The following is a 123,949-nucleotide window of genomic DNA, read 5'->3' on the forward strand; positions in this document are numbered from 1 at the left end:
GGTGCCACCGCACTTGGAGTAGAGCCCGTGAGACTGTTCTTCAAGTGGGGGCGCGCACCAAGGCTAAGACTGATCGCCACCGGTCGAAGCCTCCCGTATACGTCGTGGGTCAAAAAGTGTGGCTTTCTACTAAGAACATTCCGCTCCGCTCCGTGTCTAATAAGTTAGCTCCTAAATTTATCGGCCCGTTCCCTGTCACCAAGATCATTAGTCCGGTGGCAGTCCGACTCAAACTTCCTCCAGCGTACAGGAGAATTCATCCCGCCTTTCATGTGTAGAATTAAACCTGTGTTTCGTTCACACATTAATCCGCCGACCCCGGTTCCCCCACCGCTGCGACTCATAGACGGGGAACCCACATATTCGGTAAATTGTATTCTGGACTCGAGACGGAGGGGACGCGGATTCCAGTACTTGGTGGACTGGGAAGGTTACGGTCCGGAGGAGAGAAGTTGGGTACCTGCTAGGGACATCCTGGATCACTCCCTTATCGATGATTACAATCGACATGTAGGTGCTTCTGGGAACGCCAGGAGGCATTCCTAGGAGGGAGGGTACTGTCACGGTTGGTGATCCGCTGTCTCATTCTGGTGTTTGTGTGTGTGTGTGTGTGTGTGTTTCGTCACGTTAATTGTTTCATGTGGGCATCGCTGCTGATTGTCTATGATCAGCGGCAGCTGTATGTCATCTACCAGCCTATTTATTGCCCTGTCTTTCGTCTCATGTTTGTCAGATCGTTGTTTGGAGTTCCCTTGTGCTGTTCCCTGTTTTTTCCTTGTGTGTTCTTCAGCTGGAGTTGTGGTCTTCGTGGCGTTCTGTTCCTGTACCTGTTCTTCGTTGGATTCTTCACCTGGTCACCTGCATTCACTTGGGCTTCCCTCCTCGATCTGCACCCATCTGTTCCTGGCAACCCGTCGAAGTCCCTGCATCACCACTCACCTGCTGCTGCTACGTGTCCCTGGAATAATCTGTGTGTGAAGCTCATTAATGAGAACTTTTTACTTGCACTTGCATCTGCTTGTATTTCCGTGACACTTATTGTAAAGTGTACACTATTTCAACATTAACTGATGTGTTACTAACATTTGTAGATCCTTTATTAACATGACTTACCATTAACTTACCATTAGCCTGGAGTCAGTTTTGTCTAGCATCTTGTCTGGGTGCTGCTTCTTCTCCTGGTTCTGTGTGTCCTGTTTTTCAGGTGGAGGCAGCAGATCTGACCATTGGGTCATTGGGTCTTCAGCAAGTCCTGAGCCATGTCCCGACCTCCCCACCGGCCGTATGACTGTGCTATTGACCTCCTCCCAGGCACTTCTCCGCCCAAGGGTTGGTTATATTCCCTTTCTGGTCCTGAACGAGAGGCCATGGACAGGTATATTCAAGAATCTCTCAATGCTGGCCTCATCCGCCCCTCTTCCTCACCCGCTGGGGCAGGGTTCTTCTTTGTTGAGATGCAATGCCCCTGCATTGACTACAGAGGGTTAAACGACATTACAGTCAGGGCTGGGGAGTAACGAAATACATGTAACAACGTTATGTATTTAAAATACAAAACTTGAGTAACTGTATTTCATTACAGTTACATTTTAAATAGATGGTAATCAAATTACAGTTACATTCAAAAAGTATTTTAGATTACCAAAGTGATTACTTTGAATTTTAATGTCATTTATTGCATTTAATAAGATATTAACGTAATCTGTTTGAGGATTTTTAACCAACGAGCCAATGTTGATGATTCTCCAACTCTGTCTGTTTAAAAAAAAAAACGCGCGCAGCCTGTTCAGATATTAGCCAACCTGCAGAGTGCAGACATGAGATTGCACGCAAAAAATGGATGGGAAAACAGGACATAACGCATTTTCTCTAGTGGAAATTCAAAGACAGTTTTACTTATGAACATGAAAAAGGACGTACAGTAACATGCAATGCAAGCTATGTCTACCTGCAACAAAACTTCTATCGGCTTCAGGATTCAACATCTAATCTGAAAAAGCATCTTGAGGTAGGCCTAAGCTGTTCTTGGTTTTTGAAAATGTTATTTTCCTTATTTACTCCTTATTTTCCTATTTACTCGTACGTTGAGCTGTTGTATGTTATCATTAGGCTAGCCGTTTAATATTTATAAGAATTTATTAGGTCTTTGAAAAATAAATCCTCATAGAATTAACATCCACTTAATCATGTGTTAAATGATGTGTTATAAAGCCAATTTCTTGGTGTACTTTACAGACAAACTTTAAATCTTAATAATTCATTATGTTTATTTAATGTATGTTAGGCGCACGCGAATTCATGATCAAAAATAGAGATGCAGTAGTCAACTGGTCATAAATCCAATGGTTTTTTAGTTTTATTTTGGTCTGTCTTTATTCCGGGCTTGCAAACAAACTGCTTTGTAATAATTTCCCAAATTTTCGGGAAACATTTACTAAGCCTGTAAACAGGACGTTAACACAGGTACACGCTGAATACGGACACAAAGAGGAGAACAGATGCGTTAGCAGAGAAAATACTGCACCATGCACAAGCTCACTGTTCGCAAAATATAGGATGAATAACATAAATATTAAATTGTGGTTGATAATGTATCTCTGAAGGGAACTGTCTTCAGACATGTTTTGATGGCTTTTCCTCTTATCTCCAGCGCAGCGCTGCTGTGTGTGTGTGTGTGTGTGTGTATAGTGGTAACCATGGAAACGCTATATCACTGCTATTCCATAAGCGCCACCTACTGTCAGAGAGTGAAATTTACATTTCATTCAGTCCGTCTGCTGATTTTGTTTTGTGCAGGTGTCTTATAACAAAGTTAAAGTAAGACCATGCTATTTTTGCTGTTAATCTTGAAATTATACATTAATTTAAATGAAAAACAACTGATAATGTTCATAACATCTTTGTTGGGATTGTGATAAAAATGCAGTGTTTGCCTCTAATATCAAAGAGCTACACATATTTTTTGAACAAATAAACAACCAAATAAATTTGCTTTTAAAAAAATTTGCAACCAGTATCAGAATCTGCCAATTTGCTTCTATTGGCCATGAAAAATCAAAATAGGTGCATCACTAATAATAATAAAAAAAAAAAATTAGTAAAGGATTATTTAAAAAAATCAAATAGTTTTTTTTTTCCACTGTTTGTTGTTCATATGGTTAATATTAATGCAGCTATCAGTGCACTAAGGTTAAATAAAAGTATAAACATATTTATACTAGGGATAGTTCACACAAAGTGATCACATTTTTTTCCAAACCTGTAAAATGGAGAGATGCAAAAAACTGTTGAGAAACCTTGAGTCAGCTCTGAATATATGCCTTCTCTCAAGATTATTGGGTAGATCATTTCATTTCATTTTCTTTATAAACATTCTAAATGTTACAAACAAACTTTGTTTATAAAACAATTTAAACCACTGTGCCAATTCGACTCTACACCTATAAAACAACCTATATTATTAACAATATTTTATTGTTGTTATTTAATATTTTGTTATCCCTCTGATGCACATCTTTACAAATATAAAAATATAATTTAGGAATGATATATCAATATTAATTATATATAGATGTGATGTTAAAAGAAACAAATATTTTCTTTATTTGTTTATCAATATTTTAAATTCTTTACCAATACATAGGTTATGTCTAATAAATTGCAGATATATATTTTGTAACTGATGTTAAAAATAGAGGATAGAAGTCATTTGAATTTACAGGTTGTAAACTTGTAAACAGAACATCAAGTTAATATGGTCCTTTAAGTATTTCAAAGTATTCCAAAGTATTTAGATTAAGTTACTAAACTTGAGTAATGTAACGAAATACGTTACAGATTACTTTTTAAAGCATGTATTTTGTAATCTATAGTGAAATACATTCTAAAATTAACCTTCCCAACCCTGATTACAGTTAAGAACAGGTACCCACTACCTCTCATGTCGTCTGCTTTTGAGTTATTGCAGGGAGCCCAGGTCTTCACCAAGCTAGACCTCTGCAACACTTACCACCTGGTGCGGATTCGTGAGGGGGATGAGTGGAAGACAGCATTTAATACCCCTTTGACCAACACTTTGAATACTTGGTCCTACCTTTTGGTCTGACTAACGCTCCAGCTGTCTTCCAGGCCTTGGTTAATGACGTGCTGAGGGACATGGCAAACAATTTTGTCTTTGTGTACCTTGATGACATTCTCATCTTTTCCCCTTCTTTACAGGTGCACACTCAGCACGTTCGCAAGGTCCTTCAATGGCTGTTAGAGAATCAGCTCTTTGTAAAGGCGGAGAAGTGCGAATTCCACTCCAAGTCGGTTACATTCCTGGGGTATGTCATCTCAGCTGATGGGATCAGGGCTGATCTTGCCAAGGTAAGGGCCGTAGCCGAGTGGCCTGTCCCCAACACCCGTAAGGCTCTGCAGTGGTTCCTGGGCTTCGCCAATTTTTATAGGCACTTCATCAGGAACTTCAGTCAGGTAGCTGCACCCTTAACAGCTCTCACCTCCACCAAAGTACCTTTCAGATGGAGCAGTCAGGCTCAGGAGTCCTTTGATGTTCTTAAGTCCAGTTTCATCTCTGCTCCTGTTCTCTCTATTTCAGATCCTGATCGGCAATTCATTGTCGAGGTGGATGCCTCCGATGTTGGGTAGGCGCAGTCCTGTCTCAGCGGTAGGGTTGTCACGATACCATAAAAATGTCTTACGATACTATACCAGCTGAAGTATCACGATACCAAGTAGTATCACGATACCAAGTAGTATCGCGATACCATTCAGGTTACAAAATGAACCAAACTTTCATAAAAACATGAAAACAGACCAGATTTTTCTTTGAATACTTCATTAATGAGAATGAATAACAGGCTTTTATTACCAATCAAATTAATCATTGTAAACAAAATTCATCTTAGCACTGCACAGAAGCTGTATGAACTGACATTATGATGTAGCATTTACACTTCAATTACAATTCCATAAATAATGTTATGATATTAATGTTTCAAATATAAAAATTTGAATATAGAAATAAAAATGTTGGCGGAAAAAAATGATAGAATAGGCCTACTTTTAGATGGGAGACTAAAGTCACCAGTAGGTGGCAGCAAGTGTTAATGATTAAGTCAATGAATCATTCAACCGATACGTTCAAAACGGCTGATTCATTCAGGAATGAAGCAAATGACTTTTGTCTTAATGAATGGATTAGTGAGTCAGTGACTCGCCCAATTTGTTCAAAAACAGATTCATTTAGAAACAAAACAAAAACAGCGCTCTTGCTCATGTCACGGACTATCAGGAGCATTTTTGCCAGCCTATCTTGAAATATCTAACCCTGACTGGAGAGCAGTATGTATATTAAAACATATAATACATTTATAATTATAAAATCACGATTGATATGGTTGATAAGAACCGAGTGCAAGCCCGCTATAGCTTATTGATGAATGGAATTGCATTTGTCTGAATCGTGTTTGCAAAGATGTTTCTAGAAACAAACTATTTCAATCTTTTCCAGAAGTGGTCAAATGAACAACGGAAAAACTGTGAGAGTTCATTCTTATATAAAGATTTTATGATGATAATTAAGTGAATTTCAGACCCTTTCTCCAGATAAAATGCACTGCGAACAACAACGTGCAAGTGCAACTTTATCTCATTGCAAAATTAACTGAAGCATCAGGAAACAATAAGGCGCTAATTCTACAGAGCATTTACTACACAGGGCACAGTAGACAGTCAACGGCAGTCTCTTGTAATGTTTTTGCAGGCACGCACGTTCAATTGAAGTGTACCTGCCGCACATACAACATTCCTTATGGTACTGACGATACTACCGTTTAAAAAATACAATGGCATCGCCAGTATTTTGAAGCAATACTACCGTAATACCGGTACACCATGCAACCCTACTCAGCGGAGCCCTAAAGATGGGAAGGTGCACCCTTGCACCTTCTTCTCCCATTGGCTGAGCCCAGCCGAGCACAACTATGACATTGGAAACAGGGAGCTACTGGCAGTCAGGTTGGCCTTGGTTGAGTGGCGTCACTGGCCGGAGGGGTCAGCACAGCCCTTCCTGGTTTGGACGGATCATAAGAACCTTAAGTATGTCCGTTCGGCCAGGAGGTTGAGATCACAGCAGGCTCGATGGGCACTCTTCTTTGGCCGTTTTAACTTCACCCTCTCGTACCGACCTGGTTCCAAGAATGTCAAGCCTGATGCTCTCTCTCGTCTGTTCCAGGCTCCTGGGGAGGAGGCGCCGGCCAAGGCCATCCTTCTCAAGGGGGTGGTGGTAGGGTCCCTCTACTGGTACGTCGAGAGGCGTGTGGAGGAGGCCGGTCGAGGAGTGGAAGTGCCAGAGGAGTGCCCGGAGGGTCGGCTGTTTGTGCCGGTTGTGTTGCACCCTGAAGTCCTCTGGGGGGCCACGAATCCAGGTTGGTCTGTCACCCAGGAATTCGGAGATCGCTGGCCGCCATCCGCCAGCGGTTTTGGTGGCCCTCCATGGCCCCGGATGTCAGGCAGTTTGTGTTGGCATGCTCGACTTGTGCTCAGAACAAGAATTCTAACCACTCGCCTGTTGGTCTGCTCCAGCCCTTGCCCATTCCCTCTCGTCCCTGGTCACACCTGGCCCTTAACTTCATCACTGGTCTGCCACCTTTTGAGAGGCAACACCATCATCCTGATGGTAGTGGATCGTTTCTCCACTTCTTCTTTTACTTCTTTCTTTCTCTTCTTTCACATTCATGCCCAAACTCCCCACTGCCAAGGAAACTGCTCAGACTATGGTGGACCACGTGTTCTGGATTCATGGCCTTCCGGTTGATGTGGTTTCTGATAGGGGCCACAGTTTGTTTCTCAGTTTTGGAAAGAGTTCTGTTGACAGATCGGGGCCTCTACGAGTCTGTCCTCAGGGTTTCACCCCCAGACCAACGGGCAGTGTGAGCGAGCCAATCAGGACCTCACAAGAGCTCTCCGCTGCCTGACCTCCCAGAATCCTAGTTCCTGGAGTCAACAGTTGTCATGGGTTGAATACGCCCACAACTCCCTGCCTGTAGCGTCGACAGGTATGTCCCCATTTCTGTGTTCTATTGGTTACCAACCTCCTCTGTTTCCCTCACAGGAAGCCGATGCTGTGGTCCCGTCTGCCTTGGCCTTCATCCAGCGTTGCCGCCGCACATGGAGGAGGGCTGAGGGGGTCTTGGCCCAGACTTCCAGACGGACCAAGGCAGCAGCCGATCGACATCTGGATTCCCTCACCTCCTTATGTGTGTGGTCAAAGAGTATGGCTATCCACCAAGGACCTGCCTCTCAGGCTTGCCTCTTGTAAATTGGCTCCCAGGTTCATTGGGCCATACTGTATCACCAAGGTTCTGAGTCCAGTGGCGATTAGGCTCAAGCTTCCCCCTTCACTTGGTCGGGTTCACCCTGTTTTTCATGTATCCAGGGTCAAACCTGTGTTTAGGTCCCATCTTAACCCTGTTATTTCTTCCCCTGCCCCACCTCCCCCTCGCTTGGCAGATGGCTCTCCTGTTTACACTGTCAGGAGACTGTTGGATGTCAGACGCTGGGGCAGGGGCTTCCAGTATCTGGTGGACTGGGAGGGCTACGGTCCGGAGGAGAGGAGCTGGGTTCCGGCTCAGGACATCTTGGACCAGACGTTGGTCGAGGACTTCCGCGGGTGACGAGGTGAGCCTAATATTTGGTCCTACCTATTGGTCTGACTAACCAAATGGCGCACCTGGGGGGTGTCTGTGTCTGAGACTGTCATGTCTTCGATCTGATCTGTCCTATGCTGTCGTCTCTCGTGCCCTTTTGTCTGTGTGTCTCGTTGTTTTTATCCACATGGTTTTGTTTTGACAGTTCGCAATGTGCTCCGCTGTCATTGTGGTGTTTTCCCCACCCCCTTGTTGTTCCATCAGCATTATCACTCACCGCTCTCACCTGTCATCAATCAGACTTCCTTAATTATTCCCCTATTTAATCCCCTTGTGTTCGCTGTCTTGTGCCAGATTGTTTGTGTTTGTTACCTTGCGCTCCGGCCAGCCATTCTCTTGTCTTGTCAACGTTATATTGTGTTTTGTGTCCCGTTTTGAGGCTCCAGTGCCTGTTTGGGTTTCTTTTAGTTTTTCTCGCTCTCCTTCTGCCGCCCAGACTTTGTTCTCTAGCTGTTCCTGCCCGTTCCCCGGATCTGGTTTGCCTCGCACCAGTCCCTCATTCCTCGCCCACCAGCGATCTCTCTCTGCTGGACGTGTCGCCCTGCCCACCCGGGCACTGCAATCTTCATAACGGTCCGCTTCTACAGTCACTCTGAAGGCCGCACGGGACCGAAGCTGCCAGCGCCCCCTGCTGGATTTAATTAATACTTTTGTTGACTGTTTTGCCCAGTTGTGTGCAAAGAACAATTAATAAATTAAGTTTTGTTGTGCCTGCAACTGAATCTCATCCTGATTCCTGACAGAAACAAAGCATTCATTAATGGAATTTGTGAACCTTATTGTAAAGTGTACACTATTTCATCATTAACTGATGTGTAACCAACACTTTGTAGATCCTTTATTAACTTGACTTACCATTAACAAAGCATTCATTAAAGGAATTAAACGATATTTTGAGCCACTAATCCACACCTACCCCTAAACCTACCCATAACAATTTCTTAAAACTCTGTACAGTTATAAATAAAAGAATAAGAGACAAGCGTAATCACAATAATTTATTTTTTGCGAAAATGTCAAAAGTGGTACCGAAAGTACGTTAGTTCAAATGATGATGAGTTGCAGTCGCAGTCCTCTCTGGCTGTAATAGTTTTTTATAGGGTACAGAGCAGAATTTAAGATATTAATCCATGAAAATATGATGAATCCGGCTTCTCTCCGTGAAGGCACGCACTCAAATGTGGTCCCACTTTATATTAAGTGGCCTTAACTACTATGTACTTACATCACAAAATAAGTACAATTTACTTCTTGGGTTCATATTGAATTGCAAAACACTTTTGCTGCTATTGAGGTGGGATATGGGATATGGGTAAGGTTAGGGGAAGCTTTGGTGGTATGGTTAGGTTTAAGGGTGGGGTTAAGGTGTAAGGGATGGGTCAACAGTGTAATTATAAATGTAATTACAGAAATGAATTACAGATGTAATTACATGCTGTTACGGTTGCTGGTATACTAATCACACGACGAGGAGATAAGAGTCACAATAAGTCTTTACTAGGAGATAAACAGGAATCCACAGGAGCATACACCAACATAGTACGAACAATACCGGACAACACAAGGCTAGAAACACAGGGTATATATACAAGGGACTAACAAAGGAACTAAACTAGGTGACAGGATAATAAACAAGGCACAGGTGAATCAAATGAACTAATTAACAGAACAGGGAAACTAGGTCACAGGGGCAGACAGAGACATGACATGTAACATTTCGCCCCGGATAGGCGCGTCCTCGCGCCGTAAGAGTCCAGAGGAGGGAGGGAGGGGGTTCTGGAGGAGGGCGGAGAAGACACAAAACAAAAGAAAAGAGTCCATAGAAAACAACAAAGAAAGTCCAAGGGGAAGTGGAGGGTGGGAGGAGCCAGGGGAAAGCCAGGAGCAGGAAGAGCCAGATGGTACCCCAGAAGCCAGCCAGGACGAGGCCCAGGGTAGAGTCGCAGGTGGGAGGAGCCATGGTGGAGTCGGCTTGGGGGCAGACGACACCCTGGGGACGACCAACGGAGATGCAACTGGAGACCCAGGTGTAACTGTAGAGCCGATGAGCCCACGCGCAGCCGATGGTCCTGGAGACCAAGGAGGAGCCGTGGTGACGAGCGTCCGAGGAGGAGGCGGACAACCAGAGGGCAGAGGCTGAGCCGGTGGGACAGAGGATGTAGGCGGAGCTGGAGGGAAGGAGGAGCCAGACGGAGCCGTAGGTGCAGACGGGTGGACGACTGACCAAGGAGCCGGAAAGACGAGGGAGCCCGGAGAAGCCGTATGGATGATGGTGTCCGGTGGAGCCGAGGGAGGGAGGAGCCAGGGTGACGCCGAAGTGTCGACGGGCCGAGGTGGAGCAGGGGGCATGGAGGCTGGAAGTGGAGGCAGGGGATCCTCTTGAGTGGATGGAGTGGAGGACCTGAAGATGCTCGAACATCTCCCACCTGGCATGTGGGAGATGTCGAGCAGCTGAAGGGTAGAGGTGATGGTGGGGCTGAGGAACTGGCTGAGAAGCTGGGTGATGGAGGAGGCGGGAGAGGGAGGCTGGGTGGGCAGACGGGGAACTCAGGAGACGTAGGAGAACTGGAGAACACGGGAGAATGGTCCTCAGGGAGCTCAGGAGATTCATTAAAAACAGGGAAGTCAGGGGAATGGGAAATCACCTCTCCGGAAAAATCAATTAGATCAGCTAAAAAAATGTTTTTCAGTTCCTCAGCATATTTGCCAGTGTTAGTCATTGTTTTCGTCGTGGTGGTGTTGTGGGCGGAGCTTTCCTCCCAGCCCTCGAGCTCCACAAGCACTCCCACGATGTCAGATGATGTTACCGGCTCGCGCACCTGGTCAGAACCTTGCTGTGAGGTTGGCTCCGGGGCAATGGTACTGTCCGATCCTTTCCTCTGTCCTGGCTCATCCATCGAGGTGGGCTGGCCTCCTCGGTCTGCGGTGGGCACGTGAAACATCTCCGTTGTGACGTTCGTCGATGGTGGCTGACTGACTTCTGGCAGTGGAGTGGGGCTGGCGGCGAAGTCATCCTCCGCGGGGCCGACGGTGACAGGTGAGTCGTTACTCACCAGCACCCACTCCACGAGTGCGGCGAAGTTCTTCCGAGGACTGCTCCCTGGGAGGCGTGCTCGGGACCGCTCACTTAGGCTGTAGAGATAAAGTACATGGAGCGTGCAGTCAGGATAGTGTGTACGGCACGCCAGCTCCAAAAACTCCAGGGTGTGAGCCTCCAGGGAGCGGTCCCTCTGCTCCAGGCGAAGAATGGCGACATCAGGGTCCATGACGAAAAACAAAGGGGAAAAACAAACAAAAAGAAAATCACCGCAAAAAACCTGTTTTGGTCCGGTATTCTGTTACGGTTGCTGGTATACTAATCACATGACGAGGAGATAGAGTCACAATAAGTCTTTACTAGGAGATAAACAGGAAATCCACAGGAGCATACACCAACATAGTACGAACAATACCGGACAACACAAGGCTAAAAACACAGGGTATATATACAAGGGACTAACAAAGGAACTAAACTAGGTGACAGGATAATTAACAAGGCACAGGTGAATCAAATGAACTAATTAACAGAACGGGGAAACTAGGTCACAGGGGCAGACAGAGACATGACATGTAACACATGCAGGTGTTTTTAAAATATAAGTACAATGTAAAAACATGTATGAACACAATAAGTGCATTGTAACAAATGATTAATTTAATTGTAAGTACATAGTAGTTAAGGCCACTTAATATAAAGTGGGTCCTCAAATGTCAATCCACCTGAAACACGGCATGTCGCAATCTGTGACAAAGCAGGTGAGAACCAATGAGCGTTTGATATCAGTGTCGTAAACCATGCCGTAAAGGTTCTCGTGGGCGCGACTTTCAAATTTGAATCATAGTGAGCACAAGACTTTGACTATGACGGTTGCTGCTGAGAATGAAGATGAAGATCGCTGGAAAAAACACAGAATTTGGATATGTTCCTTACAAACATATGGATTATAATGATTTAGAGTACAGCGAACAAATAAAGTTGATGTGATTTGTGAATTTATGTTGTGCTTTGGTGTATCTTATGCATTGTCAGTCACTGCATAGGAGAAAACGCCTCACAGCAAACAAACTAAATATTACAAAAATGGGTAAACAATTACAGACATTTTTTTTTTTTCATTTAAATGCTTTGTTAATGGTAAGTCATGTTAATAAACGGTCTACAAATGTTAGTAACACATCAGTTAATGATGAAATAGTGTACACTTTACAATAAAGTTCAGAAATTCCATTAATAAATGCTTTGTTAATGGTAAGTCATGTTAATAAAGGGTCTACGAATGTTAGTAACACACCAGTTAATGTTGAAATAGTGTACACTTTACAATAAGGTTCACAAATTCCATTAATTAATGCTTTGTTGAATGTAAGTAATGATAGTAAAATGCATATAAACATGAACAACATATCTGTTAATGTTCAGATGGTTTGCACTTCAGAATTATGTTTACAGCCCAAATGCCTTGTTAATAAATAATGCTGATAAGGTACACAATGGTATTTTTACTTTTAGGGTAGATGAGTTAGAAATGTTCACTCTTAGTGTGTCAACCGCTACACGTTAGCTGTGTCCCAATTCAGGGTCTACACACTTCGGAGTGCATGATAGGGGTGGGGTTTTGGAGTGGAGGGTTGCCAGGTCTGCGCAACAAAACCATCCCAAAATTAGTGTAATCACAGCACAAGTGTAAAAGTATGCCAATCCCAGACTTGGCAACAATGAGCCGAGCGTCGTTACATGGCTAGCGGCTGTGTGACAGACAGCTGACAGTTGACATTTGTGTGTGCATTTTAAAGTTTTATTACTTTCTATTGGGTTTTGACATGCTTCACTGCCGACGACGATGGGACACTGGACCAAAATATGTAAGGTTAAACTATGTAATGTTAGTTTTATATCGTTAGCAAGTTAACCTTGTTTTTATTTTATGTTAAATTAAATGTTAATTTGGAAAATATATTCATTCATATTTATACATTTACTCTGTATTTAAGTCTAAATTTAAAGTACAGAACTTTAGGATTTTATTCAACTGCACTCCATCTCAGAGACAAATATTGCATTTATGAAAAACTGACGATTTGGACATCACGGATATTACAGTTTGATTGGTGAAATCGGGACATTGCTACATTATTTGAATTCACACCTGAACTCCTGTCGTCACTGGCGCGCAATGAACTGTGGGATATTGTAGACCGCGAAGTGTCTTGAGATCGATGCTCCACTCCACTGGGAAACGGAGCGTGCACTTGAAGTCGCTCTCGAATTACGTCAGCCCTCCTCGCGCCGCGGTGAATCGCACTTCAAAGGCAGCTTTTTCCCCCGTTTTCGCAAGAACCGAATCCAGTCCATTAAAATGGGTTGATATAAATATTATTTAAATGTCATTTTGTCATTTACAGTTTTTTTTTTTTATTTAAGTTAGCAAATGCATAAGTTGTATACATATATTTGTAATGTAATTTATTTGTAAATGAGCCGGAGTAATTCTGTTAAACATTTTTTTTTTTTTAATACATATGTTCACGTGTAAATAAAAGAGAATTGTTCTGTTCATTGTTTATTTCTTTTATGCAACTTGTAATTTTACATGTAAAATTACGTAGGCCTATATATTTTTTTCATCATGTAAATTAAATGTTTTTACATTAAATACATCGTTCTAAAGCTACATTAAAGTACCTTTTACAACTATATACAACAGAACTTAGATTTAACATCAGAAAAATAGCATAACATTTTAAATTATCAGTATATAAAACAACAAAACATATTTGTGTACACTTTCATTCGACTGAGAAGGGAGATGCTGGTGGAGCGCATTATATAAATATATAAAAATCTGAAATATTTGAACATACAAAACAGATCTATGGTCCATTCAAATTTCTTGGTCATCATAGCTTTAAAATTCTTGCCTGTTACAAATAGTCATTCTCAGCAGGTATATTTTCAAATGTCAGTGCAATTTCTTTTAGTTAAAACAACTGACACAGTTAACATTTCATTTAACATAAAATAAAAACAAGGTTAACTTGCTAACGATATAAAACTAACATTACACAGTTTAACCATACATATTTTGGTCCAGTGTCCCATCGTCGTCGGCAGTGAACGTGTCAAAACCCAATAGAAAGTCATAAAACTTTAAAATGCAACACAAACATCAACTGTCTCTGTCTGTCACACAGCCGCTAGCCATGTAACGACGCTCGGCTCATTGTTGCCACGTCTGGGATTGGCATACTTTTACACTTGTGCTGTGATTACACTACTTTTGGATGGTTTTGTTGCGCAGACCTGGCAACCCTTCACTCCAAAACCCCACCCCTTTCATGCACTTCGAACTGCGCAGCCCCTGAATTGGGACACAGCTGTTGACTTGCACTGTCAACATGAATACATGCATTAATATATGCGTTAACGTTAACAAAGTTTAACTAATGTTGAACAGAGGTGTTGTTCATGGTTAGTTAATGTTAACTAATGCATTAACTAATGTTAACTAATTGCGCTGTTAATGTTAATAGATGCATTAATACATGCGTAAGTTAACGTTAACAAACATTAACTAATGCTGAACAGAGGTTTTGTTCATGGTTAGTTAATGTTAACTAATGCATTAACTAATGTTAACTAATACAACCTTATTGTAAAGTGTTACCAGTGAATTTTGCATAAATAGGTCCCCTTTAATATGTTGTGGCCATGACAAAACTAAGTGATCCGAATATGTCCACTCCCTGTTATTGTTCAGTTGATCCCAAGCCTCCATTAATAATTCGACAGACCTGCAAACTCACAAGTAGTTTAAAAAGGTGCCATGTTTACAAAGTAAATTGCTGTTGGGGGGTCTGGCCCTAGGAGAACATTCTGATTTTAACATGTAAGCGAATTCTGCTGCACTCTGACAAGAAAATAAAGGGGAAAAAACATTTGCTTCAAGTTAAAACAAACAAACAAACAAAAAATTGACACTAGGGCTGGGCATTGACACATATTTCACAATTGGAATTCGATTTCGATTCACAAGCTTGCCATTCGATTTCGATTCGATTAAATTTGATTCAGTACTAATTAATTTGGGGCCTAGGCACAACATTCTTTTAAACAGCCTGTAGTCACTAAAGATATGAGTCTTCATTCTACAAGTAGCGTCTCAAAGTTGATGAACACGTTTGTTTTCCCAGTTGTCACCTTTATTTATATAGTGTTTTTTACAATGCAGATTGTGTCAAAGCAGCTTTACAGTGAAAATAATTTGGCTGCACAGCAGCTCTAGAAGAAAATAGTGTCATTGTCTAGCTTAAGTAAGTTCAGTGTTGATTCATATCCGTTGTAAAAATCATTAGTTATTAATTTAATTCAATTTATCTATACAGGAGCAAAGAGTGATGTCATCGTCCAGCTCAGTTCTCAGTTCAGTTCTTGCATACAATGGTGTCAATGCAGGCAGATCAAAAACATTGTTGAATATCAAGTGTCCCCAGTTAAGCAAGCCAGAGGTGACAGCGGCAAGGAACCCAAACTCCCATCAGGTGAGAAAAATGGAGGAAAAAAAAAACCTTGGGAGAAACCAGTCTCAGTCGGGGAGCCAGTTCTTCTCTGGCCAACAACAAACAGTGCATGATTATGTTGCAGGCAGCGTTATGGGTTACAAGACCTTGAACAAACTCATCATGTGGTTTACTCCAAACTCAATGGCTACAACTGTGCAGGTTTTAGCAGTCTCCTTTCTGCTTTGGTTTTATAACCAGCAACAGCACCAACTTGGGTAGGAGAAGCACAAAGATCCATCTGCACGCTGGTAATCTCACACACACCTGGTTCTATGTGACATGCAGTTTTAATGGTCTCTATTGTCTCCATTCATTTTGATCTCAAATTTAAACTCATTTTATCTGATAGATTTTTTTTCTTTATTGAACAATGATGATTTTTTTATTTTTTTCAATTTCAAGTTTAGCTTAACAATCACTAACACACATACCATTTCTCAATACCAAATACTATTATTAAATACTAACTATTATTTATATAAATTATAATTTTTTGAACAATATTTAATAAACAACATAGCTATTATAAAAGTTGCTAAGCAATTCAGTCAAAAGCAATTCAGTACAAAGATAGCACTCTGAGACAGCAATAAAGTTATATAAAGATATAAAGTTATGAAACTTTGGCCCTTAGCCAAAACTGTTTGCTCTGGAACAAAATAATAGATTAATGAGACCAAAGATTGTCCTTTAGCTATACCCAAAATGAATTATATCTGATGTTTAACCACTATAGACATCAGAATCAATGGCAGAAGAACTGCCTTAGGCTGTTCTCAGTGGTGTACATGAGTGCTGAACAGCCGCTGGTGGCCTGGAGCTCACGTCCGAAAACGTTGAAGCAAATTTTCAAACAGGTGCCATCTTTATAAATAAACTGCATATTTGAAGTTTAAACAAATACATTTTCACCAAAAGAGTCTCTTAAAACTACATTCCATGACACAACAACAGTAGCATTTGTATTATGGTGGGTTTGCTCCTGCGCCATGACACTCACTGTGAGAAATGCTGCAAGCGGAGTGATACAAACAGTGAAAAGTTCCCGTGGTGATACTGGTAGAATATGGCATGACAGGAAAGACCACTCACCCAATCATAATCAAGGACCAGAAGTAACTGTTGTATTAAACTCAACAAGGCTGTGAAAGCGGACTAGTGAGTAAATTAGTTTTCCTGTTCAGCTTGTGAGTTTAATGTCCTCTACAACCTGTAGTCATAATTAGCCACTTGTTAGCAACCGCCTTTTTCAAGACAAGTAAAAGCTTTAATAAAATCAGAAGTGGGTATTACTGATGTATTTTATGTCCTAGAATAAAACGAAGATATCTTGCATTTGTGTTCACCACAGACCTTATTTCAGGCATTTAACCAAAAACCCATTGACTTCAGGACAATGGAACCATAAGTGCTAAAATGCCAACTCGTTTCCAGGGTTTAGACCTACAAAAATCCATAATCTCCGCAGCACTCTATTCGCACTTCTCTTGATTTGATTGGCCATCGTGATCATGTGACACTGATGAGCACTCTGCTGAGGCAGAGCAGCCTAAAAATGTAATTTTTAAAACTTTTTGTCATCCTAACAACAAACAGAGCTGTGCGTAAGGGGGTGCAGCAGAGCAGCCTAAATTTCTACACATCACATTTTATTAGACACTGAAATCATCAGCAGTATATTAGAAATACATCCAAGTGAAAGTGAAATTCTTTGTACAATCAGTAACAAAGATGAGATAGTTTGCTGATAGTTTGCCCTTCCATTCTTGACTGAACCCCCCCCCCCCCCCATCATGACCACATTTTATCAGGATAGAGTGACTGTGATGGACTATCCCATACTCAAAGGGGAACATGCTGTCCTGTTCTCCTGCTATAAAGCTCTGTGTCCTGCTCTAGCGGCACTTCATCTGATCTCCTCATATCTCCTCACAATGAACGATATCTACAAAGCAGCGGTGAGTCTATGCACTTTTCCATAGAACTTTCTTGAACTGAGTTTAAAACAAAGTCTTCCAACACTAACACTATAGGAAGCTTAGATATAACACATTAAGCATTCATACTACTTATACTTTTTCATGAATAGTTTTAACTACAGTTTCAGTAAATGATACATCTTAATACTTAGCTATTCATGTTTGCACTTTTAAAGAGTAGGGTATTCTTAAATTATTTCTCTTGACACTAATATGTTGAATATTTAACTTTTCTGTGTCCATTTGTTTATTTAAGGATTTGTGGACACATTATTTATTTATTTATTTATTTTATTTTTATTTGTGGAGTAAAAAATATTGCTTTTATTTTATTGTAAAAAGGATAAAGTTAGACCCTTGGGGTAAGATGACCCTCCCAGGATTGGCACAGAGGGCCCCAATTAATTTAATATTTATTGTAATTCACTGGGTTATTATTCAATACTTCCATGATTTATATGTACATTTCAGACATCTCCACTATACATTAATTGAGTGAAATCAGAGTTATTTTATTTTTGAACTAATTTGTCAGAACACAATTTTAAATAGAATAGTTTATTTAATATTTTACATTTATGACAATTAGAAAAGTGTATGATCATCTTAACATGCTAAACTTAAATCTAAATATGTTACAATTTAAAAGTAAAGGCACATTGCTGCACTTAAGAGGGTCATCTTCCCATATCTTGCCCTATAATGCATTACTGTAACACATGACATTTGGCATTTGGTGTTGATCATGTGTTGTAATCCACTGTACCATTTAGAGGTAACCATGCATAACCACAAATATTTATGTTTATTACAGCTATGATTAAAAAATATTTATGTGAAAATACTCATTATAAGGCTTCATAAACACATTATTAATTCATAGAAAAGTGACTCAATAATATCTGAGGCTATTATACAAGGATTTATACAACTACATATTAATGTTCAAAATCAAATACAACATTATTATATTCTCTATTGCAACCATGACTGGAAATCATATTATATGTGCATAAATGATGCATCACTCAAGTGCCAACATAATGGCATAAGCCTAAAAAAGACAGCTCAAAATACCTTGACTCTTGAGCATTATCAGAGTTAGATAGGAGCCACTCGAGAGGGCAGAGACACTATCATTCATGACTACAGATGGAGCACCGCCTACCTCCCATGGCTAATTTTGGCATGCTTTGCTCAGCCGTGCAAGTGTGTCTGCATTCTGGAAAACCAGGCGCTTAAGATAAAACACTCAAAGTCAGATTCCAGTATTGTGTGTGTGTGTGTGTGTGTGTGTGTGTGTGTGTGTGTGTGTGTGTGTGTGTGTGTGTGTGTGTGTGTGCATGTGAGTGGCACTAGGTTATCTGCACTGATCTCTATCTGAGATATACATGAGACTGTGAGTCTGGGAAGAACATCCTGATACATGTTTATGTGTCACATCAGTCTGGTGGTTTGTGTTGGATCCGGCATGGAACTATAGACAGTAACTCTTACTTAAGCAGCTGTCTCATGAGTTAGCTTTGCTGGATTACCCATCCATTGTTGGGCCACCTCATATTATGTCCTTTATCTTAGTTTGTTATTTTTAACTCTGATGTAGCTTTATCTGTAATGTGTAACTCAGATCAAACCTCAGTCTGTGTCTTTGAATAAAATATGAGTTTGGACTAAAGGAAACATGTTGTTATGGGGACACAACTTTGAAATATGTTTTGGCAATTTACACAAATAGGGTACACATTTATTCCAAACATTTCTCTGGCTGGGATGTAGGGGCAATTTGTGAAGCAAGTGTGAAGCATTTTAGTCCTGGGGCATTCTCTCTTGTGGGTTTTTTAATTTTTATTTACTTATTCATTTCAAAATGGTTTTTTTTTTTTGCTTAAAAAAATTACTTATAACCACACATGCAAAGTTATTATTATTATTATTATTATTATAAGTTTTATTTATATAGTGCCTTTCCAGAGCTCAAGGACGCTTTACAATGTACATAACAAGGAAGAGATAATACGAGTAGACAATGATGAGAAACAATAATGGACATGGAAGTACAGAAAAATAGAGTCAAGTACAAAATTACAAAACAGGACTTAAGAGACATAACACAACATTCAGAGAAATATTAGTAATAATGCAGAGTAATAAATGAATCAAATCATAAGGTATAACATTCAGAAAATGTAGTGAAAACGTAGTGATTTAAAGTAGTGATTTAAATTCAGAGATATTATTAGCACAACAGAGTGGTGGGAGAGAGCGGGGGAGAGAATTTCAGAGTTTGGGTGCGATAGTACTGAATGATTTGCCCCCCATTGAAGAGAAGCGATGCCGAGGGACAACGAGAAGGCCAGAGTCGGAGAAACATTGTGAGCAAGTCGGAGTGTAGGGGACGAGCATATTACAGAGATAAGGGGGAGCCGAAGCCATGCAAAGATTTAAAAGTGAGCAGGAGAATTTTTAATTTAATACGGTAGGCAACTGGAAGCCAGTGGAGATCATACAAAATTGGGGTGATGTGAGCAGAACGCTTGGTATGGGTGAGTATTCTAGCAGCAGAGTTTTGTATTGTAATCTGGAAATGGAGCTGGCAGGTAGACCAATGAAAGGTAATTAGATAGGACGGTAATTAGATAGAACTGAGAGGTCGAGGTTGGGTTTCTTGAGAACGGGGTAACTGCAGCAGTTTTGAGTGGCAGAGGAAATGAAGCAGAGGTAAGAGATTGTATTGATGAAGTGAGAGATATAGTGCAGAGATGGAAGAATGGCAAAGTTTCAGGAGAGAAGTAGGAGCAGGATCAAGTTGACAGGAAGAAGAGTTGGATTTCCAGATTAACTTAGACACAAGATGGGGTTGTCAAAGAAAAACAAGATAGAGTTTGACTGGATAGATTTGGTGGATAGTTGAGCTTTGTATCAGTGGAGAAGCATTGGTGGACGGCATCGGCCTTTTCAAGCAAATAATCCCTAAAAGAACAGCAAAGCTCATTATAAGCTAGGGCATCTTGAGGTGGAGGTTTAGTAAGCTTATTTATTGTATTGAATAATGCTTTTGGCCTGTTTCTTGATTTATTAATTGTGGCAGAGACAAAACTAGAGCGAGCTGAGATGAGAGCGGATTTGTATATTTTGAGATGATCAAGAAATGCTAAATAATGTACAGTAAGACCGGTTTTTCTATAGAGATGCTCAAGCCGTCTACCAGTAGCCTTGAGAATACGGAGCTCAGGGGTATACCAAGGAGAAGAATGGGAAGAAGGGACACATCTGGCCTTAATAGGAGCATGCTGCTGTAAGATTTCAGAAATTATGGAGCGATAGTTAGATAATATCATGGAGGGAGAAGAAATATCAAAGACATCTGAAAGGTTCGAAGAAACAATAGAGCTACAGAATGATGCAGTGTCAATAGCTTTCAGATTGCGGTATGAAATAACAGTTTTAAGGCATTTCTTATGCATAGGCAGACTTAAGCTAAAATCAAGACGTTTGTGATCAGAGATACCAGTGTCAGAAGAAGAAATGGAACAGATATCAACCCTTGATGTACAAATCAGATCGAGGATATGACCACGAGTATGGGTAGGAAAATGAACATGCTGAGTCAGATTAAAACATTCAAAGAAATTAATTGATTAGTGTTAGAGCAAACAGTATCGACATGAATATTGAAGTCACCAAGCAGGATAATGGGAAATGACAATAAACAGGCAAGGGTTAACAATTCACTGAGTTCAGAAAAAAGTTGGACAGGGCTTTACGAGGACGATATAGCAAGATAATTATAAGAGAGTCAGCCTTCAATACCATATATTCAAATGAATTGGTATCATGAAAATGAAGTTGCGCGAGTCAGAGATTGTCCCGGTAAATGACAGTGAGACCACCCCCTTTACCATGCAGACGAGGTCTGGACAGATACATATATCCCTCAGGTGCAAGAAGATTCAACTGCAGAAAATCATCTGGAACTTGCCAAGTTTCAGTGAGAAGAAAAATGTCAAGCTTATTGTCAGTCATAATTTCATTGAGATAAGGGGCTTTGTCCGATATTGATCGACAGTTCAGAAGCGCAAAATGACGATGCAGGTAATTCAAGTTAGCGGTACGTTGCTGGGCATCAGTGAGATAAATGATTCTCAGTGGGGTGAGTCACTGAGAACCTGTTTAATATTTTGATCAGAATGGAACATCGGTGTTTTGTCCCACAACAAACTACTTCAATACATTGAAGTGGCAGTTTCAGAGGAATTTCAGAATCCACCCCTTTCATCCTACTGTATGATGCAGCCCTGTTCAATTAAATTCAAACACTTTATTTGTCCCTGAATGGCAATTCACAAGGTTACGTAGAGTAACATAAACAATGTTAAAAGCACCACACATTAGATAAATAAATGCAATGTGCACAATATACATATAATCTACATCAAGCGGGTATCTAAAAAGCAAGTCCAAAATCATATATATATATATACAGTGCTCAGCGTAAATGAGTACACCCCCTTTGAAAAGTAACATTTTAAACAATCTCAATGAACACAAAAACAATTTCCAAAATGTTGACAAGACTAAGTTTAATATAACAACTGTTTAACTTATAACATGAAAGTAAGGTTAATAATCTAACTTAGATTACACATTTTTCAGTTTTACTCAAATTAGGGTGATGCAAACATGAGTACACCCCACAACAAAAACTACTACATCTAGTAGTTTGTATGGCCTCCATGATTTTTAATGACAGCACCAAGTTTTCTTGGCATGCAATGAACAAGTTGGCGACATTTTGCAAAATCTATCTTTTTCCATTCTTCAAGAATTACCTCTTTTAGAGAGGATGGAGAGTCTTGTCTCTTCAGAATTCCCCATAGGTGTTTGATTGGGTTCAGATCAGGAGACATATTTGGCCACTAAATCACTTTCGCACTGTTCTTCTTCAGAAATGTGTTTAGGATGATTGTCATGTTGGAAAAGTGCACAACGACCAAGGGCACAGGGTGATGGTAGCATCTTCTCTTTCAGTATAGAGCAGTATATCTGTGAATTCATGATGCCATCAATGAAATGCAGCTCCCCGACACCAGCAGCACTCATGCAGCCCCACATAAGGACACTGCCACCACCATGTTTCACTCTAGGCACCATGTATTTTTCTTTTCTGCCATCAGTTCAAAAAACATTTATCTTGGTCTCATCACTCCAGAGTATGGTGTCCCAGTAGTCTTCATATTTGTCAGCATAGGCCAGCAAACTCTAGGCGGGCTTTTTTGTGCCTGGGCTTTATGAAAGGCTTCTTTCGTGGATGGCACCCATGCATGCCATTTCTCTGCAGTGTATGCTGTATTGTGTCACCTGAAATAATCACCCTAGTTTGGCTTTCTACTTCTTTAGATAACTGCAGTGAACTTACATGCCGATTTTCTTCACCCCTTCTCATCAGAAGATGCTCCTGTCGAGGTGTTAACTTCAGTGGACGACCTGGACATCTCTGTGAGATGGTTGCAGTTCCGTCTTTTTTTTTTTTTTTTTTTTTTTTTGCTACAGTATTCTGACTGATAAGTAAAGCTTTGCAGATCTTCTTGTAGCCTTCACCTTTCTGGTGTAAAGAAATTATTTTCTTTTTCAGGTCTTCTGGCATTTCTCTTCCATATGGTGCCATTGCTGACACCATGAATTGGGAAGGTGTTTTAACACCCTTTTATAGTCAACTGTCTGCTGGACACCTGTGTAATGAATAATTAGACTCACCTGTAGATGAATTAAATTAGACATTTGTAGTCTAAAATTTAGCTTTGCTCCAGATACTTTTATTTTTGCATCACCCTAATTTGAGTAAAACTGAAAAAAAAAATTGTTTTTGTGTTCATTGAGATATTGTTTAAAATGTTACTTTTCAAAGGGAGTGTACTCATTTACGCTGAGCACTGTATATATATATATATATATATATATATATAGTATATATATATATATATATATATATATATATGTAATCATGACATGGTAAACAGAGAAGATTGAGGTCAGAGATGATTGAGAATTTAAAAGCGAACCACTTTGAGCCACTCAAAGACAGAAAACAAGATGTGTGTAGGGTCTTGTAAAATCCTGCCAGCCAACCTGTTCACTTATAGTGGAAAGGGTCTTAATAGGAAGTAAAAAAAATAACTATTTAACTATTTCTACTCTGAAGGCTGATAGAATGAAACCAGCAGACAATGGAGAATGTAATGGCAGTTTCAATATAGGAGTAGTAAAACAAAGCGAGAATGTTCGTATTGACCTCAAAAGAATTGAGCATCCTTAAAAGGTATTGCCGCTGCTGATATTTCCGAAGTATCTCCTCCTTTTCTCTGGTATACTTTTTTGTTTCGTTTTTATTTGATTAGAAACCTGTTTTATAGTTCATTTAATGTTTGTTACAAAAATACCAAAATCACAAATCCACTTACCAAATATCTGTGTGGATGCATGTTTGTTTATTTCTGTAGTGTACATCATGTTTTGTCATAATTATTGATCCAATAATGTCTTCAACAGGCAGAGCAGCTAACTGATGAACAGAAAAATGGTATGGTATAGTAATACTATACAGCATTTGGTCTCAGACTGGCCAAAAATGTTATGCAATATGTTCTAAAATGCCTCCAGTTTATACTTTTTTTGCTACCTACAGTGCTGTAAAAAGTACATGATAACACTGTAAAATAACAATGAAAATAGAAAATGGAGAAAATAAAAAAGTCCCCCCACACTATTTTAATTGGATTTGAGATTTGGACGTCAAATTGACCATCTCAAGTTATTTCTTTGTGGTTTTGCATGTGTTGGGTCGACCGATTCAAACAGCGGGGTTAAAAAGATAGAAGTACGGCTGAATGGACAGTCAAAAACTGCACCTTTGAAATGTAATCCGGCCTTGGGTGCAATATGACCTTAACCAGTTCAGGGGCAAAGTGTAGGCAGGATGGGTCAACTGATAAGGCTTGCAAATCTGCTACCGGTTTTAGCAAAGTTAACACTAATAACAGAGCCACCTTGAGAGTCAGAAACTTCTCTGATGCTGAATCCAAAGGCTCGAATGGAGCCTCTGATAATCCTTCCAGGACTATGGAAAGACCCCATGAAGGCACTCATGGTCTGCAGGTAGGCTTCAGCTGTCTGTACCATGAAGAAAGTGAGATATCAGGGGATGCCTCCCCACAGTGATTACATCTACGTGGTCATGTCAAGCATATATAACAGCCACATATACTTTAAGCATAGCAGGGGATAAACCATCCGAAAGGCGCTCCTGAAAAAGCTCCAGCACTGAACCAACTGGCCAGTGAACAGGGTTAGATTGGTGCATTGAGCACCAAGACTCAAAGACTCAATTTTCTAGTTGAGGGAGCTCTAGAATTCAAAATGGTCTCAACAACCTCGACTGAGAGACCGGAATTTATGAGCTAGTACCCCTCAGGGGCCAGACCCACTGCTTCCATATCCCAGGCCAGGGATAAAAGATTGTGCCCTGAGCCTCCCACAGAGAGCCCACTTGGGCAGGTCTGAATGGAGATACTAGCAATAGGAAACTTTGTCCTGACGAACTCTGGCTAGAACTCTGGAGAGCAGAGCAATAAGAGGAAAGGTGTACAGATATAGCCTAGGTCACGCCTTACCTAGGGCATCCAGCCCTAACAGAGCTGGAGCTATGAGGGAGAACCATAGAGGACAGCGGGTGGATTCCTCAGAGACTAACAGATCTACATCCGCTTCACCAAACCTACTTCAGATTTGCACCACTCTTGAATTCTGGGTGAAGTGTCCTTTCCCCAGGCCTTAGACCATGCCTCGACAGGATGTCTGCTCCCACATTCATGTGCCCTAGAATGTAGACCACTGTCAGAGAGAGCAGTCTGCCTTGAGCCCAGAGCAGAATCTGTTGCACCAACCTGAACTGGGGTCGAGAGCCTGACCTGCATCCATGTACGTTGTGAATGTGCGGGGTAATAAAGCTAGGCCAATACTTGTACACGTCGCCCCTGAAAGCAAACCTGAGATACTTTCTGTGTTGTGGCAGAATCTCGACATGAAAGTAGGTGTCTTTGAGATCTGTCGTGACAAACCAATCCTTCGGATTGAATCTGAGACACGATAACTTTGAGAGTTAGCATCTTGAACCTGTAAGTCTTCAGAGTATGGTTCAAAGCCCTCAAATCTAGAATTGGATGCAACCACCAATACTTCTTAGGAACTAGAAAATAAAGGTAGTTGAAGCCTGACTTCTCTTAAGGCCAAAAGAAAATGCAACTCCTGCACTAATAATAGAGCTTAATCTTGCTTCACCAGACTCCACTGAATTGAGGTTGAAATCCGAACTGAATTCTGTAACCCTTTTCAATCGTTTAAAGAGTCATTGAGATACATTTGAACAAAGTTTCCAAATTGCCAAATGCTCTGAAAAAGCAATTAATCTCTCAACTTTGACTTGCAATAGGGGGGTAAACTGCTCACAGGGCAAAGCTAGGGGTGGCTTTGAGCTAGGTAGTGTAGAGCTATGTCTCATCCATGAGAATGCAATGAACAAGCTTTTGGGGGTGTTGAGAGCCAGAACTAAGCTGTCTGAACAAACTTTTGGGGGTGTTGAGAGCCAGAACTAAGCTGTCTGAGCAAGTTTAACTTTAAACTTGCTGAGAAATAATACAAAAAATGTCAAATTCACTCAGTTTTACTTTATCTAATTCACTGCTATCCCAATTACAATTAAGTACAAATTAATTGAAATAAGTTGTGCTGTAGACACTAAAACAGTATGTTATAATCAAACTAATTGAAATAATGATTTCAGTGCCACCCTAGACTGGTTGCTGGTCCATGCCTTGCTACCCCTATGAACAAATCCTGCCTCTACCATTCACTGTTCAGGGCCCTGAAACAGCACGCTGTCAGGAGACCATTGAACTTTGGTTGTCAGAGATTTGTAGAGAAGGGAGCGCCTTGCTTGCTTGAGTGATGTAGTGTCCTCCATTCACTCCAATTTAGCTTGAACTATTTTTGGGTGCCACTCTCCATTAACTGTGTTGAGCAGAGATTGGGCGGAAACCCTGCCGAGCACTACCGCCTCCCGAAACACCAAAGGTGAATTGGAAAAGACCTCTGAGGGCTTTGGTCTTGATCTGGTGTCTCGATTTCACCCCTGAGGGGGCATGCCTTGAACACCCTGCAGTCACAACCTTCAGGACTGCTTCTTTCAAGCCATCATAGCAGCACTGATCATCCTCAGATCGGCCCTAGCCCTAGGTGGCTGTGTGCAATGCCCAGTCCCCTGACCTTGATGAGAGAAAGCACTGGCAGCCACACTGGCCCTTTGCCCTGCCCTTCTACTCTGGTAGGAGCTAGGGCCAGGCCAGGGCTGGCTCAAGGAAATCTCCGGCTCCTGGCTCTGGTGAGGAAGAAACTGCCTGACCACCGTCAATTTTTTTTCTAGTAATTGAGTTCCAGTCATTGAGTTCCACTCAGAGAGGAACAGCAAACATTTTGAGATATAGGTGTGGCCTATACTTTAATACATATTTTTACAGTGTGTAATACCTTTTCACAGTACTGTATGTTTATGAATTTGAAACTATTGTTAAATTGCATCACTACCAGTGAAAACAAAAACTGGCTGAATTTAACACCCATGCCCAACTAATAAAAAACAACAACAGAATTATTTATAGCCTCCCTGCTAAAAATCCAGCATTGGTGGGAAGCAGAAGGGACTGTGGACCAGCTACACCAGCTCAGTTTTCCTTGAAAACAGGTTGGTTTATTCTGGCTAGAATAGTGGAATAGTGCTGGTCTAGCTGGCAGACCAGCATAGTCATTATGCTAGGTCTGCCAGCTAGACCAGCACTATTCCAGGTCTAGCCATAATAAACCAGCCTGCACAAACATGGAATTAATGCTGGTTTATGCTGGGTTTTCAGCTGGGCTATATGCAATAAAGATTTACTAAACTGACTTACATTAACAATATCATTAAGTTGTTCATAAGAAAGACACTATACTGTACACAACTGCTTAACTAGCTGCTAAAGATCTGTGTTCGTGTTTTGTAGAGTTCCGTGCAGCATTTGATATTTTCGTTCAGGATGCTGAAGATGGCTGTATCAGCACTAAGGAGCTCGGAAAGGTGATGAGGATGCTGGGCCAAAACCCCACACCAGAAGAACTCCAGGAGATGATTGACGAGGTGGATGAGGACGGTAAAGTCTAGAACAATCCAGAATAAGTAACGTTCCAGAACCCTAACCTGTAAATTCAACTAGTGTTGTAGTCAAGTCCACCTAAACCGAGACCAAGTCAAAACTGAGACCAGTCTGTGTTGAGACAAAGACAAGAATTGGGATGGGTACTGAAACCCTGTATTAACTGAGCACCGGAGCTAAATTATGAAAGACCGCAGTATCAGTAAGCTTTGGCATTATCTGTTCTGCTGTCAGTACTGGAGAAATTAAGAAAATACACTTACTAGGCCTATTTATTATTGCTATATAGACATTATCTTGCAAATTGTATCCTGCCAGCTGTTTCTTTATGTGATAATATTAAGAAATTTGTCTATTATGCATATGTTTATATTCGCAATCCAGAAGAGAGATATGCATGTGGAGCTACAGCGTGTACAAAAGCCCCTGCTTAATTAGTGACAATGACACCATCAGGATATCGAGTCGGCCGACAGCTCCAGATATTTAGCATGCTAGATATTTGTCAGGCGTCTGCGAGTTGCCGCCGACGTGTCAGCGAGCCTCATTGATGCGTCGTTGGGTAGTTCACATATAAAGATTGGCGAGCGCCAATCACTCTCTGATTTTCCCCCGATTACAGCCCGACCTGACGGTGAGCTCGTTAACTTGCAAATCGGGCTTAAATCAGGCTTAAAATCCTGTAGTGTAAACTTGGCATTACAGGCATATCCAGGTCATCTGTTCTTCTTCTTCTGCGCTTTTTCCTGTTGTGGTGGTTAGCAAACAGCATTGAATTACTGTGCACACCCCCTTCTGGATTGGAGTGTGGATCGCCTGTAACTGACTGTATTCGTCGTCAAACTGCATGAACAGAACCGTGACTTCCGTACCGTACGTTTCGGGAAGAATACATGTACCCTTACACCCCTAGTTTATTTACGTTTGATTACTTTATTACATTTCTTTTGTAGGCCATACTTATTTATTTATTAGTTTATTTAACAGGGACAATGCAGTATAACATTGATACAATTTCAAGCAGCCGATGATCCACATACAGGCTTCTAGCCAAAAGGCTAATTTGCAGCCCCAGTCCCTGGTTAGACTTTTTTAACAACAGTAAAACAATGATCACACACAAAAAACTAAGCAAAAAGTAAAAAATATAACAATAATTAAAAAAAACTGTGTGTGACCATCAGTGTTCACAAACCTGCTTTTGTTGGAACCACTTTTTTAAATTTCTCTGTTTGCATTTTCAGTTCAGCTGGTAGGCTGCTCCAAAGCAGTGTAACTTGAACTGAAAATGTGTATTGTGCAAATTTAGTTTTTCTCTTTGGTACTGTGCAATTCTGATTAGTTGCACCTCTTGTAGTGATCTCCTTACTACTCAGTTTTGATATTAATTGGCATATAATTTCTGGAGCAAGATTATTTACACATTTAAAAACCATTTTAATTAGAGACATATTTATAAATTTTTCAAAACTAAACAAACTATATTTTTGTAAAATATTACTATGAAGCCATCTATTTTTTTAGATTTTTTATTTTTTAAAATTTTTAGTGTTTGATTATATAGAGATCTAACAGGTTTGATAGTCAGTTGAGAAACCTGACTCCAGACAGTCACACAATAAGATAAATGCGAGAAGACCATTGCATGCTTTTAGAGATATATATGGTCTAATCATATAAAAACAATTCAAGTTTGTTCTGATTGTTCTACACAGTCTCTTTACTTGCACATCAAATTTCAAATGAGAATCTAAAATAACACCTAAATATATGGTTACATGCGTAACCTGAGAAGTTCCCTTTCGAAAGGGAACTTCAACTCTGTGCTTGATTGCGCTATGGGGAATGATATACCCACGCCGCCATACTAGAGGAGAGTGCATGCCCAAAATGTCTGGATAAACGTCCAGCAGTTCCAGGGAAAAACCGGGAGCAACTTCTACAAGGCTGTCAGTGACAGCATTCCCTATGGCCAACAGCCCAAGCTGAGCCTAAAAGAGGCCTTCCGTGAAAGGCCTGCCAAGGCTGCTAAAGGCATCTGGGACCAACAACCCATAGAAAGTGGTCCCTTAAAGGGAATGTGGCCAGGAGACCAGAAGGAATCCCGGCCAGTCACTAGAGGGGACAAAATCACCCCCAACGCCACCAAGAAGGCCTTACTAATCTAGTGAAAGCCAAACATAGCCTGGCCACCCTTGTCTGATATACAGAATCTCCAAGTGCAAACTCCAAAAGAGGAGAGCAGGAAAGAGCGACTGCGAAAAGGCAGTAAGCAACTCAAACCCACACACAGAGATGGGCATCCCGGAGAGCGGAACTCAGCTGAGCGCTATAAACCCTCGTATTGACGGGAGTAAAACCACTCATCCTAGGATCTACTCAGCTTCTGATAAAAGCGCTGAGGAGGCTGTGCGCTAGAAAAACCCTGGTACAGGGGAGCACAAACCAGCCTGGGGCCAGTATGAACGGGAGACTTCACAGAAGTCTACAACCAATGACCAGCTTAGGGAGCTAAGCACAATTACACAGTCAACCCGAAGGGAAGTATGAAGCTCAACCTACCGGACAGACCATACTGCAGGCACATAGCCATGGAGGCCGAACAGAAGGGGCCTACAACATAACTAAAAGTTCTTACAATGAACTAATATCACAACATGAACCCAACACACATGGTATTCAGGATGGCCCATAAAGGCCATTCTGCTCAGCATGCTGAAAACATAGCATGCTGAGCGCATGACCAACCAAGTAATTAGGTAGCTGTGAGTGCCCACGAAACAGCCCATCCAACACAATCCGACGACCAGTGTACTCGGTAAAAGCACCCTTCTACTCTTTAATCAAGAGGAATACAACGTACACCATCACGTGCTAAAGAAGGCCCCATGGGCCTATAACCTCAGCAGACACGTGGCATCAGCTCGTGGCAGTGTTATTGAGGTTCAGGCTAGACAGACTGACTACAAAGGGAGGTCATTAGCCAGCCCGAGTTCCGGCCAGCCAGCAACACAAGACCCTTTTTACTGTTACAGTAAAATAAAACTCAAAGGGAAAAAGCCAGCATGCTCCCAAAGGAGGCCCTTAAAGCCTACCCGTCGCACACGGCGTCAGCTAGCGGCCACTAAAGCAAAATAGTCAAGTCAAGTCAAGTCAAATTTATTTATATAGCGCTTTTTACAATTGGTAATTGTTTCAAAGCAGCTTTACATATTAGAAGCACAGAAAAAGAGAAGTGGTTAAAAATAAGCTGTACAAGCAAGCGTGGTAATATGTAACATATACAAGATGGTGCTACATTAAGCCAATGTCGGCTGACTCCCAGGGGTGGAAAAAAACCCCTAGGAGAAAAACCCAGCATGCTAACACTGGGAAAAAAGTCCTAGGAGGGAAAAAACCCCTTGGAAGATATATATAATATATGTAAATGGATATGGAGATCAAAATCTGAATTATACATTTTTATTATAGAGATTAAAAATAGATTATATATAAATATATGTAAGCGGATACGGAGATTAAAAATCTGAATTATAGATGCAGCCAGAACTGGATCTGTAGGCCCATTGTCTCCTGGGCTACGTTGTAGTCAGGTCCAGACACAGGTTCTCCATCTGATCTGGATACGGCCTGGATCCAGCACCCGGCAAACCTCAGGATAAGCAGAGAGACTGATATTAGCGTAGATGCCATTCTTATTCTGATGTACAGGTATATCTAGTGTTATAGGAAATGTTCTCGGTTCCGGCCGACCTAATTATTGTAGCGTAACAATCCTTTAACGGATTTGAAAAATGTTAATGTATTGATAATGTGTTATGTGTATGCAAGAGCAAAGAGATGTGTTTTTAGTCTAGATTTAAACTGACAGAGTGTGTCTGCTTCCCGAACAATGCTAGGAAGATTGTTCCAGAGTTTAGGTGCTAAATAGGAAAAGGATCTGCCGCCTTCAGTTGATTTTGATATTCTGGGTATTATCAACTGGCCTGAATTCTGAGATCGCAATAGACGTGAAGGACTATAATGCACCAAGAGCTCGCTTAGATACTGGGGAGCTAAACCATTTAGAGCTTTATAAGTAAGTAGCAAGATTTTAAAATCTATACGATGTTTAATAGGGAGCCAATGTAATGTTGACAGAACTGGGCTAATATGGTCATACTTTCTGGTTCTAGTAAGAACTCTAGCTGCCGCATTTTGGACCAACTGTAGTCTGTTTAAAAGCCGAGCAGAACAACCACCCAGTAGAGCGTTACAGTAATCTAGTCTTGAGGTCATGAATGCATGAACCAACTGTTCCGCATTTGTCATTGAGAGCATATGTCGTAATTTAGATATATTTTTTTAGATGGAAGAAGGCGGTTTTACAGATACTAGAAACATGACTTTCAAATGAAAGATTGGTATCAAAGAGCACACCCAGGTTCCTAACTGAGGACGAAGATTTAATGGAGCACCTGTCAAGTGTTAGAGAGTATTCAAGGTTTTTTCGTGAGGAAGTTTTTGGTCCAAAGATTAGGATATCAGTTTTTTCTGAGTTTAATAATAAGAAATTTCTTGTCATCCAGTTTTTAATGTCAGCTATGCATTCTGTTAGTTTTGTGAATTTGTAGGTTTCGTCAGGGCGCGAGGAAATATAGAGCTGAGTATCGTCAGCGTAGCAGTGAAAACTAACACCATGCTTCCTAATTATCTGTCCTAAGGGCAGCATGTACAGAGTGAAAAGCAACGGTCCTAGTACTGAGCCTTGTGGTACTCCGTATTGAACTTGTGATCGATACGACATCTCTTCATTAACTACTACAGACTGATAACGGTCAGATAAGTAAGATTTGAAGCATGCCAAAGCAATTCCACTAATGCCAATATAGTTTTCAAGTCTTTTTAAAAGAATGTTGTGATCGATAGTGTGAAAGCAGCACTGAGATCTAATAACACTAATAGAGAAATACAGCCACGATCGGATGATAAGAGTAGATCGTTTGTAACTCTAACGAGAGCAGTCTCAGTACTATGGTATGGTCTAAATCCTGACTGGAAATCCTCACAGATTCCATTTCTTTCTAAAAAGGAGCACAGTTGTGTTGAAACTGCCTTTTCTAGTATCTTTGACAGAAAAGGTAGATTCGAGATTGGCCTGTAATTTACTAAATCTCTCGGATCTAGTTGAGGTTTTTTAATAAGAGGTTTAATAATAGCCTGCTTAAAAGTTTTTGGCACGTATCCTAGTGTTAAAGATGAATTAATTATATCAAGAAGTGGACCTACGACCTCTGGAAGCATTTCTTTCAGTAGTTTAGTCGGCATTGGGTCTAACATACATGTTGTTGATTTTGATGATTTGATAAGTTTAGATAATTCTTCCTCTCCTATAGCGGCGAATGATTCTATTTTTACCTCAGCGACACTACAGTGCACTGTCTGAAGCGAAACTGTAGACGGTTGCATGTTTATAATTTTCTCTCTAATATTGTCAATCTTACAAGTAAAGAAGTTCATAAAGTCATTACTGCTGTGCTCTTTGGAAACGTCAGCAGTTGAATCTCTGTTTCTAGTTAATTTAGCCACTGTGTCAAATAAATAACTAGGATTATGTTTGTTTTCTATTAAGAGATTTGAAAAATAAGTAGATCTAGCATTTCTTATAGCCGTTCTGTACTCAATCATTTTTTCTTTCCACGAAAGGCGAAAAACTTCTAGTTTTGTTTTCTTCCAACTACGTTCAGCTTTTCTCACAGCTCGTTTTAGATAGAACCGAGTAACAGACAGAGTAGCTATTTAGCTCGACTAGAGCTAAAGGAAACCAAGCTCAAGGAAGCAAATGCATAAAACCAGACAAACAGTTGGTTTTAATACAAGAGCTCACCTCAAGAGGCAAACCACTCCAGAGATGTACTCAGTAAAAGCACCTTTCACTCTCTAAGCGAGAGGAGTACGAAGCCAAACTCCAGCGTGATACCTAGGAGGCCTATGGAAGCCTACAACTCGTAAACATGCGGTGTCAGCCAGTGGCAATCACGACTCATCCATGGTGAAGAGTCACATAGAAGCTCACACAAAGCTGTGCCAACACGCAGACTGAAAGGAGGCCCTAATGGGGCCTACAACCTCCATGAACACATGGCATCAACTAGTGACAGCTTAATGACTAAAGCCAGCCAGCAGGCCAAATACTCGGAAAACCCCCGTTAGGAGAAGTACAAACTACGCCACAGAACTCAACGAGAGGCCTGACAGGGCCTAAAACACGGAGGTGGGTGTGGCTGATGGCGGTGTGAGTCATAAGGCACGACTCAACGATGGAATGAATCTAGATACAACCAACCCAACTGGGCCAACACAGAAGCTATAAAGGAAGCCTGGTAAAGCTTACTACTTTTAGCACCAGGTGGCGCCAGCCAGTGGTCATAAACAGAACCCGAGCTCAAAAAGGGACCAGCACTGAACCCTAAAGTTTACTGAGGGTAACTAGCTTACACAATCTGAGCCTAGGTGAACACATTCCAACAGGCAAAGTATAGTATGCAAACATGGTCTAATGAAGGCCTTGAAAGGCCTGTTACCTCAAAAACCACATGAGCATAAGCCTGAGGCAATGCTAAAGGAAACCAAGCTCAAGGAAGCAAGTGCATAAAACCAGACAAACAGTTGGTTTTAATATAGGAGCTCACCCCAAGAAGCAGGCCACTCAGAAGTGTACTCAGTAAAAGCACCTTTTACTCTCTAAGCGAGAGGAGTACAAAGCCAAACTCCAGCGTGATACCTAGGAGGCCTGTGAAAGCTTACAACTCGTAAAAACACGCAGGCGTCAGCTAGTGGCACGACTCATCCATGGTGATGAGTCACACAGAAACCCACACAAAGCTGTGCCAACATGCAGACTGAAAAGAGGCCCTGATGGGGGCCTACAACTTCCATGAACACATGGCATCAACCAGTGGTAGCTTCATGACTAAAGCCAGCCAAAGGACAAAGGAGGCCTGGCAAGGCCTGCTACTTCTAGCACCATGTGGCGCCAGCCCGTGGTCATAACAGGGCCCAAGCTCAAAGGGGACCAGCTCTAGACCCTACACGATAACTGTGGGTAACTAGGTACACAACCTGAGCTTAAGCCTACACATTCCAACAGGCAATGTACCCAGTAACAAATAAATATGCTATCACAGTCTAAGGAAGGCCTACAAGGCCTATCACCTCAAACAACGTGAGCATAAGCCTGAGGCAGTGCTAAAATATGTGAGCAAACTCGTGACCGTAAACCAACAGCGCCAAAAAAACAGCTGTATTAAGAAAGAGGCTATAATAAAGAGCAAACAATCTAACAGCAAATGCAAAACAGTTGCTGTGGTCATGATCGAACTGGGAGCTAACAGAGATCATACTATTCTAACCAGAATAAGACTCTCTACACTCAACCTGAGTGTGCAATCCAACAGGTGATGCACTCAGTGAAACACAAACCCTAACCGGGGAGTACAACAAAACACCACGTTCATAGATAGAGGCTAATCACAGCCTGCTATCACAGAAACAGGCGTTAACCTGTGGCAGCACTAGAGTAAGCTCACATATGTATGTAGGGCTAAAGCTTAGAACCCCAAAGTAAACGCAAATGCTTTGTAATACATGCCATCCAAACAGGATAAATGTTTCACAGAACAGATCTGAAATCTGTAATGAACCCTAGAGAACAAAAACTAAAATATTTAGCATCGTAATCTCAAACTTGAATATAATTCAAGGGGCTCATGTGAAGACATTATAAGCATGACAAAGTTCTAAAAAGTGGGGCCTAGCAGCACTGCATAACTCATCTTCTCGAAGATAAGGGCCTACCACCTGGGAAAAACAGCACCAGGAAGGCTAATAACAGCCTATAACCTTAGCTGTTAACCTCAGCCATAGCACCTACATTTTCACATCGAAGGGGAATTGGGCATACAGCCCGCAAATCCCTCAGGAGGAGGCCAGAACTAGGAACTATACAACCTCACAGGGATAGTAATAATAAGGGTGATGTAACAAACACCTAAACCTAGCTCTAGCCTAGCTGCTAGCTAAGGCCTACTGGGCCAAGCAATGTATTGTTAATGAAATTCACTGTCATGAACTTGTGCTAAAATGATTGTTGGTACATGTATGTAGGCAGTGGTACGGTGGATTTCGAAGAGTTTTTAGTCATGATGGTGAGATGCATGAAAGATGACAGCAAAGGAAAGTCGGAGGAAGAACTGGCAGAACTCTTCCGTATGTTTGATAAGTATGTGTCCTTAAACTGAATTAAGAGAATTGACCTGTGATGGGTTTAGTGGTTTCTGATAGTTTTTGATTGTATCTGGACAGGAATGCAGATGGGTACATTGATCTTGATGAACTGAAGCTGATGCTGGAAGCTACAGGTGAAGCAATCACTGAAGATGACATTGAGGAACTGATGAGGGACGGAGACAAAAACAATGATGGAAAAATTGATTATGATGGTAAGCATGTGTTATTGTTGTGTTAAGTTCACTTAACCCCCCTCACCTATGATTCTGATGGAATAGACGTGTCAGTAGAGTGTCAGCTGATTTATCTAATAGATCTGTTTCTGGCTCTATACAACATAACACTGATTACTGTAGTGATTGGTGCTCATGTCATTGCTGACATTGTGATTTTTGCATCACATGTCACTTAAGGTGTGGTTTTTAGTTACATCAGATGACCACTTCCACTCTTCTCTTAGTTCGGGGCACCAGCCAAGGTCTTTTACCTTGGCAGTATGAGAAGACTTCCATCAGGGGGCTGTTCAATTATTTAAAATCAATAAACTGAAGGGAATTGGTCAGCTGCTTTATCTGAAGATTGGTGAGATCATTAACTTGTAAAGCCTCTTAGACCTTGTATTATCCGCACAAGGAAGACACAAGTGTAATAAAATAAATAAATTTTATTAACAAAAGATAAACAAGAATAACTAACACAACTGCTAAATGAATACCATGTGTGATATAAAGTGCATGATTAAGTTGAGTGTGGCTTTGGAAGAGTTACATTATCTTATGGAAAGATAAACTGTTGTTTCTCTGAAACTAATAAGTGGGATCAACCTTATTATGCATCAAACACTTAAAAACAAACAAACAAACAAACAAACAAAAAACCGCTGATGGGGAAAGAGTTAAAATTGTTCATTTTGATCAAAGAAAGTCAGCGATGGTGTCAGGAGGCAGTGTCCATGCTGTGATGTTTTGGAAAAATGGGAGATTGCTTTAAACGTGATGCAAATCTATCCTTATTCATCTCCACTATCCTTATATTGCAGAGTTCTTGGAATTCATGAAAGGGGTGGAATAAATGATGAAGGAATGTCTTCCTGGTGTTTCTCCCTGGATTGTCACAAGAAAGCATAGTATATATTCAAGCTAGATGAGAGAGGAGAATTTGTCAGTCTACGATGTATCTATTAATATGACTATAATTTCAGGACAATATTTTAAGAAGCTTCATTTATTGTACACACTTGTAAAACATATTTTGAAGTCAAGGCCAAGTTGTGTAGATTTAAGACTTTCCTTGGGTTTAATTTGTCTACTAATTCATTCTTTTACTGAAAACATTTTATCTTCACATTTATTTAGTAAATCATTTATGATTAGATATACATTGATCAGACTTGGAATCTGAGCCTAAATGTTTGCGTGACTAAAGGCTAATTTCAAATATTAAAAAGGTGCTCAAAGTGTGTTCTGACATTCTGCTCTATTCCTCAAATTATTTCTCAAATTTAATTACATTCTACTACAGTCTGTTTTATGCTGGGAAAGAAATAACTATCCTAAAAGGAATTCCCATAATCCACATCTTTCAATATTTTTTTGTAAAACTGAGTTTACATTTGACAGTGTATTGTTTTCAAGCCTATCTGTCAAATTAACAAAATGCTACTTGTCTGCTTGTTCATGAAAATAGAATAAAGCTTTTGAGAATTTTGGCTTGTTTTATTCCTTGAGTCATGCATTAAAACATAACATGGATGCCCGGTTTCACAGACAAGGCTTAAAATGTCTTAAAATGTCACTGCCATTGTTTCCGCCGTGGAATACAACCAATTAAAAGATAATTGTGACTTTTTTATCTCACAATTTTGACTTTTTTTCTTACAATTGCAAGTTTACATCTCACAATTCTGATTTTTTCTCAGAATTGTGACATAAAAACGTCTCAGGTTACGTATGTAACCATGGTTCCCTGAGAACAGGGAACGAGACTCTGCGCTGACTGTGCTAGGGGAACGTCCTCCGTGACCCGTGCTCGAAATGCCAAAAATCACCAAACTCCAATCCTATTGGCCGGCGACAGCCTATCACGTCAAACGGCGCGAACCGTGACGTATAAAGGGAGCGCCTGGGGAAACAGCCGACATCTTTTTGTCTTTGAGCGACTGTAGCAGGAATCCCACAGCATGGCAAGAAAGCGCAGAGTCTCATTCCCTGTTCTCAGGGAACCATGGTTACATATACATAACCTGAGACGTTCCCTTTCGAAAGGGAACTTCTACTCTGCGCTGACTGCGGTAGGGGAACGATATACCCACGCCGCCATGCTAGAGGAGAATGCCAGTCCAAATGTCTGGACACACATCCGGCAGTTCCAGGGAAAAACCGGGGGCAGAACTCCAAGGCTGTCAGTGACAGCATTCCCTACGGCCAACAGCCCAAGCTGAGCCTAAAAGAGGCCATCCGAAAAAAGCCTACCAAGGCTGTTCGAGCATCTGGAACCAACACCCCGAGAGAGGGTGGTCCCTTTAAGGGAATGTGGCCAAGGAACCAAAGGAACCTCGGCCAGTCACTCGGGGGGAAAAACCATCCCGCTGCCACCAAGGAGGCCTAGCCAGATCCTGCGAAGCTAAATCTGGCCAAGCCAACCTTGTCTGATATACAGAATCTCCAAGTGCAAACTCCAAAGAGGAGAGCAGGAAAGAGCGACTGCAAAAGGCAGTAAGCAACTCAAACCCACACGCAGAGACGGGCATCCTGGAGAGCGGAAATCAGCTAAACCCTATGGACCCTCGTATAAGGGGAGTACAACCACTCATCCAAGGATCTACTCAGCCGTTAACAAGGTGCTGAGGAGGCTGTGCGCTAAAGACCCCTGACCCAGGGGAGCACAAACCAGCCTGGGGGCCGGTCTAACGGGAGACTTCATAGAAGTCTACAACCAAACCAGCTTAGGGAGCTCAAGCACAATTACGCAGTTAACCCCGAAGGGAAGTACAAAGCTCAACCTAACAGACAGACCGTAAAGCGGGCACATAGTCATGGAGGCCGGGAAAAAGGGCCTGCAACATAACCAGAGAACTGAATGCAGATGGCGGTAGCCCAGGATGGCCTGTAGGGCCACACCCTATTGCATATCAAGGTGGAGCAAACACCAAGACATAACAGCTGCAAGTGCCCACAAGACAGCCCGTCCAACACAAACCAACGAGCAATGCACTCGGTGAAGTACCTTTCTACTCTTTAAGCAAGAGGAGTACAACATACGCCATCATGCGCTAAGGAAAGGCCCCGTGGGCCTATAATCCCAGCAGGCACGTGGCATCAGCTCGTGGCAGTGTTATCAGGGTTCAGGCTAAACAGACCGACTACACAGGAGGTCATAGTCAACCCGAGACCCGGCCAGCCGGCGAAACCATCCCTTTTGCTGTCGAAGGTCAGCACGCTCCACAGGAGGCCTTTACGGCCTACCCGTCACACGCAACATCAGCTAGCGGACACTAAAGTTCTAGGAGCAAAAATAGAACCCGTTAATTAGACAGGGAAAATATTTTAGCTCGACTGGAGCTAAAGGGAATAAACGCACAAAATACTCAGTAAAAACATCTTTTACTCTCAGCGAGAGGAGTACCAAGCTAAACTCCGACATGCTAGCAAAGGAAGGCCTGAAACGGCCTGTAACCTTAAAAATGCGCGGTGATAGCTAGTGCGTTAATACAACACCCAAGGGGGATGAGACATACAGAAACCCTTACAAGCAGTGCCAACATGCTAGATAAAACATGAAAGGAGGCCCCAACGGGGGCCAACAACTTCCATAAACACCTGGCAACAACAGAGTGACGTATGACTCATCATGGAATGATGCCCGTACATGACCAGCATAGCTGGGCCAACAGGAAGCTATAAAAGAGGCCTGGAGAGGCCTGCTATTTAAAGAACCATGTGGCACTAGCCCGTGGTCATGACAGGGCCCTAGCTACAAGGAAGGGCCAGTATAACCTAAAATGACAAATTTAAGGGAACTAGCTACACAACCTGAGCCTAGGCATACACATTCCAGCAGGCAATGTTAATCATGCTAAACAGCGTGAGTGTAACCAGCATCGTAGACCAACAGCGCTGTATCAAACAAGCTGCATACAGAGGGGCTAAAAACAAATAGCCAACAATCAAACAGCAATGAACTCCAGATGCTGTGGTGCAAACGACCGGGAGAGGTTGGGTAAACAAAATTCCCTACACTCATCCTGATTGTGCGATCCAACAGGTGATGCACTCAGTGAAACACAAACCCTAACCGGGGAGTACAACAACAACACCGTATTCATATATAGAGGCCGGATAAAGCCTGCTATCATAGAGAACAGGTGTAACCTGTGGCAGCACAAGCACGCTCACATAACACGCCTGCATAAACATATGAAGGGGAAATATGGGCAGAAAACGGCCAGCAACTTCCTCAGAAGGAGGCCAGAACTAGGAACTATACAACCACAGGGGGATAGTCATAACAGGGGGATGTAAACAAACACACACCTAACCTAGTTCTAGCCTAGCCGCTAGCTAAGGACTGTATGTAGACCAAGCTACACTCGGGCTACAAATTCCCAAACACACGGAGAAAGCAGCGCGAGCGACAGCATTAGGTGGCCGAAAAACCGGCCAACACATAACTGACGATAGCGAAAGCTAGTTCTAGCTATACACAGTATCAGCCGAGAAACTACACCAACGCTAAACAACAAAGCGGCCATAAAGAGCCTGCCTGTAACAGTCAGCCTAACATACAGTTATTTGCCCAAATAACCCCTTAAAACATGAACAGATGACAACTATATGCACGGGAAGCTATACAGGAAAAGCAAGGTCTATATTGAGAATGAAAAATGGACCTGGCTTACCTCCTGCGGCTCGTAGAAGCCCGCAGCATATAGATGTCACAAACGCTACCGGGAGGCGAAGGAAGAGCGAGGGCAAGAAAAAGCCCTCGCGAGAGAGGGGATCGATTACTGGCGCTGCTGGCTCCGCTCCTCGATCACCTCACTCAGGTGTTGCTTCTTCCTTCTAGCGTCTCGCCGTCTCTGTGACTTACTCCGAGGAGGAGGAGGCGCACGAGCAGCGACACTTTCCCTCTGAGCCTGCCTCTGAGCCTCGGCTCGAGACGGCCCGGGATCTCCCGGCTGTCTGGGCCCAGAGCTGGATCTGAGCGGGATGCAAGATCTAGCGCGTCTTCGCCTCCCTGATCAAGATCCGTAAGCAGATCAGGCTGGTACGCCAGAAGCACCGTCATAGTGTGCAACGCCGCACCAGCCTGACCTGCAGCGGCGTAAGCCCTGCCATTCAAACGTGACGTCACCTTCAACGCTTTGGATGGCAGGGCCCTCGCCGGAGTTGCCAGGCCATGGGTAGAGAGAAAACGATCGTCTAACCTGCTGTGAGCGGGTTCCCTCCTCACGCACTCCCAGGGCAGCTGCAGTCTGCTCAAGGCGTGTTCCATAACCTCCAGCAACTCCGAAAAACGCCGCGCAGGGAGGCCAAGCGGGAGCCGCGGGCTCGCCCGCTTCTCCCACCTCGGCCATCTTCTGCTCTCCGGGGCTTTGGACCAAGAGAGCACTCGCTCCTGGGTCCGAGGATGTTAAAGATAAACATCGTCGTCATCCGCCAGAAGCACGTCCTCGTCAGTCGCTTCAGCTTGAGAAAGACAGACACCCCTCTCAAATCCTTCAGCGAGTTCCACCTGCGAGCCCCATGATTTCAATCGCCGCTGAGCCTCAGCACGAGCGGGGCCGGAACCACCAGGCAGCGGTGGTGGCACTTCTCCCCTCGAGAAAAGGGCCAAACGAGAACGGAGCGTTTTCATAGAAAAACGCTCACAGTTAGCACAGGCAGCACCCTCGAGAACTGACCGTGCGTGCTCCTATACAGCAATACAGCATAAGAAAATTGAATGGCAGTCCTTATACATTAGACACCTTATACATTTTTGTTTTGTTTTTTACATATATGTATATATGACTTTTACACAAGTTACAAATTACAAGTCAATGATGTCACGGACACACAATTTGACATGTTTCTCTTAATAACTTGGTCTTCTTTAAGAAAACCAAAATGTTTTAACATATCGTAAATTTCAATAGTTAGCCAGCAAATGCAAGTGAACTGTTTATTACTGAGATAATTTACAGTTATATGTGAAACAAGCTCTGTCACATCAGAGTTGAATTCTAGTTGAACATTGTTATTTCCCCCACATGTTTAACAATGCTAGTGTTCTTGGTCACAAAGTTCTCATTGTAGCATACTGGCTCTGAACCCAGACCAGATATTAGCATGTAACAGTTTGCAGACATTTGTGTTTATGTTTCTTTGATTTTGTTTACATTTTTCTGAAACAAACTGTTTTACCACAGTTTCATTTTTAACATCTCCATTCTTCTTTCGTCTGTAATTGTTTTCCTTTATCGTTTTACCCATTTCATTTTGTCCGAAAAACTGTTTCCTAGAATCAGTTGTAATGTTAGCGAACTTTAGGTGTTCTCTGCATCTCTTTGTTCGTAGCATTTGGTTGATTTAATAAAATGACGGTTTAAATCATCGTCTTGGGTCATTTTACATACTATGTTATATTTTGTGGTAATAGAATGCAGAGCAAAGATCTTTGAAACATTTTATTTTGAAAAACATTAAAATAAGGCATTATCGATGTGTAGTGTTATATACAATATGTAGGCCCTATGTGTTTAAATTTTACTCGAGACAATTTAACATGACGATGTCAATAAAAGTATTTAACTCTTAAAAGTCTTGAACCATTTTTAATATCTTAACTCTTAAGTAAAAGTTAAAAGTCTGCACAAAAATAAATTCCATCTTATCTACTTTCTAAATGCATGTCATGGATCTGTTGCAACAATTCATAAGTGCTTGTTTTGTTTGTTTTTGATCATTTTATTTATTTTATTTTTTTAAACTCATAGAATCAGGATTGCAAGTTGTGTAATACTGTTTTTAATGAGCTCAGACATGATCGTAAATAACAAAAAGTGATTCAAACTTTTATTTCAAAGTTATTGAATATTGAAGAAATGACATTACATACATAAGTAAAACAGTAATCATGAAATTACAGGTGATCTAACCATAAAATAAAATCTCTGCATGCTATCATGTTTCGGTCTAGGACATGATTGACCAGCGTTTCGACAATTTCGCTGATGGTGGTATCATCAGCATTGTTTGAACGCAGTGAGACACAAACATCTGTTACAATTGTACACATACAGAGAACCACAGTAACTCCTATCTGTTCGGTACATTCAGACATCACATCCAGAATTTTTCTTATTATTACACAGTTTGGCTCTTTGGTGTAAACACACATGCTCGTCACATAAGAATACCATGAATTTGCCAGGCCTCTTACAACATCCATCTCATTTTTGAGATTTGTTACACGCTTGGTATCCCCCTCACAGTCCTTATTTGAATCAAATGCAGCATCAATGATCTGGTGCATCAGCTGAACCATCGGTCCTCTGAAATAATCTTTAAACATACAGTCCAAGATCCCTTTTAGACGGCACTCATTGCCTGTGGCGCACTGGCACGCAGGGTGTCGGTGCACAGCCTCATCAGAACTCAAAGGTGGGTCGTTCTCCATCAGCTTTTGCGAAGATATTTCAGAAATCCTCTGCATTGAAGATGGATTTTTCAGAACTCAACTTGGTGCACGGTATAAACTTTGCCCCCTATTTGATACTGAAAGATTCCAATAGTTCCTGGAATATCCTGTGGGTGAGTCCGTAAAACACGATTGTCCAATGGTTTACTCAGTTTATTAACGGTTTGAAGTTCAGGTTTTTGGGTCTGATCCCCCAAAGTATGAGTCAAAGAAGCGTCAGGCTCAGACAGACAGGAATGTTGAAATTGATTTGGGCGGTCCATGTAACAACCAGACAATGTTCCCTCAAATTTTGCTCAAAGAGATGTTGCAGTAGAATAGCAGTCTGTGTTGGTACAGTTGTCTATAGGTTGCAGCACCAGCTCCCGCACACAGATCGGTTAGGAAACTCAGGTTGCTTGCGATAACTGAGCTCTCTGTAGACTTTATCAGGACAGCAGATTGGGGACCGCCCTGTTGTGTGGGATGTATTGGGGTAGCCATCAGGAAGTCATAAATAATGATATAAAATTAACGACACAATGTGCAAACAGAAATAGCAAAATGTAAAAGTCCTACATATATCACCAGAGAGAAGTTTACTCACTCATTTTACTTAATACAAATATTTTGATTAAAAAGTTAGGAGGTCAAAACAAACAAAACAAAAACAAGCACTTATGAATTGTTGCAACAGATCCATGACATGCATTTAGAAAGTAGATAAGATGGAATTTATTTTTGTGCGGACTTTTAACTTTTACTTAAGAGTTAAGATATTAAAAATGGTTCAAGACTTTTAAGAGTTAAATACTTTTATTGACATCGTCATGTTAAATTGTCTCGAGTAAAATTTAAACACATAGGGCCTACATATTGTATATAACACTACACATCGATAATGCCTTATTTTAATGTTTTTCAAAATAAAATGTTTCAAAGATCTTTGCTCTGCATTCTATTACACAAAATATAACATAGTATGTAAAATGACCCAAGACGATGATTTAAACCGTCATTTTATTAAATCAACCAAATGCTACGAACAAAGAGATGCAGAGAACACCTAAAGTTCGCTAACATTACAACTGATTCTAGGAAACAGTTTTTCGGACAAAATGAAATGGGTAAAACGATAAAGGAAAACAATTACAGACGAAAGAAGAATGGAGATGTTAAAAATGAAACCGTGGTAAAACAGTTTGTTTCAGAAAAATGTAAACAAAATCAAAGAAACATAAACACAAATGTCTGCAAACTGTTACATGCTAATATCTGGTCTGGGTTCAGAGCCAGTATCCTACAATGAGAACTTTGTGACCAAGAACACTAGCATTGTTAAACATGTGGGGGAAATAACAATGTTCAACTAGAATTCAACTCTGATGTGACAGAGCTTGTTTCACATATAACTGTAAATTATCTCAGTAATAAACAGTTCACTTGCATTTGCTGGCTAACTATTGAAATTTACGATATGTTAAAACATTTTGGTTTTCTTAAAGAAGACCAAGTTATTAAGAGAAACATGTCAAATTGTGTGTCCGTGACATCATTGACTTGTAATTTGTAACTTTTGTAAAAGTCATATATGTAAAAAACAAAACAAAAATGTATAAGGTGTCTAATGTATAAGGACTGCCATACAATTTTCTTATGCTGTATTTGTTCATTAATGCCTATGCATGTTTTACCATGCTCAAAGAGTAGTCTTCACCTAAAAACTACAAAGAGACCAAATGTAGACATCGCACTAAAACCTTTTAAAAATGGTCTGAAACCATGATACTTTGTGTAAAAATATTGTATTATACATGCTGAGGCATATTCCCGTCTTTGTTTAGTATGAGGTTTTAGCCAGATACCTGTATCGCATGTTTGCATCAATTCCAAAACTTTGAGAATAAGACCTATTCCACTTCACGGCTGCATCTGAAATGGGGGTTTGTCAAAAAGAAAAATGACGTGTTATTTGGTTTAGGTATGTTTTATTCTTAAAAACATTGTGTCAAAAGAATTTGGTAGCATGATTCTCTTGTTTCATCATGTATTAACTCCATATTTATCAGGCTGATAAAAGTGGTGTGAACATTTAATAAAACAAAAAGCACTAATTAATGACATTGTGTCAGAACACAGGTATGAAGAAAAAGTGTAATACAATATTTGATTTGGGGTAAAACTAGCTACTCATGGACAGCGGCAGTTCATCTGGCCAGTACGTCTGTTCATACACACACACACGGACAGTAGATGTGTCGACCTTCCTTAATGGTGTCATTATGTGAGGAACTGTTTGGACTATGGTAATCCCTATTTCTTAAAAAAACATATTTGTCAACATTATTCTCTTGTTTTATCATATGTTTAATTAATATTTACTAGGAATTGAAACTTTGTAGAAATAAGAAAAGTAAAATCAGATGGCTTTGTGTGACATGCGTCACCTTAAACTGTAATTTTAAATGTAAGGTTTGTGCGTTTTAACAGATATATATATATATATATATATATATATATATATATATATATATTTGGTTTATAAAAGGGTCTAATGCGAACATGCCAGGTAGTGATTTGGCCTAATGTTTGGTTTTTAAGCACAATTACATTTTCTCTCAGGAACTCTTCTGAAAGACCTCACATGTGTGAATTCACTCGGTTGAAAAATAAATAAATAAATAAATAACTGAAATTAATGACTACCTTGTAGGGTGTTTAACACCCTGCAAAAACGATGGGTGTCAAAGAGGCATTCTTCCTGCTAGAGTCATCACTGCGACCAACAGACAAACTGTCGCATCAACATTTTTAAAAATCTACATCTATTTTTGAGTAGATAACCGATATTATACATTTTTGTATATTTTCAGTAAAGGGTATGTTTCCACACTGATAAAGACCACATTCAAAAAATGAACTGTTGGTTTTACTTACAAAAAATAAAATAAATAAATAAAAAGTAAAATTTTTAAATAAAAAAAATAAAAAGTGTCACAACTATATTGAGTAATTTGTACAAATAACAATTTAAAGCTGACAAAATGTCTGAGTAAATACAAATCATTTGAATTTGTCAGTTACATAATATATATGTGCAGTTTATTGTTATGCCATGTTTATTATGTATGGTGAATACATTCATTGACTTAATTTACCTTATTGAATTACCAATTTGTTATACAAAATGCACTCAAAATTAACTCATTGATCAAGCTCGTTTGAACTGCGAGCAAGAACTCCATCCTAAACATGCATATACGAGTGCACACAGCCTAAACACAGGCGACACTCTTCTGCATAATGGTAACCACAAAATTCAAAAACATTACAGAAACTTCTCTCAATGTCCAACATAACTGAGCATTTAACACTATCATAAACAACCAACATATTTCCCTTTACTGAAAAACTGAAAATTTTCTCTCCTAATGCAGACCCTTGCAAAGCATGCTGGGAACTATGGATCCACTGCCCAGTTAGTTATGTTTACATTAAAAGTTTCACTCAGCAATGTTACTTGTGCAGTTGACTTAACAAACACTTATTATGTAAAGCTGACAATATTCATTTTTAGTAAAAACAACTCAGTTAAATTAAGTTCATGTAGTTACATGAGTTTGAAGAGTTACTTCAGTTTTTTTTTTTTTTTGTGCATGTGAACAAGGATGGATTGAGTGAAATTAACAACAGTGAAAGTTCATTTTTGAATGTAACTTATTTTGCAGTAGCCATGATCTAGTATTGCACTTATGTCAGATGTTGAGCACACCATAAGAGTATGACAACATATGACCACTTTTTTATTTGAAGTTTAAAATAATATAATGCTTCGAATTAAGACGAGTAAAATTAAATATTCACTCAAGACTATTATTTTTTCATGGGAACAGCACAGAGGAACACCTAGGTCTCTGTTTGAATATGTGTGAATTTCTTAAAGATACAACTTAAGCTAAACAAGAGCAATGTTAAGCCCTCGTTCGAGGTTACGTGAGAGTTGTGAGGCATCAAACACACAGACACCTTCACATTTGGATTTTTAAAAATCGAATTAAACATTCGCAGTTTATCTTAAAAACATACAGATTTCTCAAAAACCTTGAGTGTTGCATGGACGAAAATACTGTTAGATCTTATTTCTCAAAGATTCAACGAAAACTAAGTACAGGTTTTTGATTTCAACATTTTACAGTTCTTGATTAATTAGAAATAAAAATAATACTTTAGGTTAAATTTAAGCAAATCGTTTCTACCATCGGTCATCAGATGTTATCTTTATACAGCAGACTTCCAGAAAGATAAACAGAAGATACAATATTATTAAATCTTTAAAGACTGGATTTAAACAACCTTTTAAAATTAAAAGATCATTTTTAAACTTTTAAGATTGTGCTTTGAAATAAATTTAGTACAAAACATTCACTCTGGAAAGGAGTTGGCGGTCTTAACATATGCTGTGACGTAGTGTGCTCATGTAGTCTGACTCCACCCGTCCATGTGAGGGTCTGAAGCATCATTTCACACTGGAGTTTATCCCTGCATGGGAGGATCTGGGAGTGTCTTGTTTATGATACAACTATTTATTTCACTTTTATTTTATTATTATTTTTTTTTTTTATCTTTGCATAAAGGACTACTTTGTCAGCTCTCTGAAAATGTAAGTTGTTTTCATATTTATATTTATTTATATATATATATATATATATATATATATATATATATATATATATATATATATATATACATTTAATTTAGGTAAAACTATAACTAAAATGGTTTAAATAAATGTTAGTACCATATTTGTGTCACAGTTCCCTCGTCTCCAGGACTCCATTTCCCATGTTCCTCGTGTTTCCACACCTGCACTCACTTCCCTCGTCATCTCCCCATCATCACGGATCACCTGCACCTGTTCCTGATCATCATCACTCCCTATATAATGGACTCACTCCCTTCACTCCTTGTCTGTCCTAAATGTTATATTGTAGTGTTTGGTTGTTTGTTACGCTCCTGCTTTCATTAAATACCTATTAATTGTGGATGTCCGTATACGTCTCGTCTCTTGCAACCAGCACCCGTAACAATTTGTTATTATTCATTGTCTTATATATTTTTTTAATAATCATTTAATTTAAAATAGAGATGAATTGCTTTGTAATTGTGTGGACAAAATGCAGCCAAAAGTATAGTAATACCACCTATTTTTACCCCTGAGCAAAATTTGTCCCATAAGAAAGCTTTTAAAATATACGTTATTATTTATTACCTAAATGTAAAAATGCAGAAAGGTTTCTGCGAGGGTCGTGTGTTTGTGTTTGGGCTAGAATATACAGTTACACTACAAAAATCATGTCTATGGAAAACCCCCCATAAAACATGGAATCCCCACATGTGGAAGTATCCACAGATTGTTCCCTGCCCCACTGCTGTGACTGTCTCACATTCCACACCTTGGTGTGAGAAGTGGTTAGAGAGATAGGGTGAGAGAGAGTTTGTTTCAACTTATTGCATTCAATAAATATACATCATATAGCCTAAGGAGTTACATCTTCAAATATAAGATCTTTTATACTTTTATTTAACTAAAAACTATAATAAATGTTTAACATTGTTTTAGTAGCACGTTTATTGTAGGGAGTGTTATATACAATCATAAATACTATTTATAATCGTTTAAAAGAAGTGTATGTTTTTTGAATGAACTTTTGATCTAACATTTTAAAGTTATGGTATTTATTTATTTGTATTTATATTTTCATTTAGCTAAAACTATAACTATAAAGGTTTAAAGAAATGTTAGTAACATATTTGTTATTATTCATTGTCTTATATATTTTATTTATAATCATTTAATTGAAACTAGAGATAAATTCCTTTTTATAGAACCAATTGTGTGTGTTTGTGCTAACTGAGCGAAATTTGTCCCATGAGCAAAACAGCTTATAAAATATATTTATTTATTTTATTTATTTGAACTATTTATTACTTGAAATGTGGAAACATTGAAACCCCTACATGTCTGGACATGACCACAATATCTCTTATGGTTTGATCTGACTGTTTCTTCATTAGAATCTTATTTTTGTTACTTGCAACATAGAGAGAAGGTATTGACAAGATTCATTGAGCAGGCCTAGAGTAACACTTTTAGTGTGTAAACAATTTAAAAACTGTAAGATTAAAATGTTTGGTAAGATCTCTGTCATGTAAACTACAAATATGTAATGCAATAGAAAAAGTGAGTAAAAGTCTTAATAAAAACAAAATAAAACAAATGGAATATCTTCAGTAGGCGTCAGAAATGAGGTGTCATTTTTTGGGGGGTCTCCCAGGTTGTCAGTGTCAGGGGAGCCAGGAAGGAAGGAAGAAAGATTTAGATTTCATCCCTCGATAATAAACCATACGAGGTGCTATATCCACCCTACCTCACTTTTAATAGTTTGACACATTGCAAACCAATCACATCCGCAGACAGAGTTGGACTGGCCCACAGCAATACGGGAAACAAACTCATTTTCAGTTTAGCAAATGGACTGCATGCATCTCAACTCAACTAGTAAGTTGCCTTAAAAATACTATTTCAGCTTATTACATAAAATTACTATTTCAACTGCATTACTTAACATCAGTACTATTTAATACAGTTTCATATAAACCATTTCATATGTTTCATTTATCATCATACTTTTCTTAAAGTTAAAAATATCTTAAAGCTTCAAAAATATTATTTTATCTTAATTCATAAAATTTCAACTGTGTTATTTAACATCAGTACTTTTTAAGGTGGAAAACAAACTTCTTAAAGCTTTCAAAATACATATATTTTTCAAATAATTTCTATTTATTTTACATTTAAAAGAGATGGTATCACTAAATGATTTTAAGGGTATTTTAAAGGATCTAGTTTCTGAGTCATTTGATTGTAATTGTTTTTGAGTTTCTTCTTTTCACATATTGCATTTTATGTATTTCTGTAAATTATTGTATTTGCTATATGTTCAACTAAATGTACTGCCTCTTGGCCCCCTTGTAAAAGAGATTTTAAATCTCAAGAGGTCTATATCCTGGTTAAATAAAGGTTTAATAATAATAATTTCAGTATATTTCATCTTATTTCATATAAACGCTATTTCATATGCTTCAATACTGTTTCATATAAACCCTTTTTATATGTTTCATTTATCATCATACTTTTCTTAAAGTTAAAAATCTCTTAAAACATCAAAAATATAATTTTATCTTAATTCATAAAATTGATATTTCAACTGCATTATTTAACATCAGTACTTTATTAAGCTGGAAAACAAACTTCTTAAAGCTTTCAAAATACATATATTTTTTCAAATAATTTCTATTTATTTTACATTTAAAAGAGATGGTATCACTAAATGATTTTAAGGGTATTTTAAAGGATCTAGTTTCTGAGTCATTTGATTGTAATTGTTTTTGAGTGCATTTTATGTATTTCTGTAAATTATTGTATTTGCTATATGTTCAACTAAATGTACTGCCTCTTGGCCCTCTTGTAAAAGAGATTTTAAATCTCAAGAGTTCTATATCCTGGTTAAATAAAGGTTTAATAATAATAATTTCAGTTTATTTCATCTTATTTCATATAAATGCTATTTTATATGCTTCAATACTGTTTCATATAAACCCTTTTTATATGTTTCATTTATCATCATACTTTTCTAAAAGTTAAAAATCTCTTAAAACATCAAAAATATTATTTTATCTTAATTCATAAAATAGATATTTCAACTGCATTATTTAACATCAGTACTTTATTAAGCTGGAAAACAAACTTCTCAAAGCTTTCAAAATACTTTTTTTCATATAATTTCTATTTCTTTTACGGTTAAAAGAGTTTGTATCACTAAATGATTTTAAGGGTATTTTAAAGGATCTAGCTTCTGTGTCATCTGATTTTTTTTGAGTGATTTTGTGTATTTCTGTGAATTATTGTATTTTGCTATATGTTCAATTAAATGTGCTGTCTGTCTTGGCCCTCTTGTAAAAGATATTTTAAATCTCAAGAGTTTTATTTCCTGGTTAAATAAAGGTTCAATAATAATAATAATAATAATTTCAGTTTATTTCATCTTATTTCATATAAACACTATTTCATATGCTTTCTTTAATACTGTTTCATAGAAACAACAGCGCTTCTAATTTATTAATCTTGTTTGTATTGTTTCATTTACAGACATGCGCCGGAATGCGGACATCGTCGTGTCAGAGTTCAAACGTTCAATCCATCAAATTCCCACCGCCTGTTATAAACATTCCCACACCATTTCACATCCAATGCAATCGTCAGATTGCCCACCACACCTGTATAAACACCCCCAACACCATTCCACTTCCTGAACATAAAAACATATAACACTCATAAACACAATCCAGAAACAGAAGGTCACACTTCCTGTCATAAACACAGTCCGGAAACGGAAGGGCATAAGGTCACATCCTGTCATAAACACAGTCCGGAAACGGAAGGGTGAAAGGTCACCATTCCTGTCATAAACACAGTCCGGAAATGGAAGGGCAAAAGGTCACACTTCCTGTCATAAACACAGTCCGGAAACGGAAGGGCAAAAGGTCACACCTGTCAAGTCATCAATCAAAGGGGCCATCAATCATTTTTGACACTAGGTGCATCATATCACTACTGATGTGTGTACTTACATTATCTCAAATGTTTCCAACAATGTTTAAATCCAGAGAAAGCAGCAATTTTAACAAGAACATGGATGGTGTCATTTCGTTGCCTGTCAATGACGTCATATCCACGTTATCCCTCAATTTCCAGTTTTACTTTTGAAGAAACCATGGAAACGCCAAAAACACTTTTATGTTTTATTAGACAGGTGAGCAACTGTTTGGATACTTTTATCAACAAAAAACTAATAATTGTTATATTTATGTTTTAATTAATTGCATGTCATTTAACAACACAAGTCATCCAGTTTTTAGTTTTTATTAATATGGTTCTAATATTAGATTACTGCTAAGTGCAACAAGTCTCTTATACCAGCCACCAAGCGAACACAGAGTAAGGTTATATAAAAGAAATATGATCACATCAGCCCAATTTTATCTACATTAAGTACCTGTCAGGTTTTGTCTCGGTTTTAAAATTCTGCTAATTATAAGCCTTGAACTGCCTTGCTTTATTGTATTAAAAAAATCTGGCCTGTTGATAGTACCCAAAATTTAAAAAATCCACAAAAAGGAGGTAGATCCTTTTCCTACCTAGTTCCTAAACTAAACTGCTATGGGATAGGATAAATTAAGTTCCAAACATAGGTTCGGGAGGAGTCTAATCATTCAGTCCTGTCAATCATCATTTTGTGCATACAAAAGCAGCAGTCATTGCACCATCCATCCCAGCAACAATTTGTCCGGGATCCCTCCACCTCCCCATCTCTCATTCTTCCTCTAAGTAACACTGTTATAGGGGGCTTTAGCTTGGAGCTTGAGCAGGCTTTAGACTGGATGGGCATGGCAACTTATGAAATTATAATCAAATGTGACTTTGTAGCCTGGACCATAACCATATAAACCTTCATAAACTGTAAGGTAAAAAAAAAGTTCAAAAGTTGTGTCTCAATTAAGTTTATTTAACACAGACACAATATACAAAATTAAGAGCATACACCTCCAAAACTTGCCAGCATGAGATGACAATAGACAACCTTTTAAGCTTTTAAATATAATCCAGACGTGCCATCAACATAAGACATTATTTATGAGAGTTATTTGCGCAAATGATTCACTACAATAAAAAGACACATGCTGATATTTAAACATGTCAGAATGTCTCTGGTAACCTTTTTTCTAATATTTGAATATGGCTCACAACATGTTTCACTTTAAATCAAAACCCATATTGGTCATAAAACATGTCAGTTCTCACAACAACTCACAGAAACATCTATGAACACACACTGGACACAGAATGAGGCAAATACAGTGGGGGAACTCAAAAACAAACACTGCATTCAAACATATATGCATACCACCAATAAATAATACTTAATCTAATAACTTTTAGAGCAAAAAAAGCCTCTTTTCATATTTACAGCACACTAAAAACATTAAGCTGTCCGTTAATAGATATTTCTTTTATACGAATACGAATACGAATTTATTGTGTAAAGTGTACAATTTACATTTAATGGTGCCCCAATCTGTAAATATAATAAGATTTTTTTACTGGAAATGTAAACAAAATATAAAAAGAAATTATAATGTAGTAGATTTTTAGATATTTAGCTCAAAATAAGTCTTAAGAATGAATCTCAAAAATTTGTCAAGGACATGCTAAGGAAATAATTTTTTTGGCATAAAAAGAAGCCCATTTTAGTACCATTAAAATTTTTACTATGTGAGGTGAAATATTTAAATAGTAAAGTATTTATACATCATGATAATACATGCACTTTTGGGGGGGTGGGGGTGGGGGGGGGATTCTGGAATTTCTAGAAATTTTAATTAAAAATGCTTTGCATTACAGTAATGAAAGTCTCAAGAGAATCACCACTGAGAGAGTAAAAATTGACAAAAAACCAAAAGTAAACCATAATGCGAATTTGGGGGAACTTGTACTTGTAATTGTAACAATAAAGTCACATGCAAAAAATCTTAATGATCCTAAAAATGATTCTTCTTTTTTATTATTTATTTATATATGTATGTATTTGTTACAATATGTATTTGTTCTTTTTTGTTCTGGACACACATTCCTGAGATTCATCCATAAACATGATTAATAAAATGATCATCACAGAAAAAATCCAGCAGCACCCCAATCACACGTAATGACAAGAAATGAATAACATTAACAAAATATTCTATAACTAAAACAAACACTGGTGCTGTGAGGATGAGAAAGGAAACTGACTCTGTGTCTTTTACTCGGTCTGGGGCACAGAGATGGCAGGACCCTTGGGGTCGTCGAAGCGGTCCATGGTGCGGAGCTGCATGATCATGTGCAGGCCATAAGTGAGAACCAACACCATGAGCAGAGACGTGACAAGACCCATCCAGATACCAGGAGTGAAGAAACTAGCACAGTCACTGGCATAAGAGAAATCCTTCCCAGCTATATTAAAGCCCTGGATCTGTCACATGAGAGAGAGAGATTCCTGGTTTGAATAGATATTAATTTTACACACTTTTTCCATGAAGATACACTCTGATACACAATTTTTTTTTTTTTTACATACATGCAAAATGTTTGCATTTCTTTAAGAGTTCCCTAAAGCAGTGGTTCCCAAAGTCGGTGAGGGAGGGGTTGCGAGATGATTTCCAGAAACAAAATAAAAATAAATAATAATAATAATAAAATTAATTAAACGATTAGAAATAGTATATTCTATCAATAATTGTCACAAAATACTAAAAATAGTAGTTAAATTAAAAACAAAAACCATGCAAATAAAAAAAGCCATCAACCTTTCGATTTTCCTTTCCCTCGGCCGTGACTCCTGAGGTGATTACGACAGATTAATGACATAGTAGCAACAGCATCAGCAGGTCAGTTTACTGCAACATGTTAAACATTCAGACATGTGCACGTAGGTAATTCTTTAGGCTTTAATCTTTGGATATTATTTTTTGTCGAAATGAAACGTTGGTTAATATCGATCAAAAAAGACAACGCAGGGAGGCCGGCGGAGGAGAGCGGAGAAGCACGCGCTTCACATATGCCGCGTTTGCAGTGCGCAACTGATCCATGGCTGTGTATCACAAACACAACATTTACTTATTTTTATTTCAAATCCAAAAGTTGTTACTGAATATGGCTTGTCAGCACAGCGATTCTCTTTGTATAGGCCTACACTATATTTCATAGATGTCACGTTTAAACGCACTATATTTAAACGTTTTATTCATATCATACTTTATATCAGTGGCGTGCAGTGGTGTTCTGAAATGAGGAGGCACATTTTTTTTTTTTTTATGAATCATTGTAAATTCATGTGCATTACTCTTAAAGTTGACACATCTTCCTTGTTAAATGAACATTACTTTACAGTACATCAAAAAAGAAAAAAAAAGAAACCAAATACAATTCTATTTTGTAATTTTACAATAACAATGTAATGTTCTATTTATCAAAACCAAGTCAATCTCATCAAGCATCAAGTGTTTTAAGCATTTCTACATTCATTCCAAAATAATAACTAAAGGCAATAATAATTTAAACAATATATTTTATTTGTTTATTGCGGTTTTTCTTTTTAATTGTCAACCTAGAATATTTTGGATCATCAGTCATGCTCTGTAAACACCGTCTGTCACAGACACGAATTGTATTTTTAATTTCACCAAGCTGATTGCACTAAAAAACCCCGCAGTCATCATGCTTTCAGTCCATTTCAATTTTGATTTTGACGTGACATAAAGCGGTGATATCTAACTGGGTGATCTGTTTACTTACTTTTCAATTAGTCTTCCGATTGACGCCATTATTTGTTCAGTCAAAGCTGCGCGGAAAGCGCACGTCAACGAGAGGCGGGATTTATCGCACAAACCAATCATATCCAATCATAACCAATTACATCCAATCATAGCGCGATGGAGACATTGCCTCCTCTCACGTGACTTTCCCCCATTCATTCTCAATTACCCCCCACAAAACCCACCGCACGCCGGGGTTCTGATTATTTTCTATGGATTCCTATGAGAGAAAAGGGAGGCATGACTCCTCTGTGTAACTTTACCTGCGGGTGTCGCTGTTGGGCAGTGTTCCTTAAGAAATAAGCGTGACTTGCGCTCTTTTTAATGTCATAATTTGTAATATTTGTGTTGTTTTATATGTAATATGGATTATTTTCTCATCCTATTTTTTTAGAGGAGGCACTGCCTCCCTTGCCTACTCGGAGGAAACGCCCCTGCTTTATATTTATCTGAAGTAATACTTTAGATTTATATATTATGTTGCTTACGCAAGTGGCAAAACATTTTAACGTAAGCTTTATGTTAAAATCAAAAACGTTTTTTTAAAAAAACTTAAAATAGACAAAAACAGCCGACTCTCGTCTTTTCTTTCCTTTTAAATCTTTTTACAATAAATCCCTTAGGTCATAAAGAACTGTTTTTCCACCTTCACGAAGAGACGAGTGCTATTGTTTATGTCTCCTTGTTCACCTAAATGCCTGGTAAGGTGTTATTTTCCTTGCTTTACCCGAGGCAAAAATGCCGTGTTTAAACTGTGTAACGGACTTGAACTATATGAATCTATGATGAAATTACTAGTTTTTTCACGTCAATACATGTTTATTTTAATGCAAACAGTGCGCTGTCGTTTTAATTCAGCGCTGTGCAGCACAGCAAAAATAGACTCGGCGCGTAAATGATCGCTGCACTGCTGCAGACGCACCGCTCCTGGAACGCACTGCCGGACCGCATCCGCGTGCAGTGTGAAATCGTTAATATGGGCACAGGAAAAAAAAATGCGCACTGCAAACAGAGTATGTGTGAAACATGCGTTAGTGCGTGTGCGCCTTTGTGCACAACCCATTAACCACCTCCGAGGATAGTGGGGGTCGCGAGTCACTGTCATCGTTATTTTGGGGGTCGTGGGCTGAAAAGTTTGGGAACCCCTGCCCTAAAGGGCTGAATGGGGGGATGGCACTTTGAAAAAAAACAAGGGATTTGTGATATGGGAGATTGATGCCCAGTGAACAAATTGCTACAAAATATAATTTTGATCAGAAATATGTTTTTATCATATCACTAAACATAATTTTGTGTCCAAGAAGCTTAAGACAATTCTGGGTGGGCTTGGTCTATCCCTGTTAGCTGAACAGCTAAACTAAATGTCCTCTCCTCGACTGGTGCTTTTAAAATATACTCATGAATTTGAACAGGGATAACTTAGAAAAAGTTAGGGGACTATTGGGAGTTGATCTTGGGGAGGAATTTCAAGTAGCAGACTGGAAAGTGGAATGTGAGACAGACACCCTTCTACTTAGCAGGTAGACACAGACAAAGTGAACGTAGACATAAAATGAACCCTAATGTATCCAGTCTCTGCAATAGATGTAGGAGCTCTGAGGGAACACTAATGTCCAACAGTTTTAGATGCGTGTTTTTCCTGGAATTAAGAAAGATTTTCTCTTGCTCACTGTAACCACAGACTAAGGTCTGCTTATTGGGACTTACTATGGAATGTGTTTACTATAGACTTTAAACCTTGGGAACCATGAAGCAGTTGTTTTTAGTTTCATTTTCTCAGAACCTACCTGGAAGTCATCAAAAGAGATCTGCCAGTCGTTGGCATTGTCCTTATCTGAGTGGGGTGACAGCTGAGGGTAGTAGGAACTGCTTACAGATTCACAGCGGTATGAGAACTCAGCTGGGGCATAGATGTGACGGCTGGCATTGAATGAGGCAGTTTTCCCATCATACTCCAGCTGAACCAGATCCATGGTGAACCAATGACGGGCAGAAACCTTATAGTGACGCCGGTTCATTACAAAACTGAGGAGAATATAGAACATGGTTCAAGCCAAATAGACAGTGTGCGTGCGTGCGTGCGTGTGTGTGTACACGTTTGTCTATGCTTGTGAGGGCCAAATGTCCTCACTTATACAGTGAAATATTATGGCAACTGACTCATGAGGAATACTGGTCCTCGCTAGTTAAAAAGTCTTATAAACAGAGGTGGAAGTAACAAATTGCAACTACTCGTGTTACTGTAATTAAGTAGCTTTTTTGGGTACTTGTACTTTTTTGAGTACATTTCTAAATCTGTAATTTTACTTGTACTTAAGTACAAATTAAGCTAGGCAATCTACTTAGCTACTTGTAAAAATCACATTCCGTTACTGAGTATGCCTACAATTTGAATTAATATTCAAACCTTTGACCGGCTTATCGGTAGCCAATAAAGATATCCGATCGTAAACGGACCAATGAAAAACCTGATATTTTACCAGCGGCGCGTTCTCATTCTCTCATCTCTCCATCAGTGAGTTTGACATACACCCGCCTCCTCCTGCTGTCACTCACTCATTTCAGTAACAGCACGGGATTGCAGGTATTGCGCATAATTTTAAAAACGTTGCAAGCTCTCAAATATACAAGTTGAACTGCCTCTCCTCTCACTCAGATTGAGTGCCTTGCTCTCAGACTGTGTCCTGTGCAATCGCGAATCTCTCCATGCTCTTCAAATAAACGTTGTCAAAAGTTATCAAACAATCAAAATAGACCCTCATGACTGACATATGAAAATGCTACAGGAAATCTTATTGGCTATAAGTAAAATTCACCAGAAAGTCTTTCAACAACACGCATGTATGTTTCAGAATTGGGCATTTGAATGATTTGTACATATAAATAACTTAGTCTCTCTAACTGCATCACTACATTGTACAGACATTACAGGTCAAACCCTTCTGATGTTCTTTTTATCTAAATAAACATATTATATGGCTCTTAAAGGGTTAGTTCACCCAAAAATGAAAGCTTTCTGACCCCAGACGTAATTGCAAGTTTCAAGGCCCAGAAAGATAGTAGAAGAAGACATCGTTAAAATAGCCCATGTGACTACAGTGATTCAACCTTAATGTTAATGAAGTGACGAGAATACTTTTTGTGTGCAAAAAACAAAAATAATGACTTTATTCAACAATTTCCTCTCTTCTGTGTCACTCTCTGACGCTGATCATGTGAGCGCCTGACGTATGCGTGTGATTCTGATGCAGGAGCTGGCCAATAATGAGCCGGCGTTCTGACGTAGAACCTGGCAGCGCTGCACTGTGTTTACCACGTGAACAGTGTCAGAGACTGACACAGAAGAGAAGAAATTGTTGAATAAAGTCATTATTGATGTTTAATCATTAATGATGTTTAATCATTAATGATGTTTAAGTGTGTAATTGATGTTTAAGTATGTAAACGAAAGCCTAAATTAAAATCTGTTCATCGTATAAAGCAGACATTTTCATTTCGTAATACAAATAGTAATTTTAAACTTTTTATTAACATTTGGATTTTGTAAAATTACTGTGCAAAGTTTTTTCAAGAATTAGGCCAGCATAATTTTTGCTGCTGAATAATATAGTCACCTAGTTTTTATTTATTTACTTATTTATTGGTCAGCTTATGATTATATATTTTTAATCATTTGTTGTTTTTCTCTATAATGAAGTAGTGTGTTTAGTGCATTCTGGATTGTCAAAGAGTGACCATTAGTTGCACAAATACAGATGTATAGATAAAGGCCCCCACTAATAAATTAATTCAACAAAGTTAACATCTTTTGCTACATATTTTAAATGGTTTAAATGTATACTCTACATGTTTAACCACTTATGAACTGTCATTTAGCCTACTATATGTTGTGTACATGACTAATGTGCCCTACCATCACCAATAAATAAATTACTTTTAAAGTTTCTTCACTGATCTAATCACTTAAATTTTGGTCTAAGAATGCACCAGATTTATGCATTTAAATTTAAAACGTACAAAATTTTCCTACGGGGGGGCATGCCCCCGGACCCCCCTAGAGGGACCGATGTCCACCCACCACAGTCTCACAAAATCCTGTGGGAAACACTGACTGAATATTTATCATTTTCAAGGTATTGCACTGAAGTTAGACATTTCAGTATCGTGACCACTAATTCATGCACTTCGTCAATAAGGGGGAAGTGCTTTGTTGAAAAGCACTTTTTTTCTACCTAGATCTATGATTTGATTGAATATTTTTTGGTAGTTCATTAAATATCGCCGGCTAAAAAGCAATTAGTACTTTGAGTAATTTTTGAGAAGAGTAATTTGTACTTTTACTCAAGTACTTTTTTGACACCAGGAGCCCGTTTCAATAAGGAGGTTCAACCAACTCTGAGTTAAAACTTGAACTCTGAGCAGACTTACTCTGAGATGGGAAACTCTGAGTTTTCTGTTTCAGAACAGCTGAATTCAGTTAGTTCAGTCGACTCTGAGTAGGTTGACTCGGAGTTAAGCGCGTGCACCACGACTATGAAAAGCCATCATCAATGGAGCTCCGATATTACGATTCACCATGGCAACATCACATGACAAAAGGACGTCCGCATACTTCTGAGTCAATGCAAGTTTAATTCTTATCACTGTTATAATATCAAAGGTGAAAACTGGTAGAGTGTTATTGTCATAAATTATTGAACTAATATTCATTTTTATGGTATTCCACATGCAAAAAAAGTATTAAGTGTAAATGATTTTATCATTATTAAACACTCGTTAGGAATTTTACTTCCACTTTTAGAACATTTTCTTCATTTTTATTGAAAATAAATGCCTTTCTTATGTGATGGGAAAAGGGAGAATAGCGAGTTCGGCAGAAGGCAGATTCGAACCCCGTCAATCGCATCACAAGTTAGTTCTCTGCACCTAACGCATTACCGTCTACACCACTGCAGCCACAAGAGAGTACGACAATTTTAACCTGGTCTGACATTGGGGGATGGAGCTACTGTAAATTTGCACTTAGTAATAGACACTCTGAATAATCTTGTTATCCGTTTGCCATTAAGATTATTTGTATTATCACACTGGCAGATATTGATAATTTTACTTAAGTAAAATGCACTTAATTTAGATACCCCCAGGAAACAAGACTAAATATCTTATATAATTTTCTTATATGCAAAATCCATCCTGATTTAAGAATTTTTAGATATTTGTACTTGAAATAGGACAAAAAATAATCAGTACGAAAAGCATTTTTGCAGCGTGAATGAATGTGTGAACTATTTAAACTTCACTTGCACTTTAAAAAAGTTGAGGAGACCGAAGGAAACTCTGGGTTTACCGAAGAAAACCTGATCCTGACCAGGTTAGGTTCACAGAGTAAGTTGCTATGGTAACTGACTCTGAGTAGAAGTTACCTCTCTTTCAGAAACGGGCTTGACTTAACCTGCTTTCTCAGGTTTGACATACCTCCCATTCTGAAACAGAAAACCCAGAGTTTCCCCTCATTTCAGGGTTAACATACTCAGAGTTTTCACTTAACCTCCTTTCTGAAACGGGCCCCAGTACTTTTACTTGTAATTGAGTATTATTTCAGCAATGTAACAGTATTTGTACTTGAGTACAAATTTTCAGTACTCTTTCCACCACTGCTTATAAATCAGCCAAAATATGTTTTGATTTAAATCTAGTGTTTTGCATGTTTCTGAGATGGGTAGGTTTAGGGGTTGGGGTTGAGTTGGAGAGAATATAAAAACATTATGTTGATAGAAAGTCCCCACAAAACATGAAAACCCAACATGTGTTTGTGAATGAAGAAAATTAGATGCTTACATGAGCTTGAATATACGGTAATCCAGGACATCTTCATACTTCAGAACCAACCTGTATTTCAAGAGAAAATTCACAGGTGAAATACTGTGGTTCATGAACTGTAAACATTAAAGGCTGTGAAACACCATGCTGACATCAAAGAACTAGCAGTGACAAAAGCAATGTTGCCACCTCGCATCACCCTGCATCTGGACCAAAAAACGTTGCAACACACTGCCAACGACCAACTAGCACATATGTTCTGCGATATTTAGAGTAATCTTAAAGGTGCCATAGAACCCTTTTTCACAAGATGTAATATAAGTCTAAGGTGTCCCCTGAATGTGTCTGTGAAGTTTCAGCTCAAAATACCCCATAGATTTTTTATTATTCAATTTTTTTAACTGACTATTTTGGGGCATAATTAAATATGCGCTGATTCAGTGCACGTCCCCTTTAAATGCTCGCGCTCCATGCCCCCAAGTTCGCAACTCTATAATACATTGCATAAACAAAGTTCACACAGCTAATATAACCCTCAAAATTGATCTTTACAAAATGTTCGTCATGCATGCTGCATGCATGCATCAGATCATGTAAGTATGGTATTTATTTGGATGTTTACATTTGATTCTGAATGAGATTCAAGTGATTTAAAGCTTAAATAATTTTGGCTGACAAGTTTAAGGTTGCGCTATTGCATTTTATCATCTTTGCTTCTATAGCAATGGAGTCTTGAAATCAAGCACCGCAAACCTGCACATTTTTCATAAGCACGTCGAGCTGAAGTCTGCCCATTAAAAGCAAGAGGCTCTTCAAATATATACCTGAATGGGGAAAAAAGTTATCAATGGGTCTGTCTAATGACTAATGATGAACATAAGGTGAACTGCACAGTTTTCCAAAAAGCAATTTCTTTTGCTCACTGTGGACTGTGCTGCTAAAGGGTATGCATAAACCTATTGTTTTTAATTTGGATAATATATTAAAATGTATTAATATAACATTCAATACATTATCAGAGCTGGGTAGACAGATAATTATTATAATTTAAAACATATTAGACTGATCATTAATTAATATCAAAATAATGTTATTTAGATAATTATTAGGTAATATTACTATTATTAGGTAATAATATTATGTATATTTTATTACTTATTACTTATGAGAATGTTATTAAGATTATAAATAATGTTATTTATTAATTTATCATTCATATATATTTACATAAAAAGAGATAAATATAAAATAAAATATAAAAATGTTACAAATAATTATATAAAGGAGTCCTAATTTAAAGCTGCAGTCTGTGAGTTTTGCCTCTTTGTCGCCATCTTTGTTTGAAACCTGCAATTGCAGTTATTTGCAGAATTATAATCTTTACGTGGGTTGTGCGTCGGCACGACTCCTCAGCACGGATGAAACTAATGTTACTGTCAGTCACCACTGGATACTGTACTTCGGAATCACAGATTCTATGTCTTGGAAGTATGACCAAAATAAGAATTTTCACCGGAAAATGTCATCTGAACAAATAAGTAACATGTATGCCACTTACAATAAATTAAATAGCATTACAATAAATCGCGCTGCCAATGGTGATTAAATCTAATGATCGCTTAGCTCGGATCACGTCAAACCGTGCAAATTATTATTATTGTTGTACTTTGTTCTCAAACTGTTAATGTTAACAACATCAGCTTTGCGTGACTATGTGTATTTAGTGTGTATTAGCGTTAGTCCGAAGTCTTTTGCTTTTGACTATGGGTGAATCTCCAGTTGTCACTGATGATTGTCATTTGGACCTTACTGGATTACAATCCGCAATCAAAATAATATTAATTATTGCAGCTGCTGTGAGAAAAGGCTTTAAATGATCCGCCATCTGCAGAAATCTCCACATGGCATATAGCCTACTAGCTGGGACTCCTTCTATATGTAAACAGACGTGACATAATGAGGCAAAGACGAACGGCTGCATGCTCGAATCTCCCACGGAAACCCACGAGTACCACTCGAATTAGGAAAACATTATTACAAGCTTACCGTTGGCGTTGTAAATCGGGCTAAGGTAATGAGATAGTTTTGAACACTGGCTGGTTATATACTTGCTCAAAAATTGATTTTGGATCATTTTTAACAAAAAAAAAAGTTACAGACTGCAGCTTTAAGTAAATTAAATAAAAATGAAAAAATCATCCCATCCAGGTAACAGCTGCAGAATTGGCTAAAAAGTGGTTCCAGACAGAATGACTGCTTAAAACACACAGACATATTCCGGCGGAGTTTAAAAAAAAAAAAAAAAAAAAATCAAATAATCAAATAATCAAATGTAAAATAATGTAAAATGTGTTCTGTTTCAAGTTCAAATGCTTGATCTCATGTTTTATTGTTGAGATGTCAAGTTGTTGTGTTCTTTAATTTTAAGTTCTTTAAATCTGCCATTGTTTTTTTGTTTTGTTTTTCCGGAGGGGTGGGGGGGTGGGGGGTGCCCCTTATTTTATCATGACAATGACTATTTTTTATTTCATGAATAAACAGGAAATGTTAATATTACAAATTGTTTCTTTGCATTTATTTTGGATTTGTTGTCAGAACTCGGCTCTCAGTTTACATGGGTAGGGTACTTTGTGTGTGGATGGCTGTGCTCGTCCGCCACCACCAAAGACCATTTTTGACCCAGAAGAAACCCTGCTTGGCTTTATACTAATCGCCCCCATACTCACATTCAAACAGTGAATTCAAACACTGAGTGCACTGGACGCCATCTTCTGGCGAGATGTGGGAATTCATTCAGCGTGAATGACAATATTATCGAGCAGCTAGCCATTGACTGTGCATCGGTTGTACATTCGTTATTGAGGGGCATTATGGGATTGAATGAGTGCACTCTATAATGTCCACTATGGTTTTGGACACCACTACAAATGGTTGTCCCCTTTAAACAGTGCACTATATAACTTGGCTATAGGGCCAGTTTACTACTTACTCTTTTCACAAATAATATTAATAATATTATATATTACTGACAGGAATACAAGTAGCCTAACTGCCCATGGCTTTGGACACAGGGAAGCTCATTTGTCATGTATGCAATATGTTAGGGTCCATATAAAAGATTGGTAAAGGGAAATGTTCAGTCTTTGATATGATTAGCCTTTGTCTTGACTATGTTATCAAACAGCTAATAATGTGTTGCTATTGCTAATGTTACAGACACCATGTTCCTGTTCGCTATCTCAGTCAGACAGCTGCCTTCTAAAAATCTGCATCCTTAGAAATAATGCTAGAAATAACCCCGCCCCACATTCATGGGATTGGTTACAAGTTTGTGACGTAGAAATTAGGGTCGGTTTCAAAGCGTGTTTTTGAGACTGTCTTTGGTACACAGCAGTTTTAAGGAGAAAATACTCAGTGTTGTTCAATAGCAAAATACTCAGTAGCAGTTGTAACCCCTGACCCAGGTCCTACTCGCCCCGCTCTGCGCGGGCCTCGAACCCGGGTCTCCGGTGTGGGAGTCGGACGCTCTAACGAGGAGGCTAAAGGCTGCAACCTCTAGCGTCAGTCGCTAGAGCATCTCTTGAGATCAGAGGAGTGAGGTTTACTCGCACAGCAACTACTAGCTGGCCTCCGTTACACTCACCCCCCTAAACCTCACTCCCATCCTGGTCACGGCACCAATGTAACCCCTGACCCAGGTCCTACTCGCCCCGCTCTGCGCGGGCCTCGAACCCGGGTCTCCGGTGTGGGAGTCGGACGCTCTAACGAGGAGGCTAAAGGCTGCAACCTCTAGCGTCAGTCGCTAGAGCATCTCTTGAGATCAGAGGAGTGAGGTTTACTCGCACAGCAACTACTAGCTGGCCTCCGTTACACTCACCCCCCTAAACCTCACTCCCATCCTGGTCACGGCACCAATGTAACCCCTGACCCAGGTCCTACTCGCCCCGCTCTGCGCGGGCCTCGAACCCGGGTCTCCGGTGTGGGAGTCGGACGCTCTAACGAGGAGGCTAAAGGCTGCAACCTCTAGCGTCAGTCGCTAGAGCATCTCTTGAGATCAGAGGAGTGAGGTTTACTCGCACAGCAACTACTAGCTGGCCTCCGTTACACAGTCAATGGTGTTGACTGATGAATTTGCACATGGTTTGTCTTAAAGCATATTAAACACACCATATAGACATATAAACAACATTAAAACTTGATTTTCACCATAGGTCTTTAAAAATTTGCTACACCCCACAAGGCACTATTTACCGGGAGTGAGACTCATTGCAGGATGATCCAGACAGGTCGGGTATCACACCTTTACCAAAGGTTTTGGAGGTAAGGTCATGCCTCTCCCACTTTCCTGAGCGATACTGGCTCACCACCAGTTTCTCAGCCCACATGAGAATGCAGGTGGAGCCCTTCTCCTTAAACTCCAATGGCGGGTTCGGAGCAGAAGGTTCCTCACGACGCGACTGCAGTAGGGATCTTGACCAGACAGAGTGGACAGCTGGAGACGCGTCCTCAATCACCTGAGACAAACACAAGCCACCTCAAATTACCTTCAATTTACTGTGCTCACATTAAAGTTCTACACACTGCAACTAAATTCGGTTGTCAATTCACCTTTTAGTGCTTAATCCTGTTCTGTACACACAGTTCAAAAATGTTACTGAATTAACTGAAAATGCAGGTAGTGACAACCGCATTTACAAAAATTCTACATAGTGTGTACAAAACCGAACTGAGCAACTAGTTGTTAATGATGTATTTTAACATGCATCAGAAATGTTTCTCTCTTCTTTATGTGCGGTGCAAGAAATCACAGGGAAAGCAGCACGACCCTTGACTCATTCATTTTGTCAGATCTTTCTATAAAAACAGCGAACAAGAACAAGCCCACAATGAATCAAAATAAATCCAAATGCTTTTTGCTGAAAATAAGACCAAAATATCAAGACCTGCACCTGCTGACTTTAATAACTCTGTAAACTTGATCGCTTTATGAGCCAAGGTTAAACAACAAGCCCAAATGTGATTATAATAAATGGACATGGCAACACTGCAAGAGTGCACTCTGTGAAGCAGCTTTTACAAGCATAAGCAAAATATGAGACCTCCATCGACTGTGCTTTAGTTATATTGCTGAACATAAGTCTTTTGTCGCTGTAATATTTCTTTGGTCATTATAGCGGTTACCAAACATGCGAGAGGCCATAAGGTTGCTATGGTTACCACGCCATCAATCGTTGTAATTTTGTGAGTGAGTCGTGTTCTGTACACACATGGAATGATAATTTAGGGCACTCACTTCCGCATTTCAATGCAGTTGTCACTCCTGAAACTTTACAGTGTGTGCGAGGCCATAGATTAAAATTAATATATCATTAAATGCTAAAATCATTTGGTAGAAAAACAGTGACTACGTTTACATGTGCACCAATAATTTGATTATTTCTCATAATCAGAGTTAAGATGTAAAGATGTTTACATGACACGAGCAGAACTCTTCACTCCAGTTTACATCGCTAATAAGTGGTTATACCACACTCAGATATGCATACAGTGTGCATGTTACCGGTGTTGTGCTGAATTACTACCCCCACCAAATTATTTACCCCCCAGTATTGGTAGGTTTACATTAGGTGTGGGGGAGGGGTTAGGATTAGGGGTGGTGTTAGGATTGGGCAATCAGATAACGACTTCAACGAGAGGGGTAATAATTTGGCCAGGGAGTCAAAATTAAGGACACAACACAGGCCATTGTTTTAATCTACTCGCATCAAATTCAAAATAAAGGTTTTATGGACATACTGGATATTACTTGGCGCCGTGATGAACAACGCAATGCCGGGTTTGTCTAAGCTGACATTGTGTTCTTTGCGCCGTCTGTATGAAGAATACGGAGCAGAGACTGCGCAGCGAGTTGTGTTGAGTTTAGCAATCTGGTGAAGAGAAAACTTCAGAATAATGTCACGGAGTTCATTCATGAAATTGTGTGAACAACACACGGCCATCCGTGTACGTTCCAGGCACATGCGCACTTTGGTCAGAGCGGGAATAATGAGATTAAGGTGTTTACATGCCTGTTTATTGCGACTGAAATCATTTAATGCGATTACGCTTACTACGATTCTGAGCTTAATTGCATTACTTTAATCGAAGTATTGCATTTACATGAGGTAAAGTTTAATCGCAATATTGCCAAAATCCCATTATAATTGCATTATGAGAGTGCATGTAAATGATGACATGTGATAGATGGACCTCTCAACCTTTATGCTAAGGAGGAAATCCAACGCAACTTTGAAGGGGACCAAGCAAACATTATTATGTATTTCTGCTCAGCTAGCTTGGGCATCAACCACATGGCAAATGCTAATACTTTTTCATATACTTCTTACTTTCCTTGTATAACAGTTCTATACATAATAACATATTAGACAGGACTGTTAAACAGATCATAAAACGAATGAAGAAGGAGAATGGAAGCGCTGTGTGCTCTGCGAATGCAACAAGGAAAATGGCCCTATGGGAACAGTGTGAAAGCCCCTAATATTGCATTGTATATCTTGGTTATCAGATAAAATTACTCTTATTATAATATAAGATTTTGGTCATACTACGTAGCCCTAGCTGAAGGTGTGTAAGTGTAACGCAGAGTTGTTGAGAGGTCTTACTTACCCTTGAGGGCCACAACGCAGTGAACACTGCAGTAAACGGCACAGACTGAGCTTTCATGATGCTCAGCACCTGACCAATTACCTCATCTACAACAAACAACAAAATGCCATTAATTTGTGTGAAAACACTTCTTTGTCATTTCATCTTGGCTTTTTTTTTTTTTTTACACAATAATAACAACTTTGGAACTTTGGATACTACACATACCATTTCCACTGAGCACCTCTTTAGTAGACATCATATCAGCCCTGCAAGAAAAAGACAACTTACAGTCCTCATAATATCAAGAATTTTGGTTTCCTCATCTTCTTTTCAGACTTAAAGAAGGCCCAAAAGGTGTGTTTTCACTTTAAATAAAACCTTTATGTAAAGAAATGCTAACCCTACAAATGGCTGTGTTCAGAATTGCATACTATACTATCGTACCACTCTAATACTTCTGCAGTATGTGCATAATAAGCAAATTTTCTGTAATCATGAAACACTCTAATGACAACTACTATTTCAAAATGTACAAAATACAACATAGCACACTATAAAGCTTTTCACACTTGAAATAATTAATCCTGGGTCATTCTAAACCTTGGGTAAATGGAATCCTAGGTTATTCGTAAGCTGACGTTTCACATTGTACATTCCTAAGGCCGTGTGTCCACCAGAGCGTTTATAGCCAGCTGAAAACGCTAGGCGCTCGGCTTAAAACGCCTGTCTGTGAGCGCTTGAGAGCGCTTCTGCAGCGCAGCGTTTTTTTCCGTTGAGACGCTTTGTTGCTATGATACGGAATATCCGCGGCACTGTTACTTAGAACTGATTTTGCAGGTAATTTGTTTCAGACTTAAAATGTTGACACAATATGAAATTACTTTGCTATGTATTTTCGGAGAGCAGCAATATTAATTTCTCATCCATTTTGTTTCTGTTTATTGATGTCGCTGTACAGCAAGAATGTGACAGTTGGACGGAGTTGTATTTGTCCCGCCCCTCCTTCACTCTGATTGGATGGCTGGCTAAAAAGTGACAGTGATGAGCGCAGCGTTTTACTCAAAGTTGAGCATTCTTCAACTCGAGGCGACCAGTAAAAAACGCCGAGCTCGCAGCGCTTGAGCGTTAAAAAGACGCTCAGCGCCTCGTTACGCTCCTGGCGCTTAAAAAACGCGGCGTTCCCATTGAAAACAATTGAAAAAGTACGCTAGCAGCTGGAAAAAACGCTTAGGTGGACACACGGCCTAAACCTTGGGTTTATGTTCTTATTTGCATATTTGTGGTGTCAGTGATTGGATAAACGCAGTACGCGACCTGTTTACATAGCTCTAGCATTGCGCATCCTCGTATTGCCGACTGTACTTTCGAGTTTATACTGAATGGACATTTTGGACAATAAAGGCAAGAAGGAAACTTTCTTCTTCACTCAAATTCTGTCAGCATTTGACATTTTTCCTGTCAAACACTGAATAAACTGTTTATATACAATGTGCAGTGTTTCCGTGACTGTCCAAAGCAGGCAAATACAAGTATGCAATTTATAAGGTGTTAAGCGCAGTATGAAAAGCTCTTATGTGGCCATAATACTGTATCCCATAATGCAATGTCTTTAACTTGACCATCCATTAGTAGGTGATTTTAACATTAAGTGGCATGGAAAAAGCCATCAAACATGCCGCTATGTTTTGTGGCACATCCGGTGTTTTATGGCTCGTTTTCACAGAGCGGTACAGTACAGTACGATTTGGGACAATAAACCCTGATCTGGTTTGCATTTCCACCACCAACAGTATATGCAGGAAAGTAGCGATCAACATCATTCTCATGTGAAGAAGAAAGCTACACAGCAAACAACAATGGAGGATGTTCTGCCTCTGTTAGAGGCTGTGCATAATTTGTGATGGACATTTGCATGTATAAACATTATATTTTCATGATTGCTTAATATTCTTTATAAGTTTCATTTTATCTGTCGCTATTATGCAAGTTCCTATGTGAGGACTTTTATTTTGACGTTTTTCCACGAGCACCGCACATTGGGTAACAGGAAATAGCGAGCTTATGGCGCAGCAAACTGTTAACATGTTTTTGTTGCATCTGATTCTATCATCCTTCTAAACCCTGTCGAAAGCGATGGCTGTAAGTTTATTTTAATCATCCATCTGTTTGATATGTTGCAAGAGTTTAACATGATATAATCAAAGATGTTTATGTTTTTGGCGATCAGTGCTAATGTGGTGTATTGATAATGCTTCTAACCTGAGTTAGCGATGTATCTATATACATTTCACTCATTGCACTGTTAATAAGCATAATTTCATTTTGATTGTAATAATTTTCCTTATTTCTTTTATTTAATTTACAGTTTTACTCGGTTCAATGGCCGTTGAGTTTGCCTGTGTAAACCATAAATTGGAATATTAAAGGAGCAAGGCGCTCATATTCTGGCTCTTGAACAGAGTTTGGCTTGCTGTTTCTTTATATTTCACGCTTGGAAAGCAAAACATATGAAGAGAATAGTACAGTAAAAAGCCATGGATCAGTGGGTGCAAGAGGAACATGCAGATGCAAACATGCAAACTGAAGTGAAAGGAGGAAAAGGAAAAGCATCTTCAGAGGTCAGTTCTAAACGATCATCATCTTCCTCCAAGTGTTCAGTTGCTAGCACTGCTGATAAAGCTAGAGCCTCAGCAGAAGCTGCTCGTGCCAAGATGGTGTTTGCAAAAAGACAGCTTGAAATGAAAAAGGAGAAAGCTAGGCTGGAACAGGAAAGATCAATGGTGGAAGCGAAGTTTAGAAGCATTAGAAATCGAAAAAGAAGCTGCAGCTTCAGAAGCATTAGAGAAGCATTAGGGACAGCAGCAGCAGCAGCAATGGAACGTGATGATGGTTGCAGTGAGAGAAGCACACTTTCATCACATGTGATTTCAATGAGAACAGAGGAATATGTAAAGCACCAAACTCAGGTGAACTCTGACTTTTCCACCCTACCTCTAAATATATGTTCAGCCTGTGTAAAGGAATCGACTCCGCGTTTGATCGATAAGTCTCAGAGATTGAGCGCTGCATATGACAGTGATACAGTTCATGAACGGAGCAGAATATGTGATGACACACGTCTGCAGAGCACAAGATATCCAGATTCACTGTATAATCTGCCTCATCCGATACAGAATACTGCATCTAAAGCATCCCAACGCCAACAAGACCCTGCTTCACAAAGGTATGCAGTCCATTCAGATACGCAACATTACTCTCAAAGCCAAGCTGAGCCTATGTTAGACTTTGCTAAATTCTTGGCACGTAGAGAACTTATCACCACAGGGTTTACCAAGTTTGACGATAATCCAGAGAACTTTAGAGCATGGGAATCTTCGTTTGTTAATGCCATGCAAGACTTGCAGCTCTCAGCTGGTGAAGAGCTAGACTTATTAGTCAAGTGGCTGGGGAAGGAATCGTCAGATCATGTGAGAAGGATTCGAGCTGTATATGTCACTAATCCACAAGCTGCTCTCCAACTTTCTTGGGTGAGACTTCAAGAATGTTATGCCACTCCAGAAGTGATAGAAAGTGCCTTATTTAAGCAACTGGATAATTTTCCACGTCTATCTCCAAAAGACAATGTGAAACTCAGGGAGCTCGCAGACCTGCTCAAGGAGATACTTGCAGCGAAAGGAGACACGTATTTACCTGGACTAGCTTATCTTGATACCCCTCGTGGCATTAATTCTATAGTGGAGAAGTTACCAGGAAGTCTGCAGGAGAAATGGCTGTTCGCTGGCTCGCATTTCAAGGAAGAGAACAAGGTCAGTTTTCCCCCATTCTCATTCTTCACTCATTTTATTTGCAGTGAAGCTAAAGCCAGGAATGATCCAAGTTTCAAGCTTTCAAGCAGTAGCCATACAGTCATCAGAAGTGAAAGACTGCTGTATAAACATGGTGCTAGCAGAGTTCCTGTGTCAGTACACAAGACAGATGTGTCTGCAAATGATGATTCAAATTCTGCAAACTCGAAAGAGACTATCAAAACTTGTTGAAGTACTGCCCTATTCACAACAAATCACATCCACTGTCAAAATGCAGAGCCTTCAGGAAAAGATCACTGTTGGAACGCAAGAACATCCTGAAAGAACATAAAAGATGTTTCAAGTGTTGTTCTCCGAATCATGTAGCCAGAGGATGTCTTGCAATCCTCAAATGTGCTGAGTGTGATTCTGATAGACATTGCACAGTCATGCATCCAGACATAGCTCCGCCCCGCTCAACACCTCAGATGCAAGAACCATATACAGAACAGCAGGACAATGCTACCCCAGAGGTAACTTCAAAGTGTACAGAAGTTTGTGGGGAAAGTGCTCTAATGTGATCCTGTGCGAAAATGTGCTTGGTGCATGTATTTCCTCATGAGCAACGGGAACGAGCTATTAAGATGTATGCCATAACTGACGACCAGAGCAACCGCTCACTGGCCAAAAAGAGTTCTTTGAGCTGTTTGAAATCCAGAGTAACCTCTCTCCATATTTGCTGAGAACATGCACTGGTTCCATAGAAATGTCTGGAAGGAAAGCGGTCGGCTTCCAAATAGAGACACTGGATGGTAAAACATGTCTAGATCTCCCACCATTGATTGAGCGTAACGAGATAATGAGCAACAGATGTGAAATACCTACTCCAGAGGTCGCCCTTGCTCATTCACACTTGAAACGTGTTGCACAGTTCATCCCGAAGCTAGATCCTGATGCTCAGATCTTAATATTGTTGGGAAGAGACATGATCCGTGTACATAAAGCAAGACAACAGATCGATGGGCCTCACAATGCACCTTTTGCGCAGCGATTAGATTTAGGCTGGGTGATTGTAGGTGATGTCTGCATTGACAAAGCCCATAAGCCAATGGTGAGTGTCTTTAAAACTAATATCCTAGATAATGGTCACCCGTCTCTTCTCACTCCATGCCAAAGCCACATTAAAGTGAAAGAGAAATTGTGCCATGGCGGGGAGCATAAGTCTGTTGTTTTTCCCCATTCGTTCAATCACGCCACTCATTGCATGCAAGTCGAAGATGAACTTGGGCTCAAAGTATTTGAGAGAACCAAAAATGATAACAAACATGCCATGTCCTTCGAGGATGAGATCTTCTTGAAGATCATGCAAGCAGAGTTCCACCAAGATGAACAGAGAAACTGGGTTGCTCCTTTGCCATTCAAGTCACCCAGACCATTACTGCCAAATAATCGTGCTCATGCTTTGTCTCGTCTTAATTCTTTGCGACGCACGCTAAGTAGAAACCCTGAGATGAAGGAACAGTTTTCTGCCTTCATGGAGAAACTCTTCCAGAACCATCATGCGGAAAGAGCACCACCTATCCACGACAGAGCATGTGAGCGGAGTGGAGCGGGAGCGAGCGGGGAGCGCGAGCGGGCGGGTCTTAGACTGAGCACAGAGCGGCATTTTTAAAAAGGACGGAGCGTCGCTCTATTTCCTGCTCCAATTTCGCTCCAGTCTGAAGCATGCTCAGTCAAGCCTGACCCAGAATCCATCTGTCTTTTACTGTCATCAACAGACTATTTTCATTCAAAACTCGGCTCAATAATGGAGTTAAAAAAGTACTTCAAAGAAGAAAACGAGAAATCATACAGGTGTACTATTAAAAAACGAACTAACAGTGACAATGTGGTACAAGAAAACGAATGTGGAGACATTGTTTCAGTAAGTAAAGGTTCCTTTTGGAATCTAAAAAGGCAAATTTCCCGAAAGCATGAAAGTGTGCTACGTGAACACGCTGGGAAGGAAGCTAAAGGTTAGCAAATTGTATACGGTAACTTGTAACAAAGTGTAAATTAAATATAGCTTAATATTCAAACAAATTCGTTTTGTCATTCAAGTAGGCATAATGGTTCGTTTTATTTCATTTGTGTCGTCCGTGAATTTGTATTTGATAGAGCGAGAGGAGGAGCAGCAGCAACAAGAGACAACGGTTAAGGAATTCAAAAGTTTCTTCACTGCACGCAAAGGCCCAACCATAACAAGGGAGAGAAAAAGAGAGCTGGATGTAGCATTTTTTAAAATGATTTACATGGACTATGAACCGCTGAGTATAGGAGAACGCGAAGGGATGCAACACTTCGCAAGCGCAGCTCAACCGGGCTACGCACCCCCATGCTACAACACCGTACGGGACACGCTCATGCCACATGCTCTGGAAGAGATGGAAGCCAAACTGCGAGACCTACTGCAGAATGGTGATGGGCTCGTTCTGTCAGCGGACATTTGGACCAGTAGAAGAGGGCACAGCTTCCTTGGCATCGTGGCCAGTTTCATTGATGGGACGTTCCGGGGGCACACGGTTTTGTTGGGCTGTGAGCACATACAAGGGCACCACACCGCAGATCGTATTTATCAAAAGTATGAAAGTGTACTGAAATATTGGAACGTGCAACGACGTGTGATTCGTGTCGTCACTGACAGTGGCAGCAACATGATCAAGGCGTTTAACCTCCTCCCTGGCACTGAAGAGGAGGCGGAGGGTGAAGTGACCGCGGATGCCAGCAGCAGCGCTGAACATGAAGAGGAGGATGAGGAACCACCGGCGCCCTCGCAAGTCCATGTGGAAGTGATAACAACTAATGTAGACACTATGATAAATCAGTACTTTACTGTGTCAAATTTACATCTGAGATGCCCCATTCACATGCTTCAGCTGGCGATCAAAGATGCCGTTAACGAGCACGACAACATTAATAGGCTGTTAGTGAAAGTCGGCAAGCTGGTCAAAAGTGTACGCAAGAGCACCCTGAACACAGAGGAAACAGACCAATTAGGCTTGCTCTCAAGAAACCACCGCATGAGTCTGAAGCCTCAGACATTGTCCAAACTTGTGTTCTTGAAGGTGAACTCAAAAGAACTGTAGATAAGGAAAGCAATTATTATTTTTTTTTTTTTTAAGTTTGACAACAAAGCCAATTTAAATTGAAATCCACGTGCACTCTGCGCAAAAGTTCAGTTAAGAATTTTGGCCTAATAGTTCATTTTAAAACTTTGATGTAGGCCTATAGCCTGTATATTTTTATTTATATAATTAGGCCCATTAATTCGTTTAATTTTACAGCAGTTTTTTTTGTACAATTGATATAAGCCAATTTAAAATTTAATCCTGTGCGCTGCGCAAAAGTTCATTTATAAGAATGTTGGCCTAATAGTTAATTTACTTTTAAAACGTTTATGTATATTTTTGTTTATATAATTTTTATTTATATAATTTTGCCCATTTATTCGTTTAATTTTACAGCAGTTTTTTTTGTACAATTGATATAAGCCAATTTAAATTTTAATCCTGCGCACTGCGCAAAAGTTCAGTTATAAGAATGTTGGCCTAATAGTTAATTTACTTTTAAAACATTTATGTATATTTTTGTTTATATAATTTTTATTTATATTATTAGGCCCATTTATTTGTTTAATTTTACAGCAGTTTTTTTTTTGTACAATTGATATAAGCCAATTTAAATTTTAATCCTGCGCGCTGCGCAAAAGTTCAGTTATAAGAATGTTGGCCTAATAGTTAATTTACTTTTAAAACGTTTATGTATATTTTTGTTTATATAATTTTTATTTATATTATTAGGCCCATTTATTCGTTTAATTTTACAGGAATTTTTGTGACTAATTTGTCATTTGTAATTTGAAATAAAACATTTCTATTTGAAAAATGTTGTTGTTGCTCATTAGTTCTTTAGGAGGTATGTCTGTGGTCTAAGCTAAAAGTCATATATAGATTTTTTTTATTTTTTGGAGCGAGCGGGGGGCGATTTGAGTGGAGCGCGAAGCAAACTGCGTTGAGCGCTGAGCGATAATGAGCGGAGCGGCCTGATGTAGCTTTGAGCGGGGGAGCGGAGGGGCGAACAGTTCCGTGAGCGATGAGCGGAGATTCTCACCGCTCCACTCCGCTCACATGCTCTGATCCACGAGGATGAAGAATGTTGGTACTTACCCATCTTCGGAGTGTATCATCCGCAAAAACCGGGACAGATACAAATGGTGTTTGATTCCAGCGCACAACACCAAGGTATTTCTCTGAACAATGTGCTGCTCTCAGGCCCTGACCTGAACAACTCCCTGTTAGGTGTGCTGCTACGGTTCAGGAAAGATCTTGTTGCTATTATGGCAGACATCCAACAGATGTTCTATGGTTTCCTGGTGAAAGAAGACCACAGAAACTATTTGCGATTTCTCTGGTACAGCAACAACAACTTGAACAAGGAAGTGGTAGAGTACCGTATGAGGGTACATGTTTTCGGGAACAGCCCTTCGCCAGCAGTAGCGATATATGGTCTGCGGTTAGCTGCACAGCAAGGTGAGCAAGAGTATGGTACTGATACTTTGCACTTTGTCAACAGACATTTCTACGTGGATGACGGACTGATGTCCTTTCCCACAGAAGTCGAAGCAATTGACCTGCTCAAACGCACCCAAGAATCACTTTCCAAGTCGAACCTCAAGCTTCCACAAAATAGCCTCAAACAGTTTAGAGATGATGAAAGCGTTCCCACCAGAAGACCTCGCTTCTGGCCTTCAAGATCTGAATTTTGGAAATGAGAGTTGGCCCACTCAAAGAAGCCTAGGTTTATACTGGGACATAAAAACTGATACTTTCACTTTCAAAGTTTGCAGCTAATGACCAGCCCTACACTCATCGTGGAGTGCTCTCTGTTGTGAATAGCTTCTTCGACCCTTTGGGCTTTGTGGCACCAGTGACAATCCAGGGAAGAGCACTGGTACGTGAGCTGACCAGAGAAGTACATGACTGGGACGAGGTCCTTCTTGAAGAGAAGAGAAGAGAAGCAAGTGGGAAGAATGGAAAACCTCACTTCAAAAGCTAAGTGACCTTCACATCACACACACATATGTATACCATTCACTCTCTAACACTTCATACACTGAGTTGTGTGTCTTTTCAGACGCATCAAACTGGGCCATAGGGGCAGTGGCTTACCTCCGAGCTCAGACTGATGAAGGCGAGGTCAAAGTGGGATGTGTGTTGGGCAAGGCAAAGCTCTCACCGTGTCCGGAACCTTCTATCCCTCGCCTGGAGCTGTGTGGAGCAGTGCTGGCTGTAGAGATGGCTGAACACATTCTTGACGAGCTAGACCATAAGCCAAATGCAGTGAAATTCTACTGTGACAGCAAAGTGGTCCTGGGATATATCTACAATCAGTCCAGACGTTTTTTTGTTTATGTGCACAATCGTGTTCAGCGGATACGTCAATCGACTTCTCCAGAACAGTGGAGTTATAGTGCCTACAGTCCAGAATCCAGCTGACCTGGCGACAAGATCTGTGAGTACATCACAGCTTAATGACACCATATGGTTCACAGGACCCAGCTCTACAAACCGCCCCAACAGTGTGAGTTCTTCGAACTGATAAATCCTGAGACGGATGCAGAAGTCAGACCTTGTGTAGCCAGCTTCACTACTCGAGTAGAAAGAAGCCTCTTCTCAGAACGTTTTCAGCACTTTTCTACTTGGGAATCTTTGGTAAGAGCTGTTTCTTTTCTGATTCATCAAGCACATTCTCACATGTCAAGTTCAATAAGCACATCCCATACGTGCAGAGGATGGCATCAGTGCAGCGAAGCACATACACCCGAAGAACAGACAGCAGCAAAGAGACTTATACTTCTACATGTCCAAAGAGACCTATATCCAGATGAGTATGCTGCTCTGCAGAAGGATCAACAAGTTTCCCATTCAAGCACGCTGTGGAATCTCGACCCCTACATCGATGACGGTCTCTTGAGAGTTGGAGGACATCTGAAACACTCTTCTGTTGAGTCAGAGGTGAAAAATCCCATCATCCTCCCAAAGCAAAGTCATGTTGCCAAGCTGTTGGTGGGTTACTACCAATCCAAGGTGCACCATCAAGGCAGACAATTCACAGAAGGAGCAATCCGACTGGCTGATTTGTGGATTGTAGGTGGGAAAAGACTGATAAACTCCATTCCTTCAGGATTGTGTGACGTGCCGCAGACTCAGAGGAAAGTTGGAAGTTCAAAAGATGGCAGATCTTCCACCTGAGCGCCTCAGTACATCTCCTCCATTTACATACGTGGGGTTAGATGTTTTTGGTCCATGGACAGTTGTCACTCGGCGCACCAGAGGCGGTGTGGCTGAAAACAAAAGGTGGGCTATACTCTTCACGTGTATGAGTATAAGAGCAGTACACATAGAAGTCATTGAATCTATGAACACTGCCAGCTGCATCAATGCTCTGCGAAGGTTTTTTGCTTAGGGGACCAGCAAAGCAGCTCAGATCGGACCGAGGAACCAACTTTGTCGGAGCTAGCCAAAACTGGGCATGCAGCCAACAAAAGAAACCAGACTAGTCTTCTGAAATACCTCCATGAGAATGGCTGTACGTGGGAATTCAATCCTCCACACGCCTGGGAACACATGATCGGTGTAACCCGCAGGATTCTAGACAGTATGCTGTTGTAGAAGAAACATGCTCACTTGACTCACAAGGTACTTTGCACTTTGATGGCAGAGGTGTCAGCAATCATAAATGCTAGACCTCTGGTTCCTGTCTCGTCAGATCCATATTCTCCATGCATACTCACTCCAGCAATGCTTTTAACCCAAAAGCCAGGAGTACCTGCCCAGAGTGAGAATTATGCTGAAAAAGACCTCCTGAGATGTCAGTGGAGGTGAGTACAGGCATTGGCCAACGAGTTCTGGAGCCGATGGTGAAAAGAATACATCAGTACACTCCAACCCCGACGCAAATGGCATGAGACTCACCGAAACCTGCATGTTGGAGACGTTGTGCTGTTGAAGCAAGCTCAGTCCTCAAGGAACGACTGGCCTTTGGGCTTAATCACATCCGTCTTCCCAAGCAGTGACGGAAAGGTCTGCAAGGTAGAGGTTAAGACAACCTCAAGTGGTAACATGAAAACATTCCTACGACCAATTTCTGATTTGATCTTACTGCTAGCTAAAAAAGATTAAGTAAGACTAAAAACAGACTGTTATAATGGCAGTAATAATGCCAGGCGGGGAGTGTTCTGCCTCTGTTAGAGGCTGTGCATAATTTGTGATGGACATCTGCATGTATAAACATTATATTTTCATAATTGCTTAATATTCTTTATAAGTTTCATTTTATCTGTCGCTATTATGCAAGTTCCTATGTGAGGACTTTTATTTTGATGTGTTTCCACGAGCACCGCACATTGAGTAACAGGAAATAGCGAGCTTATGGTGCAGCAAACTGTTAACATGTTTTTGTTGCATCTGATTCCATCATCCTTCTAAACCCTGTCGAAAGCGATGGCTGTAAGTTTATTTTAATCATCCATCTGTTTGATATGTTGCAAGAGTTTAACGTGAGATAATCAAAGATGTTTATGTTTTTGGCGATCAGTGCTAATTTGGTGTATTGATAATGCTTCTAACCTGAGTTAGCGATGTATCTATATACATTTCACTCATTGCACTGTTAATAAGCATAATTTTTAATTTTGATTGTAATAATTTTTCCTTATTTCTTTTATTTAATTTACAGTTTTACTCGGTTCAATGGCCGTTGAGTTTGCCTGTGTAAACCACAAATTGGAATATTAAAGGAGCAATGCGCTCATATCCTGGCTCTTGAACAAAGTTTGGCTTGCTGTTTATTTATATTTCAAGCTTGGAAAGCAAAACATATGAAGAGAACAGTACAGAGGACATACAGCAGATCTTGTTCTTACTTCTCGGCATGTGGTTGTTTGTTTGCTATGCGCCCAACATTGTGTTGCAATGGTATTGTGTTTCATCTATATATTTAAAAAATGGAAAATGGCGCCTCTTGTGTTGTCATTCCCCTTGTAGCATGCACAAGTGACAATTCTCTGTCAACGTTCTGCAGTGAGTCTAGCTCCACCCTTTAGGTACTGGCACTGCTAGACACCCCAACAGAAGGGTTCCAAAAAAAGTGGTACGGTACGGTTTAGTATTGTACTGTAGGGTACTGTACCATACCGCTCGGTGGAAATGAGTCATTAGTGGCACGTGCCACTGAAAAGTGCAGAACATGACTCAGGCCCTGTCCCAAATGGCACACTTCATAGCACTTTTGGTCTTGTGGACTTACAATGGCTGCCATGTACACGTGTCCGTTAAGTCCATGAGACCGTAGGGTGTCCTCGCGAGCACCCCCTTTGCAGTCAATACGCGCCCTCGAATTCACACTTTTGCCGAGCATGCACTGGTGCAAGCTCAGCAGCAGAAAACTGACCCGACAGTCATAGCAGCATTACGTCACAAAAGTGCGGACTTGTAGGAAGACCGTGAGTGCTTAGGGTGCCATTTGGTACAGGGCCAGAGTATGTCGTAGCGCCTCCAATGGTGACTGACACATGAGCTAAGGATTCGGCAGCTATACTGATGTACGGTTGCGATTTTGTTTTATGTGCTTAGTAGCTGAGGTCAATTAAGTAAGACTAGAGCACTCTCACTATCAAATATAGGCAAAAATAAATAAGTAAAAATTATAAAAAATAATAAAGTATAATTCTGGAAAATTAAATTATATTTATAAATTATTAATAATTTTCAATTAATGTAGTCAGTTTGTGGCACATCTGATTTTAAATGAATGTAGAGTAATACCAGTGCTATTATATGTTGCTGATCACACAGCCTATTTTAAAAAACTTATCAAGATTCACTTTAAATACTGCACTAACAGTGCCATCCATAACTTTAAAACAATTTTCAGTGCCGCATGCCATAATCCACTGACACATGCCACTGAAAATGGGATGTGCCACTGAACATAGTGGAATATGCTGATGACTTGTGTGCATAAGATTCCATACCACTTAATATTAATACCAGTACTTCATCTCTAATAGTGTGGTAAATGGACCTTGAGCAATATTAGCCACAAACTTGCTCTTGATTTGTTATGTGATCAGACATGTATAAGGGTTGAAAACTCCATTTTAGCCCACCGGCAACTATAGTTGCCGCACATTCAAATAAGTTTTTTAAGAAAAAAAAAAAACAGAAACCTGGGGAAAATAAATGTAGAACATGTTCACATAGGACACTAGTTAACAGGACTATTTGCATGAAACCATTAAGAAAAAATTGGGCACAAATGGTTTAACTAAGGCGGTTGATTTTCTGTTACGACCCACTTTTCCTTATCCAAAGTTTGCCTATTATCACAACTTAAACATAGTTGTTGGTCACTTTGAATGTCTCAACATGTGTTGTTGTAACATTGTATATTTAGCTCATGTTTTCCTGAACTCAGCCTCTCTCATTGTTTTTATTATACAGCTTTTCTAAAGACTTTCTCTACCTGTCATTCTCTTTCTTTTAGGTAAATTTCTATATACATGCTGGCTACAATTAATGTTACTATTAAGTATTATTATTTAATGCATTTACTATGAAGTTACCATTTCAAGTGTAACTTCAAGTCAGTGATGTAATAAATCATCTTTTTTTTTTTTTTACAAACTGTGCAAATCTAGTTATCCTACTGCCTTACAAAAGCATCACATCCCACATATTTTCCACATGGTATGCTACTCTAACTGTGCTCATTTCCATCATTAATATAAGTTGCACAGGGTGGCAATACATGAGAAATCTGTTTATATCATCATACTGTTCACATTTCGTCAGGCATTTCAACATTCCCACAGCATGAAACACTGTAGTGAAATTACCCTGCACTGGCAAAAGTTTTTACACACTAAATATGTAAAATAATTTTTTGGAGATGATAACTGGAAGGCACTTACTACTTGCATTAAAGAGGTCATGTGTCAGTGTAACAGTACTGTTTGAAATGTATCCCATTGCATAATGAATTGTTTCACATACTGTTTAAAAATTGCAGTCAGATTCTGAACTCGAATCAGTGTCAAATATATTGGTTTACCCGCCACTGTAAGGGAGGCGGAACACCAGCAATGCAGCAACAGATGTATTGAGGCGGAGTTGAGCAAGAGTGTCTGGGTTCATGTAGAGAGGAGCCGCATCAATCTGATTCTGTAGCAGTGTAGAAACCAAAGCAGTGGCGGACGATGATACAGATGGCAACCATAAGGAGGAGGAGGACAGCAAAGCCGCCTGTTTACACGAGAGATGCTTGTTAGTATTTGTGCTAACAAGCACTTTTCATGGTGTTTTTATCTGAAATAATACACCTTGGCAAGCACTGGTGTATTCTAATGAATATATCTTGGCTTCACAAAACATAAGTATTTAGTTTCATAACACATTTTTGAAGAATTATATTGCCTGACACTAATCTCAGTTGATAGCACAAAAAACAACCTCCTGTAAGTTAACTAAAGTCAAAATCATAAGCAGTAATAATAAATATCAAAACCAGTTACAGATGGAAAACACATCAACATACCTCAAGATTTTGGAAGACACTATCCTGTTTGTTCCCAAAGACTCCTCCGTACATTGTGAAGTCATCAACGCTTAACTGAATGAAAAAAGGAGGGAATTCAAATGATAAGATCGGCACTGTCTGAACTAGCCTTATGCCAGTGGTTGATAGACTTTGGTAAAGTTGGTTTTATATTCGCACATTCGGACTTCTGATAAATTCAGACTTTCCAATAAATGTGCAATAAATTAATGTTTGCGAATTTTAAGCAGCGACATGATATTGACAACCAACGATTGTCAACTTACAACATTTTTCACAGTCGATCAAAATAGGCAAATATTGTTTTAATGGCATATTTACTTGTGAATGTCCACTGAATGTCCAATGTAGTGTGATTAACAAGGCTGTTGAATACGGATGGCCGAATGTGCGAATATAAAACCAACTTTACCGAAGTGGTTGATAGTGCTAATGTAGCAGCACTGTGTTAATGTGTCACTTGAGTTTTACACTTCACAATAGCAAGAACCAATCACTTCAGATTGTTGTCTTTATTAAAAATTGAACATTACTTCTGAACAATGTTTCTCATGTTAAAGCATTCAGAATTCTATATCCATCATGGGTGATATTATGATCTTTTTTGTGGCTGTTGTTCTTATTTTTTTGTCCTTTATAAACACGTGGCAACACACTGACATAGTGCATTATGTATGCAGTCATGAAATTAAAAGACCATATGTTATAGGACTCCTTTTTCAATCAAAAATCTGGATTATTAATATATTTGCAGAAGGAATTTTTAGAACTATAAAATGAATAGATATAAATCTGTGTAATGTGTAAATGTATATCCTATATACTTTATCCTGCAGGAAGAGCAGTAGATTATGAGGTGTAGTGCTCAGCGCTCGGTTCAGGTATGATTCCAGCTCATCCACAGACACAGTGTGTCCTGCTGATGGAGTATTCACAGGAGACAAGACAAACCTATACAAACACAAAACATTATAAGACGACAGGTCTAGAAAAACACATATCATGATCATTACACAAACCCATACAATTAGAGTTATGATTACAACTTTTACAAACAACGCAAAAATCGGCTTCAAACAAATGTTAACAGTGAACTGCTTATCTAGACATCTATGACGGTCAAATGCTGTCTTGACAGGTTACTAGGTTGAGACAGCCATCATCGCTCAACACCACTGTAAACACGCTTAAGTTTGCTTATAAATATGGAATTAGATTACTAAATATGTGGGGTTTGTTAGAGAATTTAAATGCTCATATTAAATGTGACGTGTTTGCTCAGAAGGGTTTTCAGTACTGGACAGCGACCGTGTCATTCACTAGCAAACTGCCAAAGCTAACTATCGCCATCAATTCTCCATGATTAATCTCATATAATATCAGTCCTTTACCCGTCACTCGCCCATGCGACCAGAGGGACTTGCTCATCGCTCTTCGCTGCTGCGAAAACACAGAGAAAAAAGTGCAAAATCATCCTGGCGTTACCAGAACCCGTCCTCAAAGCGGCCATCTTCAGCACGATGAGCCGTGACGTCACAACCAGCCATCTTCAGCGGGCTGAGCCATGACGTTCCCCTCCGCTGATTGGTTAACCAAAGATCAAACCATGCCGTCATCAATTCTTCCTCAGTTTTTTTTTTTTTTTTTTTTTTTTTTCTTAATGTACATAACAAGACAGGGAACAATGTAAGGCACTTCCATTGAAACAAACATTTACAGTTTAAATAAAAAACAAAAACAAAAAAACAACCAGAGCAAGGATGAGGACAAAGAGTTAGCCGATGTAGATGTCAAAGAAAAAAAAAGAGACTAAAATAATAGATATTTTGACAAAGATAAACACAATGTTTCAGATTTTCTATTATGTTTTCTGAAGCATTTGAAACTCTTAAACATTTTCACAAACTCACATAAAAATATGTTAAAGGAGGGCTTACATTTTTTCCATTTACAAATATGGATATGATATTTACCCATCAATAAAACAAAATTAACAACATCAGAGAACGATGGATTTAAATCATATTCGGAAAAAAAAAAAAAACATCTTGTTGAGTTATAGGAGGAATTGTCTCCATTTTTACTGACAACCAGCTATGTACAGTATATCAAACCAAAATTTAGAAGTAGCATCACAGTAAAAGAAAAGGTGATCAAGTGTTTCAGGAAAAGAAGAACAAAAACCACAAGGACCCACCTCAAAATGAAATCGTTTTTGTATAAAATCACTAACTGGGTAAATCCTGAACATCATTTTGTAATGAGTCTCCTTGACCTTTGGAGCAACAGGGTATGCAATATAACAGGTAAAAGCTTTATCCCTTATTGAAGTTTCAATATCTCCCAGAAAATAACACTGATAATCACCAGTGATAATACGTTTAAGTTCTTTGTAAATAAGTTTGTTTATTACACTTACTGTTATAAGCTCTACATTACATATTTTTAAAGAGGGAAGAGAAACTACAGGTCTAGAAAAAGGATCAGAAAAACTGCTTTGGATTATTCTTAACAATCCAGTGGGTATAACACTGCATACCTTATCATAACCTTTTATAGTAATTCTAACCTTGTATTTATTAATAAAATCATTGTGAGAGAAAAAAAGACCATTATCATCTAATAAATCATGAATAAAAATAATGCCTTTGTCATACCCTCACTTTTATCACAGCCATTCACCCTTAGCCCAAGACTGGTTGCCCATTGAAGCTAAGCAGGGCTGAGCCTGGTTAGTACCTGGATGGGAGACCTCCTGGGAAAACTAGGTTGCTGCTGGAGAGGTGTTAGTGAGGCCAGCAGGGGGTGCCCCCTGTATTGTTGGGTCCAATGCCCCATATAGTGATGGGGACACTATACTGTCAAAAAGCACCGTCCTTCGGATGAGACGTTAAACCGAGGTCCTGACTCTCTGTGGTCATTAAAAATCCCAGGATTATTCGAAAAGGTAGGGGTGTAACCCCGACATCCTGGCCAAACTTGCCCATTGGCCTCTGTCCATCATGGCCTCCTAATCATCCCCAACAGTGATTGGCTTCATCACTCTGCTCCTCTCCACCAATAAGCTGTTTGGTGGGCGTTCTGGCGCATGGCTGCCGTCGCAATCCAGTGGATTGACATTGGTGGTGGTTGAGGAGATTCCCCCTTCAAAGTAAAGCGCTTTGAGTGCCCAGAAAAGCGCTTTTAAGGAATTATTATTATTATTATTATTATAATTATACCAATCACTTTTAAATAAAGATTTCCTATTAATAAGTACGGCCCTATTGTTCCAAATAGTCGAATTATGGGGTGAAAAGTTACGGGTAAATATCATTTTCCAAAAAAAGCAGCACTTGTTTATGAAAGTTTGACAACTTCAAAGGAATTTTACAAAGATCCAGATCACATCTCAACACAAATTCAAGACCGCCAATATTTTTAAAAATATGGTTAGGAATATGGTACCATATCGAGTGTGACTTTGTTAAACATTCTTTCAGCCATTTTATTCTAAATGTACCAAGAAGAGATTCAAAATCAATGGCTCTCAAGCCCCCGTGTTCATACTCTTTAACCATATGGAATTTACATAAATAATGTGTTTTATTTTTCCATATAAATGTAAATAAAATAGAATTCACTGATTTAACTACTTTTGGGGCAGTATACAAGGCATGGGATAAATAAATGAGTTTGGAAATTCCCTCACTTTTAGTCAAGAGAATTCTACCCAGTATAGGTTAGATAGGTCTCGAGATAACCAATGATTTAAGGATTTTTTCATACTTTCTATTTTAGAATTAAAATTTGAGTGTTCTCTATTAGCAACAATTTTGGTAATCATAACCCCTAAATACTTAACCTCATTTTTCACTGGAATGCCCTCTATATTTTCTAAATCACAGTTATGGATAGCCATTAATTCACATTTTTTGAAGTTTAGGGTCAGACCTGATGCCTTTGAGAAGACAGAAATTTTATCAATTACTAATGGAAGCACCTCTTTATTTTTGAGAAATAAAAGTGTGTCATCTGCAAATTGGCTTATAGTAAAGGTCCTACCAAGAATGTTTATGCCAATATTGTCCTCAAAATGTTTTATAAATAAAGACATTAGTTCGACAGCAATATTAAAAAGTAATGGTGAAATAGGGCATCCCTGACGGATTCCTCGTTTGATTTGAATTCTGGGTGATGAGCCAACATTAAGGGAAACATTACTAAAAATGTCATTGTAAAACATGGAAATTACTCTACAAAACATAGGCCCAAAGCCAAACATTTCTAATGATTTAAATAAAAAAGAGTGCTCGAGGGTATCAAACGCCTTGAAAAAATCTAGAAATAAAAGTAAGCTTGTCTGAGAAATTAAATAGTTATAATCGAGCATATCGAGAACTAATCTAATATGACTGTGAATACCTCTCCCTTTGATAAAAGCCGATTGTGTTTCACTGATCATTTCGCCAATGCCTTTTTTAAGTCTATTTGCAAAAACATGAGAGAGTATTTGAAATCATTACATAAAAGAGTTATTGGTCTCCAATTGTCTAAAAATTATTTATCTTTATTCGACTTCGGAACCAGAATAATTAAACCATGCTTCATTGATGGCGATAATTCAGCTTTATCTACACATTCTTTTAATGCTTCGAAAACTAAAAATCTTATTTCGGGCCAAAAATTTTTTATAGTTCTACTGTGATGCCATCAATACCTGGGGACTTTCCATTAGACATCTGTTTAATAGCAATGTCTAGTTCTGAAATCTCAATATCAGCTTCCATCCTATTTCTATAATCAGAGTCTATGGTAGGAATTGTATCTTTTAAGGAGGAAAAGAAGAAATCACAATCTCTCTCTGTAAATTTAGATTTATATAACTCATTATAGAAGGAATAGATATAATCATCAATCACGGTTTTCTCTTCACTTATATTATTATTAATGTTAAGTTTATTAATAGTTTTTAGAGCTTGTTTATGTTTTTCTAAGTTAAAGAAATATGAAGAATTTTTTCCCCCCCTCTTCAATCCACCTAGCTCTAGATCGTATAAATGCTCCTTTAGCCCTTTCCATATAAAAATCATCCAACTCTGATTGTAGAAGGTGAAGTTCTTTTTGCTCACTCTCACTAAGGGTATCTTTAATACCAAAATAATTTAGCCTTGATAAAATTGTTATTTGCCTAAATTTTCTAGCATTTGCACTTTGTTTCCCTTCTTTAATTGCCAATTTTTTAATACTAAATTTGACCCATTCCCATTTGCCAATTGAGGATAATTCAGACATAGTTTTAACATTATTAATCATTGACAAAACAGAATTACAAAAGGATTCACATTTAAGTAAATTATTATTAAACTTCCAATGAGTTCTGGTAGACGGTGAACTGCCATTGCTTCTAAGAGAGAGTGATATGGCACTGTGATCAGTTAAAACTGAAGGAGAAATATTACAGTCAAATGAGGAAGAAAGAAGATTGCTAGTTATCAACCAAAAGTCCAATCTGGAACGCTGAATCCGTCCTGAAAAGGATCCCCATGTAAATTGCTTTTTATGCGGGTTCATTACACGCCAAACATCGATTAGATCAAGAGACTGAGAGATATTATAAACAAGGTGGTTGTAAGAAAAAGTGGTGAAAGGAGTGGGGTAACTATCCTGCCATTCATCTGGAACAGCGTTAAAATCCCCTCCAATAATAATTTTGTCTGTAAAATATGTATTCTTCCAATCATCAATTTTTGTAGCCATATTCTGAAAAAATAGCTTATTAGCAGCCTTGTTAGTGTAGCCATAAACATTAATCAAGATGTAATTACATTAATTTGATTCAAGAACCACCATAATCCAGTGACCTTCGTTATCACCTGAACTAGCAACAATTTTACTGTCCATCCGTTTAAACAAAAAGGCAACCCCTGCTGAGTGGGAAGTTCCATGAGAGAATAAAGCCTCTCCACCCCATTGTGACTTCCAAAATCTCACATCTACATCGGTTGAATGAGTCTCTTGAAGAAAGAAACAGTTTACTTTTACCTGCTCCTTGCAAAAAAGAAAAAGTGCCTTACGTTTAACATTACACCTAATACCTCGAACATATAAAGATAACAGAGAAAATGACATTTTTGAATGAAGAAAAACAAAGGGAAACAACAACAAAAAAATCTAGCTATTAGATTTTGTTCCTCTTACACAGGCATATTTTAATAACACATTTAGGCTGATATAAAAGAACTTAACATTAGACTATGAACATCGGTCAAAGAACATTTTTGATATTGTATTGGTTTCTGAATGAAGTGGGCCTACCTGGATCCCTACAATCGTATGATCTAAAATGAGATGTTACTGTGCCCTAATATATTGTATATTGTATTGGTTTCTGAATGAAGACTTTACTACATTTTTGAGCAAGTAAATGTACTTTTTACTCCACACATTTGTGATGAGTAATGCAATTCCAAATTACATTTTTCATGGCAGCTAACGTTTTCTGCAGCAGTTTGTTTTTGATATAAAAAAGCGATATCACCATCTAAGGTCATTGAAGCTACTATATCTTGTGCATTTTGCCTTCACTCCCCCAAAACTTGTCAACAAGGCAGGTGTTTGATTTATTAGATGAGAAAATGACTGCAGCCGCTGATGAGGCCAAAACCAGCACATACAGTATACTTTGACTATTTAACTTTATTTAACATTGTTTTATTTATCTGCTATATTGACAAGACTGTTTTGAAGGATATTGGTTTACTTATGGCCTTTTTGTGCACTTGAGCTTAACTGAGACTTGAGAGTTTGTGGACGTTTAAAAGGTTGTTGTGTTGACCTTGATTTATTGCAACATTGAGCTGTTCAATTTTATTTTCGATTTTAGAAAATAAACTTGATTTCTCATCTTACAAATCAACTGTTTCTTATTTTCACTGTCATGTCTCTCAAGTGTTGAGGACTAGAGCATCTCTGAGCCTACATTCAGTACAAGTAAAATACTTAAGTACTGTTAAAATCAGATACTTTAAGACTTTTACTCAAGTCGTATTGGAATTGGTGACTTGTAACTTGTAGTGGAGTCATTTTCGATGTAAGGTATCTGTACTGTAAGGATGGATTTCACCAAGATTGAATTCAAGATTCCTATCCTGTAATAAAACAATAAAACTCTCCAATCTCAAGTGAGGATCTGCGAGAAAGAGCTCAGGACAACACCTGGCTCGACCTCCTCTCTTCCCCCCCATGCTGAGTTCCTGACTCCTCACACCGCTCCTTCTCCTCAGGCCATGCAAACCTCACAAATCTACTATCTTAGTTGTTTTAAGTGACATCAATGTAAATACCTCTGGTGCGACTGGTAAGGTGGTTTCACTCCCACATCAATAGAACAGACAAGAATAAAGAAAACAAAACCTGTTCTCCTGGTGTGGGAGATGCCCCAATAAAGATCTTTATTAGCCATTTGTTTGTTCCCCAAAACCAGGCATGTGACCCTCCGGGGCGCGAGAAAGGGTCCAACAAAAGTTGCATAAATATTTGGGTGCTAAATGTTTACTGTCCTTTTGTTAGGATTTGGGTATTTAAAGGGATTTGGCAAACCACTCAAGGAAGAATCTGTAGCCAGAGCTTCCCGCACAACTGCTGTGTGTATCTCTCTATTTGCCAGGTATGCTGACTCTTTGAAATTCTTTTTAATATCTTATTTTGAATTGTATTTTGTATTTTATGCTGATCAGTTGTGTGATGTATTCTTTTTGATCATTTTTAATTGATGTTTTATCCTGCCTGGCAAATTAATAAATGTTATTCTTGATTTATTCTACATTATTCTTAAATTCATTATTTCTAGTAGATCAAAGCGAAGGTATTACCTCAAATCTGTGTTCAGGATTGTTCATACGAAAGGTTTAATAGATGGAGCATAGGGCACATCAATTGAGTCCATTTCGATTTCTGACAATCACTGCCTTAAATAAGTTGCAGTTTTCGTAAATATATTAAAACTATGCTTTTTGTTACGAGTAAGCAGAGCGCGACCGACTTAAAGGTAGATATTTACCCTGCATCCAATGTTTAAGATCAGAACTGACGAGTTTGTGTTCGGGAAGAGCATTTAAACAGCCGAAATGACTTTTCTAAAGCGATACCGGGACTGCAGTGAACGAAATAATTGACAGTATAAGATAATCAGAAAAATCTGAGATCCAAATTAAAACACAACTAATTATATGATCGGCTACATTGGGAAACGAAGAATCACTTATAATTGGAGTCGGACTAAAATTATTCATGGAGTCAGATTTGAATTCGACACAAAAAATTTTATTAAATTAAGATGATTTTTACAGAAGTGCCAGAGGACGAACACGTGCAATACCTTCAACCAAGCCACTAGACGCCATCGTTGGGCTAGTGGGTGGAACCTTACAGTACTTTTACTCAAGTATGGTTTTCAGGTACTCTTTACACCTGTACTGATCACTGGATGTTCAACATGGCACCTCATGGCAAAGAACTCTCTGAGGATTTGAGAATTAAAATTGTTGCTCTCCTCAAAGATGGCCTAGGCTATAAGAAGATCGGTAACACCATGAAACTGAGTTACAGCACAGTGGCCAGGTGTCTTAGAGAGAGATTTTCCAAGATGGGTTCCAGTCAGAACAGGCCAAAGAAGTTGAGACCTTGTGCTGTGCCTCAGATGCAGAAGCTGGCTTCAAAAAACAGATGCATGAGTGCTGCCAGCATTGCTTTAGAGGTTGCAGAAGCTGAAGGTCAGCTTGTCGGTGCTCAGACCATACACAGCATACACTGCAACAAGTCAGTTTGCATGGCCGTCATCCCGATAAGGAAGCCTCTTCTGAAGATGGCTCACAAGAAAACCCGCAAACAGTTTGCTGAAGACAACCTGTCCAAGAGCATGAATTACTGGAACCATATCGTGTGGTGTGATGAGACCAAGATAACCTTGTTTGGCTAAATAACAATGATGCTCACACAAAATATTGACACTTTGACACTGACCTTAAAGAGAAAAAGAAATGGACTTACTAGCACTGTGTCTCCTCCTCCATGAGCGGAGGGCATTGGTGGAGTACCTGGGGTGGGTGTTGCTGCACAGCAGTTCCCCTATCACTAACTGCGAGGCATAGAAGGAGCCCGAGCCTGAGCCTACTTCAGACCTAGTGCTAGAGCATTCCATCTGGGTCATCCCAGAGTCGAAGTGCACACCCAGAGCCAGGAGTGGACCACTGCCTTATAGACCTGTGGTCCATGGATTCATTTCCCTTCCCGAGTCCCTACCCTTCAATCAATGCTGACCACCAGCTCAGCATGAGGTTGAGTCCCTTGCTTCACCTTGGGCCTCCAAGCCCATTTCTCCACCTCCACCTCGTCAGCCCGTCTGCTCCACCCCAGCTCTGCATTCCCTTGTCTCCGCCATGGACCGTCAACACTGGGACTCCTCCAGGCTCCCTCGTCCTTCCAGCTCAAACTCTGTCATTCATCGCTGTGTCTCCACCACGGACTTCCGGGTCTCTGGCTGCGCCTCAACCCTCCATCCCTTCAGCTCCATGGGCTTCTCCTTCCCTCTGGCTTCCTCGCCGCCATCATTCCCTCTGTCATCGCCCCGTCTGCCAAACCCCTGTCTCCGCCTTGGCCCCATGAGCCAGCAGCTCCACTTTGGGCTTCCGGGCCATGGATGTCACCCTGGTCTGTTGGCCTCTTTGCTTCGCCGGTTTCTCCACGCACTGTGGTTCTTCCTCCGTCAGTTGGTCCCTGGGTTCCATCCGAACATTCAGCAAAAGCCCCACCCTGGCTCCTTCCACCATGTGGTGTCTCTCTCCATTGTCTCCTCCTCATCCCTGTCCATCACCAGCTACACACCCTCCTCCAAAGCCCCCTCCCTCCACAGTTGGATGTCCAGTTTTGCATCGAGGACGTGCCGTCCTGGAGGGTGACTGCTGTCATAATCTTGGACTCTTATTTTGATATTCTATTGTGTTTCCCTTAGTTCCTGTTTCCCTGCTCTGTTTAGTTTAGGTTTCCTTGGTTTCTGATTATGGGCAAATTCCAATCGAATGTGAGTATCCCTATGCCCTACTCATTCCGAAGGGAAATACCCTTTATATTACTTAATATGAAATGCATGACAAAAATATGTATAATATATCACAACAAAACAAAACAACTTGAATTATTCTGTTCATACGGTAACTCAAACTCATGAAGGGATTCAGATGTGCACTTTTGTTTGGAACGCTCCTAAAAATGGCATCCCCTTCCCGAAAGTGCCCTTCAAGGGTGCAAAAATGCTGTTTGTCAGAAATAAAGATTAGTGATGGGGGACTTGGAGTTGTTTACTTTACCCTGTTTTACCATTTGTTAAAAGTAAATTGGTTAAAAATATTCATTAAAAAACAGACTGTATATGGAACATATTTACTAATTTTGTTTTTAAGAAGGTTGGAGGTATTGGATTTTTGTTACATTGCCCCTTCTCAGATTTCACCCACAGGCTTTATTATTGTGGTTACTGGTTTACAAACATAATTGATGGAGAGTGTGTGTGTATATATATATATATATATATATATATATATATATACAGTGCCCTCCACAATTATTGGCACCCTTAGTAAATATGAGCAAAGGCGGCTGTGAAAATAAATCTGCTGATCTTTCATTCAAAAAATTCACAAAATTCTAACCTTTCATTGAAGGAAAACAGTTGAAAGTGGGGGGAAAATCACATTATGAAATAAATGTTTTTCTCCAATACATGTTGGCCAATCACCCCTAGTAATTCTTATGAGTAAAATATCTCTGAAGTATATTCCCATTCATATTTAGATTTTTTAGCACACCAGGGTGATCATGAACATGAAATTGTCCAGCCATGACTTCCTGTTCCACAGGAGAATAAACATGAGGAAACACAAAGGCCAAATTCCTGTAATCATTCAGCACAATGAGAAAAACCAAATAATATAGTTCTGATGTGCAGCAAAAGATTGCTGAGCTTCACAAAATAGAAAGTGGCTGTAAGAAAATAGCTAAAGCATTGAAAATCCCCATTTCCACTATTAGGGCAATAATTAAGAAGTTCCAATTAACTAAAGATGTTACAAATCTGCCTGGAAGAGGACATGTGTCTAAATCGTCCTAATGCGCGGTGAGGAGGAAAGTTTGAGTGGCCAAAGACTCTCCAAGGATCACAGCTGGAGAATTGCAGAGATTAGTTGAGTCTTGAGTCTCAGAAAGCCTAAAAAAAAGCACCTACATCCCCACAAGATGTTCAGGAGGGTTTAAAGAAAAATCCTTCTGCTCTCATCCAGAATCAATCTCCAGCATATTCAGTTGTCAGTCAAGACTGGAACTTCAAACTGGACCGGCTTCTATGGTCAGATGAAACTAAAAAAGAGCTTTTTGGCAGCAAACCCACCAGATGGGTTTGGTGCACACATGGATAAAAAGTACCCCATGCCCACAGTTAAATATACTGCTGGATCTTTAATGGTGTGGTCCTGGACATCTTGTTCAGATACATGGTATCATGGATTCTATCAAATACCAACAGATAAAAAAATCAAAACCTGACGGCTTCTGCTAGAAATCCAATAATGGGCTGTGGTTGGACCTTCCATCAGGACAATGATCCAAAACAAACATCAAATCCAACACAAAAAATGGGTCACTGAGAACAAAATGAAGCTTCTGCCATGGCCATCTCAGTCCCCTGACCTGAACCCTATAGAAAATGAGTGGAGTGAACTGAAGAGAAGAGAAGCACCAACATGGAGCTGGAATCTGAAGGATCTGGAGAGATTCTGCATGAAGGAATAATCTCTGATCTCTTGTCAGGTGTTCATCCATCAACTCATCAGGCATTATAGGTGAAGACTCAGAGCTGTTATCTTGGCAAAAGGAGGTTGCAAAAAGTTTTGAATAAAAGGGTGCCAATAATTGTGGCCAACGTGTTTTGGAGAAAAACATTTATTTCATAATGTGAGTTTCCCCCCATTTTCAATTATTTCCCTTAAATGAAAGGTTTGAATTTTGTGAATTTTTTGAATGAAAGATCAAAAGGATAAACAATGCAGATTTATTTTTACAGCTGCTTTCGCTCATAATTACTAAGGGTGCCAATGATTGTGGAGGGCACTGTATATATATACACACACTCTCCATCAATTATGTTTATGTGTTTTTGGCTCGCCGACAGGTTTTGAGAAATCGCCGACAAATGCCCGAAATCACAGGCAAATCGGTGCTCGTTCACGCAAGTGACAATCACGCAGTGTGAATGAGCAAAGACGCGATCTGAGAGAATCGCCGACTAGTCACCGACGCCCGTGAGATATTTGGCATGCTAAATATCTGGACCTGTCGGCGATTCAAAATCCTGCTGTGTGAAAAGTGTTCTGACTGAAAACTACATCGGCGATGACCGACAGCCAATGAGAGAGCAAGATACAGAGCAGCGGGGAGTTCGGGGAGGAGTTATAGACCACAATATCAGCAAGCATGGCTTCGTACACATAAACATTACAATTCTTTCAAACAGAAACAAAGCACAAACATTTGCTTGACCATCCGCAACAGCAGCACACTGAAAAGTTATGTATTATCCTCTAACTCTCGTTGCAGAACACACAATCCTTGTTCCTCGCGTCTCCCCAACCATTTCCTCCTCCATATTCTTCTTTTCTTTTTCTTGTTTTCGCTGCAAATCAGCGCACAGGCAATTCGTATTGCAAGCTTCTTGCGGGCTACCGTTTTTAATAATAATACCAGTCTCACGTGAGAACTCCGGTCTTGCACGCGTGATATCGCGTTGTTTCCTTGTCACATCTCGCGTGTGTTTGGTTGTGAAATGTAGTTTGCGTGCCAGACAGAGTTGTCGGCGATTCTTCCTATTGTAAAGTCATGCAGTGTGAAACCTTCTGTCGCCAATCCATCGTGCAGTGTGAACACAGAAGCGACTGAATGCTGGTCAAGATTGTCATGCAGTGTGAAAAGAACAGTGACCCGACTACTTTGAAAATCGTGCAGTCTGTACTCGGCTTTAGTTAACGCTAAGCTATACTGAAAGGAGGATGTCTGGTGGCACACAGAGCCAAAGGTAGCATAATTTCAAAATATTAGTTTATGTTTGTGTCAAAAAGTGTTCTTTGGAGTGTTTTTACCTGATTTACAATGTGGGATTACAATGATGTGCCGTTTTGCCGAAGTTAATATTGTTTGTATGCTCGCATGACTTATGTGTTGTTATTTTCTAACAGATGTTTTTGAGTCGCTCAATACATGCTGCATTCTAATATTCATACTTCGTTTGTCCAGGTATGTCATTGTGTAACCCCTGTATATTTGTTATTGTTCTGATATGTTTATTGTTTAAACTGATATGTCAAGTTTTATGTTTTAAGCTTGGTTAACGCTAAGCTATACTGAAAGGAGGATGTCTGGTGGCTCACGGAGCCAAAGATGTTTTTGAGTCGCTCAATACATGCTGCATTCTAATATTCATACTTCGTTTGTCCAGTCATTTCCTCTGTCCAGTGGGAGGAGAGTCAGCCAGAGACCTGTTGAAGGTTTTACACATACATACACAACGCAGAGTCTACATCACATCACTTGGGACCAGTTACAATGGTGCCGTGACCTTTTAAAGGTCCCGTTCTTCGTGTTTTTTTGAAGCTTTGATTGTGTTTATAGTGTGCAATATAACATGTGTTCATGTTTCGCGTGTAAAAAAACACAGTATTTTTCACATAATTTACTTATCTGTATACCGCTGTTTCCACTGTCATAAAAACGGGCTGATGACTTCCTTGTTCTATGAAGTCCCTCCTTCAGAAATACGTAACGAGTTCTGATTGTGCCAGCGGTTCCTGTGTTGTGATTCGACAGCTCTGAGCGCACCGTGCCCGGAAAAGTCACGCCTCTTACCATAACGGGGAGATGCATGCGCTCAGTGTTATCGTAAACATGTCTTTAATTTTACCTTATCAATTTGAGCCGGAATCAGACCCGGAGAACATAGATGAAGAGGATCGAGTAGAACCTGTGCAAACACGTCTTTTGCAGGATGTTTCACAATGGTAAGCTGTTTATTTACAGTAGGTAACGTTACATAGGCCTAAACATAGAACAATGATTCGCGTGGCTGCAGCTAAACCAGCATGTGGTTAAACAGTAAACAACAGATATAATCAACAAATAATTTAAACTGATCATAACAAACACAAACAATCGATGGTGTCCAGTTGAATTTCTACACTTTTTAAAAGTTTTGGTCGGATAAGTTTCAATTGCCATCTAGTTAACAAAGCTAAACAGCGTTGCCCTTTGTGTGATAAGTTACAGAAACTGTTAAACGCACCAACGTAAATAATAAAATACACTTACCGGTTGTGGTCCACAAACAACGCCTTCTCCAGACAAAGAGGGAACTGCTCCATCTTTCAAAAATAATCTTTGTGCGAATCCAGCATTAAACTGACTGAGATTGAGGAAGCTGTCCTCAGTAAAATGTGCTGCACATAGTTTAACATGTGGATTATAATTTTCGGGAACCGAGTTAAACATAAATTGTAACCACTGATTTCTAAGTACAGCGTCCCTGGGAAGGCCAAACAAAGGTGATTGGACTGCGGGATGAAAATAACAGCGTTTCGACGACATGGCGACAAACACACTTTACAAACGCAACTCTTGCTCTTCTCCGTGGGAGCGCAACAAGACCACGCCCCCTTTTTTGTGTATTCCTGTGGGCGGACGTTAGTCAAAACACAGTTTTAGTGACGTCATTAAAGAAGGAAGTAGAGGGATGTAGTCCAAACAGGCCGTTCGTTGTAGGCTATTTCTGTTAAATAAAATATCTCGCTTGGCATTGAACTTTGAGCTTTAAAATTTTACAGATTTTATTTATACTCTAACAACAACATTACACACTAACTAAAGTTGGAAACATGGGATCACGAAGAATGGGACCTTTAAGGATCCATCTGAAGATCGACGCCTGTTCGTTCGCCATGGGAGGCTGAAGTGACTGATTTTTAGGGGGTTTTTTTTTCTTTTCAAGGACTGAAAGGAAAGTGAATTGGACTCTTTTTTCTTTTCTCTCAGAAAACACAGCATCAATTTGCAATCAGACTTTCAACCAATTTATTTGCTGTTTGAATATTATTAGCTAATGCTGTTCAAAAAATTTTTTGTTTATTGTTCTAAAGTTGAAGTTAATTGATTGATAAAATAGGAAAACATGGCTGAGGGTATCTGTAAATTTGGGGAGGTGGATGAAAATGTGATGTAGTAATGTTAAAGTTCGTGTCAAGTCAAGTCAAGTCACCCTTATTTATATAGCACTTTTTACAATGCAGATTGTGTCAAAGCAGCTTTACATTGATAATTGGTATATAATTTTCCTTTTAAAGAATAGTGTCAGTGCAGGCAGATCAAAAGCACTGTTGAATAAATGTCAAGAATACTGTTGAATATCAAATGTCAAGTCAAATTAAATTAAATTAAATTAGGGCTGCACGATTAATCGTATTTTAATCACGATAACGATATCTGCTTCTCCCGATTGATTTTAAATAATCGTCACGATATTGGCCCACTCTATGAAAATGTATGGAGTCAAATTAATGCCTTAAAGTTTTGCACAAAAATAAAGTTTTGCAAAACACAAAAAAGAATTGAGCAATAAAAAAATGTTTTGCAAACAAAAATAAAGAATAGCAAAGGAAAAATAAAGTATTGAGCGGAAAAAAATAAGTTTTGCAAACAAAAATAATAAATTGCAAAATAAAATAAAGTAGTGCAAAAATAAAAATATAATCAATTACAAAAATCAATGACAGCTGTAATCCTATTTTATCTTTGCCACATATTTTTCATGCTCAAAACTACTAAATCATTTGCAACGCTCATTTTATTCTGCGTTTCAGTCAAGCGTGCGCTCACGATACCGCTTTTCTTTTGCGCTGCAAGTTTCTGCGCGGTTCTCTTTATGGCACTGCTTTGACGTGGGGGTGGAGTCAAGAAACGGGGGCACGCCCCGCGAAACACGTCATCGGCAGGAGACGCAGATCGGAACAGAACAGATCAAGCATAGAGACAGAGCGCATTTATTATAATCTGAAATCCACCGGGGAAAAACAATCCAACCGTCTCCAGGCTGCCTTCTTGTCTTTTCTGACTCATTACAAAAACAGAACAATGCCTAAAAGCTGCTGTGTGACAAGGTGTACAGCTAACAAGCTAAAAAACCCAGAAATAAGTTTTTATAAGCTGTCGACCCCAAAAAACGAATGTTTAAGGACACAAAAGTGGATACAGGCAGTGAGACAGAGAGCAACGGGTCATATTACTATAAGAAATGCATTGGAGGGGGTCGTAATCGGCGACAACATATGCTAAACAAACCAACAAAAACAAACCATTCATTATTTTTAACCATGTCAAAGAATTATTTCACCTGTCGCCGATACGCTTTCCTCCAATGCATTTCGCGGGGGCGTGCCCCCGTTTCTTGACTCCACCCCCACGTCAAACCAGTGCCATAAAGAGATCCGCACAGAAAAGTGCAGCGCAAAAGAAAACCGGTATTGTGAGCGCACGCTTGACTGAAACGCAGAATAAAATGAGCGTTGCAAATGATTTAGTAGGTTTGAGCATGAAAAATATGTGGCAAAGATAAAATAGGATTACAGCTGTCATTGATTTTTGTGATTGATTATATTTTTATTTTTGCACTACTTTATTTTATTTTGCAATTTATTATTTTTGTTTGCAAAACTTTTTTTTTTTCTGCTCAATACTTTATTTTTCCTTTGCAATTCTTTATTTTTGCTTGCAAAACATTTTTTATTGCTCAGTTCTTTTTTGTGTTTTGCAAAACTTTATTTTTGTGCAAAACTTTAAGGCATTAATTTGACTCCATAAAAATGAACATAATTTGGAAATATTGGAAGTAATATTAGGAATTTCGCTGTTTTATCTTTTGAAGTTCCTAAAGGTTTCACCAGTTTTCATAATGTTGATCAGCTAGAAATGATTGTTCTTTGCTTTACAAATTTGCCGGGCAATTTGAATCTGGTTTGTCTTATTGCAAACGAATTTTGTTGCTTTAAAATCTAATGTGAATACATATTACAAAGCGCTCACCAAAACCATGTTTTGTATTGATTTACCATCTAACGAAGTTATCATAGTTGGTTAAATTAAGTCGTTGTGCCACCTACAGGCCTTTTGAGTGAATTGTAGGTTGGTAAAGAACTTGCAAAATAGCCATAATTACATTACTCTTTTTGATATAATAAACGTAATTAATAATCGTGATTATAATTTTGAGGAAACTGTGGCACTGGCTGTCGTGTCGATGAGGCCTTCACAATGGATGATCTAGTCGACTCGATCTCTGCTGATACTTCAGGGCTGCGTTGTGGTCGTATCAAGGCGCCGGTCCTCGGTCTCATCTGGATACGGCCCGAATCCGGTTGACTACAGGTAAACCTCGGGATAAACAAATAAATCTTTTTCTGATGTAACGAGTACATCTGGTGTTATAGGAAGTGTTCCCAGTTCCGGCTGAACTAATTTATGCAGCCTAATAATCCTTTAACGGATTTGAAAATATAAATTTATAATGTGTTATGTGTATGCCAGGTTAAAGAGATGTGTGTGGGAAGGAAGCGGTCGGGGACGGCGAACAACTGCTGACTGAGCTTTTATTGAGAACAAAGTTCAACAGAAAGACTGTGCAACGCACAATAACAGCAACATTAATAATCCACAAAGGGCTTCACTCCAGATTCGGTAGACACAATCCACAAGGGCTTCACTCCAAGCAACGCGCTGTGCCTCAGTCAGCAGTTCCCCTCTCTCTCACGCACTCCTGCTTCTCACGGCGTCTTATCCCGTCTCCGCGCCAATCACTAGAGCGAGACACAGGTGTTCGTGATTTGTATTCAACCCACTCACTTACCAAGCGTCTCCCGCTATTCTCTCCGGTTGCAGACGTCGCTGAACCACGCCCCCCTCGCCACATGTGACATTTGACCAAAGTAGCCTACTTGGTAGGGGAAGGGGTCTTTTCAGAATACCTTCTGAACTTAGGACACCAGGGTCTTCTGACAGGGCATTTGATACACCCATTCTAACCTCCACAAGATATGTAGATCGTGCCATGGCAAATCCAGTTAACCAAAACCCAGATTTGGGTTCACTCATTAACGAAATAGCTGAAAAATTGGGTTAGTCCATTACTGCTCAGCTACGATCTGATAGAAGTGCACATGGCAGCAATCCTGAACAGCCAACTGAAATGACGCTGTCTAACGTCAAACTAGTGATGCAGTCAGACGTGAAAGAACCACCTGTATTTAAGGGGTGATGGCTCAGACAAACTCACTGTACAAGAGTGGGAAAATCTCATGTCTTTATATCTGAGAAAACGTGCTATTCCAGTTCATGAGCAGTCACAAGAAATTATGGATCGGCTTATGGGAAAAGCAGGTGATGTTGTGCGAATTAAACTGCGTAATTACACATCGGTTGACCACAGCAGAAATCCAGAATTGATTTTTGACATCTTAAAACAACATTTCAGCACAATCACCTACTCTAGTATGCCTCTAGCCAAATTTTACAATACTTTACCAATGCCATCCGAAGATGCAATGGAGTATTGGATCAGGCTGAACAAGACGATGGATGTTGCGAAGGAATGCTTAGAGAGACAAGGTCGACGTGTTTGTGATCCAAGTCATGAGATCAGTATGATGTTTATTAAGCATTGCCCAGATCTGTCCCTTTCAAACGTCTTCAAATTCAAATCAGCAGAAAAATGGTCAGCCTCTGAGATACAAGAGAGGCTTGATGAACATATGCAAGAACGAAAAGCTCAAACCTACGCAAAGTCACACAACCTGTATACAACAGAGCGTTGAGTAGGCACTCAGAGCCAGAATGTTGTTGAGATGTCTGGATCTAACCCCACTTTGTCTGTTTCAACTCCCTTAGCACAGTCTGGCGGTGACACTGACTGTATGAAAAGCCTAGTGAGTCTACTAGATCGTCTTGTCACTCAGCAGACCCAATTCCAAGCTAGCCCTCATCATCAAACTACTGTGTTTCAGTCTTAACCGCAAGCCATGCAGAGTTTGTAGATCCTTGGATCATTCAACTGTGTCTCATTGCAAGACGAGACAACAGATGTCTGAAGTGCTTGACTCCTGGCCATTGGAAAAAGGACTGCCCTCAGCGAGTCGATCATTGGCCAACATCATTTGGATAGTGATTCTAGCAGACCACCTCACCAGTTAAACTAGACGGCCCACGTCAGGGAAGGGGTGATGTGGGTATGGATGCTAATTCCCTTCATGAAGAATATGAACTTGCCCAGCTATATGAAGAGAACTGTAATAATGCTCCTAAGGGGACTAGGATAATTGTTCAGTCCAGTCATAAAGTTGAAGCTTTCAGTAGCCTTTTCTATGTTCCTGTTTACGTCAACAACCATGTTCAGCTCAGCGGCATGCTTGATTCAGGTTCTATGGCGTGTACAATCAGCAAAAATGCAGAAGAGAAAATCAGTTCAGCTAGTGTCTTGCCTGTGAAGAAACATTCTGAAGAAAACACTGTCTTGGTTGGCTGTGGCGGTCAGCATACGCAGCCTGAGGGTTTCTACGACTTAGAGATCCAATTCTGTGGCATCCAGTGTGTTGTTCCCTGTTTGGTCGTGCCTGGTCAATGTGATGATCAGTGTTGGGCACATTACTTTAAAAAAGTAATTAGTTATAGTTACTAGTTACTTCTCACAAATAGTAACGGAGTTAGTAATCATTATGAGTTACATCATTATAAAAGTAACTAATTACCAGGGAACAGTAACTTGCGTTATTCAAATAAATTGAATGCCCCCAATATTACATATAAGTCTAAAAATAAATTATTCTTGATGCGACTCCTGACTCATGATCCGCTCTTGCTCACGACATGAAATTTCTCTGTACTGTGTTGGTAGCCATTAAAGAAAACGTAGTTTCATATTTATGTTTAAATAGTCCTATGTTATGTTTTAAATCCATTTATTCGATTATGAAAAGTGAACAGCATGAGTAAGATGCATTATAAGATGCGCAAATATATCGGGAGACATGGCAGATATGATTTTGACCAATTCATTAAGTTTTGCTTTGTAGAAAGCCTTTCTTTAAAGTGAATTTCGTTTTGTAAAAATTGTATCTTAATTTTAATCAATGTTTCATCAACCAATTGCTTGGATTTAATATATAACAAGCAAATATAGCAGACAGTAAAATCATGACATGGAGGCGCGGGCGCGATCACTGGCGCGTGAACTGAAGCTGTCTTATAGGCTAAATGAACCGAAACTCAGAGGCTGCTTGCCTCGCAGACATAAGAAATATATCTATAGAATGCTTGAAATATCTACTTTAACGAAAATGAAGTAATTAAAAACGAAAAGAAAGAGGCTACTCTGATTATGTAGCCTAATCCGAATGAAATGTGCATTATCTCTCTAGGCGCGTCCATATGAGCAGATGATCAGCAATGAGAATCAGCAATGTCAACTTCATCTTTGCAGCCGACACTGATTCAGAAAACATTACTTTATTAATAAACAATTAAAATGTCTCCTTGCTGTTTTTGTCACACTCATAATCATTACTTTTGCCGGTTCTTTATGGCAATTATGCGTGCCCTTGAGTGCTATATAGCCTATATTATGTAAACGCTCCTTATTATGGTTTATTCTCTCCAGTATTTAAGAAATTAAATTAATATAAATGTGATTAGTCAACTAATAGCTTAAATGAACAACTACTAGTCGACTAGAAAAAAACTCATTTCACATATTTTCGATCAAGCATCAAAAAGGGTATTCTGGTTTGAGCTCGCACTTCGCGCGCATGCTCTGACAGACACACACACAGCGCATCATACATTATTATCAGTTTAAAATTATATTTGTGTATGACTAACCGCAGCACACACCAGAGAAAAAAACTTTGCAGGTCCTACGGCTGAGAGAGAGCCTACTCGGATGAAAACCGCTTCAGTGAGCTCAATTATAGTAATGCAGCATTTTTTTTTGTCAGTAACGGTAACGGCGTTGTAACGGGAGAAAAAGTAATTCGTTTGATTACTCGTTACTGAAAAAAGTAACGGCGTTAGTAACGCCATTTATTTATAACGCCGTTATTCACATCACTGGTGATGATCTTATATTGGGCTCTAATATCATCAAACACTTGATTCATGAGCTGAAGAACAGCAGCGATTATTGGGACGTTGCCATTAGACCTAACGATCAAATTAATGGAGATTCAACAGTTCTTGTCAATGTTTATGGGTGTTGAACGTTGGAAAGGGGAAACCGTCCCTGATAAAATAGGCACAGTCAAACTCACTCAAGCTGTAGTGCTTTTGCCCGAGCACAAACATTTGGTCTGGGGCCGTCTGCCACCTAACGTACCCATGTCACCCGGCAGTACAGTGATTGTTGAGCCAACCAATTCCAAAGCTTTGCCTCAAGATATTCTGGTTGGTCGCCTTGTTACACCACTCTGGGGTGACAGGTGGGTGCCTATGACAGTTGTAAATCCAACAAATAAAGTAGTCACTTTGAAAAGGAACTGCAAGCTGGCTGACATATTTCCGTGCATTGCATCTGAGGATTTTGAGATTTTCCAGGGCCTACATATTACTCCAGTGGAAAACAAGTCAGATGCCTCCTGTAATTTCTGTCCTGTTAACCAGATTGACAAAAGCCTGTTGGAACTGGGCCTTGGTGATATTAACATTGACTGGAGTCAGATTAGTGATGATTGCAAGTCTAAGCTAACAGAGTTATTAGCTGACTATCAAGACATCTTCTCTAAACACCCATTGGACTCTGGTGAAACCAAAGGATACGTACACCGTATACGGTTGACTGATGATCGACCCTTTCGTTTGCCTTATAGGTGAGTGCCACCTGCCCACTATGAGAAGTTAAGGCAAGTTCTCAATGACATGGAAAGAAAGAGGTATCATCAGGAAGTCTTCAAGTGAGTACGCATCACCTTTAGTGATGGTGTGGATGAAAGATGGTAGGGTTGCGTATTTGTACTGATTTCAGGTGGCTAAATGCCAGAACCGTAAAAGATGCGCATCCTCTGCCTCACCAGGCTGACTGCCTTGCCGCACTTGGAGGAAATTGCTTCTTTAGCACAATGGACCTCACGTCAGGGTTTTATAATATCCCAATGAATGAGGAAGACAAGAAATATACGGCTTTCATCCACACCGCTAGGCCTTCATGAATATAACCGTATGCTGCAAGGACTTTGTAATAGTCCAGCTTCCTTCATGAGGATGATGCTTGGAATCTTCTGAGACTTGAATTTTTCAAAGCTTTTGTGTTACCTTGACGATCTCCTTGCCTTTGCTCCATCGGAAAGTGAGGCTCTGTCTAGGCTGCACACAGTGTTTCAGAGGCTAAGGGAGAACAGTCTGAAACTGTCCCCTAAAAAATGTCATCTTCATCAAAGACAAGTCAAATTCCTTGGCCATATCGTTGATAGTGGAGGTGTGTCTGTTGATCCAGTAAAAGTGGACGTCATCATGAAGATAACAGCGCAAGAGCTGATGGAAAATGATGGTTGTACACCATCTGTCAAGAGAATAAAATCTTTTCTTGGTATGGTATTCTATTACCAACACTTTATTTCCAACTGCTCTTCTATCTCCAAACCTCTTTTCGGGCTTACAGCAGGTCAGAAAAGAAAAGGGAAGTTGCCCAAGGATAGGAAGCTCCAAAGGCTCTTACCGTAAACTTACCCCGTCTGACTGGACAACAGAGTGTCAGGTTGCTTTTGACCAACTCAAGACTGCCTTGTTGGAGAGTGTCATGCTTGCTCATCCCGATTTCAATGAGCCCTTCATTCTTTCTGTCGATGCCTCATTGGACGGCCTAGGGACTGTATTGTCGCAAGTACCCAAAGGTGAACTCCGAGCCAGAACAATTGCTTTTGCAAGTAAGACCCTCAGTGCATCACAGCGCAAATATCCAGCTCACAGGTTGGAATTTATGGCTCTAAAATGGAGTGTTTGTGAGAAGTTCAGCCATTGGCTGAAAGACCACAAATTCACCATCTGGACTGATAACAACCCTCTTACTTACCTCCTAACTATGCCAAAACTGGATGCATATGAGTTGAGATGGGTTTCAAAGCTTGCGTCATACACGTTCGTTTTGAAACACTTGCCCGGAAAAGCCAATGTGGTAGCAGACGCTTTGAGCCGCGACCCCTTTGTTAAACCGATTGGCCAGAGACTGTTGAATGAGCCATATTGCTCTTTAATTCAAGAAGCCAATGGGGTATACAAAGACTATGTTCATGATGTTTTCAGACTCAGTAGCCAAGTTGAACCCAATCGGCCCATGAGGAGTCTTTCACTTAGAGCTGACTACAACATGGATGAAGTCAGAGCTCTTTGTCAGTCTCATTGCAGTTGGACAGATGGAGCAGAGTCCAGAGCCATTCATTTAGTCCATCATGTTCAGACAATTTCAAGTTGCCAGGAATCTTTATCAGTGTTTTCTGCCCAGGAGCTTAAGCAGAACCAACAGGAAGATCCAACAATCTCCAAAGTGTTGTCATTTCTGGTCAGAAAGAGACGTCCATCAAGAAGAGAAAGACATGGTGCCAGTGCACAAGTGCTGAGACTGTTGAAACAGTGGAATAAGCTGGAAGATTAGGGATGATGTAATGTACAGAGTGACAAAAGATCCATTGTCTAAGAAGAAAAGATTCCAGTTTGTGTTGCCCTGTAGTCTAAAGGACAAAGCTCTGTCTGGTGTCCATGATCTTGCAGGCCATCAAGGGCAGGACAGCATGCTTTCACTTGCAAGACAGCATTTTTATTGGCCGGACATGGAAAAGAACATTAGGGAATATGTGAAGTGCTGTCAAAGGTGTGTTTTTGCAAAGTCCCCAGAACCTTCTGCTCGTGCCCCTTTGGAGAACATTAAAAGCTCAGCCCCAATGGAGTTGGTGTGCATAGATTTCTGGTCGGCGGAGGATAGTAAGCAACATTCAGTGGATGTCCTCGTAGTTACCGACCATTTTACTAAACTCGCTCATGCATTCCCTTGCACCAACCAAACTGCGAAGCAAGTTGCAAGAAAGCTTTGGGACAATGTGTTTTGTATCTACGGGTTCCCCGAAAGAATACACTCCGACCAGGGCACCAGCTTCGAGAGTAGTCTGATAGCGGAGCTTCTTCATCTAGCTGGTGTTGCAAAATCTCATATAACAGCCTACCATCCGACGGGCAATGGCAGCACAGAGCGTTTTAATAGAACCTTGGGTGGCATGCTTCAATCACTCCCCTTAAAGGCAAAACACCAATGGCCACAGCAAATCCAAACCCTCACATTTGCCTACAATGCAACTGTTCACGAAACCACAGGTTATGCACCCTTCTTTCTCATGTTTTGCCGAATACCCAGACTTCCGGTTGACATCATGTTTAATCAGGTACTCGATAATCCTGATGTTTCTGACTATGACTCTTATGCCAAGTCTTTGCTATCTTGCTTGAAAAATGCTATGCAGATTGCTCAGAAGCATTCATCTATCGAGCAACAACATCAAGCTCAACAGTATAACAAGCGTGTTAAAGGCACTCACTTGTCCGTGGGAGATCGAGTATTGGTCTGAACGCGGAAAAAGGAAGTTGGCCGATAAATGGGAGAATGGGGTGTTCACTGTTGTTGATGTGAATCCAGACATCCATGTTTATAGGATAAAGGATGCAACAGGCCGCACAAAAGTTGTGCATAGGAATCTGCTGCTTGAAGTGAACTTCTTACCAATTCCTGGCATTGATGAAGGGTCAAGTTTCAGTGAAACCGATCAGCCACTGATCTGTGCGGAGTCTAATCAAGACGATTATGGAGTGTATCAGGCACCAATGGCTAGTCAGCCTGATATACCAGATTTGTCCACTTCAAATGTGAAGATGTCGACTTTTTTGTCCACTGAGAGCTCATCCCAGTCTTTCTCTTATGATTCAGACAAGTCTTCTGTCTGTGAACCAGCACTTAGTCCTGTGACTGACATGACCCTACCTGATGACTTGACACTCTCTCTTCACTCAGATGTGGCAGACACAGTGAATTTAGGAATCGCTCAATATCCTGGTGCTGCCGATGAATTGTCTAAGGATGAAGGACATGCACAACATTCAGATGAAATTGCACAAAACTTACCTCCCTCACCAAACTTACTTTGCACTGATTCATCACAGCAAGCTGATGCGCACACTCATGCTGAGGTTGTTAAACCTGTTAAAACAAGAGTGGGGAGAATAGTTAAATCTGTAAACAGACTAATTGAATCTATGGTACAGATACCAGTTTTGAGGGTTCAAGATGTTTGAAGTGTGATTTGATTTCAATGTTTTTTTTGTGATTTGATGTACCGACAATGTTTGTGACCTAATGTAAAGTTTAAGAGGGCCAAGTGCGTACTAGGCGTCACATTAACTTAAGGGAATATGTGACTTGATCAACCTCCTATTTTCCTGAACCTTGAAATTGAGGTAACTTTTATGTAAGTTGCATGGATTAGATCGTACGTTTTCTCTTGTGCCAGTAAAGTTAATTGAAAAGATCTGCATGGTACTTTAAGAGATTTTGGTGAAAATAAGGAGGGGTGAATGTAACGAGTGTAAAATTAACATTATTATTTTCACTCAAAATCATTTCTTTCTAATTAAAAACTGATTCTCTTATTTTGAATATATTGTTTTATTTCATTGTATTATCTTTTGATTTAATTATGCTGGTATGTATATTTTTGGAATTTTATATATGATTTTGTAATGAAGTATCCTGACTTCGTCATACTCATATTCTAGGCAGAATGTGAGTCTGATACTGCTCCATTGCACTTGAATTATGGGTCGTGTCTTCACCGAACCAGTAAAAAAAAAAAAAACTCTGCACTCAATTGGATAGACCTACAACCAATCAGAGCAACGCAGTAAGTGACGTATGTTGAACTTGTACTTAAACTTTTGCCGAATCCCGTTGGAAGGACGGCAAACACATCGACAAATGCCTTGATTGCGGTTCTTTGTTCGTCTTTTAAAATTAATGTGCTGTCGATTTCTTTTATTACAGACGTGATAGCGGAATCTAAACATCTTACTTCTCCAGCTGCAGTCATCGTTGGTGAAAACCAATTCAACCCAAGCGCTCTTTGATGACGTGGGTGGTTACGTAACCGCAGATAGCCTGTCCATCATCGATTAAAGCCCACCCTGGCAATTTGATTGGCTCGGCCTTCTGGGAGCCGAGCATAATTACTCCACAATGGATCGAGTCCAGACCGAACTTCCTGTCCAAAAAATGTTGTGGGCGGGGTTCGGGCTGGCACCCAGGCTAGTAATGAAGTGTAATGAAGTGTACTGCCCCTTTAAGAAAACCTTAACTTTGGGCGCGTTTTCTCCTAGCTTAGTTAACGCTAAGCTATACTGAAAGGAGGATGTCTGGTGGCTCACGGAGCCAAAGGTAGTATAATTTCAAAATATTAGTTTATGTTCGTGTCAAAAAGTGTTATTTGGAGTGTTTTTACCTGTTTTACAATGTGGGATAACACTGATGTGCCGTTTTGCCGAAGTTAATATTGTTTGTATGCTCGCATGGCTTATGTATTGTTATTTTCTAACAGATGTTTTTGAGTCGCTCAATACATGCTGCATTCTAATATTCATACTTCGTTTGTCCAGGTATGTCATTGTGTAACCCCTGTATATTTGTTATTGTTCTGATATGTTTATTGTTTAAACTGATATGTCAAGTTTTATGTTTTAAGCTTAGTTAACGCCAAGCTATACTGAAAGGAGGATGTCTGGTGGCTCAAGGAGCCAAAGATGTTTTTGAGTCGCTCAATATATGCTGCATTCTAATATTCATACTTCGTTTGTCCAGTCATTTCCTCTGTCCAATGGGTGGAGAGTCAGCCAGAGACCTGTTGAAGGTTTTACACATACATACACAATGCAGAGTCCACATCACATCACTTGGGACCGGTTACATGAGCATCATTGTTATTTAGCCAAACAAGGTTATCTAAGTTAAAATATTCCTAGTTTGTGCTTGTTGCTTACAATACATTACAAAATAACTGACCTTAAAGAGAAAAAGAAATGGACTTACTAGCAGATTGCTTAAAAGCAGCTTTACAGTGAAAAAACGGGATAACACATACAATATTGTCATATATTTGTGATCCATGCAAAAAAAAAAATAAAAAAAAAATTATCTTCTAAACTTGATTTCTTTGCTTTCGATTAATGTAATTCTCCAAAATGTGCAATCTACTAGATTACATTACTTAAGGTGAATGTGAATTAATCAAGTACTTGAAAATGTTTTTTGCTGAAACTGCAGTTCCCAGCATGCTTTGCTTGGGACTTAAAGAGGAGAGTAAAAAGTTTATGGAAAAATTGAATGCCGATTAGATAGCCTTTTATGGGCCTAGCTTGGAGGCCTTTTGTTAAGGTAAAAGATGAATGATGTAATGGATAAAATGATGCTTTGAAAGATATCCATTCTGTGTAGAACGTTTGGAGGATTCTAGGTAAAACTACTTAGAGGTGTTGATAAGGGGTTTTAAATGGATGATTTATTGGAAGATCAGCTGTGAATAATGAGGGACTGGGGTTGGAATTGAATCCACTTCTGGCAAATGCATCCTGAATTTCTGAAATGATAAACAGGAAAGAAAGTCAGAAATTTGATTTTTGGAGCCTGGAAAGTGTTTCACAGTTATAATAAACTGATCGCAGGCAGAAATCCAGATGAGGTGTTTGAGGATGGGCATTAATGCGAGGGAGTGAGAGCAGTCTTTGTTAATGCAGTGCACGGTTGCTTCCTAGTCCATTGCGACAACAATGCTTTTGGCTGACCACTCTTTCCGCCATAGTGACAACAATAGGATAGAGCTCGAACAGGGCCGAGGAGGCTGAGGACTAAGGTATGTCTAGGAGCTTGGGGGCCAAGGAGATGTGAAAGAGATGCATTTGTTGTAGAAAAAGGTAAGACCATTCCACTGATTAAGGAAAGTTAATTTAAGGTAACTCAATTTTGCACTCGCAGGATAAAGGAATTTGGTCTTTCAGTGTGTGAACTTGCAGAATTATGCACATAGCAAGGTTTAGGTGGCCAAGCAGTGAGAGGAGTTAGCATTTACAGCAATTCGGACAGTCTAGGAGATTGGACCAAAGTAATTCTATCAATTTTTTCATTAGGCAGTGAAGTTCCCATTAATGTGAGTGTAAGTTCCCATAATTTCCCATAAACTCAATGGATGTGGCTGTACCCATTGAATTATCCTGAGTGATCGGAATCCCAAGCTTTGCAAAAACCTTTTGGACCATGAGGAGATGCACTGCAGGGATGGCATCATGTGGTGAGATGATTAAAATACCATTGAGGAAATGTAGAAGGTAAAGAATTGCATAATTATTGGACAGAATCCAGCATATCGCTTTGGATAGAGTGTCAAAAATTTTGGGGCTGCTTTTGCAGCTGAAAGTTTTGCCGAGATCTGTTCAACTTTATACAAAAGAAGAACGACTTACAGGAGTGACAACCAATAGGAGTGAAGTCAGTGGAGCGCACGTGATCCGTCTCTCTTCAGTGCCGAGGCAAGATACAAGTTAAGTTACAGTACAACAAATTGGCAACGAGGTGGTCTGAATTTATATTTTGCAATGATGGCTACACTAAATGCTCCATTCCCAGACTTATTTCTGCCTTGCCTAGGTGAGCCAGGCATTCCATTCACAACGTGGATCAGGATGTTCTGCCACTATCTTCCTCAGCATGGGAGCTACAAGTGATGATTGGCCAGAAGGAAGGAAAAGAGCATTGCTGCTTCATTGCTTAGGGACTGAAGGGCAAAGGATTTTTATACTCTACCACACACTGGAGATACACTAGACTCTGCTATCAATGCATTGAGTACACATTTCACACCTGCCATAAATGTCATGGTAGAATGTCAGAATTTCCAGAAACAGGTGTAAGTTGCTCACAAGTCCATAGTGAACTATACTGCTGCACTTAGACAGCAGCAACTTGTGGCTTTCCTAATACAGAGGATATGAGCCGAGACCAAATCATTGAGCATATGTCAGATCCCGGATTCGTGAGAGACTGCTTCTAAGACCTAACCTCACATTGGCAGAAGCTATCGCAACTGCAACCCAAGCTGAGTCTGCATCAGAACAAGCAAAGGCCATAGGAGAGCGGAGCATTCCTGTACAAGCTGTTAAAATTCAACAAAAGGCCCATCAGCACAAAGAGTAAAGAACCACGTCCACCGCAAAGACTATTCCAAAACCGCATACAACTGCTGCACGTGCACACGCTCATGTTTTTGTTGTGGTTCTAGTGGACACTTGGCCAATGTAAAGGAGTGCACAGCAACAAGAGCAATGTGTAAAAACTAAAAAGAAAGGACAGAAAGAACACTTTGCACGCGTGTGTCGTTCAACTTCAACACACACTGTTAGATAAGTTGAGTTACCTGAGTATACCTTACTGTTAATCCAAGGATCCAGCATGCTAAATAAAATCCAGTGTGTTATGTGGGCATCCAAATGCCAAATTCCTTTGCCACTGTGGAACTGACAGCAGATACCGGTGCTTCAGTATCAGCTCTGTCTCGATCTGTGTATGGAGAACAATTTCAAGAGTACACATCTGCAGCCATCGACCATTAGTTACGACCAACGAGTTACTTACTCGTGCTCACCAATTGTTGTAACACAAAAGAAAACGTGAGGAATTACAATTTGTGTTGACTTGCGGGAGCCTAATAAGGTGGACGCTTACCCTTTTCCGCACATGGACGAGACTTTAGCTGCCTTGTCAGGATCAAGTTTTTTCCACCATTGATCTGTTTTCCGTCAATCCTGTCTGCGCTTTCTCTGAAACATGATGAATGGGCATGGTATCTAACCTGCTGGAGAACATCTGCAAGCAATAACGTAGGCCCCGGCCTCAATTGATGTCACCAGTCTGCGCTCCTTCCTGGGTATGTTGTCCTGGTATGAACAAGTACATATCTAATTATGCCACACTCATTGAGCCATTGCGTGCATGTCTGTGCCAGGATTCTGAATTTGAATGGACAGATAAGGCCCAACAAAGCTTCATGGATGTAAAGAAATGCTTAGTGGACAGTCCAGCACTTGCTCTGTTTAACCCAGAACTTCCAGTCATAGTGCCCACTAATGCATCGGATTATGGTCTGGGAGCAAAATTATCACAGGTGCACCCAGATCACAGTGAACGCACAATGGCATTTGCTTCACGAACTTTAACCCCAGCCGAAAGGCGTTATTCAACTGTGGAGAAAGTGACTTTAGTGTGTGTTTGGGCTGTTGAGAAATGGTGAACATACCTCTGGGGCATATGCTTCACAATGCGCACTGATCATCAGGTGCTAACAACCCTACTGTCTACATGGGGAGCTGGTCGTGCCGGGACGTGCATTGCTCGGTGGTCAGCTCGTCTTCTGTGCTTCACGTATGACATTGTGTATAGAACTGGGTCATCAAATCATGGGGCTGACTGCCTATCATGGTTACCTCTTCCGCTTACCTCTGCCTCCACCTGTGATGATGAGCCAGAGCTAGGTGCTCTACTGTCTACTGCCCTGACTGTGATTTCCCCATCTGAGTTCGAAACTGCTGCAGCCTTGTGTCCTGAACTGACTTCTGTGCACACTCAAAAGAACACGTTCATCAAACAGCTGTGGTAACTAGGATCAGTCTACAAACACGGTGAGTCATGTCATCCTCTCCTAGCATTTTTTACCTGTTCCATTTGCCACATGTTCAGCATAGCGCTCTCTGCCAGCGACGAGGGATTTACATGTCATAAATGTAGGGAAATAGTCAGGCTGACATAGAGAATTAGAATTAGAGACACGCATCCAAACTTTAATCGAGGATAGTAAGAATGCAGGGGCTTCAGATACTGTTTTGGATGTGACTACCTTAGTGAACTCATTGTACATTGTTCGGTTCCGGCTTGTAGGCAATTGGGTAACGGTGAGGCAGCCTAGCCACGGAAAACACCACTCTTCCATTCCAATAAGAACATCAAACAGGTTCTCCCCACTCAGTGACGCACCCACTGAGAATCCTGTTGAAAGTGCCCTAGTTATTGGCGATTCTATTACACAGAACGTGAAAATAGAGACACCAGCCACCATAGTCACATGTTTGCTGGGAGCCAGAGCACCTGACATCAAAGCAAATTTAAAAGTGCTGGCTAATGCTAATCGTAAATACTCTAAAACTGTTATTCACGTCGGCACTAATGATGTTCGACTTCACCAGTCGGAGATCACTAAAATTAACATTAAAGAGGTCTGTGAACTCGCAAGTACAATGTCAGGAGAAGTAATTTGCGCTGGTCCCCTTCCTGTTCGTCGGAGTGATGAGATGTCTGGCTGGCTGTCTAAGTGGTATCCGCAAAATAATATAGGTTTCATAGACAATTGGAAAAGTTTTTGGGGCAGACCTGACATGTTGAAAAGAGATGGTATTCATCCCTCTTGGGATGGTGCTGCTCTTCTCTCTAGTAATATGGCACATAGTCTTAGAACTGAAACATGACAAACTGGGGCCCAAGTCAGGAAGCAGACAGACTGGCTAAACCGACCATCTGCTAGCTGCCTCACGTTACAGAAGTCAGATAATTCCCAACACATAGAAACTCTTACACCTAGATATTATCACATAGAGACTGTGTCTGTACCCCGAATTAGTAAAAACAAAAAACTTCCAAACCCATTTAATGGTAAAAATTTAATTCATAATAGAGATAATAATGATAAACAAATGATAAAACTTGGGTTGTTAAATATTAGATCCCTTTCTTCAAAATCACTTATTGTAAATGATATTATTACAGACAGTAATCTAGATGTGCTGTGTTTGACAGAAACTTGGCTAAAACCGGACGATTACATTACTTTAAATGAGTCTAGCCCTCAAGATTATGATTATCGACACAATCCTTGTCAGAAAAGCAAAGGGGGAGGTGTTGCTGTAATTTATAGTAATATTTACAGTATTAGTCAAAAGTCTTTCAAATATAATTCCTTCGAAGTGATGGTACTTTACTAGAGATGTTCCGATACCCCTTTTCCATTCCCGATACCGATACCTGAGCTCAGGGTATCGGCCGATACCGAGTACTGATCCGATACCTGGGTGCAGAGCTCTGAACCGTTTCAAGGAATGAAAACGAAAACGGAAACAACGAAGTTTTGACCGGAATGGAAACGGAAACTGAATCAAATTTAATCATTTTGAACAGAAACGCTCATTTGAAATGGCCATTAACCGGTTAATAACGTTATTTTTTCGTTCTATTTAATATTTTGATTTGGCAGTCAACCAATCACAAATTCAAATAGTACAGCCTATGCAAATGTGACGCTGAATGCATCCAATGAGTGGAATGCCTGCGCTCAGGCTCTACAGTGAGCTCACGCGCTGACGCGCTCAGCCCAGCTTGTCAAGTCATCATAGGTTAGTCACAATGGCAATGCCCTGGCATTAGTTTTTCTGATGATATATGTCACCAACAGTCAAGCATTAGGCCTACATTTAAATGAAAATGAATGTCAAGTACGCTAATATGCAGCTTGTTGTGTGTTTTGAAACCAGCCAAAATTACAGGATATGTAGAACATGAGATCACACAACGCCACATCACGCACATGCAGCGGTTCAGAATAAAACTATAGGCTAACATAACACATATACAATAAAAGGGAATATTTAGGCCTATAGGCTACGTGAAATATTTCACCATATAATTAGGTCTACAGATTAACAAAACGAAAGTGGTTCATTGTGGCGCACTCCAACAATCTAGGAAAGGAAACAGACATTCTGCTTGTTTTCGTTATTTAAATGTCTTTTGTAAATGTATGAATTATGTTTTTAATTCCTTTTAAATTCCAAACATAAACCATAAATTACAGAGTACAGTTTAGGAAAAAAACATTACAGTGGTCACGCCGGCACCTCATGCGCGCGCACACAAATTCTTGCATTGCTTACTTGATATCACAGCTGTTAAATATTAAAATAAAATACAATCAACCAAACATATAAAACCTTACACTGCTCAATTAAATTCTGTAAAACAATCTGCCGTCCCGTGACCACCACCTGACTGTGCTGTTATGTGAAGGATGTTGTCGATAATGCGAGTGAAGTACAAAGCTTGCATAATAAACAGCCTAACAGCCTAAGGAATAGCATTCCTCTCGAAAATGGAAACTGCCGAATGAGAAAGGTAGGCTTCAGATTCACTTTAAATTAATTAGTCTAGCATCTTATTTAGTTTTATTTCTAATAAATAACCCTGTTTTTCACTTCTTCGCTGCTCTAAAACAGTGGTTGCTTATGGCAACACAGCACAACTTTCTGCGTTTGCATTCTGAGCCGCAAAGAATTGATTTCCGATTTGCTGCGTTAAGCAAAGATAGCGGGCACAACTAGATATTGTTTAAGAAAATGGTATCGGATCAGTACATGAGTTTAATCGCCGATACCAATGCTAGAATTTTTTCTGGTATCGGTGGCATTTCCGATACTAGTATCGGAATCGGAACAACCCTATACTTTACGTAACATTATGTAAGTTGACATTTGTGCTGGCTACTGTATACAGGTCACCAGGACACCATACAGACTTTATCAAAGAATTTGCTGATTTTCTATCGGAGTTAGTACTAGCTGCAGATAAAGTCCTTGTTGATGGTGATTTTAATATCCATGTAGATAATAAAAAAGACTCATTGGGATTGGCATTTGCAGACATTCTAAACTCTATTGGTGTTAGACAACACATGTCAGGTCCCACTCATTGTCGTAATCATACTTTAGATCTAATATTGTCACATGGAATCGATATTGATGTAACGTGAGGCAGCTAGCAGACGGTCGGTTTAGCCAGTCTGTCTGCTGATTTTTTCCTGTCCTGGGCCCCAGTTTGTCATGTTTCAGCTCTAAGACTATGTGCCATATTACTAGAGAGAAGAGCAGCACCATCCCGGGACGGATGAATACCATCTCTTTTCAACAGGTTAGGTCTGCCCCCAAAAATTTTCCAATTGTCTATGAAACCTATATTATTCTGCGGACACCACTTAGACAGCCAGCCATTGAGTGATGATAATCTGCTATCTCATCACTCCGACGAACAGGAAGAGGGCCAGAGCAAATTACTTCTCCTGACATTGTACTTGCGAGTTCACACACCTTTTTAATGTTAATTTTAGTGATCTCCAACTGGTGAAGTCGAACATAATTTGTGCCGACGTGAATAATAATTTTAGAGTATTTACGATTAGCATTAGCCAGCACTTTTAAATTTGCTTTGATGTCAGGTGCTCTGGCTCCCGGCAAACATGCGACTATGGTGGCTGGTGTCTCTATTTTCACATTCTGTGTAATAGAATCGCCAATAACTAGGGCACTTTCAACAGGATTCTCAGTGGGTGCGTCACTGAGTGGGGAGAACCTGTTTGATGTTCTTATTGGAACGGAAGAGTGGTGTTTTCCATGGCTACGCCACCTCACTGTTACCCAAGTGCCCTGCTGCGCGGGCTCTACAGCCAGAACCAAACAATGTACAGAGTTCACTAAGGTAGTCGCATCCAAAACAGTATCTGAAGCCCCTGCATTCTTACTATCCTCGATTAAAGTTTGGATGCGTGTCTCTAATTCTGAGATTCTCTCTGTCAGCCTGACTATTTCCCTACATTTATGACATGTAAATCCCTCGTTTCTGACAGAGAGAGCTATGCTGAACATGTGACAGATGGAACAGGAGATGATGCTGGGAGAGGATGACATGACTCACCGTGTTTGTAGACTGATCCGAGTTACCACAGCTGTTTGATGAACGCGTTGAAAAAGGAGTGCGTGAGAGACTGATGACACTAGCTATTAGCTATATAAATAAAGGTGACTTGACTTGACTCAAATCGCTTAAGGATGGCCAGTTTCCGTAAAAGCTGTGCATACCGACCTTCAGCCTTACTATCATGTAAGGCAGTGGTTCCTAAACGTAATATGCGTGCCCCTGGGGGTACGTGATATGACAGAGGGGGTACGCAAACAAAATGCTGAGTTTTGCCGTTCATTTAATTCATCCCCACCTTAAAATAACATTAAAGCCGAGCATTTATTTCAGGGCACAATGACATCTAATCAAAATACCACATCTTTTGCGGCCAAACTGACTAATACCATTTCCATATAAGCAGCGTGCATATGGGTGCTGATAGGTTACATCAGAGTCTGCTGCCATTCTCAACAATGTACCTGCAGATTTAGCACTTACTAGCATGAAAAACAAATAGCCTGGCACGGAAGGTGCATAGAGATCAATTTAAGATTTAAACTCTTGATACAAAACATACCTTTTGTGAGTTCTTGGTATTAATGTTAATAATATTATACGAGCAAAAATGCACATCCAAATATCCACAAGTTTGCAAACTGATTTTATAGAACAGTTCAACAAACAAACGGGTAATATTAAGTGATGTTCTTCACAATATTGTCAGTATTTACTCTATTTTGCAACGAAATAATAGTTCCAACGAAAGCCAGAGCAGAATTACAACAGACACAGCAGTGTTTCGTGAATGAATCTGTGAACAAATCTGTGGCGAGGGGGGCGTGGTTCAGCGAGGTCTGCAACGGGAGAGAGCGTCAGGAGACGCATGGTGAGTGAGCGGGTTAAATGTAAACCATGAACACCTGTTTCTCATTCCAGTGATTGGCGCGGAGACAGGATAAAATGCCGCGAGAAGCAGGAGTGTGTGAGAGAGAGGGGAACTGCTGACTGAGACGCTGGTGCGCGACAACACTGCTGGAGTGAAGCCCTTTGTGGATTGTGTATACCGAGACTGAAGAGAAGCCCTTTGTAGATTAATTTGTGATTTTGTTGTGCGTTGCACAGTCTTTCTGTTGGACATTTTTGATTTGTTGAATAAAGCTCAGTCAGCAGTTAAACGCCGACCCCGTCCTCTTCCTTCCCTATGAACTTTGATCTTACTACACTGGTGTCGAAACCCGGGAAGGAAGACGGGTGGCCGCTGCCATGCAATCAACGTCCTCCACCCCATTTGCGGATATCATTGCCTCCCTCGCGGTCCTACATCAGGAACAACACCAGGCCCTGCTGGATCTGAGGAACGACCAGGAGCGTTGTTTCCAGACCATCGTACAGACCCAGCAGGAGGACCGCGAGAGGTTCCGGAGCTGGATCGACCGGGAGGTTCGCACGGAGACCATCGGGCAGCTGGCTGTGCCCACCCACCTGCCCCTGAATAAAATGGGTCCCCTGGACGACCCCGAAGCCTTCCTCGACCTATTTGAACGATCTGCTGAGGCGAGTGGTTGGCCGCGGGACCTAATGGTCAATGAGGTTGGTCCCGCTGCTCTCGGGGGAGTCGCAGGTGGCGGCACAGCAGCTGCCAGTGCAGAACCTCCTGGTCTTCGACGACCTTCGGCAGGCCATCATCCAGCGGGTCGGTCAGACCCCGGAGCAGCATAGACAGCATTTCCACTCCCTGGATTTGGGCGAGTCCGGCCGGCCCTTCATGATGGCCCAACAGCTCCGGGACTCGTGCCGCAAATGGCTACTGGCTGAGGGAAGCTAAAGGCTACTGATATTGTGAAGCTAAAGGCTCACCTGCGGGCTGGCTTTCTCTCGGATCCTTCCCGCGAATCGCCTTACGGCGGTTCTACTATCTGGCGCCCGCGGGACGTGGCATACCGGTGGCTTCGTCATGTTCTCCCCGCGCACCCGAGCCCTGTTTTTCGTTCCGGTCCCTCGTTCCGGAGCCTCGGCTCCAGACGTCGGGGAGTGACTCACAGAAATCTGCGCACGCTAAAAAGAGCGTCCTCATCTCCTGTTATCATCCCTCCACCGAAGATGGCATTATTAAATGCCCGTTCTTTGGTGAACAAGACCTTCCTACTAAATGATTTTTACTCAGCTCACAACTTGGATTTTATGTTCATCACGGAATCCTGGATAAAGGTTGGTGATCTAACTCCGTTTTCTGAACTGATCCCTGCTGACTGTACATTTTTTAACTCTCCTCGTCCGAGTGGACGAGGGGGTGGCATAGTAACTATTTTAAAGAACTCCCTCTCTGCACGCTGTCGATTGGTCCCTGGAACGGCCTTCTCCAGCTTTGAGGCTCAGTTTCTTCATTTGGACTGGAACGGTCCTGTATGTCTAGTGGTGATTTATCGTCCTCCGCACTCCACTAAGGATTTCATACAGCATTTCACTGAACTGATTGGCAATATTGCCACAAATTACGACCGCTTCCTATTGGTGGCCGACTTTAATATCCATGTCTGCTGTCCGTCTAACCCCTTATCACATGAGTTTCTTAATATTATTAATGCTTTTAATCTTTCCCAGTGGATAAATGACTCTACACATATTTTGGGTCATACGTTGGATCTTGTACTCTCATATGGGTTTGATGTGACTGATGTTGTGCTCTCTGATTTTATGATTTCTGATCATAAGCCTATATTATTCACAGTATCTCTTCCAGAGCTCTCTCATTCTTCTAATACAACTTTAAGTCTCTCTCGTTTCTACTCTCCTCAGTTTAGCACAAATTTTAACTTGTGTTTTGCTGAATGTGGCTCACAATTGAACTTGGATCAACCATTATCTGACTTGGATGCTGATCAACATCTGAGCCTCCTGAACTCTGCCTGGCTTAAGGCAGCAAATGCAACTGCCCCTCTTAAGCCCCACAAACAGAAATCTAAATCTGATCTGTGGCAAAACTCTGATACCCGTCTCTTAAGACAGAACTGCAGAAAGGCAGAACGTAAATGGAAACAAGACAGGCTGCATATCTCTCTTCAAATGTTCAGAGACTCACTTACATCTTACCAGACTGCAGCTAAGTCTGCAAAAGCTGCATATTTCTCTAACCTAATTGAAACTAATCATTCTAAACCAAAGGTTTTGTTTTCAGTTATTCAATCTGTTACCAATCCTTCTGTTAACACTTTGCCTGTTGCCTCTGATGCTCTATGTGAAAACTTCTTGAGATACTTTAGTGACAAAATTACGAACTTAAGACTTGGTGTCTGTCCCACCTTAACGTTAACCAATTCTCCAATTATGTCACCTGCCTCTGCATTTTTGGATGCTTTTGAACCCATTAATCTCCAGGAATTGAAGGAGGTGATTGTCAATCTTAAACCCTCATTTTGTCCGAGTGATATTATTCACCCCAAATTTTTAAATTAATTATTGATTCGATTGGGCCTGGTCTGTTATCTTTTGTTAATAAGTGTCTCCAAACTGGCTCTGTTCCTGCTGACCTTAAAGTCGCCACAGTCACTCCTCTGCTCAAGAAGCCTTCACTGGAGCCCACTGTCCTGAAAAAATTTCGTCCTATTTCTGTTTTACCTTTTATTTCAAAAGTTTTAGAGAAAATTGTGCTGAATCAACTTCAACATTTTATGACTAGCAATTCTATTTATGAGGTTTTTCAGTCTGGTTTTAAGTCTGCTCACAGCACTGAGTCCGCCCTTCTGAGAGTGCTAAACGACATTTACCTCTCTACTGACTCTGGGGACTCTGTGATTCTTATTCTTTTAGATTTATCAGCCGCTTTTGATACCATAGACCACTCCTTACTATTAGCTAGACTAGAGTCTTGGGTAGGTCTAAAAGCTAACGCTCTGAAATGGTTTCAGTCATACCTATCTGACAGAAGATTTTTAGTGAAACTGGGTAATTTTTCCTCTTGCCCTGCTCCTCTGACCTGTGGCCTTCCACAAGGCTCTATCTTAGCTCCCTCTCTTTTCTCTCTGTACATGCTCCCTTTGGGCTCTATTCTACGAAAGCATGGTGTGTCCTTTCATTTCTACGCAGATGACACTCAAATCTATCTTCCAGTCAAGAAAAACAATTCCACTGCTATCACCTCTCTTCTCCAATGTTTAGAGGAGGTTAAACTATGGTTAGCACAAAACTTCCTCTTCTTAAACAAAGACAAGACTGAGGTAATTGTATTCGGTCCCAATGAGAACTCTCAGTGTACAAGCCCTGAGCTAGAAAGTTTATCTGCTTTTAGATCGACACGGGTGCAGAACCTAGGTATTATTATTGACCAGCATTTAAAATTTGACAGACATATCTCCTCTGTTATTGGATCCAGTTTTTATCAGCTTCGCTTACTGTCTAAAATCAAAAACTTTCTCACCCCAAAAACTCTCGAAATGGCTGTTCATGCATTTGTTACGTCGCGTCTAGATTATTGCAATTCCTTATATTGCGGTATATCTAAATCTCAAATTGCCCGACTTCAGCTAGTCCAAAATGCTGCTGCCAGACTTCTCTTAAAGTGTCGCAAACATGAACACATCACTCCGATTCTTAGATCCCTTCATTGGCTGCCGATTTGTCAGAGAATTGACTTTAAAATTCTCCTATTCGTTTACAAATCCCTACATAACAAAGCTCCTGTTTATCTATCTGAACTCCTTCACTCCTATACTCCACCCAGAAGCCTCCGTTCCTGTGATCAGGCTTTGTTGGTCGTTCCACGCACTAGACTGAAGCGTAGAGGTGAGCGTGCATTTGCGGTAGCAGGGCCACGACTCTGGAATACTCTACCTTTAGAGATCAGGCTGGCCCCTTCCTTGCCTATTTTTAAGTCCTTGCTAAAAACTTTTTTATTCTCTTTAGTGTACTGATCTCCATGATATGTTAACTTTTAATAGGTGGTTTTATATATATATATTTTTTCTTTTTTCTTCTGGTTTATTTTGTTGTATGTGTGATATTCTTTCTCTTCTGTAAAGCACTTTGGTCAGCCTGGGGGCTGTTGGAAATGTGCTATACAAATAAATTTGAACTTGAACTTGAACTTGAACTCTCTCCACGGAAACCATTTAACCCTCTCTCTGCCACTAGAGCGGCGGGCAGGTCTGGGCCGGCCTGGGCCGGCCTGTTGGCGTTGCGGGGACCCGGAGCATTCTGTGGATAGGTGTCCAGTGATGGAGGTCCCGGACGACCCGCAGGCTGCCCCTGGTCAAGCTGGCTGGTACCAAATACCTGTGAGTATCAAGGGGGGTACCTATCAGGCTTTGGTGGACTCAGGATGTAACCAAACCTCCGTTCATCAAAGCCTGATTTCATCCGGGGCATTGGATACAGGCTGCATGGTTAGGGTGCGGTGTGTGCACGGGGATGTGGTGAAATATCCTATAGTGCCCGTCATTATTCAATTCAGGGGTCAAAAGCATAGTGTTGAGGTGGCAGTTAATCCGCACCTCCGGCATCCGATAATTTTGGGAACGAATTGGCCAGCGTTTAATAAATTATTGGGGTGTTTATGTTCGGATGCCTCTTGGGGGGAAAAAAAATCACTGGATAAGGATGTGCGAGTGCAGGTGGGAGAGACTGATCAGGGACCAGTGAGTTCAGCTTCAGGGGAACAGAGCGAAATCGGAAGACGTATTCTTTCAGACCGCGATGATTTTTCCCTAGAGCAGTCTCACGACGAGACACTAAAACATGCGTTTGAAAAGGTCAGTACCATCGATGGTCAGCCTCTCCAGCCTGGACGTCCTGGCCGGGCATTCACGAGAATGTGCGCAGGTGGTGCGTGTCTTGGCCGGGCATTCACGAGAATGTGCGCAGGTGGTGCGTGTCTTGTCGTGAATGTCAGTTGGTAAATCCACCGGCCACCCCAAAAAACGCCTTTGCACCCTCTCCCATTAATGCAGGTCCCCTTCGAAAGAATTGGTATGGACCACATCGGGCCGTTAGAGCGATCAGCGAGGGGGCATCGCTTTGCAATAGTCATTGTGATTAAAGGTGGTACAGAGGATGTTTTGTTTTATACATTTTTGCAATATTACTTGAAACTGTCTTTACTAACTGATAAAAGACTATTTATTAGGTGGACTGAAAGGAATATTATTAATATACATCATCTGTGCAC

The 123,949-nt window shown here is 40.0% G+C and overlaps 2 protein-coding genes across 2 annotated transcripts; one reads left to right on the plus strand and one right to left on the minus strand.

Annotated features, from left to right (window-relative positions):
- Positions 1 to 17,177: 17,177 nt before the first annotated feature.
- Positions 17,178 to 37,504, plus strand: tnnc1a (troponin C type 1a (slow)). Its single transcript, XM_048179288.1, has 6 exons — positions 17,178 to 17,266; positions 23,834 to 23,864; positions 27,379 to 27,525; positions 35,674 to 35,788; positions 35,872 to 36,008; positions 36,836 to 37,504. Exons 1-6 carry the CDS (start codon positions 17,243 to 17,245, stop codon positions 36,865 to 36,867), a joined length of 486 nt encoding a protein of 161 aa, XP_048035245.1. The 5' UTR covers positions 17,178 to 17,242; the 3' UTR covers positions 36,868 to 37,504.
- A 15,556-nt stretch (positions 37,505 to 53,060) lies between these two features.
- atp6ap1a (ATPase H+ transporting accessory protein 1a) lies at positions 53,061 to 84,388 on the minus strand. Its single transcript, XM_048178349.1, has 10 exons — positions 84,227 to 84,388; positions 83,660 to 83,786; positions 82,815 to 82,889; positions 82,332 to 82,522; positions 68,620 to 68,660; positions 68,413 to 68,498; positions 65,998 to 66,260; positions 61,765 to 61,815; positions 57,714 to 57,951; positions 53,061 to 54,584 (listed from the first exon to the last, which is right to left on the minus strand). The coding sequence occupies exons 1-10, from the start codon at positions 84,343 to 84,345 to the stop codon at positions 54,375 to 54,377; spliced, it is 1,401 nt and encodes a 466-aa protein (XP_048034306.1). The 5' UTR covers positions 84,346 to 84,388; the 3' UTR covers positions 53,061 to 54,374.
- Between the last annotated feature and the right edge of the window lie 39,561 nt (positions 84,389 to 123,949).

Source organism: Megalobrama amblycephala, linkage group LG24 (genome assembly GCF_018812025.1).
Source record: "Megalobrama amblycephala isolate DHTTF-2021 linkage group LG24, ASM1881202v1, whole genome shotgun sequence".
NCBI lineage: Eukaryota > Metazoa > Chordata > Actinopteri > Cypriniformes > Xenocyprididae > Megalobrama > Megalobrama amblycephala.

What these genes read in the sequence shown, in the direction of transcription:
- tnnc1a (XM_048179288.1), top strand. Translation starts at nt 17,243, where the DNA reads ATGAACGATATCTACAAAGCAGCG. An exon ending in ACGATATCTACAAAGCAGCG is followed by an intron (nt 17,267 to 23,833) that starts GTGAGTCTATGC and finishes TGTCTTCAACAG; the next exon opens with GCAGAGCAGCTAACTGATGA. An exon ending in TGACGAGGTGGATGAGGACG is followed by an intron (nt 27,526 to 35,673) that starts GTAAAGTCTAGA and finishes ACATGTATGTAG; the next exon opens with GCAGTGGTACGGTGGATTTC.
- atp6ap1a (XM_048178349.1), bottom strand. Translation starts at nt 84,345, where the DNA reads ATGGCCGCTTTGAGGACGGGTTCTGGTAACGCCAGGATGATTTTGCAC. An exon ending in GTGTCTTCCAAAATCTTGAG is followed by an intron (nt 82,523 to 82,814) that starts GTATGTTGATGT and finishes TCGTGTAAACAG; the next exon opens with GCGGCTTTGCTGTCCTCCTC. An exon ending in TACCGTATATTCAAGCTCAT is followed by an intron (nt 57,952 to 61,764) that starts GTAAGCATCTAA and finishes TATTCTCCTCAG; the next exon opens with TTTTGTAATGAACCGGCGTC.